We start from the raw sequence: 144,179 nt of genomic DNA, 5'->3' as shown, positions 1-144,179 counted from the left end.
AGGATGTTTGAGGTCACAGGTCAGATAAACATGACACTTCATGCAAAATCCTTGTCTGATGAATGATTTAGAAAGAATAAGCCGTAGTTTATATAACCTAAAAAGATCAGTAGATGACACCTAATAATTTTTAGGCAATTTGGTCAGAAATCGGGGTCACAATGACGCTAAATCTTTGACCAATCAATAACTTGTATAAATGGCACTTTTACGGACAAGTGAAGTAGGGAAAATTCATATAAATAGTGTAATTTGATTGGTATTGGTTATTTATCCCGTTCGCACGACTTAACTTTTTCATGGCCACGACTAAACTTTCTCGTGGCCACGACATAGTAACTTGTTCCAACGACTTATTTATCTCGTGGCCACGACTTAGTAACTCGTGGCCACGACTAAGTTATCTCGTTCCCACGACTTAACTATCTCGTGGCCACGACTTAGTAACCCGTGGCCACGACACAGTATCTCGTGCGCACGAGATAAATAAAAACACACACACATGTCACCTTCGTGCCACCTTAAGTTTGATAAAATTCAATTTCACTTATCACACACGCTCAAAAAGAAGTGTAAACAATTGTATAAGAGGTGAGTTGCCACTTGTAGGATGAGTTATTAGAGACATATATAACTTTTTTTTCCACATGCTGGCGGAATCTTCAAAAACACGCACTTTTCGTCTGTCGCATCGTGTTCTCTTGTTTTTTAGTAAATTTGCATATCAGTCCCCAACTAACACTGTTCTGTATACGCCCCTATATAAACTGGACGTAACTTTGTTTACTCCACGTGCCAAAATACGGGATCATCCGGAAAATAACGGGATGTACCGACAAAGCGACACCTGCTGTCATAATATGAACACAAATTATTGCAACTCGCATTATGCTTACTGCCAACTGCTTAGTGCGTACTGTTACATGCGACTATAATATCGCTATCGTTGTCATCTTCGTTGTCGATGCGCCGTGATCATGTATTGCATTATATTTGTAATCAGTGAATATATTGAAGCATATGAATGCTAAGACACATCAAATCAGCCAATTATTGATCAAAATGAATAGTTAATTTGACATAATGTCGACAATATAAGTGGCAGATTTATAGCAAATTAAAGATACAACTACCATGTGACATATAGTTATAAAGAATGTTATCTTAAATACCAAACATAATACGTTGTCCTTAAAAAAAGATGCAATTAAACATATAGCATATTAAAATATGTGAGTTTGATGGTTTAGTAGGGAACACACAAGGTTGCAATTACATGAAAGTGCATTCAGTAATCATAAGGCATGATTGAATTCAGCAAAACGTAGGTTTTCATTGTCATAAAGAAGTATAGAAGCAAGCATAATGTAAGTTCCGATATCATAAAGCAAGATGGAATAAATGCATTAATTCTGTTCCATATAAAGTACATGTAGTGATGTCCTTTTGATAAATGGTGCTGTGATTTGGATAAATGATGCTGTATTGACAGATGGTGCTGTCGTTTTGACAGATGACCTTGCGGATTTGATAAATGGTGCTGTGGTTTGGACAGATAGTGCTGTGGTTTTGAAAAACGGTATTTTGGTTTAAATAAATAGTGCTGTGGTTATGATAAAAAGTCGTGTGGTTTTAATAAAATAATGGTGATGTCGTTTTAATAAATGGTGCTGCAATTTTGATAAACGGCCTTGGGGTTTTGACAGATGGTGCTGTGGTTTTGATTAAGGGTCTTGTGGTTGAGATAAATGGTGATGTAGGTGTGACAAATTGTGCTGTCGTTTTAATAATACATCAAAATAGTATCACCATTTATAAAAAGAACATCACCATATAGCAAAAAAGTATCATCATTTATAAACATCAACATTTATCAAACAACAGTACCATATAACAAGAGGGTCATCATAGCCCTGAAATCCCTAACCTGTATATAGGCCCCTTGGCATGGGCCAAAGCCATTTTTAAAGCAGGGGCGTTTATTTAAACAAACTTGGTAGACACCCATTAGAAGATGTTTCATTATAAATATCTAAGCTTTAGCTCTTTTGGGTTTATAAAAATATTTTATTATTATTTTATTAATATTTTTATAGTTTTTACTATATACATATAGGGAAAAACAATGACTCCCCCCTCAGAGAGGCCAATTTTGACCCCAGGGCTTTCATTTGAACAAACTTGGTAGACACTCACTAGAAGATATTTCATGCTTAGTATCTAAGCTCTAGCTCTTTGTTTTAAAGTTTACTTTACACATAGAAGGAAAACCATTGACCCCTGGGGGCCAATTTTAACCACAGGGCCCTTACTTGAAAAAATTTGGTAGACACTCATTAGAAGATGTTTCATGCTAAATATCCTAGCTCTATCTCTTTTTTTTTTAAAAGAAGATATTTTAAGTTTTTACTATATACATAAAAGGAAAAACATTGTCTCCTTGGGGCGGGGCCAATTTTTACCCCATGGCTTTTATTTGAATAAACTTGGTAGACATCCACTAGAAGATGTTTCATGCTGAATATCTAAGCTCTAGCTATTTGGGTTATTTTAAAAGAAGATTTTTTAAAGTTTTTACTATATACGAATAAGGAAAATCAATTATTTCCGGGTAGGGGCCAATTTTGACCACAGGGCATTTATTTAAACAAACTTGGTAGACACTATCTAGATGATGTTTCATGCAAAATATTTAGGCTCTAGCTCTTTCAGTTTTCTAAAAGAAGATATTATAAGTTTTTTTTAGTTCTGCTTGGAATTAAATTCTTTAAAACATTTTTTAAAGTTGGAAGGAACATTCCTGTGAAATTTGGATGAAATTGGCATAGCGGTTTATGAGGAGATGCCGTTTATAGTAAAAGTTTACGGACGGACGGACGCCGGACAAAAAGCAATCACAAAAGCTAACCATGTCACTATGTAACAGGTGAGCTAAAAATGACACCACCGCGTACCAAAGTAGCATCACCATATATCAAAACGACATCCCCATGTATCATTAACCGCAGCAACATTTATCAAAACCACAGCACCATCTGTCAAAACCACAAGACCGTTAATCAAAACCATAGTACCACTAATTAAAACCACATCACCATTTACTAAAACGACAGCATTATCTGTCACAACGACATAACCATTTATCAAAACTAGAGCACCTTCTGTTAAAACGACAGCACCATTTATCAAAATCACAGCATCATTTATCAAGAGGACACTCATAAGCTGTATAGCTTTCTGCCCAATCCCAAAATGTAAATACTGTTCTCTTGTTAAATGTTTTGTTGAATAAATACGTTACATCACTACTTTAGAAGTGTGTTAATAAGGCAGCTATGGCTTTCCATAGATGTTTGTTTGTTATGCATATAAGTCGAAAGTCAGAAGTCCAGATGTAATATTTTCACGAGTGGCGGCGTAGCGATTGTGAATGTATAATATATGCACCTGATTGCCCTATCTGTATAATAGGGGAAGAGTTTTAGGCGTGTTAGAATTATTATTTAACACACACAAATGAAGTGAGCTTCTCTTTGTTACATGCTTTTCAGTGGACATTGAAATTAAATTTTATAATTTCAAAAGTTATGATTTTATCTTTTGTTAAACATGGATCATGTTACTGAAAATGAAAAACTTAAAACCTTATTTCTGTTTTTGAATTATTTGCCCATGAATTTGCAAAATTAACATAAGCAAAGTCGAACTTCAATTCGAGTGATTCAGCAAATGTCAAAAATTGGTAAAACTATATATGCCAATTATGACCAATTTGTAAAGAATCTTTAACTGTTTAAAGCAAACATAAATGTAAAATAGAAGTCCATGAAATTTTGGATGGCGAACAAAAAAGGAAAAATATATCTGGTTATCTGCCTTTGCAATAGTCAGACATAAAAAAAATCAAATTCAATGACAGATAACACGAAATTAAGTTCGTTTAAATATATAGTTTTTTGTTTACATGTACTTTGTTTATGAAAATATGAAGAACATATTATATTAATAAAAGTATCTAACTAAACACTCCTGACCTTGTAAAATATCTTTTACTACTTGCCCCTCATCGCTGTGGGTTCGAATCCCGACAGGGACTTTGGATTCTTTCATGTGAGGAAGCTATCCAGCTAGCTTACAGAACGTCAGTGGTTCTACTCAGGTGCCCGTTCGTGCCTGAAAAAAATGCACGGAGGGGCGCCTGAGGTCTTCCTCCACCAGTAAAGCAGTAACGTCGCCAAATGCCTATACTGTGTCGGTGTGACGTAAAACCCAAGTAATAAAAAATATCTTTATACAGGTACATGGATGCTCATCAACTAAAAGAAAGTCAATTTGAAAATCAAATATTATAACAAATAACAATAAGACAATGAATATAACTGTTATAAAATATCAAAAAGCCATAAAGAGGAGAAATAAAGCATCATGGTGATTTTTCAGTATAAACAAGTACTGCCACTATCATGGCGTGAATACCCCCGCATACCACTTTGTCAGAATCAACAGTGGCCATTTAGAGCTCAAGGACAACCTCCCTGCCAAATCTGAGGTTACTAAGCCAGTGCATTGCTAAGTTATGTATTCTACATGCTTCAAATGTGAAAATGTCAAAATCAATACATTGCGGACAGGACATTCTTTAGCAATTGAGAAGAAAAGCTTTTTTTTGTCAAGGTCCCTGTGACCTTGACCTTTGACCCAGTGACCTCAAAATCAATAGGGGTCATCTTATAGTCATGATAAACATCCATGCCAAATATGAAGACTGTGGGTCTAAGGAATCTTAAGTTAATGGGTGGACAAACTTTTTGAAGTCAAAGTCCCTATTACCTTGACCTTTGATCCAGTGACCTCAAAGTTATTGGGCGGACAAGCTTTTTGAAGTCAAGGCCCCTGTGACCTTGACCTTTGACCTGGTGACCTCAAAATCAATAAAGGTCATCTACTAATCATGACTAACCTCCATGCAAAATATGACGACTGTGGGTCAAAGGAATCTTAAGTTATTGGGCGGACAAGCTTTTTGAAGTCAAGGCCCCTGTGACCTTGACCTTTGACTTGGTGACCTCAAAATCAATAGGGGTCATCTTCTAATCATGACTAACCTCCATGCCAAATATGACGACTGTAGGTCAAAGGAATCTTAAATTATTGGGCGGACAAGCTTTTTGAAGTCAAGACCCCTGTGACCTTGACCTTTGACTTGGTGACCTCAAAATCAATAAAGGTCATTTACTAATCATGACTAACCTCCATGCCAAATATGACGACTGTGGGTCAAAGAAATCTTAAGTTATTGGGCGGACAAGCTTTTTGAAGTCAAGGCCCCTGTGACCTTGACCTTTAACTTGGTGACCTCAAAATCAATAGGGGTCATAAACTAATCACGACTAACCTACATGCCAAATATGAAGACTGTAGGTCAAAGGAATCTTAAGTAATTGGGCGGACAAGCTTTTTGAAGTCAAGGCCCCTGTGACCTTGACCTTTGACCTAGTGACCTCAAAATCAATAGGGGTCATCTACTAATCATGACTAACCTCCATGCCAAATATGAAGACTAAGGGTCAAAGGAATTTTAAGTTATTGGGCGGACAAGAAAAAAACGACGGACAGCCGGACGGCCAGACAGCCGTACGGCCGGACAGACAAGCTGATTCCAGTATACCCCCCTTACAACTTTGTTGTGCGGGGGTATAAAAACACATATACTATTTTTATCACGTATTGCAAAATGAACAATAGAGAGAAAACATAATACACTAACGCTCTAGATTGGCTATCTCACACAATTTTGGTATCTTTGTACTACTTATTGATAAATAATGAATTATATAAAAGACAATCAAACTAGAGGGCGCTCAACATATATGTACATTAATATATATTAGGTTAAAGACCCGTGCTTATGTTACATATAAACATAGTATACCGAAAATTACATAACCAAATTCATTTTAACTTTGCATGATTTTAGAAAATGATAACAGAATCATTTTAAGCAAAACACTATTGCGTCACCTACATTGTTTAACCTATCCTTTAGTTTAAGTTTCTTTCGGTTTCATAAGTCAGTCAACCTATCCTTATCTATACCATTCTTACCATTTTCACTTTATCATTAGTCAAAATACTAATGTTCACGGAATTCCGTTAAAGTTTCGTATCCCCTTTATTTATTTAGGTATGGATACCGGAAATTCTTTAAAAGGGCAATTTTTAAAAGAAAATGGGGATAAGTTTAAGTAAATAAGAAAAGTGTAACAAACTTACTATCAATTATTGAATTTTACACACTCGCTCAAAGGAAAATCAGCTGCATGAAAAGCAGAAAAATAGACACTGATAAACATAATTGTGAATAATCTGCCCTTGAAATAAGCAAAATTTAAAGTTCAAGGGCAAATAACTCGGAAACGAGGTCGGAAACTGCCAATTTCTATTTTGTCATCATATTCAAATATCATGAAAAGTTAAATTAAACTCTGTAATTTTCAATCTGCTTTACGTGTATTTGTAATCTTATTGAACGCTTTTAACATTATTGTCATAAGAGCGAATTACAGATGTATTTTCTAAAATTAATATGCTAATTGTATATTAATCATATGATTAAAAGTATCAGTTAAATATCATTATAACATTGTCATATATCGATTTTAAAATCAATATCTTATTTAAGAAAGTTGAATTTTGCAAATACTTTGTTGTTTGTGCCATGCTCTTTTGCAGTAACATGAAGCTCTGTATCTCCAAACATCATCACTACATCTATCATTTGCTTGTCCTCTTTTGCTCTACCTATCAGTGTGATCGATATTTCCCCAATCCGTTTACAACCATCATCCGAGATATACATCGGATTTGGTGATTCTGATCTATATACTTCTACTGTTGCAGTTGACGTTCCGATGAAAGGTGCGCAAAATGTGTACTCTGCTTTCGTTTTATGAGGGACAACAGTTGTGCCAGCTTGAATGAAAACCTTAAATACATCTTCACATTTATATACGCCATCACGTAACACTTTCTTGGATTCTGGATGCACCCGATCATTAAATGTCACGGCTGTGCTGACACCTAATAGGATAACAGTGATAAATGCAGCATGATTTAAATACAATGTAAAAAGTCTGAAAACAAAAATATCACCATGATAATAACAACTACAACAGGACAGTGAGTGTCAGAACACATGGGACAAAAAAATTAAATACAATCAGTCTAGAACTAAAGAGAAACATGACATTTGTACAAATAAATAAATCTATGGTACTAACATTATTGCATAAAAATACTTCCGAAAACAGGACGATAATTTGTGTCAACTTTCTGTTAGTAAATCATTTAGTCGCAGCATATGGAGAGCCTTGACTATCATATAATTGTAAACCTAAACGTTGTTATGTCCAAAAAGCAATATATTGAATCAACCTTTCCTTAGACAATGTGCAATCATGAATATATTTTATCACAAACCCGTGCCGATTTTGCAAATCCGTACATACTGCAGTATGGTATTGCACGGCCTTGCATATATTTTGACGTGACGTCATTAGCGTTATACAAACATAGTGTAAAGACGCGCTAAATGTTAGCGTTATACTGTAGACGCGTCAATGAAAATTTGACTCTTATTTCTCTTTAAACGGTCTTTATTTTGGGTTATGTGATAAATAGAATATTAAATTCGTGTAAGTTCATTACTGAATTTATTGCACGAGTTGAATAAAATTATATTATGCGAGCCTCTTGAATTTATTGCACTCGTTGAATAAAATAATATTATGCTCGCCAGAGGCTCGCATAATATAATTTTATTCAACTCGTGCAATAAATTCAGTATTGAACTTACACTCATTCAATATCCTCTATATGTGGAATCATCCTGATCTATAGTCAGCTGAACAGTATATAAATAACACATGGGTTTGTGGGTAACAGTAAAAATATCATCCCGAGGAAAATACTGTTACGCCTCGGGTAACAGTTTTTTACGAGGGATGATATTTTACTGCTACACACAAAGCCATGTGTTATTTATTTTATTACCCCGAACAAATACTGTGATGATATGAATTTGTAAACTAAATCTAACTGTAACAAAAATAAACCAAGAGTAGCAATAACGAAACTGTCCTTACCTTGCAAGTTTTAAGTGTACAGTACTGCAGGCCTTCTTGAGAAGATGTTTTTCTTTTGTTCTTTAAGCAAGTGATGATATCTACCAGTCATAAACATACAATAAGCTGTGTTTTATTTAGAAAACAAAACACTAACCTATTTATAAGGTTATGATCTGTGAAATCTGATCCAGAATATTTTTCACATGGTTTTTGACAAAGTGCATTGATATCCTACAGATGCCTGTCCACCAACTCTATCTGTAACGTTTCACTGGTTAAAATTGTTAAATAATCCTTTGTTGCATGCTTTAATCGTCTGCATGTTCCAGTTATTATTCACATTACAATTACCTCCGTTGAAAACGGATCTTTACTTTTTGACTTTTCAACAAAAAAATATTTTATACGCGACAAGAACTCTACTGCAGTAGTGTGCAAAGAACCAAATTTTATGAGAGTCATAGTTACTTTGGTGATGCCCTAGGCCCTATCGTCGAAAATAAGAATGAATCGAGAGAAAAAGTGCGGCCATTTTATTTCATTTGATTTAGAAAATAGACCACGTGACCAGATTTTATACTGTTAAAAAATACTGCTATCTATGTAACAGTACAAAATTCTTAGTCACGTGGTACACTTGCATTAACATGCCAGAGGCCTATGGGAAATTAACATTACGAAAAAAGTGAGGGGTAATAATATATTATGCCAATCTGTCTATATGATGTCAGTCTTTCATTATAATTTATGATGTGCAATTACAAATATATTATGTAGAACCATTCATATATAGAGTCCAAACAACACTATATTATGTAGAATGGTCTTTATATAGAGTCAACCACGGATTTACATTACATAAATCCGTAAGTCAACTTAACAATATATGATGTGAATGTGTCCTTGTATGATGCCAATCTTTCATGATACGATGTGCATTAATATTATGTATAACTTTCTTATATTGAGTTAAAACAACACTATATTATGTAGAATCGACTTTATATAAAGTCAACTTAACAATTCGTCAGCAGTTTAGAACCGCCCTGGATTCCCTAAAGTCTTGAGATTTTATCAGGTACGTGTACTTAAACTGTTGGAATATAGATAGTCCCCGCCACGAACGGTGAGTAGTGAGAAACGAGTATAACCCGGTAAATTTAACCCCATCAGTATAATGACAAAAGCACACGATATAATGATGTTTGCACTTCATATAAAACAGCGGTCGTATAATAATGTAATGAAAGATTGACATCACATATTGATGAGTTTGCATTACATAAAGATGCTATATAAATGCACATCGTATAATAATACATGTAGATTCACATCGTATAATGAAATATTGACATAATTCATTGATAAGTTGACTGTATATGATGATGCTACCACATTATATACTCACAAATGCACATCGCACAATAATAGATTCATATCGTAAATTGAAAGATTGACATAATATACAATAATAGATTCACATCGTATAATGAAAGATTGACATAATATATTGATAAGTTGACTGTATATTATGATGCTACCACATAATATATTCATAAATGCACACCGTATAATGATTGGTCGACATCATATAAAGAAACAATGGCATCATAATTATATTGTTCAGTTCATCCGATTTCCCTTCACGGCGTGCACGTCGCTCGGAAGGCATAGGTCACACCAGATGGGTGACCTAGTTAGGTCACTTAGCTGGTGTGACCTAACCAACGACGACGGGTGTGGCCCTAAAGAGAGCTGCTGCTCCCGGAAGAGGTGCCTTTCCTCTATATTGTCTACTGCGTTCAGGAAGCGAGGAACTGGGTCCTAGAGAAGATCTACGACGAAAGACGGCACGAGAAGACCTCCGTTTCGGCTCTACGATCGGCGACGTTGCATGCGAACTAAGTCCTCCGTTGCAGACTCTACGACCAGCGACGCAACAGCGGCCGATAGTCTGGGACATATGGGAAACCGGCGCCCAGTATAAATAAAACTAAACACACACACACGCGCGCGCACGCACGCACACACACACACACACACGCGCGCGCGCACACACACACACACACACACACACTATTGTTCAGTTGAATTCATATCAGGATGCATCCACATGATATATACATGAGTGCACATTTTATAACGAAAGGGTGACACAACAACGTTCATTTTTATAATCATAAGACAGTCAAGGCTTTCCATACCAACAGGTGACATTACGAGTTATTATACAGGTGTGAAAAACGGTCAGTGTGTTAGCAATTGAATTACAGCTATTGCGTTTTTCACTGTATAGGTATTTTCAAAACTTTTAATTTGTTGGGATTTGTGAAAGAGAATCTAGATTTTTTTAAAACGAAAAGAGATATTTTAATTCTTGTTTTGCTTAAATATTGATCGAAGAATCTCGTTATTGGTCAGGTTATAATTTCATCATTTATTGTCAATAACCAATAAGAAAATTCTATTTCAGATAAGGTGTTGTGTTAATTTCTAATGTTTTGAATTCTGCTTAATATGAAAAAAAATTGGTTAATAAAAAAATTCCTTCAGACATTAATTAGAATTTAAAATATGTATAAGATAACAAGGTTATCAGTACGTACCAAAAGAAAGTTAATGTACAAACATAGCCTGGGATTCAGGCGTTGATATTTTTTTGCTTATTCATAACTTACGCGCTATTTCATACTCGATCGTAATAGATAACACAACATCTCTGGTTTTGAAAGTATCGATTTGCCGAACAGAAGCACATAAAAAATCGACAGACTGGAACCCAGGCTAGTACAAACACATCATTATAATCAATAAGTGTATCTAAACCTCAGAACACCGGATTCCCCTTAAAACCGAACAAGTCAATGCAATGTCTGGTATTCAGAGTTTGTACATCATTATTGGAAACAATATTCATAATCATGTAAAGAAGAACTAATATGTCTTTTGTCTCATGATTTTCTTTAGTTTGATAACATCTGAAATGCAGGGTAAAAATCAAAATTAATCCCACAAGACAAATGAGAATGAATAACGTTTGATTTTATTATTGTTGTTATACATCTATATATTTTTGGTGCATTTTGATTTTGTAACATATTATTCTATTATTTCAATAAACGTTTTAGAATTTGAACTTAAAACATATGACTGCTTGAAGTTGTTAAAATATTAAAACATACCGTAAGTAAATGGAAGCTGTCGTGAACTAATAGAATCTGTATTATGTCCATACATAACTGCACCTGAAAACAAGGTATACGCTTACAACACAACATCACATAAAAGTACAACATTTACAGTTTAGTACAAAAAGAGGTTTATGTTCAAAATATTTTAAGTACTTAAGGAAAGCATCTTAGGCTTAGAATAATGTTTTTTTTTTAGTGCGCGCGTGTGTGTGTGTGTGTTTGTGTGCGTGCATGTGTGTGTGCGTGTGTGTGCGTGCGTGCGTGGGCGTGTTTATTTTTCTTTCTTTTTTTAATATTGACTGTTTCAAGATGTATGTGGTCAAAAACGTTGAGCAGACAAATGTTATAAAGGTATACAAATGATGATATTGACCTTTTTGGTATTTTGAAAGATAACGATCAAGAAACAAATAATTCGAGTACAATTTCAAATACTACTTCTTTCAAATCATCTTCCTCTTCTGAAATATTATCTACAACGTACTCTTTACAACGGCTACTTTATCTTTTTGACGTACGAGGGATGATCCAGTAATGCCCGGAATATCCGGAATAAAGCCATGAATTCAAATATATATTCATCAAAAGATGATATAACAAACACTGAACTGATGACTTTTTTTTCGGCCGAAGGCCGGTCTGCTTTCAGTTTGAATTCCTGTAAATTTACAGGGTAGAACTGAATATATATAAAAATTCCATTGATCATTTTATAATTACAATCTGAAATCTTGGAATCTGATTGGCCATTTGAAAAAATATAAAAATAACATAAATAGAGGATATTGAATGAGTGTAAGTTCAATACTGAATTTATTGCACGAGTTGAATAAAATTATATTATGCGAGCCTCTGGCGAGCATAATATTATTTTATTCAACGAGTGCAATAAATTCAGTAATGAACTTACACGAATTTAATATTCTATTTATCACATACCCAAAATAAAGACCGTTTAAAGTGAAATAAGAGTCATTTTTCATTGACGCGCCTATAGTCTAACGCTGACATTTAGCGCGTCTTTACACTATGTTTGTATAACGCTAATGACGTCACGTCAAAATATATGCACGGCCGTGCAATACCATATTTACGGAGTCGCAAAATCGGCACGGGTGTGTGATAAAGGATTTTTCTGACATGGGATACGCTTCTAATTTTTAATTGATCCGAAAGAGTCTTCAAACGAACTATCTATATTCATTTTCTTTTTCCAAAGGTGTTGAAAATATGTTGATTCGAGTATTACGTATCAACAAAACATTTTCTTGCATAGCAGACTGGCGTTTCCGTGAGTTTTACCCATCCTGGAAAAATTTCATTCTGGGCGGTATGGGGGGTGCCAGAAAGGTCGCGGTGCCAACAAAAACAACGTCATTTTAGCGTCCATTTTATGACTAATATTAAAGCACGGTCCGGTGATGTTAAAGGTGCCACTGAAAATAAGGAAGATCTAAAGGGGAAAATTTTTGGTTTTGAAAGTTTTTTGGGTTTGGGATTGAAACAAAAAGAATCTTTTTTTAATATACTTTTTTTTAAAAAAGGTGCTCGTGATGTTTTAATGGAAAAAAACCCCCTTTGGGTATTCTTCGAACGATCAAACCGGGGAAAAATCAAGTACTTTTAAAAAATGAAAAGGACGGGTGTGATTGAAAAAATACTTGCTGAGAAAAAAAACGGGAAATTGAAAAGTTTGGGGAAAGTGACTGTTCCCCTTTGAAAATTTTATTGAAACAAGGGAAATTTTGGTAACGATATTTATATTCCAAGGAGGAGATTTCCCTGCTGGGCCTAACTGTTTTAAGGGGGGGCCCCCCCTTTTGCAGTAGTTTTTATTTCAGATAAAGGTTGCAGATCTTTTGAAACGCCCAAAAATTTACCCCAGCGTTGTGGCATTGTGGCAGACGGGCCGGTAAAAAATAGGTGGACGATAAATGTGTTTTTCAGTGTTAAAAACCCTGCTCGGGGGGGGTTTCCCACTTTTTTTTGCACCGGGACTACCCCCGGTATAAATTTTTAAATGTTATAAAAAGAAAATAAACCACAAAAATACACATGTGAAGGGGTTTTTTGCAAAATTTGCCCCAGAGGTTTTAAATAAAACTTGAAAAGGGAAAACCCTTACAAAAAACAGGCTATTTTACAATGAAAAAAAATTTATAAAATCAAAAATAAACACGGGGTCTATTTAACATTGAAATAAAGCAGTCATAAAAAAAAAATCAACCCCAAGGTAAACATAAAAAATAAAAAAAAAAATTTGTAAATTAAAAGTTCCCAACAGCTGCAAAAAAATTTAACTACTTCCAAAAAAATTTGAAAGTTTGGGAAATTAAATTTTGTGAAAATTCTCGACCAGGGTGTCAGGGTGAACAAACACCTGCAAAAATTAGATGAAAAAATGCCAAAATTTCCGAAAAAAGAACTTGAAAAACAGGGGTGAATGAACACAAAAGATAAAAATTGTTGAAAAACAATTTGAAAGTAGAGAAAATAGAGAAAAAGTCAAAAAATGGGTCAGTTAATCTTAAAATAGGGGGAAAGGGAAAAAGAAAAAGGAACAGAAAACCCCTGTTTATGGGAAAGGGAAACTTGAAAAAGAAAAGGAAAGAAATAAGTAAAATAAACTTTTGGTTTAAATCGGGAAAATAAAAGGTAAAACCTGAAAGGGGAAATTGAGTAAAAAATAACTTTAAAACTATCATTTTCGGGAAAAAATCTCAGAATATTTCCTACTGAACGGGAATATAAAGGGGGGAAAAAACGATTTAACCCAGAAATTGAAAAACCATGTTGAAAAAGAAAAATTTAAATTAAAAACCCTTTAAAAGTGTAAAATTTAAAAAAAGCGGGAAATAGGAAATTTTAAAAGGAAAAAAAACTCTGTTAAGTGCTGTTTAATCCCAAACTAAACCCCTTTGGGAAAATTTGTCGCTGTAACAAAAAACCCAAATAAACCACAACCCCAAAAAAAAAGGAAAAAGTCCCAAAAGGCCCGAGCCTCTTAAAAGAAAATCCACATACAAAAACAGAAAAGAGAAACATCAAGAAAAAAAAAAGGGAAAATCAAATCATGGGCCAGGAAAAGCATAACCAAAAGAAAAACCCGCCCATAATAGGAAAAGAATACTCAAATAAAGTAAAAAAGGGGTAAACCCCCATAAAAAACCACATGTTAATGGGTGGGGAACTTAAAACATTAAAAAATATCCCCAGTGCAAAGTCCCATGGTTGATTTTGGGGGAAAAATTTGAAATGTAAAGAAAAAATTCAGAAAATTTTTTGGGAAACAAAAAAGGGTTTTTTTAAAAAGGAATATGAGGGAAATTCAGCCCGACATGTTTTGCATCCCCTAGAAACCCTGAAAATAAACCGGGGAGAAAAAAAAATTTTGCCCGACAAATTTAATTTCCAAAAAAAAATTTGAAGACCTTTTCGATACCACAAATATTTGGGTTTGGAAATAACCCTATTGCCCTTCTTACCACTCCCCAAGGAAGGAGGGGACTAAAACCTTAAAAAGGCCCCCAAAAAGGTTCGGGGGTTTTTCCAAAACAAGCTTCAAGATTCCAAATGTGACTTTTCAGTGCCCAAATGTAACCTTACATATAGGGGACTCCCCCTAAGGAATACTGTGGGGATAAAAAACTTTCTATAAAGGGGGGGGAACAAAAACCCCTTAGCAAAAACCTGGGGATAAATTTTTTGCTGAATGGGGTTAAGGGGCCCAGTAGTTTACCTAAAAATGTAAACAATTAAAAAATTATAAATTTTTATACATTTTGTTTTAAAGATCTTTACATTTTGTTGTTTTGTAATATCAAAGAAACCTTTTTAATAGTAAAAAAAATTTGGGTTTTTTACATTTTTTTAAAGATCTTTAATATTTTTGTTTTTGAAATATTTTGGGAAACCCTGAGTCATTATTTTTTGTTGCCCCAGAAACCTTTTTGGGAAAAATTTTAAATTTATATTTTTTTTTCCCTTTCCTTTTAAGTTTTTAAAAGGGGAAAAAAAATTTTACTAATAAAAAAAAGGGATAAAATAAATGATAGTATTGTTTTTTAAAAACATTAATTTAAAAAATGTATCAGATCTCTAATTTCTAAAAAGAATCTCGCTCTTGTGAACAGTAAAATTTAAAAAGAAAAATGAAATTTTTTGTTTTTGCCAAATGTATTGGCTAATGTTATTTGAGTCGTATTAAAATTAAGGAAAATAAATGTTAGATTTGTTGTCCCTGTATTTTCATTTAAAATTCATTCTATTTTATAAATGTTTTAAAAAGTTTTAAAATTTTAAAGGAGAAAGTAATATTCTCCCGTGGGCAATTATTTTGTTTTTTAAATGAGGAAAATTCTCACTTTAATAAATTTACATTTTGGAAAATTTTAAATGATTTTTTAGTTTTTTAGGAGTTCAAAATAAATTTTGTTAAACACCTTGCCCTTATGAGGGACTACAGTTTTTTGGTTGTTTTTTTTACTTTTGTTAGTTTTTACTTAATATGTTTTCCCAAAAATTTGGGGAAATTTTTTTTAAGGGAAATTGGAATGCGGGAAAATTTTTAAAGGGTCTGCCCAAAAAAAGTTTAAAACGAAAAGGAATTTATTAGAAGTTTTGGGAAAGGTTTAAAATGATTTTCCCTCTGCTTACAAGAGAAAAAATTTTAAAGAAAAGGGTATTTGAAATTAGTTTAAATTGATCAGTGTTTATAGCCCAACAGAGAAAAAAAAACCTTTTGTCTGGGGGGGAATTTTTTTTTAAAATTAACCTGGTATAATCTCGGGCCCTTTCCCAATATCTGAAAATACATGTAGTGAAATTCAAGGGTTTGAAACTAGGGAAAACCATTTTTTTAAATTGGGAAAAATGACTTTAAATTTGTTTTACTTTTGGCCCCCCCAGAACCCCTTTCAAATATTATTAAGAAAAAAATTAGAGCATTTTATAATAAAAGTAAAAAACCCCAAATTAAAAGGTAATTTGGGGAATTTTAAATGCTTTTTGGGGGAAAACAAATGCCAAGAACGGGAAATTTAAAATGATTTTTTAGATGCTAATTGAAACCACAATTTGCCTTCCCCCCAATTTTTTAAAAAGGGGAATACTGGGTCTTTTTCTGAAAAAGAAAAAGCCAAGAAAAGGTTTTTGGTAATAGTAGGGGAAAGGGAATTTCACCATTGTTTTAATGCATATCTGCAAATTATTTTATTTTAAAAAGGGGCGGGACTTTTTGGGGGTTTTTAGGTGGAAAGCCCACATTTTTTTTCAAAAAAATAATGGAAATAGTGTTGTTGGGATTTTTTGTGTTTTTTAAGTGGAGTTATTTGATAAAGTTTTGTTTTTTTCCCAAGTAGGGGAACCCCTTTTCCCCTTTTTAAAGGGTGATGGGGCCAAAATTTGAAGTAAAACGGGGTTTTAAAAAATTAAAAAGGGTTAAAAATTTGAACAGTAAAAATTTTTAAGATTGCCTACATCCGGGAAAAAATGGACAAAATTAACGTTATTTTTTAAGTTTTTAAAAAATTGCTTTTTTCCCAAATTAAAATTAAACCAGAAAATTGAAAATTTTTTCCCCCGTGCCCTTTTGAAAAAATGTTAAATAAAAATGGTTTAACAAATCTTAATGAAAATTTTGTAAAAACCTGCCTGTAAAAAAATCAAGGGAAAAAAAAAGTTAAAAATTTAAAAAAACTAGACGGGGTCCAGTAAAAAAAGAAATGGTTTATAGGGGCCCTTAGTATGATGCGTAAAAGAATTACTACGCAGAAGTTCCCCGGGTATTTTTAAAAACCCGGGGGTTTTTGAAAAAAATTTTTTAAAAGGTTTCTTTTCTAAAAAGAAATAGAAAAATTTAAAAACCCCGTTGTTGTAAAGCAAAAAAAATACTATTTTTTAAAAAAGGGGTTATTTTTTTCCTTAGATTAAAATAGTATGTTAGGTAAAAAATCCACCCTAAAATTTTGGGGAATTGTTAAAAAATTTTAAGGAGGAAGGCCTAGGCAATGACCTGCTAATAAGAAAACCCGGAAGGGGGGATGGAAAAAACTTTTTAAAATTTTTTTTGGGTGTGAAGGGAGTTTAAACATTTTGAAAAAAAATAAATTTGGGGTTGTTATTTAAAAGGGGGTTGAAAAAATAAAAGCCCTTTCCCAAATGGGGCTAAAAACTTTGCAAATTTCTGAAAAAAGAAATAATCCAAAGCCCTTTTTTTCCCCCTTTTTGGGGGAAAAACCAAAAAAAAATTCTGCTGGGTTTCTTTGACCTCCCAAATTAAACAAATAAAAAGGGAATTTAAACCCCTACCCCAAATTTTTTTCCTTTTTTTTAAGTTTTTAAAAAAAAAAAAAAAAAAAAAAATTGTTTAAAATTGTTTTATTTAACCAATTTAAAAAGGGGTGTTTATCCAACTTACTTAAAATGGAAAGTTGGTTAAAATTAAAAAAGCAAATTTTCTTTTAAAAAGGGTGGTAACGAAAAAAAAAAAAACTAATAACCCCCAAATTTTGGGGAAATTATGCCGATTTTTTAATTTTGTTTGCTTTTTAAAAAGGGAAATTTAAAAATTTTGGAAAAATTGAATAATTAAAATTAAAAAAAAATTTTTTTTAAGAAAAAATGGGAATTTTTAAATTTGAACCCCCAAACAAAAAGGGGGGTTTTCAAAAAATTCCCAAGAAAAAATTGATAAACCATGTTTTTTAGGGAAAAACCAAATATTAAATAAAAAATTAAATTCTTTTTTTTTCAGCGGGGGCCAACAATAAAAAAAAATTAAAATTTTAAATTTTTGGGTTTTGGTTTTGAAAAAAAAAGCCAAAAAAAGGGGGGGGGGGGGTTTAAATAATGTTTTTTTAAACTCCCCCCTTTTCTTTATTTTTTTTTTTTTAAATAAACCCTTAATTGAAAAATACGGGGTTTAAATTTTGGGGACCTTTTTTAAACTTGTTAAAAACATGAAATTTGTTTCAAATGGGGAAATGACAAAAAAGTTGGTAAAAAATTTTAAACAAAAAACTTTCCCTCCCCCCAATGGGGGTGCTTTCAAGTGGGACAATTTACCCAAAAATCTTTTTTAAGATTTTTATTAATCCCCCTTGCCAGCTGGTAATTTAAAATAGTAGTGATGAAAAAGGTGTCTAAATGAGAAAAAATTTGGGTTGGGTTTGGGTTTTTTGCAAAATTGTTTTTGTTATTTTTGGGTCAACTTCACCAAAAGGGTTTTTCAAAAATTTTTTTGAAAAAATTATCAACATTTTGACAATAAATGGTCTTTAGTAAATTTTAAAAAAAGACAAAAATTTTGACCTTTTGTAAAAGGGAAAAGGGGTTTTGGGGAAAAAATTTTTTACTTTAAGGGAACTGAAGTTAATCATTTTTAAAAATTTTAATAAATATCTGGGGAATTTTTTTTGGCATATCGGGTACCCCCCAGTTATCCCAAAAATGATTCTTTATAAAAGAAACTGAAAAGCAATTTTTAAAGATTAGAAATTTTTTTGGGGTTCAGCTTAAAACCAAAATGTTGAAAAACTGATAAATCCATCTTTTTTGACCCATACTATTAAACCCATTTTTCCCTGTAGGGGAAAGTGAGTTTTGGGGTATACCAAAAATTTTAAAAGTATTTCCCTATTTTTTTAAAAAACAGATTTTTTGTTAAAACCCTTTTGGGAAATATGCCCTTGTAAGATGAAATGTAAAAATTTTTTAAAATATATTCGGGGTTTTTTACACAAAAAAACCCTTTCAAATGAGGAAAGTATGCGGTGAATAGGCGATATCCACTATTTTTTTAAATGTAATATGTAGTTATGTTAAAGTTTTTTATCAAAGAATGCGAAGCTGGAAATGTTAGCAATTACTATCTTGCTGCCTTTTATTGAAAGGTCAAACCATTATTTTACGGATAATAAAGTTTGGCTGGGTTTCTTGTGTAACAACATTTTTTAAGGCATTTAGGTATATCTGATGCTGGTTTAACCAAAAAAGAAACTTTAGTAAATGTTATTAAACTCCAAGTTAGTGAAAATGTAACCAAAACCAACTGGTGTTTGAATATCTCAGGTACTGAAGGGAAACTTAGAACTACTCTTTGTTTAAACAAAGGTTTTGTAGAGAAGTGTACTTTAGACATATTAAGGAAAAAGATATAAAGAACTTTCTTCACCAAGTTTAGAGTAAGTGCACACAGATTGAATATAGAAACAGGCAGATATAAAAAGATCCCAGTAAATCAAAGATATTGTAACTGTTGCTCCTTCCAATCTTGTAGAAGATGAAATTCATTTTTCCATGTGTTGTACACAAAATTTGATAGTTATAGAGAACTACTATTTAGACAAATTGAAAATATCAAATAAGAAACCTTTTGTATGTTGAATAATAAGCAGAAATTTTGTTTGGTTAATGTCCTCTGAAGACCCTAGAGTCTTGAATGTCTTTTCTAAATACCTACTCGGAAATTTATAATAAAAGAAATCTTATGTTAGGTAGTACTATTAGTAATAAAATTTGTCAGACCATTGAATGTATATAGTATTGTACTTGAATATCGAATGAGTAATTAGTGTTTTGTTGTTGATTGTTTTTGATTTTTTAATACTGTTTTATTTATTTACTTCTTATTTTAACATTACTATGCCTGTGCTATTTGTTTTTCCAATAATACGAATTAAGCTTTAGTTACTTTATTGTCTTCATTTCTACCATACAATACACAATTTGTTGGTTGATATATTTTGTTTCATGCCTTATGTTTTATGCTTGTGATTATATATGTCATATAGTATGACCCATGATTGGTGAAATAAAATTATTCTATTCTATTCTATTCTTTATGAATGAACCGCGTTAAAATGACGTCGTTTAAAACGACCCGCCCATGGGCGGTAACTCGGCAAGCCTCGTTACCGCCCAATGGGCGGGTCCCCTCGGGACGGATATTCCGGTCCGAACCGCAACATATGACAGATTAATAATATCTTGGCAAGCCTCGTTACCGCCCATGGGCGGGTTCCCGAGGGACGGATATTCCGATCCGAGCCGCAAACATATGAAAGATATTTTTTCTTGCATATTCTGCCATATTATTTCATATTTAAAATGGTTTACCTCAATATGATATATGTTCATGGAAATTAAAGTCATTTCATCCATAACTATTTTCTTACAATAGCGTATGAACTTACAACTTAAATAACAACGGCGAAATGACGTCATCCTAAGACATATTTCCCTTCTAAAACGACGTCATTTTAACGCGGTTCATTCATAAATGGCGCTAAAATGACGTCGTTGTTTGGCACGCGACTCATCTGGCACCCCTCATGCCAGATGAAATTTCCGGCATGGGTAAAACTCACGGAAACGCCAGTCTGCTATGCAAGAAATTATTAGTCATTTATAAACTTTCTATTAAAATTTCGATTGGAAAAGACTTCTATTACTTAAATGTTTTTCTTTGAGCTAAAACGACATTCACTATAGAACTTTTTACAATACGGTTCTTCCATAGTAACCGATGTTGCATTTCGCGCATGCGCATTCTGCTTAGGGCAAAAGCGCAGTAAAATTGAGAACAGTGTATGATACTTTAAGGCTTTAATAGTCGTGATTCCATGTTATGTCAACCAGGAAACAGTAATTTTGCGATGACTTAAAGCGGTAAGTACTTAAAACGTTAATTTATTTTTATAACAGATATAATAAATATGCGGGACTAATAATCCAATGGTCAAAAGGCGCACACAAAAGTCGTCTGTTTAAGGTATCATTAGACGACTTTTTCATCTGTTATTAAAATTTAAACAGCAGCGTGTTAAAGATTAATAATATCTGTCATATGTTGCGGTTCGGACCGGAATATCCGTCCCGAGGGGACCCGCCCATTGGGCGGTAACGAGGCTTGCCGAGTTACCGCCCATGGGCGGGTTCCCGAGGGACGGATATTCCGAACCGAACCGCAAACATATGTTAGATATTTTTTCTTGCATATTCTGCCATATTATTTCATATTTAAAATGGTTTACCTCAATATGATATATTTTCATGGAAATTAAAGTCATTTCATCCATAACTATTTTCTAACAATAGCGTATGAACTTACAACTTAAATAACAACGGCGAAATGACGTCATCCTTAGCACATATTTCCCTTCTAAAACTACGTCATTTTAACGCGGTTCATTCATAAAGCGCGCTAAAATGACGTTGTTGTTTGGCACGCGACTCATCTGGCACCCCCCATGCCAGATGAAATTTCCGGCATGGGTAAAACTCACGGAAACGCCAGTCTGATATGCAAGAATAAATTTTATTACCCCTGTATTACATAATATTACACAATGTGTATTGTACACTTCCTTTTTGATTAGCCAAACAGATCGACACGCGACGCGGTTGTTTGTTTCCAGCTATAATATCATTCAATCGGAACGTTTCAGTACCATGGCATAGTTAATCACGTACAATTATGAAAATCGTTATTTAAGTAACTTTTATATATACTGTACCAATCTCATCAAGATTTTGAGAATAACAATTAGTTTGACTTGCATTAAAGATATTAGCATGTGTTACGAGGAACAGGATAAAGTGTGTGTTATTTCACTTTCCTTAAAGATTTTGAAAAAAAAATTAACTATTTAAAATATATTTATGTGACTAAAAAATTATCTGCTTTGCATTAATTAGTCAAATAAAGGATAAAATCAGGTAAACTGAATACTAAAAATTTCATTACACCGTGTCTGGTCTGACTTTTTACAGAATGATAACTAACCTCGATTTCATATGTTATAAAATTTCTTTTATCTTTTTATGAACTATTTCAACAACAATTTAGTTGACTCCCATTTGAATAATAGATATAATTCCACATTTTCTTAAAAAAAATCTCAATGTCAGGTCCGTGACCGTAAGGGGAAATTCTTAAACAATTTCCTTTTCCATGCCTTTGTATCGCAATCTTGGCCACAAAGCTATAAAGGAATCTTTTCTATTTTTGTTAAAAGCTAATTTATATAATTTTCTACCTTTTACCTTAAACTAACTTGTCTATGAACTTCTTCTATATTTCTATATTATTGTATGCGCGTTTTGCCCTATGCAGATTGCGCATGCGCGGGAAAATTCTACTTCCGATCGATTTTTCATAGCAACGGACCGCGTCGAATAAAAGGTCTATAATATAAATAAAAGAATTACATAACAGTGACAATTAATAGCTGTCACAGGAGACAGCGAAGCTCCACTATTTAAATACTTGACAAGGTACGGAAGACAAAACTATGGAAGAGAAATCAATAATGATATAAATATCTCTCTGTATCAGTATGAAGAAAGCACTCAGATGTTCTATATCTTTGTACAACATTATATGTATACTCGTACAACCTTGTCAATAAATGTTAAACAGAAATTTCTATGCTCTGAAGTCAATCCCTTCCAAAAACAATCAAAGCACAGAAGGCGCTGAATTTGTTTGGGTCTCAGAATGTAATAAAGGTACAGGTTTACGAGATTATTGCTCCGAGCCCACAGGCGCGGAGCTATTTGTGTTTACTATATTTTTGTCCATGGGCCCGGATTTGATCATTTAATCCTTTCGATTTACAGCTAAAAATAAATCCGCATTCAAGAACCCCTTTCGATTTCTATATTGGTTTCCCCTTCGGTGATTCGCAACATGTCATATTAATGAATGAGAACCGGAAAGCAGTTCTGCTGTACATGAATTCGAAAGCTATAAATAGCTATAAATGTTTTGATTTTTGACACTTAGGTTATACATTTGTTATTTCCCTTTTTAAGTAGTACATAAAATTGTAATTTCTTACATTTTGAATTACATTTACAAACAGCATATCAAGTACAAATGTATACTATTAGTGATTGAATTTGTCAATATAAAGAAGATTTCAGGCATAAAACTTTAATAATTTTGCTATCGGTGGTTCTACCCAGGTGTCCGCTCGTGCCTGAAATAATGCCCGGAGGGGCACCTGGGGTCTTCCTCCACCAATAAAGCTGGAAAAAAATCGACGAAAAATCTCGGCGGGCGCTCTAGGATGACCCGACTTGAGTGTATTGCTCATATGGACTTTCCGGCGGCAACCTTAAATAAACGCATCAAAAAAAAAAAGCATCATTGATACAGCATACCACTTTGAGCTTCAAAATTAACTCATAAAGAGTATGACTGGTGACCAGAGCTGCAAAGTACTGGTACTGCAAAAAACGTACTGCAGCGATTTTGCAAATACTGATACTGAATTACTCTTGCAAATTTTGTTTAATACTGGTACTGAATTACTATCTTAAAACGTGCTACTGCTACTGCATTACTAGGCAGTACTTTTGTTTTGATAAAATAGCATCAATTCTTTTCATAAAATAAAGCTGTACATTACATTATTTTATTTTTGTGAAAAAGTAAGTTATCAAAATCTATAGATAATTTGCTGGGCATATTCCTTCCAATGTTAACATAGTACTCATCATAAAAAAGCACCAAAGACTTTAAGACAATCTTCACCTATTCGAAGGCTTTAAAGTTATTACGGTACAGTCTATTCGTTGACGCGCACGGACTTCACGGATATTATTTTATTCAACGAGTGCAATAAATTCAGTAATGAACTTACACGAATTTTAATATTCTATTTATCACATACCCAAAATAAAGACCGTTTAAAGTGAAATAAGAGTCATTTTTCATTGACGCGTCTATAGTATAACGCTAACATTTAGCGCGTCCTTTACACTATGTTTGTATAACGCTAATGACGTCACGTCAAAATATATGCACGGCCGTGCAATACCATATTTACGGAGTCGCAAAATCGGCACGGGTGTGTGTTGATAAATACTGTATCGCCATGTAAACGCGTGTATAACAAATAAAATTTCCCGAATTTGGTCTTTTTTGAAAATTCATCCCATTTTTTCCAAGAGTGTGTTCTACTTTCAGTATTGAAAGAACCATTTTTTCTTAATTTGACATGAAAAAAATGCATGTAATTAAACTATACTATAATATTAGTCCCTTTTGTTACTATTGTATATTTGTTACAATTATAATAATAAAAAAACAGACTTTGATATTTTTATCATCTTTATGTTACTGACTATACAGTAGTGACACAAACAGAAACATAGTAAGTCATGTCACATAACATTACAGTCTTGTTAAGTCTTGTTTGTATTCAATGGAATTACTTTCCTTACCAGGTAGGCATCAGTGAAAGCATTTTTTTATATTAAATATCTTTCCCCTCTTTTTAATTATTGGACAGTGCATGAGATAAGTATAATTATGCAAAAAATGGTTTTACAAAACATTCGGAAAAAAATCTACAATAGTACTTAATCTGAATATAACATGACCTGTGCGTAGGAATAATTTGGTATGGTATCTGTAATTAGCGCATTTTTTTTGCGCGGGAGCTTCTTAATTGCTGCATTGCAGCAACATTTGTACTTGTAATGTATAGTGCACACAATGCTTTCCAGCGTTTTAATTGTAGTAAATTGGCTATAAGACTAATTGAACACTGATATTCAATCCAATGTTTATTTGACTTAAACAATTTGAAAAAAAATGAGTTGCTTTTACTGGGATATGAACTCCAGACCTCTCGCTTCCTAAGCGAGCGCGAAAACCCTTCAGCCATGGTGAATTTATATGTGAACGGCCTGAAGAAAACCATATTATTCTAAATTAGGGCTTGTAACGACTTTAACTGTTGTTTAACACAGATGTAAATAATCCTGGAGCTTACTATAAGCATGTATATTCATAAAGAATCAAAGGGCTGCAAGTTCTGTGGTATTTTCTGATCTTCGCAATCTAAAATCTAAATCTGTATGTATTTTCCTGTATAAATTTATTTTTATGTATTATAATTCATTTTGCAAGGCACCAAAGTTTGATACATACTGAATTCTGCATAACTATAGTTTGCCATCAAAAATCATTTATGTTCATTTTTTTACGACAGTACACTTTATCCTTGCATATCATGGCTACTTCCTTAACAAAGACACTTAAAAAAGAATTTAAAAAAAAAAAGTTTCCTCGACTGGATTTGAACTCCAGACTCTCACTCACTAAGCGAGCGCGTTACCCCTGCACCACGGAGAAGATTATACATACATGCTCTAAATAACAATCAAGTCATTCTAAATTTAGAGCTTCATTGCATTTCAGGTTTTGTAATCCTTATTAATTTCGAGGTATTTTTGTTCAGGAAAACCTGTTGTTTAAAATTGAATAAATAATTTAGCGAATATCTTTCTCGCTCAAACGTCAGTCCGACATGTAAAATCTATATATTCCACTACTCGGTTTGGGTAGTATTCGGTAACCGACATCGCTAAAAATAGTATTTTCATTGATAAATCATATTTCATCCGTGTAATTTGTTGATTGTGCATTTATTGACAATTCTATAAGCCAACGCTATTTTCAAACTTTGAATGCGTTGTAATTTGTTGGATACTTGTAACAAAATAAAAATATTTCTTTCTTTTAAATCGCTAGTTTTAAGCTGTTCTGAGAACTACTTGTTGTTAGGTTTGTCGTAAACTTCTGTGTCAGAGATTGAATGTCCGCTGTGTATTTACTAATTTTCGATCAGAAAATACAATAAAACAATATTAGAAATCTTCGACCATTCGGGAATTATTTTGCTTGAAAATTAATGTGCCTTTCTTTGACCATCTTTACGCAGTGATCTCCCCTGAATTTTTCGCCGTTAGTGTACATATAAAGGGAAGTCACCGCTTCAAAAAAGTGGACTACTTTCGGCATTTGCAATTAACAACATAAGACTCTGAAATTTCGCTACCATTATTTGTTTGGTCTGACGACCCAAACAAATAAAAATGATAAGAGCAAAAGAATTTGAAGTTTTTAAAGTAAAATTAAATGTTCAAAGAGGAAAAGGCTCTTGAAAAAAGATGCTACAGTCATGAACCTTGTCATGCATGATGCGAGTGATGACAAAGAACAAATAATTATCTTAAGTCTAACAAAGATAATAGTAAAAATCAATTATCAAATGATCTTAATGCTGACGTTTCTACCATATATGTATCTGATCATGATTTGAATGCAGTAGAAAGTGAATTTCAACAAAATTTGGATGCCATAGATCGATATAACAATTTAAACAATATGTTAAAATCAAATGCATGTTTTATGTACAAAACAAAAAAAAAAGTAATTATTGTAATGAACCCATTTTATGTTGAAAAACAAAAAAAAAGAAAATGTAAAAATACAAAAATTATTAGGGGCTTATAGTGATAATAACTAGTTATGAATTGTCAAAAATAGCATTATTTAGGCGTATATCTTACTATTTGACAGATAAAATGAAACAGTTATTGTATAATGTCGAATTTTGATTATTGCTATACTTTGTGTAGCAAAGGTAATTTAAGGTATTTAAATGAAATAGGTAAAATACAAATAAGAATTGCAAGGATAATTTTAAATAAAACATCACGAATAAGAAATCAAGATGTTCTAAAAGAACTTGGGTGGATGTTGTTCAATAAAAGGTGCAATTTTCATACTATAAATAAACAGACAAGCCACACCAACACGAACATTCAGTAATAATTTATTGCATACGTTTCGGCCATATGCCTTCATCAGTGCAAAACATAATTAATTTACCGGAAGCGACGTCATAACGAAACACGCGTAAAACGTTATTGCGTTTTTTTATAAAGCGGCAAAATATAATCACATATAGAGTTATAAAGCTGGTATGTGAATTAAAATGGATCAATAGTGATACAGATGTCTATTAGACAGTGTTAATAAAATAAGATAATAGACAAACATATTAATATTCATGTAACACATTAAAAATTAAACAATACTTTATTATTTAGTCCATTTGGAATCATAGTATTTAATCTATGGATCAAAAAAGATTCTTTACATAAACCAGTCCATGTTGTTATCTATAATTTCTTAAGGTAAAAATGAAAAATCTGACTATTAACACTCATTTTCGGGTGATCCGAATGGGTCGCAATATGCGAAACAGAATTTACGTTACAATTTCTTATATCAAATCTATGTTTATTCATTCTGCGTGATACATTCTGCTTAGTTTGACCTACGTATTGCTTATTACAGCCTTTACATGTAATAAGGTCAATTACATTACGCGTAGTACAGTTAACATCATTATGTAAATCAAAAGAACGACCTGTAATGCTGCGTGAACCAACAATTATATTCTTACAATGTGAGCATCTACTTCGTAAACATTGGCTAGATAAAATGTGCGATCAAGTTCAGCACTTCTCATAGGTAGCACTCCACACTAAATTTCAAGTTTCTGCCGTCAATGTCCTACAAGCAATATGTCTGATAAATCTGATCCCAAACTACACAACCTGGAAAAAGAAAACACATTTTGTTAAGAACATATATGTCATACCATTGCAAATCTGTAATGAAATCATCCCATATGCAACAGTCAGGCAGTTAAAAAAAATCCAATTCATTCCGTAAAAGCCAAAAATCTATAGTGGTCCGAGACCCAAAATAACATTTTTCGTCCCTTCTGCAAAAAATACCTGCAAATATACGGTCTACAAAAACTCTGTCACTACTTTAGCAACTCCCTATGCATGCAAAATATTACAAAGAAATAGGTGCTTGGCCTTGTAGATTTTTTGCTATTGCTGAAAGTTTGTACCCCCCTGTAAAATTACTTGTTTTCACCGAGCATGCTGTTTAAAAGCAATGTTTACAAACAATGGCGACCTTGACATCAATAATTATCAGCATGTGATTTCTAACCATGTTTTTGAATTTGCCAATGATCATATTACATGTCACAAAAACAAATTTCATGCTGAAAATGCATTTTAAAGACAACCAGTCATTTAAATCCACAATAGTCACTATATCCATGAAATCCTCCCTGGCCATTCGAAGCTGCGGCTTCATTTAGTGCGGTGTGCTGCCATAAGATAATCTCGAATATTTTTAGGACGTCTATAAGTTAAAATAGATTTGAACTTGGTACATGTATGTATAGGCTATATTTAATTAACGATTTCTTTATCAGACAAAAGTAAAAGATCCCAATATTTATCTAAGATTTCACCAATATTAGGTGGGGGTGTATTAAAACAGTTAAAGGTATTATTGAAGTAGTACTTTTAACGAAAGGACTAACAGCATCATTTTGGGACATGCCTTGAATTTCAGAAAACGCTTTCTCGATAATAGATTTAGACTCTTGCTAGTGTATAACTATGATGCATAATTTTATTTTAATTGATTTAATTTTCATGCTTTCACTTGGACTTAATCTATACAAGCATAGAGGTCTAAATGAAAAACATTTTCAGCGAAAACGTGTTTAAATACATTTCTGTTTAAACAGTTATTTGGGTAATTTTCATTAAAAGCATCCCGTTACAAGTTCAAACTGCTATGAAACTATGAAAAATGCTTCAATACTGATGAAACTTGGCACAAATGTTGACTACACTATAACCTCTGTAAAAGCATGCTCGATCTTAAATTTTCTGTTACCATGGCAACGTGGGACGGCTCAAAATTACCTAAAATCACTATTTTGCATTGTTTCCCCCCCCCCCCCCATCTAAACTGATTTCAAAGTGCTGCAACTTTTCAATGGATTGAGATAGAGTCATTTGCTCTATCTCTTGCTTGTATGCCCTTTGATGCTTTTTCTTGTTGATCAATGTTTTCTTGTTATATCATGATAATTATTTGCCGCGAAACATGCAAAGGACATTTTAAAAAGTTAAGTCAATGAAAGTTTGTGTTTTGGCTTATTAATATATGGATTTTTATATTTCTTATCATGATTAGTTGTTCATATTTGTAGAAAATGAGGATTATAGGTACAAAGAAAATGTACATGATTTGATATTTTATCACCTTATGTTTCTGACTACAGCAGTGACACAAACAGAACACAGTACAGTCATGTCACATTACATTTACAAGTCTTGTAAGTCTTGTTTGTATTCAATACAAGGTAGGCATCAGTAAAAGCATATCTTTTTTAATTTAATATTTGGCCCCCCTCTTATGGACAGTACATGTATACGATATGTATGATGATGCAAAAAATGATTTACAAAACATTCCGAAAAATGTACAAGAGTACTTAATCTGAATATAACACGACCTGTGCGTAGGAACGATTTGCTAAGGTATCTGTAATGAGTGCGCGCAGCTTCTCAATTTCTGAACATTTGTTCTTGTTATAGACCCGTGGTTCGAGTCCCGGCTGCGGCGTGCCGATTTTTCGTGCGATTTTTCTATGTATAATTTCTCGCTCATGACTTTCTTTCTTTCATATATATGTGATAAGGAGGCCACATTTAGAATTAAGATATGTTATTTGTCTTCTACGATGGTATATCTCCATCTGTTACCTTCTTTAAAATATTATTATTATTATTATAATTATAAAATATGTTTCCCCACTGGTAGCCCTCAATTTAAGACGTATGGAACAAACAATCCCAGAAGAAGAAAAAGTTACACCACGCCGAGCCCCCCCCCCCCCGTTATTTCCGTTATTATTTTTGGAAGATTGTTCTTTGCCATTTTTAAGTGGTGTATTTCACAGGAGGCAAAATTAAATGCGTATGATTCAGAGGAATTTCATTTGGATTTGAATTCTACATACATTCATTAGAAAAAAAAGTTCATGTTTGGTGAGTGGGTGATTGGTAAACTGAATGAATCGAAGTTTTAAAGTTTTTTCTGTTTAAAAAGTTTGAAATTTATGATAATTCTTAATTTCAGCTTTGGTTTGCAGCCCTAAATAAAGCAAAAATAAAACTGAAGTACCACATGGGGAAAATCTTAAAAAAAGTAGTCTCTTCATTTTAAAGAGTGAACTTATATTTTGATAATTTTCACTGTGAACTTTTCACGGATAAAGGAGATATTTGTTTGTTTGTGTGTAAGATGAAATTTTATTTCATCGAGTGAGCTTAAAAAACAGTATTGTCACGAGTTCACGAGATGAAATAAAATTATATCTTACACAACAAACAGACAAATTTTCTTTTCATTTTATGCTTCAAAACAAGTTAAAACGAAATTTCCTTGATTTTTACTTTAATATTAAAATCTGTTTTCCTCACTGGTAGCCTCTATTATGTACATGTATTAGTCGATTTTCTCATTAAATACAAGAAGTCTTGAGGTGAAAAATAAGTTCGACAACGTTAAATGACGGTGATATTATTCACCGAAACCAATCGTTCACTTTGTTTCCCAGGCGGAGAACGCATGAAGAGATCAATTTTACAGGTGGAAAACCGATACTGTGGTAAGAAAATTGTCTTCAATTTCTTTGAAAATGCATATTTCACAAAACTTTATAGCCTATTCTGATCTCGTATGATTACTTTATCCGACAGGCATCTCAAACTCGCCAAATGGAGTAACCAAAAAATCCGCCTGCTATCTGATGAAACCACATGAAAAGTTCGGCTCATGAGTTCATTTTTGAAAATTCGCTTAAACGATATTATACTCCAAAAATACGGAATAGAAAAAGAACAGGCTTTTGCTGGATGAGGATATGTTAATAAAGAACCTTTAGAGCGATATAAATGTTTAGAAGTTTGCTTGGATGTCAAGTTATTGGCTATCAAAGAGCGATTTTACCAATTTTGTGACTTTTCTTGTGCAGTTGTCGATAATGATCTAATAATTTAACAAAGATTTAACAAAGATTTGGCGAGTTTGAGATGCCTGTCGGATAAAGTAATTATACGAGATCAGAATAGGCTATAAAGTTTTGTGAAATATGCATTGTCAAAGAAATTGAAGACAATTTTCTTACCACAGTATCGGTTTTCCACCTGTAAAATTGATCTCTTCATGCGTTCTCCGCCTGGGAAACATAGTGAACGATTGGACTCGGTGTTATTCATTTTATTTAAATAAATATGAATGATCGCTTGTTTTAATAAGAAAAACAAAACAATTCTAGTAGGAGAAAAAAGTCCAACCATCCATCCATATTTCTGTAACTTTACTGCGAATTTTATTGACCCTGGCTTTGTTAAATGAAAAGGTCCGCCCATTTTGAAAAAATTTGTGTATTTCACGAAAGGAAAAAATGATTGGATTGATTCAGAGGTATCATTTTGGATTTGTTTAGTTATACCCCCCTTTTAAAAGAAAGAAAAACTTATTTGAAAGGATTGTTAACAGACCAATAGTATAAAGTGTTGACCAGAATGTGTAAACATTGAAAAAAACCCTTTTTAAAGAAAAAATTGGAAACTTGGGAAATTGTTGAAAGGCGCCTTACGAACGCTGGATTGTTTACCTATCTTCGACTGTCATTGCCTTTTTAAGTTTTCAAAAGCAACGGCAGTTATTGGGCCTCGAGGATACTTAAATATGCAATAAATGTCATCTATAGAGAAAAAAAGTTTTGCATGTGGAAGGAATGTTTTTTTTCAGACTGTAAAAATGAAACAAAAACAAAAAAAACGAATTTTTTGGTGATTGGAATTTGGAAATGAATTTAGAAAGTAAGTTTTCTTCTTTTCATTTACTTTTGACATTTACCCTTCTTTATCAATTTCAACTTTGATTTTCTCTAAACAGCCTAAACATTGTCATAATTTCAAGCAAAAATAAAAATTGAGGTAAACCCACATGGGGAAAATCTTAAAAAAAATAGTTCGTCATTGAAAAGTGTTGAAATTAATACATGTTATTTTTGATAATTTTCTCTGTGAAATTATCAAAAATAATTTTTGCGGATTATCAGTAAATCCACTTAAAAAACATAAAATAAAGATCAGTAAATCCACATCAAAGCAATAAAATAAAAAAAAAAATCAACGAATCAACGTTTTTGAGCTGCCGCCGCTGTGGCGTTTCCGTGCTCTATTAATTTTCTTGCGCATGTATATATCTATTTAAGTAAACCATTAAATTTATTAAAACTATAAACACATTTTTTCCGGATCATCCCTCGATTGAAGTAAAGTCAAATCAATATACATACCCGTCACAACGGGCTTATTTTCTGGGTTGGTCTGGGGAACTATTAATTTCTTTGTAGGAAAGGCATGTTTTTACGGCATTCTTCATTATTTTCAGACTCTGAAAATCCACCAACCATTATTAATTTTTCACTTTTCGAGGTGGCAGGTTTTCGAAAGCATATTTTCAACATGATTCACTAAACATTTCTTTGGCGATTTTTTTAAACATTTGCAGGAAAAATATACATTTCTCAATAATGAGCCTGTCTTTTCTTGTTACAGAGCCGAGCAAACTTTGTCATCGGTAAAGGCTTGATGCGAAACTTGTGCTTTTTTCCCCTTCAAAGTGTTCGTAACATTCGCCACTGGCAACTTAAGTTTGACTTTGTCTTCGTCATCCTTGAACCTTTTTTTTCTTTTAACTCAATGGATTCTCTGTAAATCCAAAGTATCATTCTACTTTTATATTCGCTCTCTTCTTTGAATTTCTGCCATAACATCTTTTACCAAACAGCTCGTCTAAAAAATTTATGTATCCTTTGTCAACAACTGTACCACCCCAGGGTCCCACCACTCGGAGGGTGCAGCTCCTTTTAGAGTACCATCACTTTGTACTTCATGAACAGTTATGTCAACGGTTCCGCCTAAATAAACGTAGATTCAGTGTCAAAGTTTTTAATATAAGCACATATTAAAAAAAGTAGTTTATCATAGATACATATAATTTACTTTCTAGAATCAAATATACATGTTATACGTATTTTCTTAATTACAACAGATAATTATAAATAAAAATGTAATTAAACATTACTAAAATGTATGTTTAAGTACTCATGTCTTCAATTGCTAGTAAACATTAGTAAATAAAACCGGCCATTGTTGTAAGAATCAAGGCGGTTGTCACTCGTTTAATTTCAACCATTGTTCATTGAAAATACCATGACAATTTAAGAGCTATGAAAGAAAATTAACCTCCAAATCTAGGCACCCCATGAACTGAGAACCCCCGATCAAAAATCTGTAAGTTTGCTTCCTCATTTTGCCTTTCGCCTTTGAAACCATCAATTCCTTACAATAATGGCGGCTGCTTCTGGTTCCAAAAAGCCAATGTCAGTTGGTCTTCTGGAATTCCTGCCTGAATACAGAGAGCTAATTAATAAACTGAATAGTATGTTCATTCATTTCTTAACTAAATGATTGTATGGCAAATGAAAAAAAAATAAAAAAATGTAGAATGAGAATATTTGGTCTCTTATTAAGATATAATGTAATGTCGTGTCAAAACAAGCTAACTCGAAGTGCATTTACTTCTTAGGCCGAAAGATAAACTCATTTACGGTTCATGTGAACAATTCTAAGGGGCCTTAACCTTGCTGCTTGCTTTTTTCATAAATTGTTTAGCGCCATCATTTGCCATATTTGCGGGGGTACTGTAAGAACCCAATGTATACAGTGTCACGCATATCTTCAATTCTGCTTTTGCACTTTTTTCATATAGATGGCCCTTTAAGTATTTAATTGCTTCAGAAAAAAACATCTAAGGCTGGCATTTGATTTTCCCTGGTCATCTGAAAGCATCATTTTTCCGCCGAAGATTCGTTGACAAACAAAGCATTTGATATAAAGTAAAGATTTCAAGACTTTATCTATTGACAAAATTTTAGGCAATATTTAATATCAATATTCTCAACTTTTTAATATTATTTTTTTTTTAAATCTATATACTTTTATTTCATGTTATAAGCTTTATCACATCAAGTAACAAATTTCTTATTGTTACGTATAATTTTTATAAACCCCTTACCATTTTTTCGTATAATTTCATTTGAAACACCTAAAATACTTTCCAGCCAATATGTTTTTCATCTTCAGAAAGTTCTGCATTACTTTGTCTCGGCCTATAATTATACACAAAAATGTATTTGAAAGCCATTAAGTATAGAACTTTAAAAAGCTGAAAAGAAGACAAGAGTTTTTGACAATCCATTCAAGGAAAACATATTATAGAAGGAATAAGAATGATTTTACACACATACAATTTAAATGTTAAAAACAATAGTACTTAAAATTTTTCATACGTATATCCAAACGAATTGAATTTTCCTTTGTTGTCGAATAAAATAACAGTAGGTGCCTTTGACGTCCTCATACTAGTACCGTCAGACCAACTGTTGTGGCAAATATCTGAAAGAATAGATGGCTACCTACTTCAGTATGCAAGTTAAAATAACAATATAATGTTACAATGAAAATAGTGAAGGACACATTTATACTTCTCGGACATTATAATGCTCTTCCGTATTACTTTTATGTCTCTCAATGCATTATACAGACCGTGACAGAGTGTTCATTGTATATCATTTTCAAATTGAATTCGATTGACACTAAGTTAATTATTGATTTTTATTTTTTGAACGATATAGGTCGACTTGTATATAGATTTACCTTCAATTTTTGTAAACTGCTGAAAGTTCAATGATATCATTATTTATTTGATCTGCATCAAAGGTGTAGTGACCAATCGACTCGCCGAACACCTGTGCTTCTATCTCTTCAAATGATCATTATAATTTATAAAAAAAAAACGTTAGAAACGTAAGCCAATTGAGATCATTTTGATGTTATAACAATTGACAACGTTAACTTAAGGAAACTCGTTGGATGTTTTTGTTCGGTACATTAATCCGTAATGTAATGAATTCAAAAGTATTTTAACAATACGCTTTCACTTGGCGTTTTTTGTATATTTAGTTTTCACTTGATATTAAATATTTGTACAGTCGAAGCATGTTTACTATGATACGGAATACCGTTAGGGCCATCGTGATTAGACTTTCTAATCCAGAGGGCGACAATGCGACAATGCGATGACGACAATACGACAGTGCGATGACGACAGTGCGATAGTAAGATGACGACAGTGCGACAATGCGATGACGACAGTTCGATAATGCGATGGCGACAATACGATAGATCTTTCCTTTCTTGTTTTTTTTTCTTCTTTTTTTTGTATACTGAAAAATTATAAATTAATAAAAAGTAACATTTTATATCAAAAGATAGGGGACAAAATTAATATTGCCAAAGTATCGATACTTTAATTGAATTAAATTCTTAGATAGGGGAAATACTTCTATAAAATACACGAAAATGTAATAAACAGTGTGAAACTTTAAAAAAGTCGAAAGATTTCAGATGAAATGATGTTAATGTTGAAATTTTAAAAGATGCAAAAAATATTTAATGCGTCAGTACTACATAGAGGATATTCAAGTTTTTTTTTCTATAAATGTAGGATTTATTTTTATCGAGTGGTATGAAAAATACATATTTTCATGAGTTGCGCTATTATTATATACATGTACTTTTTCTATTTTTTGACATTACTGATACAAATTTGATAGTCTTAGCCTTAAATTTTGTGTATCGGCTGAATCTAGAAGAACGTAGTCCGGCAAGTCACAAGTGAAAATACGGAAAATATGTTTCACTGCAGTCAAGAACAAATTTTACAGTGTAAATGAAAATACGCATTTCATTTCTAATTCATAAGTTTTCTCTATAATTCTTAATATACTGTAGTTCATAATAAATCTAACTGGTCGGCTTTATTTAATATAAGAAATACTGCTACAGTGTATTTCTATTATATTTTTGACTGGTCATCAGTGGCTTTATTGCTTTGTAGGATGTAGAATTAATTATATATACTAACAATGTGAAACAATAAGAAATGTATGTTAAACATAATTTTCTCTGTATATCATATATAAGTGGTCAGCAATTTTCACTATAAGTTCAACTGTAGGTCAGCAGATTTTTCTATATGTTTGACTGGTCTGCAGATTCTACTTACGTTTAAGTGGTCAGCAGCTTTTCGGGTGACGTTAAATCTTCTGACCATATAGAATGAGAAGAAAATACGGCAAAACCACAAAGCAATTTTTTTAAATTTTAGTTTCTCAGCAGTGGTTTAATTGGTTTGCGAGATGTAGAATCTTTTTATATTAACTAACATAATGCTTGCAAAAATAACATATTTTTCTAGATATCTAATTGGTCAACTGTTTTTCCTTGTAAGTGTAGCTGGTCAAAATATTTTACTATATGTTATACCTTTTACCACGCCTTTTCATCCTCCCTTTTGATGCATCAAATAGTGAAAACCATGCCCTATTTATAAGATACATCGGGTGCAAGAGAGGGGTGCCCTCTTCTGCAGGGGTGTTTGAAGTGGGACTGCCGCCCCACTCAACTCCAAGAAAAATCTGGACTTGTGAAAGGCTCAAAATGGCATCAGGTCGATCTTAAGGTAACGTGTAACCAACGCTGAAAGCCCTTCACTTTATCCCGACCCATCGGGAAGTTGTAGCTTTGATGGAAAAAAATAACACAACATAAAGTGATTTTGAAAGTCCCCTCGTTGTCATTGTAACAAATGCTAGGCTCAGTAAATATTTGTGCCAAGTTTGATCAGTATAAAAGCATTTTTTTTATAGTTTTATAGTTGTTACAGTATTTGATTTACATATTACGTACAGATTGATTGGGTTTATGTCGCCCACCGACACAGTATAGTCATATCGCGACGTTCCAGTTTACTGGTTGAGGGTAGAACTCAGATGCCCTTCCGTGCATTATTTCAGGCACAAGCGGGTACCTAAGTAGAACCACCGACGTTATAGTTTCATAGCAATTTGAACTTGTGTAACAGGTTTTTTTTTCAATTTTCACAAAATGCTTATGCGGTAATGGGTTAACTGGTCAGCAGATCCTAATATACATGTGTACCTAAAGCAGCGTACGTTAAGTCTGCTGACCACATAGTATAAGAAAAAAATATGGCATAAACCATAAACCAATTTTTATTAACATTGCAAAATAAATTAGAACTTCACTGCAAATATCATTTTCCTCTGTCCATAAGCAGTTTCTCAAGGTTGAGCTAAAATCACTTTGGCTAAAACAAGTGGACACTGAAATCTAGTATATCTTTATTTTTTTTTTTATTTAATCATTTTTATTTACTATCTTTAAGAAATATAAACGCGCTATGTTCACCAATCACCAAAATGGCTCAATCTTAGATATTGATAAAAATTTAAAGGATCGTCAATTTGATAGGTAGTTGGTTATTCGAATAACCTACTACCTACAAGCTGGTAGTTGGTTATTTTTAATTCCCCACTACCTACCGGCAGGTAGTTGGTAATTCGAATTTTTGCATGTTTCCCTTAAAAAAAAATAAATAAATTAAACAGTATTAAATATAATGGATAGATGTGTTTTTCAACATTGAAACACGTTTTCTTGCATATCAGACTGGCGTTTCCGTTAGTTTTACCCATGCCAGAAATTTCATCTGGCATGGGGGGTTCCAGATGAGTCGCGAGCTGTACAATGGCACGATAAAGATGACGTCATTTTACCGTTATTAATGATTTTGTAATTAATACGCTGTTGAATGAAAGTAGTTACAGTTGTAATGATATAAATTTTCATTGAAAATAAAGATAAATAATTTAAAATATAATGGAATATGGTAGAATATGCAAGAAAAATTATCTGACGTATGTTCGCGGTTCGGATCGTAATATCCGTCCCTCGGTCACCCGCCCATGAGCGGGTCACCTCGGGACGGATATTCCAAACCGAACCGCAAAATATGACAGATATGACAGCGGAATCAGTTGGCTATAGTACAATATGCTGACCAGTTAAACTTACAAGTAAAATGGTTTTCTGCGATGAACATTTTAATGATATAAAGATATTTCATTTAACTATTTTTCAACATTATTATTTTTTTTTTTTTGGGGGGGGGGGGCTGGGGGTGGGGTGGGAATCAACGTTTGTGTTGACAATTGAATAAACGATCAATATAGAAGAAGGTCTTTGGAAACTGGTGACCATTGAAGATCGGAGAAGGTCGAACATAAAACAATTATTTCTTTTTAAGAAATGATTAAATAGGACAACCATTATATGAATAATTCCGAGCAAAAAATAAATTAAGTAAACAAACAAGTTTACACAGAAAATATCTCTATTTAGTAGGGGTGTCATCTGGAGCCGAAAAGGCCATCCGGATATCCTAATCAGACATCCGGATACATCCGGATGTTCGGATCGTTGTTATATTTTTAGTTGTATGATATGACGTAATCGTTTTTTTGCTGACCTTTTTCAAAGTGTAGTATTTCGTTTCACATCCTTTTTAATTGAATGTTACGTATCAAAATAATTTCGGTATTGATTTATTTTTTTCTCTGTAGATCATGACTGTTTTCGGTAAATGAAGGGCTTATGATACTTACGATTTAAAATGAAATGAAAATTAAATTCATCGCCGATTGTCTCAATTCCTCAGTTAAATAGTATTTAGTATGGCATATGCCACTACGAATATTTTAATTTTGTAGATTTTCAGTATGAACAATTTATTGTTAAAATTTGAGATAGATATCAAAGATAATTTTCAAACATTTCATTCCAGTTTTTTTACCGTAAACGGTAAAATAATTATAGAAGATAAGAAATATCAAGTAATAGTTTTTTGTTCTTAATTAGGAGTAATTCGGACTAATTCCCTACAAGTAAATCCGTAACCGGCAAACGGTATTTAGCTAGGTTTCGAAAAGGTCAATTAACCAATCGTGTACGGTTTACAGATCACATGCTCCTCCATGTACCGAAAACAGGTCACGTGCTTCTCCATGCCTCAAAAGTTAAACGCGTACCAATACCCTGCTTTCTCCAGACCGCAGGGAATAATAGGATCTGCTGTTACGTTAATCTTAAAGTGAAAATTGTTGACCACTTATGTTAGATATATAGAAAAAAAATATGTGTTGACGTAAATTTCTGATTACATGTATCTTTATTTACAATGTTAGAAATGTAATATGAAAAAGGCAAAGCCTCAAAGCGAGCTCGATGTACTTTTAACGTGAAATAGTATGAAATAATCGCTCATTTTTATTTCAAATGCAGTGACGAGTGCGTGTGACGTTACACGTACTGTGTTAAATATGGCTCCGCCCCTGTCGTTAAATGAATAACGAGTTTTGAAAACGTTGATAAAACTTTGTTTATTTTTATTTCACTCTATAATTTTTCAAGCGAAATAAAGATTATTAAAAGTGAAATAAACGTAAAACTTAAAATGTTTGCGACATTAAGGTATAAGCCCCCTAATGAGCACTATAAGGAACTATAAAATTGACAACATAGGTCAGTTATATACCTTTAAAGACACAAGAATGCAAAATTTAAACACAGTTTACCGTACGGTTTACGAGTTATGAAGATTTTTCTAAAGTAAAACTTGGCTATTAGAAGGGCTCTTTTTCAGAAATGAGAAACTCTAATTTTTCTATTATATAATAGCGAGCTCGACGAGCTGGCCCGAAGGGCCTGCTCGCAAAGCGAGCTTTACGGTAACGCGAGTACCTGCTAAGTGATGGTTTTGAAAACTTTCGTCCAAAGTACCGAATTGGACACATCGCAACCTTTCGAATTTAAAGATAACGATAAAAACTGAGGAATTCTGACTGAAAACGGATGTGTAGACTGGTCACCCGCGCACGTTTATGGGAACCATAATTGGACAGGGAACCAGAATAACGGAAGCTGTGTATAAAAAATGAAAATCGAAGGCGCCATTTTGTTTGAAATCTGATAAATAAAAACAATTTTTTGTCGAATTTTGTTGTGAAAACTATCTAGAATGAAAGAAAATGGTCTAACTAAGAAAATGAATCGGAACACCAATATCTTTTATTCAGTCGTATACGCTGTAGAGACGTTTAAAGTATTGTTTACGTGACGTCACAATGTAGCGCCAAACAGCACGTGCAAAACAAACAAATCAAGTACGCTATTTTAATGTCGCAAACGTTTTAAGTTTTACATTTATTTCACTTTAAATAATCTTTATTCCGCTTGAAAAATTATAGAGTGAAATAAAATAAACAAAGTTTTATCAACGTTTTCAAAACTCGTTATTCATTTCACGACAGGGGCGGAGCCATATTTAACACAGTACGTGTGACGTCACAAGCACTCGTTACTGCATTTGAAATAAAAATGAGCGATTATTTCATACTATTTCACGTAAAAAGTACATCGAGCTCGCTTCGAGGCTTTGCCTTTTTCATATTAATTATGTAATAATGTTTTCCTATAGAAAATATTTTAGAAACAAATAATAGCATTCAGCTAACACATGACCCAGCAAAATTATTGTTTCTACTCAAAATGTTTGAAATATGTATATAAATGTTACCCTACCCCACCCATTTTAAGTAGTTGTTTGATCATTTCTCAAATCAGGGGCTGTTTTCAAAGTTTGCATAAATTTTCTTAAAAGTATATTGGATGCGCTTGTCAAATATAAAATACTTTTACCGTCTAGTTTTTATTTTATTAGACTTTGAAAATATCAGGTACCATATTTGATAATAAATTTGGCACAACTTAGCCAAAAGATACCAATAATAATTTTATAATTAAAATGAAACACTTTTTTCTTATCAAGAGTGATCTGAGAGACACAAATAATGTTCAAAGAAAAAAAAAGAAAGAAAAAAAAAGTTGCCTCTTCTGGGGCTTGAACCCGCGCCCCTCAGTTTCAATGCGGTTGACAGTAGTTCAAGTCTATTTGAGTATTCTTCAAAGTGGAGGTAATGCATTAGGTGATGTTTGGCGCTACATTGTGACGTCACGTAAACAATACTTTAAACGTCTGTACAGCGTTAACGACTGAATATAAGATATTTGTGTTCGGATTCATTTTCTTAGTTAGACCATTTTCTTTCATTCTAGATACTTTTCACAACAAAATTCGACAAAAAAATTGTTTTTACGGGGAAGTCAAAGACCGGGCCCGCGAAGCGGGTCCGGGCTTTGGCTTGCCCGGCTATAGACTACACGTGTATATTTAAAAGAGAATCAAATAAAAAACTTAAAAAAATATATAGAATTCTATACCTATCAAAGAAATTTTCAGTGTCAGTTCTAGTCGGGCGCCGCCATTTACAATGTAACTCAATGATAATAGGCGGGGTATTCCGATAACGGAACAAATCTCAACTTTTCGGATTAATAATAATCGTCGAGTATTCCGAGTGAAAACGGAAGCGGTGCATGTAATACCGAATGACACCTTTAAAACGGAAAGAATGAAAGGATTTTTTTAAACGACTTCCCCGTTCATAGGCTTGCCTAATTTCATATTATTTATCAGATTTCAAACAAAATGGCGCCTTCGATTTTCATTTTTTATACACAGCTTCCGTTATTCTGGTTCCCTGTCCAATTATGGTCCCCATAGACGTGCGCGGGTGACCAGTCTACACTTCCGTTTTCAGTCAGAATTCCTCAGTTTTTATCGTTATCTTTAAATTCGAAAGGTTGCGATGTGTCCAATTCGGTACTTTGGACGAAAGTTTTCAAAACCATCACTTAGCAGGTACTCGCGTTACCGTAAAGCTCGCTTTGCGAGCAGGCCCTTCGGGCCAGCTCGTCGAGCTCGCTATTAAACTATACATCTTGAAAAACAATAAAACCACTGATGATGATCTATGAATAGAATTTTTTGTCTTTTTTTAAACAAGTAATAAACAATGATTTAAAGTTTTTTTTTGCATCTTTTAAATGTCAACAGAAGATCATTTTCATCTGAAATATTTCTATTACACTGTATATTAAAATTTCACACAATTGATTACTATTTCCGTCTATGTATAACTCTCTCAGTATTTAAATATAAAATGATTCTTAATATGAAATTAGGTGCTACCTATGGCGCGGAAAGTCATGTAGATCTTCATGTAAATTATGCAGTATCAAAGAAATTATCTAACTGAATTATATTGATAATGTTCAACACTACCTCTGATCAAAATTATGTGATTTTAGAATTTTTGTTTCATTTTTAAATATTCTGGTGTTTAAAGATAATAAACCTTGAAAATTGAATTATACCGGAAATACTCAAGCGGAAGTTTATCTGTTATCGTCATCAGCTGTGATTCCCATGATCCAAGATATGTAGATGCGTAATTCATCCCTAATCGTGAGCCAATCGCTGTTCCTTCTGTCTGATTGGCTCACGATTAGGGATGAATTACGCATCTACATATCTTGGATCATGGGAATCACAGCTGATGACGATAACAGATAAACTTCCGCTTGAGTATTTCCGGTATGTTGATGACGTTTGGGGCCTTTGGACTCACGGTATCGAGTCGTTAAAAACATTCCATGAGCTTGGGAATAACCTTCATCCAAGAATAAAATTAGAATTAAGATATTCAGCTGAAAAACTTGAGTTTCTCGACGTAATGACGAAGATTCAGAATGGCATTTTAATAACAGACCTATACACTAAACCCACAGATAAACACCTGTACTTGCATAAAAATTTCGTCTCATCCGGAATCGACAAAAAAATTCAATACCATATGGACTTTGCCCTCCGTGCTAAGCGAATATGTACTAATGAATCGACTTACAAACAACATAGAGAAAATATTAAAACTCAGTTACAGAAAACGAGGCTATGAAGATCGACATATTGAAACAGAATTAAATAAAGTAGATAGTAAGAAAAGAAGTGACCTATTACAGTATAATGAAGATAAAGAAAACACTGAAAGAATCCCCTTGGTACTGACATTTTCCAGAGCGCTCCCGAATGTAGGACAAATAGTACGAAAACACCTACCTGAATTACACACCTCAGATAGAATGAAGGAAATATTCCCGAATCCACCAATTGCGGCATTTAGAAGAGATAATAATCTATAAGACATTCTCGTTCATAAGAAACACAATAAACTATTTTTTCAACAGCCGAATTCCTGTGCTCCTTGCAGATCCAAAAAGTGTGCGATTTGTCCGTATGTTATTGAAGCAGACACATTCATTGGTGTGAACGGGGCCTCGTATAAGGTTCGAAATCAGATCACGGGCAAATCTACGAATGTTGTGTATGCAGTTTATTGTAAGCGTTGCGAACGTTATATTTATGTTGGAGAAACAGGGGATACGTTGTACCAAAGACACCTTCTAAATTTATCCAGAATACGAACCAAGTACAACGATCCGTTAGCGGCGCATTTTTACACGAATGACCACACAGTTAAAGATTTTTCGATAATGGGGGCTGGAAAAGCTATACGGAATGACCAATACAGAAAAACAATAGAAAATTTGTGGAAAAATAAATTAAGAACCTATAGACCGTATGGAGTTAATACAAAAGAATAACGCGGCAGACGGCAACCAACGCCACGGCGGGCGTCGTTCATTGACGTTACGTCACTTCCATTGTTTTGTTTGATATATTTGTATGTGAAATAAATGCTGCTGAAGAAGGCCGCAAGGCCGAAAGCTACGGCAAATTTAAATAGCGTTTTTGCTTATATATATATAGTAAACAAATACATGTATATATTTTGAATATTTACATTATCTAACACAATGTAATGGTAATAATGAAAAATTCCTTTCATTCTTTCCGTTTTGAAGGTGTCATTCGGTATTACATGCACCGCTTCCGTTTTCACTCGGAATACTCGACGATTATCATTTATCTGAAAAGTTGAGATTTGTTCCGTTATCGGAATACCCCGCCTATTATCATTAAGTTACATTGTAAATGGCGGCGCCCGACTAAAGTGACACTGAAAATTTCATTGATAGGTATAGAATTCTGTATATTTTTTAATTGTTTTTTATTGATTTACTTTTAAATATACACGTGTAGTCAATTTTATATGATACGCCCTCTTGAGTCAGTTGCAAATATCAGATGATTCATATGTGAAAAGAACAAAACAGAAAAAGGTTTTCACTGTTTTCATGTGAAAAAAAAACTACATAGTTTAAATATATTAAAAGGTATTTATATGGCAATATTTTAAGAAAATTTGAACAAACTATTAACCAATTCCAAGAACTGTGACCAATAAATGTTAAAAGTATTGATTACAAATGTGAATAATTGATGATAAAATTTAGCTTAATAATCATAAAAGAAATATGCAATATGAATTAATAACATGAATGTTTGAATTACATATATATACATGTGATTAAGTAATAAAAGCATGCTAGTAAGAAAAAAATACATTGATAATATTCAAAATAAGCAACATATGGGTAGGACTTTAAATTCTTTTTATTAGTGTCTAAATAAATAGTTGATAAACAGTTTTGTAGCTATTCATGGTGTTAAATTCTAAATCTAGACAGATTCTTTTAATCAGTGGTGAAATGTCATGATGACATTTAATGTCATGGAATATTTTGAAAAGAAACATAGAAATAATAAACATGTCATCAATTAAAAAAATCATTATGACAAAAAATGTTGAGAGGAAGATGTAGACGAAATGATGAAAATATGTTTCATGTAGATTTAGAAAAATACATGAATACTAGTAATTGAATGTATTGGTGAAAGTACATATACAATTGTAAGTTTATTTTATGTGATATTTATATTTGTGAAAGTGTATCAGTTAGTGGTTGACATACCACCCACCAAAAATCTTCTGTTATTAGTCCCTTTTAAATTATCTAGTTTTGTCCATAGATGATTGTAAGAAACAGTTGTTTAATTGAAAAATAATTGAAGGTGATGAAATGTGTTGTTGGAGATATAATGGAAAGTATATTTTCTCTGATATTTATATTTGTGAAAGTGTATCAGTTAGTGGTTGACATTGTTGTTCAGACAATAATTATGGTCATTGTAATTATCATTCTGCATATGTAAATGCTCAGATTGATTTGGAGAGAGTAAATATACCTGTGTAGAAGCCTGTTAATCATTATTTACTTCTGTACAATAATTGTTTTCTTGGTATATTTCATTTGAATGTTTAACTTTTTTTGTTTGAAGTTCTTGGAATTGATTTCCTACAATATTGTTGTCCAGCCAATAATTATGCTTGTTGAAAATAGACATAGCTATAGTTATTTACCAGTATGCTTGCTGAATGTAGACAATTATTAAGTGTGAAAATAATGCATAAGATCTGGTAGAGTCTACTTAATTTTTATGAATTTTTTTTCTTCAGAAAAATCAATTGAAATCAAGTGAAAATATGCTTGGAATTTCACTTAAACATATTTAGAACTGGTATAGTTGTATACAGTATAGTCCAGTAGGACTAGCTCAAGTTATTGCATAAACTTGCATAAGTAACTTAATTAAAAATGTTAAAATATATTTAAATGTACAAAAAGAAACATGTAAAATTTGTGGTAGTCCAAATATGCAAAAGTAAATATATTCTAGGACTTTAAATAGGAAAATGTAATTATGCCAAAATAGTACCGTTCAGCCTGTTGAGACGACAGCGATAAAAAAGCAGACGACTGGGCCGTTTAATGATAAAAAATCAGTGTAGTTTACACGCTTTTCGGAATGAAAATCAAAAAGCGCCCGCTATTCCAAACTCTTCATAACATTTAAACCAGTCTAAATATTCAGCCATTGAGGCGCTTGTTAAGCGTTTTACAAGAGGCGCTTGTCAAGCTTTTTACAACATAGATTTCAAAATGGCGGCGCCCGCTAACTAAGGATTTTTTCGCAGCTCATTAGGTTTGGGATATATATTTTTTGAATTTTTCATTAACTTTTAATTTGATTTCTTTTGAATTGATACGCGTCATACATGTTATCTAAGAGCGCTACAGCCCTCGCGGGGCCTTCGGCCCCGCTCGGACTTTCCGCGTATTATTATTTTATAATTTTATTTAAACATTATTAGTATACAGAAAAGAAAGAAACAAAAAAAAAATAATAAAAAGGAAAAGAAAAAACAAGAAGAAAAAAATTTATTGACAAAAAGCAAAATTATCCCATATTCTATACCAGCAGCTTATTCGCCAGCAGCTTAGAACCGTCTACCAGAAGGCGATAGTCGACAATGCGATAACGCGATGACGAAAGTGCGACAATGCGATGGCAACAGAGCGACAATGCGATGACGACAGTACGATGACGACAATGCGACGGCGACAGTGCGATAACACTATCGCTCTGTCGTCATCGTTCTATCTCATTGTCGTAATCGCACTGTCGCATTGTCGTCTTCGCACTGTCGCCCTTTGTATTTTAACGTATAACCACGATGGCCCTTACGGTATTCCGTACTATGACGATATAAAAATAAATTCTACTGGAGTTGTCTTTATTATTCAACATTAAAAGATCTAGAAACAAAATCGTAAGTAAAGAAAACCTTCGATGGATCCTTTTTGTATTCATCTTTGAACGAATAAGCATATCCTGAATATGTTGTTCCAAAATCAATGGCAGCAACAATTAACTTGGTTTTATATCCGCTCATTTTATATAATTGTTATTCCATTTACATTTCACGTAACTTATAATATATCGTTTTCTTTGTAAAACGTCATTCAATTTACTTCCCTGATTATATATAGACATACAAATCATTTCAATTAAACCGTGGGCAATTGTTTGATCAATATTTACAAGGGTATGTAACTTAAGCTAGGGCGTTAATAAAAAAATGATTGTTAAATTAAATTTTGTTGAACCCTTGCAGACTTCATTTTCAATTCTTACATAAGTTGTCAATTCTTAAATAAAGAGCTACTTAATATTGTTAGGTAGGTATATTTAGCCATTCCATTTCAGAGTTAACCCTTTCCCTCATGAGCATATTGTGAAAAATGGCCGTTTTCACTAAAAAGCCTCCTGTTACAAGTTCAAACTGCTATGAAACTATGAAAAATGCTTCAATACTAATCAAACTTGGCACAAATGTTGACTGGACCTTGCCTTTGTAACGACATGCTCAGTCTTAAATTTCCGGTTACCATGGCAACGAGGAGACATCTCTAAATTGCCAAAAATCACTATTTTGCCTCGATTTTTTGCATCAAAATTTATTTCAAAGTGCTGCAACTTCTCAAGGGATTGAGATAGAGTCAAAGGCTTTTCAGCGTTGGTTACACGTTACCTTATGATCGACCTGGGGTCATTTTTAGCCTCTCACAAGTCTGCCCCCCCCCCCTTCAAACCCCCAAACAGAAGGGGGCACATCCCCCTTCTGGCAACCTCCTGATGTATGTTTTGGATGGGGGGGGGGGGGGGTTGGCGGCGCCACAAAGTGCTCACTTTTTAGCAACATCTAAAACGAAAACATTTGTTTGGGGCCCAAAATAGGACATTTTTTCACTATTTCAGGCCTAAAAAGGGGGGGGGGGGTCGAAAGTGCGTTGTTTCGCGTAAATAATTTATGAGGTAAAGAGTTAAATAGCGGAAGGTTGGCGGTAAGAACCTTTCTTGATGGCTGAGCTAAACATAACTATTCCAATTTCATCTCAAGGTCATGGAGGAAATGATTTTATTTATTCATTTATTTTGTCGCTATAAAGAATCAGATGCTAAATTGGTGAAAAGATGCCATTTTTGTTGGGTTTTACGTCGCACCAACACAGTATAGATAATATGGCGACTTTCCAGCTTTATTGGTGGAGGTAGACCTCAGGTGTCCCTCCATGCATTGTTTCAGGCACGAACGAGTAGAACCACGTACCGATGTTCCGTAAGCTAGCTGGATAGCCTACTCACATGAAGAATCCAAAGTCCCTGTCGAGATTCCCACAACGGTGAGAGTCAAGTGGCTAGAAGTCAGATACCGTAACCACTCGGCCACGAACGCCCTGAAAAACGAGGTTTGATGGTGATGATGTTGCTAGTTTTCACTCCGGTTCACGGCTGTAAGCCACATTGAATTTACCTGAGCACAGTTCATCGTTCCTGGGTAGACAAATTAAATAAGACTGTCAAGCAGTTTACCAGTACTATACTACTCAACTTTTGCTAAGCACCATAAGTTAATTTTTATATAATCACAAGTATAAAACAGATTTCTTACCAATATTTTAAAATTCTGATTCAGCAATGTTTTAAGATAGTCCTCTGACACGAATCTGTGTTGACTCATCCGTTACAACTCGTCTAGGTAGCGACACAATATGTTCATGTACAATCACATTTCTTTTGTTATACGGTGATATTACCAGCTAACTGTTAATCAGTAGTTTTAATTTCTACATCTACCTCTTCGATATGGCGTAATAAAGGCAGAATTTGAGAGAGGCAGAGTTATGAAGGGCTATAGGGATGGTGCAGCAGGGGGCACCTTTCGCCCGGTTGGTGCGGCGCTTGGTGTAGACCAGACCGTCATCACCCGAGTCTGGGAGAGATACTGGCTACATGTTACACCCGCCAGTAAGCATGCTGGAGGTCGGCAAAGGATCACAACACCAGCTCAAGATCAGGCACGTCGTACAAGGCTTTCGACAACAACTTCTCTTCGAAATGACCTTGCTAATGCTGCGGGGTCCATGTTTCCACGCAGACGGTATGTAGAAGCCTGCATGAAGGTAATTTGCGGTCGAGAAGACCTTGCATACGTATCCCCTTGACGCATGACAGGCCCGTTTGGAATGGACCAAACACGGTGGCTCATGCAACACTGGAAACACTTTCTGTTTACTGATGAGTCCAGGGTCTTCCTCGACTTCACAGATAGGCGTGCTATAGATTTGAGAAGACGAGGTGAACGGTGTCAGACTGCAAATATTGCCAAGCATGACCGCTACGGAGGTGGGTCAGTTACTAGTATAGAGTGGGGAGGCATCAGCTGGGATGGATGAACCGACCTGGTTGTGCTAAATAGAGGCACATTGACAGGACAGCGATACATAGACGACATCTTGGACACACACAAAAAAACACGGTGAAAACGAAAAACCATTATTTATATATTTGCGATACATGGAGATTTGTGTATAAAAGTAGGATTCTCGCCTTGTGTGCAAGCAGTTGTTGGTTCAAGACTCAGATGGAGTGCTTTTTCATCATTTTATATTTTTTGCAGCACGTAAGACAATACTAGAGTAGATTAAATAAAATAAAAAAATAGCGTCTTACATCTAAAACTATTGAGTTGAACAGTATTTACAAATTATTTCATATTGCATGTACAGTATTTTGTGAGAGGCCCCAAAGGCTCAAACTCAAGAACCCGTTAGCGCTAACTAATCAAGCTTAGCGGATGGAATTAAGTTCTTTAAAGTGCTTAACGTAAAATAAGGTAGGTAAAGACAAACGTCTAAAATTAATACAATATCACCAAAGTATGGGTTATTAATGCAATGATGTATAGAAATAAAATAAATCTGTTGGCGTGTCTCAACCATGCGCTAAAAAGTATCCAGATCCGGCGTATAATTACGATTCCTTCTGACAGGCAACGAATATAATGCCCGTCAATTTTAAAAGGTCGGTTCCATCGGCTCTAAATGTAAAAATATCTTGAAGATCTTTATTAATATATGCTATATAGTTGCGTACAGTGCATTAGGGCATTTTTTTTATTTTATTTCTTCTCTTTTTTTTTTACATTTTATGATAAAAATATTGTTTTGTTGTTCTATTTTCTCATTTTTGTTGACCAGTATTATGTAGTATATAATCTTCGATACATTACCAAACAGAGAAGTATCCAATATAAAAATATCACTTAACTCCAGTATAAAATTTGTACATGTGTACCTCTTTAAAAAAATATTACAAGCCGATTCCATCGATTAAAACCTTTAACAATACGATTTTCCATAGTAACGAATGTCCCATTCTGCGCATGGCAAAAACGCAGTTAGGTTAACTACAGTGTACAATTTATCATATTTAAAGGCTTTAATAGACTTGTTTTAAAATATTCACTAACACTGCCCGTATTTTAGTCCTTTGTACGCAAGTATGCATATTTGAAATTTCCATGAGATAACTGTCAACCTAACAGTTGATATGTTTAACTTGACCTACACATAAACACCCCTATGATTACACACATTAACATGTTGCCTGTAGAACAGTTTGATGCGACAAAACTTACTTTTGTATGGTGGCAAAGGCAACATGACTGTAGCAATAGTTTTTTTTCTACGAAAAGGTCGAGCTAAAAACTAACCAAGTACAGTTTTTTGTTCATAGGATACGGACAAGTCGCCCCCACCCCCATCTAAAAATGACAAGGTTGACAAAAGCCCCCCAATGAAATTAACACGTAGGACAAAAGCCCCCCCCCCCCCCCCAGTCCATCAAACAATTGTTTTTGAGAATCTCGTCAGTTTAAATCCGGAACTTGATGTATTGAGACAAGTCAAATTCGGTATGTTTAATTTAACAAATACATAAATGCAATTGTTTTAAAAGATAATTAACATTAAGATTTAAAAGTTCATATCTGATTTATTGTGTAATTCTATATAATCAATATCATTGATGATATCAATGTTTTTTAAGTTTATTATATATTGTACAGTACAAATGTTACTAAATATTTTCAGAGAATGCTTATCAAGGAAATAAAAGTTAAAGGGGCATACTTGTTTAGATTTATTTGAAGTATAATCAAAGTTCCTGAACTCTGGGGTGTGAAAAAAGATTGTAATAAGTCTGGCCTATAAACCTTAGGGGGCCTTTTTTTGATGGACTAGAGGGGGGGGGGCTTTTATCATACCTGTATCTTTGAGGGGGGGGGGAGGTTGCCCACCTCGTCATTTTTAAATGGGGTGGGGGAACTTTTGTCCGACACACATGTTACTACACTGTATTTTCGTTAAATATTTGACTATTACCTCAGTGTCTTGATTAGGTCAGAACAAGAGCTGTTGATAAGTGTACCCGACTATTCTCAGTGCTTGATGGTAAAATTAAAAGCCTAGATAATGCCAGATTCATTAACAAAGATTCATAAACAAAGAGGAAGATTTCATTTACAAAAAGTGACAGTTAAGTCTTGGATATTGACCAAAGAATTTTGTCTGTCCTTTACCTAAAGTTATCCAAAATTAATGCCAGAGTTATGGGTTTTGGAAAGTCTACTTGTAGTGTAAATCCAGTTTCAAGTGAATATATAATAAGTAGTTTTATGAAAATATAATGTGGCAAGCAAAACTTTAACCAAACATTTTCTAAATTCACAAAGTCAAAAAGATAGCGACTTCCAATAATGATTCCAAAGACATGTATTAAGTTTCATGTGAATACTTTCTATAGGTATAAAGATTGCTGTGGTATCAAAAACTTGAAATAAGAATTTTAAAAAGGGCCATAGTTCAGTCAAAATCCATGAGAGTTATAAGCACTGGATATTGACCTTCAATTATGATTACCATTATTTCTAGAAATAAAATGCTGTTCTGTTTCACTAAAACAGATTTTTAAACTTCTTTGTGAACTTTGACAAATGTAAACACTGAACACATGACATTACCATGAAATGAATAATGACACAAATTTTGGCTACAATAATCTTGTTTATTCCATGGATATTTTTTGTATTAAAAACCATCATATAAAATTCCTATATAATCTCATTTTATTCCTTCAATTGTTTTAGTCCTGTTTCTAGTTCTTTCATCACACGTAACACTAGCTCTTCTTGGAACGGTAGTCCCACACATTGTACAGATACTGGTAACCCTCCTGTGTCCGAACTAAAATACTGAAAACAAAAACATAAAAATACTGAAAACAAAAACATAAAAATACTGAAAACAAAAACAACAAAAATACTGAAAACAAAAACAACAACGTCTTTGGTAAATACAAATGTCCTCGGCCAAAATTATTATAAGTAACAAATTTTGCAAAAAGGTACCCATTCACTGAGTAATGGGAGGAAAAATTGCTTAAAAATATTAACAAACATTTGTATATAATTTGACAAAGCCATGACCTTTTGCTATTGTTAACACAAGAGCACATCAAAGGTGGAGCAATATATGTAAATTTGTCTCAGTAATAAAAAATAATATTTCAATAAGGGTCGAGACCAATTCAAGAAACTTGTCTGAAAAATGTTTTAACTTATTCATCCTTATGATATTAAATAACCTCGAAGGTGGAGGCATACTCCAAATGCATTATTGATAAAACATATAGAGGTCTACTATATACAATAGGCAGTGCTTCAAATATACAGGCATGTTAACCTATACAAAACTATATTAACTAGAACTGCCACGGCATGAATACAGCCCCCCCCCCCCTTCCCGCCGCATACCACTTTGACAGAATCTAAAGTGGCCATTTAAAGCTCAAGGACAACCTACCTGCCAAATCTGAGGTTACTAAGCCATTGCTTAGTTATGTATTCTAAATGCTTCAAATGTGAAAATGAATACACTGTGGACAGGCATTCTTCAGCATTTGAGCAGACAAGCATATTATAGTAAAAATTCTTGTGACTTGACCTTTTTTCACACTTTTTATAATCAATATGGGTCATTTACTAGTCAAAAATAATCTCAATACCAAATATGAAGACTGTTGACCAAAGCATTCTTAAGTAATCCAGCGGAAAAGCTTTTTTTAGTCAAGGCCCTGTGACCCAATTACCTCAACATCAATAGGGGCCATCTACTAATCATGACAAAATAATTTTAGTCAAGGCCCCATTGACCTTGACCCAGTGACTTCAAAATCTATAGGGATCATCTACTTATCATGACTAACCTCCATGCCAAATATGAAGACTGTGGGTTAAAGGAATCTTAAGTCATTGGGCGGACAAGCTTTTTTTAGTCAAGGCCCCTGTGACCTTTACCTTTGACCTTAAAATCACTAGGGATCATCTACTAATCATGACCAATCTAAATACCAAATATGAAGACTGTGGGTTAAAGGAATCATTAGTTATTGGGCGAACAAGGAAAAACCGCCAGACAAGGAGACGTCCGGACGGACAAGCTGATTCCAGTATACCCCCTTTACAACTTTGTTGTGCAGGGGTTTAACTAAGTGTACCCCGTGACAAGTTTTGTGACAGACTAGGGAGAAGTAATCTATATAAAATGCCACTATGTAGAAGTGACACAAAACTCAGGCTGTCCAGCACCTTCCGACAAAAAATAAGGGCAAATTTTAGGGCAATATTTTAGAAATTTTAGGGCTAAAATAAGGAATTTTAGGGTACATAATAGAAATTTTAGGGCTATAATTTGGAATTTTATAACTAAACTAAGGCCCCAAAAGACCATGATGTGGGCTAACCTTTGCATATTTGATTCAACAGTAACGCACAAATAATGCTCTAGTTTAGTTAGAGCAAAGAGGTGTCTACCAGTGTGGACTCACTGGTCAACTGCCTCCCCTGGGTCATAGTCAAACCATGTTCAAACCATATTTGAAATATGTTTTTTCAATGGTTGAATGTTATATTTTGGGAATGTTATATAAAAGGAATTCTTATACAGTGAAATTCATGCACAATGCAGCTTTTGAATATGGACAAATGAAATTTTTGTACAAGTAGGAAGTAAAAAGGCATTAGCCTTAGTACAATCATTTGAACAAATGGGAAACATCTGTTATCAACACAAAGAATTGCATATCAAAAAAGTTCATTCACACAGACTATTCAATTGCAGTTTATCTAGATCATATAACTGCAAAATGTGTGTACATGGTAAGTGGAAATGAGCTTTAAATTTAAATTGAGCTGCCAAATTATTTTGAGTGTGATTACATTATTTGAGTCTGCCTTTTCCTAAATCACACCATATGAATAAAAGAACAAGAATTGAATGAAATTGATAACTTTGTGGCAAAATATTTCTCCTACAATGGCATCGGAAAGGATACATAAGTATGAGGGAAATAATTAATTTTGCAAAGTCTACATTAACACATTTAGTACTTTACAATGTTGTTTTGAAATTATGCAGATTTAAATAAAAGAGTTGTGAGTAAACAAATTGTACATTAATTTTTGACAAGTATTTATACATGTTTTTAATTAAGATTGCGTTACAACAGCTTCATTATGATCATTTTCAAATATGATAATATAAATGGACCACTTCAGCCATTTGGAAAAAAAGAAGAAACATAAAATTCAAGGTATCTGGAGTTGGCAAAACAGTGTTAAAATATTCCAGAATAAGTGGACCTCTTATGGATATGATTTAAGTTTCAGGACCATGATATGGTAGTATTTTTGCTGTTAACTGTCAACATGATTATAAACAACTGCTTTGATTATGAAAAAGTAATGTTACGGACATAGTCAAAGTAACTTTTAGTTGGAACGAAACCTTATAGTCACCAATTTTGAGTTGGCAAATCATGGCCAAATCATTTTTGACCATGTTCAAAACATTTTCAAGACCATTTTCGCAGGATTACAAGTTATAAGTATGTTTATAACAAAAGATAAAAAAATTAGGAATTTCAGTGAAAAAATAGGGTATTTTTAGGAATTCCCTTTGAATTATTCACTTTTTTAGGAATTTTAGCCAAACTGAAAAAAATTAGGATTTTTTAGGAATTTTAGGGACGCTGGACAGCCTGAAAACTGTTTTTGAACACCATAAATGAAAAGCAGATAATGAAGTCTTATTCTTAAACTGATATTACAAAATTCATATAGATATACAGGTATGTGGAAAATCAATGAACCCTGGTGCAGGGCCAATATAGACCTTATGGCTATAATTTGTACTTAATTGGTAGAGGTCAACTAGATAATGTTCCATGCCAAAAATCTAAGCTTTAGCTTCTACGGTTTCAAGAAAAGATTTTTAAAAGTATTAAATGCAAAGATATAAGGAATATCCTCCACCACGGCACAGAGCCAGTTAAAACCTCACGGCTAATATTTGAACACACTTGGTAGAGGTCAACTTGACAATGTTTCATGCCAAAAATATCCAGCTCTAGTGGTTTAAGAGAAGTAGAATTTGTCAATTTCTACTACAACTTTATGTGGAAATTCCATCACATTTACACTGGAGACAATTTAGACCAAAGGACAACTTGATAGAGATCAACTACACAATTTCATACCTTATGACTGTACTTTTTTGTTGAGTTGAATTAGTAGATTTCTATTCTTACTTAAAAATGTTTTTCTAATAATGGGCGCTTGTTGTTAACTGCATATATTTGTGAAGATGCAATGAATAAAGTACATTTTGTATTTATGTTAATAATAATTATTGATAAAATGAATTGTAAACACGTAAAGTATGTGTTTTAAGTATGTATTTTAACACTGTGATTATTATTTAATAACTTCTTTGACATTTATATTTTCTTTAATTGATTTTATTCTATTTACAAGGCTGCATTGTAAATAACATGTAACAAATCTGTCTTAATGTGTTACATTTTGTTAATAAAGTTATTATTATAATTAATGTTTCATGCCAAATATAAAAGCTTTAGGCTTCATGGCTTTAGAAAAGATAGAAAATATAAACATATAAATAAAATCTATGACCCCCAGGGATGGGGCAAATCTAAACCCAAGAGCCATCATTTTAACAATTTTAATAGAGGTTTAGATTTTCATGTCAGATACACGTGTATAAACCTTCATGGTTTTAGAATGTTTCAAGCCTAATATACCTGATTTAGCCTCCATTAATTTAGAGAATATTTACAATTGACATAAAAGCAAAATCTACAACACCCAGGGTACAGCCAATTCAAAATGTCTATATTTTGAACAATTTTTATAGAGATTCACTAGACAATGTTTCATGCAGAATATCTATGATTTAACCTTTGTAGTTTTCAAGTAGAATAGTTTTTGATGTATTTACTATAGAAGGAAAAACCATGACCCTTTGAGATGGTGCCAATTTTGACCAAAGGGCTATCAATTGAACTTTTTTTGTAGAGTCTTTAAATGATGCTCCACCCAAAATACCTAAGCTAGACCATGCACTTACAAAAGATTTTCAGAGCTTCCATTTTTAATTATTTTTTTTTGCCCGTTTGACCCAGATGTTCAATGGAGAGATTTGGAGATTCAGTAGCACTTCATGTTAGGAACAAATTTGACACAGAGGAATTAGGAGAGAAAAAAATAAGTCAAGATGGATGCACTGTTGTAAAAATTGTGATCATCTTGAGCCCTTTCAGTACAGGTGTGCTAAAAACCATCTTTATATTAAGCTCACTTTCATAAAAAGTGACATCCATTTACCATTTTAAAGTAAGACATTAAGCAGAAAAACAACATATACACATGTATTACTGTAAATCAGGTTATTTTTCGTAAGTATCTAATTTTGCTTTAATTACATGCACCGAGTCTCCCGAAATATAGATTCTCTAAATTTTTACTTAATTCAATACATAGAATTCTTGAGTTTCTGTAATTTGATTTTCAACTTCAGATTTGCTACCAAGATTTCAAATGACACTTTGTAATAAATTGATATCACAGTATCAAATTAATAAATTTATTCATATATTTATAAATTTAAGTGGTGGAATGGCTGAGTGGTTAACGCATCAGACTAGTAATCTAATGATCGCTACATGTAGCTGCATGGGTTCAAACCCTGTCAGGAGCAAGTCCTTGTTTTCTTGAGCAAGAAACTTTAAACTCATTGTTCAGTACTGGTTGGTTCCAGGAACGGATTCAAAAGTGTGTTTATAAGCTTATAGCTTCCTACACAATCAAACTAAAAAAAAATCAGTATAAACTAAACAGCAAAATTAAACATTCAAGGTTATGTCGCAATAATTTTGTCTAATAACTATATAAATAAAAAAAAAATTATTCAAATAACATAGTGAGCAAACAGTTTTTTTTGTTTATTTAACTGATTGTCTAAAAATAATTTATACCTTACATAAGCTTAACAATAACATTTTAACAATAAGGTGAGACGATGCAATAAGTGTGTAAATATACCAATAGGAAGGTTACCTGAAACATATTCCTTTAAAATAAGATTAACTGAAATAAAATTGCTGCCAACATTACAAACTTTGCTGTCTGCAAATATTAAGAGGATATTTTTTTGTTTGAGTGAAATATGGAATATATTTTCACTCAACATGATGAAATGCCACATATTTTCACGAGCCGGTACGGCGAGTGAAAATATGTGGCATTTATCATGTTGAGTGAAAATATATATACCATATTTCACGAAAAAACAAGCAATTATCATAGTATTGCGAGCAATCCATAAGTCCCCTACCGGTAAGAGCCCAAGCAACATTCTGAAGGGCCATTGGCCATTCACTTAGGTTCCTATTTTAAGTAAATTTGTTGAAAAAGTTCTTGAAAAGTGATCACAGGAAACAGTTTTTATGTACAGACAGATAGACTGAAGGACACTCTAAAGTTATTTTTTAAACATCCCTGTTATCAAAATGTAACATTTTTTTAAATCCTATCATGATTGAAGAAGTTGGAGTAAAAATTACCAATTTCTCAAAAAAAAGTCTAAGTTCAAAAGGGGCATAATTCTGGAAATAGTCTTGCTAGAGTATTGAACACTCACAAATGTTGAGTGACAACAAGAAACATTTATATGAAGTTTGAAGTAGATACATTCAGAAAAAGAAGTTATTAAAAAAAAAAAACAATGTTTTTTTCATGAAAATTTTAAGTTCAAGGGAGGTAATTCTGATAAATTTTGTGCTAGAGTTGTAAACCTTGTCACATATGATGTGGTTGATGACAATCAACTTATATTTAAAGTTTGAAGAAAATACCTTAAGAAATAAAGAACTTATAGTGAAAAAACTTAAAAACTAGAATCAGAAATCTTGAAATTCAGTCTATTTGTTGCCATAGCAACCAGAATTTTCAACATAGGAAGATAAAAAAGGATGTGCATAATTTCCGTAACTGCCATCTACCCATATGTCAAGTTTCATAAACATATTTTCAGTACTTTTTGTGTTATCACTGGATCCAGGTTATGTGTAAAATTTGCCATATTTTCAGTCTATTTGTTGCCATAGCAACCAGAATTTTCAACATAGGAAGAAAAGAAAAAGACGTGCATAATCTCCATACTGCCATCTATCCTTATATCAAGTTTCATAAAAATATTTTCAGTACTTCTTGCGTTATCGCGTGATCCAGGTTATGTGTAAAATTTGCCATATTTTCAGTCTATTTGTTGCCATAGCAACCAGAATTTTCAACATAGGAAGAAAAGAAAAAGACGTGCATAATCTCCATACTGCCATCTATCCATATATCAAGTTTCATTAAAATATTTTCAGTACTTTTTGCGTTATCGCGGGATCCAGTTTTGTGGACGGACGGACTGACGGACGGACAGACGGACTGACGGACGGACGGACGGACAGACGGACAGACGGACGGAGGGTAAACCTAAAGTCCCCTCCGGTAAACCGGTAGGGGACTAATAACCTTTTTATTTAATTTCATTATCAAAGAAAATGGTAACGAATCCCCTTGATGCTACCAACTGCAATTGTCCAGCGCGCAGTTATTTTTGCGTAAGCACGCGCAATATTTAGCGCATCATTGTGACGTCATGTAAACAACTCTTTAAACGTCTGTACAGCGTTAATTACTGAATTAAAGACATTGGTGTTTGGATTAATTTATTGGTGTTTGGATTAATTTTCTTAGTTAGACCATTTTCTATCATGTTAGATAGTTTTCAAAACAATATTCAAGAAAAAGTTGTTTTGTATTTATCAGATTTTTCAAACAAAACGGCGAAAGAAGACCCTTAAAATATATATGAGTTTTAACTCCGCCCACTTTCATATTTATATTTCATATTCATTTTTAAAAATTATGAAATATATTTGACTGATATAGCACCATATTTCATGGATTAAATAAAGCCTGATATTCGGTGAATATTATTTATATTCTGTACCACTACCAACCTTTTTAATAAATTTTTGTGTCCCTGTAACATTTGGATAATTTTTCATATTCTGTTCATCCACAGCTGTAGCCTTGGTAACAGGAACACAACCAGCGGGAAAGTTGAGTACATTATACAATGTTGTATATGTCACACCACCTGAAATGAATATTTTAACATTTGTGCCACGTCATGACAAAACCAACATAGTGCGTTTGCGACTAGCATGGATCCAGGCCAGCCTGCGCATCCGCGCAGTCTGATCAGGATTCATGCTGTTCGCTTACCAACTCTATTACAAGAATTTTGGTGGCAATATAAGAAAGTGAATATTTGAATAAGGCCATCCTTATAAAAATGTTTGTTTGCAGTAACGCGACCGACTCACAAAATTTGCACCTACTCAAAATTTTTTTTCATGGTCTGGATAAAAAATTTTTTTTTTGAATCAGAAAATTATGCCTTGTGCTTTGTTAATGTTCTGTTAAAGGTTAATAGAAGAAATAAAATGTAGGTCTTATTAAATTAGAATTCAGTTATCAATTTATTAATTGTTACCAGATTATCAAAGCATATATTGTCCAGCATTTTGAAATTCCATGTTTATTTGGGAGTACAGTTCAATAAAAAAAAAAATAAATAAATAAATCGACCTACCTACCCACCTTGAAAATTCTGGGTCGGGTTACTGCAAACAAACATTTTTTTAAGGATGGCCTAAGTATGATACTGAACTAGAAATGACAAAAATACACAAGAAAATTTCTGTATCTCCACCGTATTAAACAAGAGGGCCATGATGGCCCAAAGTCGCTCACCTGTATATAGGCCCCTGGAGTGGGGCCAGTATAAACCCCAGGGCTTTTATTTGAACAAACTTGGTTGTATATACATATACATACATACATATATACATATATATATATATATATATATATATATATATATATATATATATATATATATATATTATATAATCTATAAATAGCTTTGAAATGCCTTTCCCTGATTGGCTAACAAGCAACTTTTTGTAAAAAATAACAGGTCAATATCAGAGAATATTCACTGTTTTTTTTCCCTAAAAATAGATTTTCAGAGTATATTCACCGGTTATTCTTCTAAAAATAGATTTTCTGGAAATCCCTAAAAGACGCGAGACTTTGACATGACGTAACGCCAAGTTTGTTGTTATTATTCTTAATAAAACGTTGAGTTGGGTGTACATAAGAGTCAAATTAGTCTATTTAAGTTACCGTTTTTCATTTTTAAGAAAAATAGGGATTAGCATGCCAATGGAAAGGGCCAAATTATGGAAACAGTAGACAAGCTGAAAAATAATGATTTCCGTCGTATGCAATGGCAGATGTGATAAGCCATATAAAAGCTATTTATAAAATATATATTAAAACAGATATGTACTTTTTAGCTGATGAATATGATGTGATATGTACTGAAAAATTAATATTGACCTCGGCTATCGCCTCGGTCAATATTAATTTTTTCAGTACATATCACATCATATTCAACAGCTAAAAAGTCCATATTTGTATAATATACATAATATGTATATATATATCTATATATATATACACACATTTATATATATATATATTTATTTATATATATATATATATATATATATATATATATATATATATATATATATATATATATATATATATATATATAAAAATATTAAATATATATGTATATATATAATATGTATATATCGAAAAAAAAAAAGTCAAGCTAATGAATGACCCCCGGGGAGGGGCCAATTTTGACCCCAGGGCTTTTATTTGAATTAACTTGGTAGACACCCATGAGAACATGTTTCATGCTAAATATCTTAGCTCTAGCTCCTTGAGTTCTTTAAAAGAAGATTTTTTAAGTTTTTACTATATGCACATAGGGAAAATCAATGACCCCCGGGGGGCGGGGCCAATTTTGACCCTAGGGCTTTTATTTGAACAAACTTTGTAGACACTCATTAGAACATGTTTCATGCTAAATATCTTAGCTCTAGCTCTTTGAGTTCTTTAAAAGAAGATTTTTTAAGTTTTAACTATATGCATATAGGGAAAATCAAAGACACCCTGGGGCGGGGCCAATTTTGACCCTAGGGCTTTTATTTGAACAAACTTGGTAGACACTCACTAGAAGATGTTTCATGCTTTATACCTAAACACTAGCTATCTGGGTATTTCAAAGAAGATTTTTAAGTTTTTGCTATACACAGTCATATAATGAAAATCAATGACCCCCGGGGCGGGGCCAATTTTGACCCTAGGGCTTTGATTTGAACAAACTTTGTAGACACTCACTAGAAGATGTTTCATGCTTAATAGCTAAACTCCAGCTATTTGGGTTTTTTTAAAGAAGATTTTTTAAGTTTTTGCTATACACATATAAGGAAAATCAATGACCCCCGGGGCGGAGCCAATTTTGACCCCAGGGCTTTTATTTGAACAAACTTGGTAGACACCCATTAGAACATGTTTCATGCTAAATATCTTAGCTCTAGCTCTTTGAGTTCTTTAAAAGAAGATTTTTTAAGTTTTTACTATATGCATTTAGGGAAAATCAATGACCCCCTGGGGCTGGGCCAATTTTGACCCTAGGGCTTTGATTTGAACAAACTTGGTAGGCACTCATTAGAAGATGTTTCATGCCAAATATCTAAGCTCTAGCTCTTACGGTTTTTTAGAAGAAGATTTTTTAAGTTTTTCTTATTGGTTGCCATGGCAACCAGAGTTTTTAATGGAATTTAAATTTTTGAACAACTTTGAAAGGGGTCCACCTAAGGATCATTTCTGTAAAGTTTGGTTGCAATTGGCCATGTAGTTTAGGAGGAGATGTTGTTTGAAAAGTTTGACGCCATTTTTTGAAGGACGCACGACGGACGCAGAGTGATGACAAAAGCTCACCTTTGAGCACTTCGTGCTCAGGTGAGCTAATAAAACAAAGTAAATGCTGTGATGAAAAAGATTTACCACTGACCATAAATGTTGAAAATTTAACTGTTATTATATTGACTCCCACAGTATGGGACCACATGTCAATGCTGTATGCCAAATATCAAGAGGCTGTGATAAGTTGTTGCTGAGAAAACTGTTACAAAAGTTTTTCCTGCCCGCCCACCGTCTGACATTCACCATACTATATTCCAGGTTTGTACCTATGCAACTCGGCCAAAAATTAGATATTCCAACAAAATTTGCATATAAAGGGGCATAACCATATCAACAAGAATTTGTAACATTCCCCCGCCCCGGGAGTTTTATATGAAGCATAAAATTGTGCTATTTCAAAAGATTGAGGTATGGATCTCAGGACATTCAGTCCAAAATTATGATCAATGCTAGATCTGCAAATGTAACAATAAATTTGTTAAAAAAATAAAATGAAACACGGAATTTAAAAATCTATCATGTTAAGCTTTGACCTCTAAGTGTGACCTTGACCTTGGAGGTAGGGGGGCAGGTGTTGTGCATGACACAACGTCTTATTATTGAGACTATTTGTGCCAAGTATTTTCAAAATCCCTTGAACTATGAAGAAGTTATAGATTGGACACAAAATATACCCTATAACAGACTATGTAAATCTTTGACCTCTAAGTGTGACCTTGACCTTGGAGGTAGGGACACAGATGTTACGCATGTTACATCATCTAATCATTGTGACTATTTGTGCCAAGTATTTTCAAAATCCCTTAATCTATGAAGAAGTAATGGACAGGACAAAAAATATACCAAATAACAGACTCTGTTAACCTTTGACCTCTAAGTGTGACCTTGACCTTAAGAGGTAGGGGTGCAGGTGTTGTACCTGACATATCGGCTTATTATTGTGACTATTGTTGTAGTTTTATTAAGGCACCTGGTTAAGGTTTGATTTAATGATTGAGTTTGTATGAGAATTGAGACCTCATTTGTTGTCATTATTTATCACTATAAATCTGTTGGGGCTAGACTGTGTATTAGTCTTGGAGATTTGAGTATGGTTACTCTGTCAACAGGTACCTGCATAAATTATGGACAAGAGGCCTGCAATTGTTGTGCTTAGGGAACTCAATCATTGGTTACCATCATAAATATTCCAGGAATCAGTCTGTTTGTTTCTGGTACTGTTACTTGATCAACACTTGTCGTCATAAATATAGAAGGCTTAAATTTGTCAATTAACACTAAGGTAACCTCCAAATATGGAGAGTCAAGGTATTTCATATAAATACTGAGACAAGATTTTCTGGAGGTAGTCAACATTCAAGTTTCTAGATTGAAGAGTCAAGATTCAGGATTTTAGATGGAAGTTTCAAGAATGAGATCTTAAAGACGTTTTCGGTAGTTTTCTGTGCGCATCGTTATGCGCATCCAAGAAAGATAATCACGGATAATTACTCTTCAAATGAAGGTAAAGTTGAATAGTATTCGGATAAGTGTTTAAATTTCGGCTATATGCAAATAATGAGTAAATAATACAGAATAGATATTTCTTAATGTTCAAAAAGGAGATTGGTTCAAAAGAATAAGAATGTCGTTTAGACAACATCACATAAAGTATTTCTCCAAGCAGCAGTACGACAGAATTGATGATAATTCTGCGCGCGGTACCCCACCCACTTGTGGTATAGTGAAAAAAGTGCGTCGCGACTTGATTACTGGCAGACAACTGGGCAAAGAAGTTTAAAATGATATATTTTAAAAGTGTTGAATAAAAAAACAAGATTGCATTTGAGAAAAATGCTATGCCACCGCATGGTTCAAGTTTCATAGCTGTACATCAAAGGACAAGAAAGTAGGTCACATCATCAAAATCTAGGTCACTTGATATCAAAGTTCAATTTTACAACTAAAACTGTGCACATGGTCAAAATGTCGTTGCTGTACATCAAAGAACAAGGAAGTAGGTCACTGCATTGTCCCCTTGGGCAAGGCATAATTTTGACCCAAGGGTTTAATTCAAAACACTTTTGATACAGGTCCACCAAACAACATTTCAAGTCAAATATCTAAGCTATAGCTTTCTCCCATTCAGAAAACATTTGTTTTATTTTCTGTTTTTAATATGTGTACATAATGAGAATCACTGCCCCGGGGCAGGGCCAATTTTGACCCAGGGGAAAAATTTAAACTTTGGTAGAGGACCTATAAATGATATTATATATCAAACATCAAAGCTCTATGCCTTGTACCTTCAGACAAAAATATTTTTTATTTTTTCACTATATGTACATAATGAAAATCAATGACCCCCGGGGCGGAACCAATTTTGACCCCAGGGCTATAATTTGAACAATTTGCAAGAGGTTCACTACACAATGTTTCATGCAAAATATTTTAACTCTAGCCTTTGTAAATTTAGAGAAGATGATTTTTTAAGTTTTTACTATATACATATAAGGAAAACCTATGGCCCCCGGGGGGCGGGGCTAATTTTGACACAAGAGGCAAAATTTTTAATAATTTTTGTAGAGTACCTTTAGATGATATTATTTAACAAGTATTAAAGCTCTAAGCCTTGTACCTTCAGACAATAAGATTTTTTTATTTTTTACTATATGTTTATATTGAAATCAATGACCCCCAGGGCGGGGCAATTTTGACCCCAGGGCTATAATTTGAACAATCTTGCTAGAGGTTTACTACACAATGTTTCATGCAAAATATCTAACCTCTAGCATTTGTCAATTGCTAGAAGAATTTTTTTTGAAGTTTTTACTATAAGTTTTTACTATATACATATAAGGAAAACCAATGACCCCCGGGGCGGGGCCGATTTTGACCCCAGGGCTATAATTTGAACAATCTGGGTAGAGGTCTACCAGACAATGCCTTATGCAAAATATCTAAGCTCTAGGCCTTTTGGGTCTTTACAAGAAGGTGTTTTAAGTTTTTACTATATGTACATATAGTGAAAATCAATGACCCCGGGGCGGGGCCGATTTTGACCCAAGGGCTATAATTTGAATAATCTTGGTAAGGGTCTACAAGACGATGCCTTATGCAAAATATCCAAGCTCTAATCCTTTTGGGTTTTTACAAGAAGGTATTTTAAGATTTTACTATATGTACATAGTGAAAATCAATGACCCCCGGGGCGGGGCCAATTTTGACCCCAGGGCTATAATTTGAACAATCTTGTTAGAGGTCTACCAGACAATGCCTTATGCAAAATATCTAAGCTCTAGGCCTTTTGGGTCTTTACAAGAAGATTTTTTAAATTTATTCTTATAATTCCTTTTGGTTGCCATGGCAACCAGATTTCTGCATGGAATGAAATTCTTTGAACAACTTTGGAAGCCCTTCACCCAAGGAACAATCCTGCCAAGTTTGGTTGAAATTGGACTAGTGGTTTTTCACAAGAAGATTTTTTAAGTTCACTATATAATCTATATAACACACACACAAACACACACACACACACACACACAGGTGAATCGCTATATGCCACCGCATCGCAGATGCTGCGGTGGCATAAAAAAAAAAATTAATATCCAAGAAATGTTCAGAATTTCATTATTTTCTTTGTAAATTTCTGAATACTTGCTTACTGTTCGGGTATGTTAGTCGAGTGAAAAAAATAATATGGCCCTAGATATGTTTTAAAATAAATATTCAGTATCATTTACTTAATATAACATCAAAAGAAAAAGAAATTCTTATCACAACATGTTTTATATTTGACAATACATTTAGTATAACACTGATATTTCTTAAGAAAGCGTACGTGGTAATTTTGACAGTTGGCATATGCGGTAACCATGGAAACTGCCCGTTTACAAAAAACTAACACGTCAACATATATATTTTATTTCTATTTTTGAATCCACAATCAAATGTTACTTGATATATCAATAATGTAGAACATTCTGTAAAAGAAATTTCTTGATAGATTTAATTTTTTACAGAAAATTTTCATGTTTATTTTTCTCATTTTTTGTTCAGTTAAAAAGCATGAAAACTCATTTTTTAAAAAAATATGTCCAAATTATCGTCTGTTTTTATACAGAACCCTAAGATAAAGCAAGCTTTGTATAAAATTATGTTTATTGTGAGTGTAATAAGCTATTTTATTCATTATTATAATACAGTTTGGATATTTTGACAATTTTGAGATACACGGTTACCATGGAAACTGCCATTTTTCAAAAAATCCAACACGCCAACATATATTTTTCTTTTTCTTTTTGAATTTGTCATTAAATTTTACACAATATACAAAAAAATTAGAAAATTCTATGAAACACTTTTTTCAATATCTCTAATTATTCTGAGAATTCATGTTCATTTTTCTCATTTTTTGTTCGGTTGAGGAACATGGAAAACTCATTTTTTAAAGAAATATGTTCAGATTATCATTTATTTCATACAGAATCATTAGATAAGGTTATCTTTGCATAAAACAATGCTAGTTTGTGTTTTAAGCTATCTTATACATTTTTTATTCGTTATAACACAGTTAGGCTATTTTGACAGTTTTTAGATATACGGTTACCATGGAAACTGCCATTTTACAAGAAATCCAACACGTCAACATATATTTTTCTTTTTATTTTTAAATCCGTCATTAAATTTTACTCATCATACAAAAAATTCAGAAAATTCTATGAAAGGATTATTTTTTCATAAAAATGTAGAAAATGTCTTTAAGAGCTAAATAGTAAAAATTGAGTGACTTATCAACCATGTGTGAGGAAGAAAAACTGTAACTTTAAATATTAATTGTAGATTAGAAATTTAGGACACTTTCAAATAAATAAATGGTGAAATGAAACGGAAAACAGTTATTGTTTATTTTATGCAAAGGAAATTATGGAAGTAGTAGAAATTATAAATTACAAGAGAGAAGAATTTATAACACTATTTGTACCAAGTTATTCCAAAATCCCTTGAACTATGAAGAAGTTCTAGATTCGACACAAAATATACCCTATAACAGACTATGTTAATTTTTGACCTCTAAGTGTGACCTTGACCTTGGAGGTAGGGATGCAGGTGTTGCGCATGACATATCCTCTTATTATAGTGACTATTTGTGCAAAGTATTTTCAAAATCCTTTGATCTATGAAAAAGTTATAGACCTGACACAAAATATACACTGTAACAGACTATGTTAATATTTGACTTCCAAGTGTGACCTTGACCTTGGAGGTAGGTGACTGGTTTTTGCGCATGACACATCATCTGATTATTGTGAACAATTATGGCAAGTATTTACAAAAGTCCTTCATAGATAAGAAAGTTATGGACCGGACACGACATATACCCTCAAGTAGGCAATGTTTACCTTGATTGAGCAAATATGACCTTGACTCGAAGGGATGGGTCTGGTTGTTGCGCATGACACATCGTCTTATTATAACAAACATTTGTGCCAAGTTATCTCAAATTCCTTTGATAAATGACAAAGTTATGGACCGGACACGAAATATACCCTGTAACAGACTATGTTAATATTTGACCTCCAAGTGTGACCTTGACCTTGAAGGTAAGTGACTGGTTTTTGCACATGACACATCGTCTGATTATTGTGACAATTATGGCAAGTATTTACAAAATCCCTTGATAGATAAGAAAGTTATGGACCGGACACAACATATACCCTCAAATAGACAATGTTTACCTTGAATGAGCAAGTACGACCTTGACCCTGAAGGTAGGGGTCTGGTTGTTGCGCATGACACATCGTCTTATTATAACAAACATTTGTGCCAAGTTATTTCAAATTCCTTTGATAAATGACAAAGTTATGGACCAGACACAAAATATTCCCTGTAACAGACTCCCTGTAACAGACTATGTTAATATTTGACCTCCAAGTGTGACCTTGACCTTGAAGGTAGGTGACACGTTTTTGTGCATGACACATCGTCTGATTATTGTGAACAATTATGGCAAGTATTTACAAAATCCCTTCATAGATAAGAAAGTTATGGACCGGACACGACATATACCCTCAAACAGGCAATGTTGACCTTGAATGAGCAAGTGTGACCTTGACCCTGGAGGTAGGGGTCTGGTTGTTGCGCATGACACATCATCTTATTATAATAAACATTTGTGCCAAGTTATTTCAAATTCCTTTCATAAATGACAAAGTTATGGGCCGGACACGAAAGTGTGAGGGACGGACGGACAGACGGAGCCTATTTCTATATCCCCGTTTTTTCTTTGAAAAGGCAGGGGACAATAATGAGTTGACTGTGGAGTAAATCAACATAAATTAATCTTTTGATAATAAATATAACACAACCACTGATACTGTTATCCTTCATTCAAGCAGATGAAAGACAAGATGGACACCCTACCATAAAAGGTATGAAGACACACCCTCAAACATCCTACCTATTAGATATTTGACAGTTCCAGTAGGCGGAGCTACATATGGCATTGTAGGACACAGGATGGCATCTAGGTTATCTTTTTTCCAGAGTGACATAAAATCCTTTCTGTATCGATCTATCTGTCCTGCAAGTTGCCACCAATCCTTCACAGACCTGTAAGCACCAATCATATGTTTAACCTTTAGCCTGCTGGCAGCAACTAATAAAGTATATTTACTATCTATTTCATGTTTTATTAATGGTTATATTTTCACTAATTTCCGTCAATAAATAAATTACAATGTCAGTTTATTACAATTTTGATTCTGAAGGGGAAGTGTTCTGGTCCTTCGGGTTTATTGATTCCAGTTTTGAAAATTAAGTACTGCTCAACCCGATGCTAGAGAACATGAGGGATGTTCCATTTTTTTTCAGTATTCCTATGTACAGACTCAATCAAACCAATTAAAGAGAGTGAGAATCTCTAAATAACGCACAAAACGACAAAATTGAAAATATTGCGGGCTCGATTTGATTGACCCTGTTCATGAAAGGTAATGGGAAGTGCAAGCCACCATTTCCTAGCACCGATTTAAGCAGTATTAAACATTTAATATGAAATGGTAAATTTGGAATTTTGAAACATCTGCAATGTGTTCATACTGCGGTTATCATGGGACCTTCAATGTGACATGTTAGTGCCATACCATGAAAAGTCTGCAATTTTTATGTAATTTTGTTGTGGTTAATGCTTCCAGGCATCACCCTTTTCCCAAATTTGTATAATTCTGGTACTAACTGATATGTTTTGTGTTATAACAATATTGACATCTCCGGTTTAAGGAAGTTCAGTGACCTAAAAATTATGTAAGGCTAGATTGAACTTTTATAAACTCACAGAAGTAAGAAATTTAATTTGAACAGCCAATTTCTTATACTATTGACTAAAACATGATAGTATGTATTTATTAAAACCAACAAAAACTTACTTAACACCCTGCATTGATCGTATTTGTAGACCAGGCACCTTTTCCTGTATGTATAAATATGAAATATATCAAAAACAGAGATGACCATGCATTGCCAATGGTCGTCTGTTGAGAGCAACAATGATAAATAACCAATTAAAACCAAAAATAAAAAGAGCCAGCTTTTTTTACTTTTACTAAATCAAACAAACACTTTAAACAAGTCTTTAAAAAAAGATTTTTTTTTCAATAAATCTGCCTAGTCTCATTTGCTGTTTTGTCCAAAGATGAATCGTTTTAATAAATAAATAACAAAGTACCGGAAATATAAGCAAAATTCAATCATCTGGTCTTGATGGTCAAGGTCAATTAAAGCTCAAGGTCAGTCAACCTTTTTAGAGGGTATTGTCCAAAAGGTTGTTTTGCCCAAGTTTAAAGATAATCCATTGATGTTGTGTTTAAATATGTAGGTCAATGCCTATCCTAAAAGATTGTTGTGTTCAAGCTAAAAGTCAATCCATTCAAAAATAACAGTTATAGCCATAAATAGCAAAAATCAAGCAAAATTTAGGTCAATGTCATTTATAAAGGTCAAGTTTAATCTGGTCTACTGAAAGGGCATGTCCTAAAGGTTGTTGTGGCCAAGTATAAAGACAATACACTAAGAAAAACTTAAAAAGTTTTGATCAAAGTTTAAGTTTGTGGACGGCAACCACAAAGGAAACTCTGCCATGATTGTAACAATACACCATTTTTACTTAATATAAAAAAACAAGTCAAACTAAAAATGATCAAAATTCGGAATTTAATGCACAGAAATAAGAAAAGATGCAGAAATGCATCACTGACCGACAAAGCACCACCTAAAATAAACATGTTTACACTTACCTTTGCAATAAAGCTAGCAACATATGACAAAATCTTTTGCATAAAAAATGGGAGTTTATACAGGTAAACAAGCAGTTGTATTGATGGGTCTATCTCATCGTTCTTCCTATAAAGAGATAATAATATGCTAAATAAATGCTTCATGTAACTTATAAATGAATCAAGCTTTGTTAGTAAAACATGAATGCCCCAGCCCCTGATGTTATTGAATAGTTATGGTGATTTTTTTACCATATCTTAAAATGAAGCGTGCTCTTAAGTGGCCATATTTTAATACATCAAAATATAAAGCTCTTTCAGAGGTGAACATATTTGATATATTTAAATGAAGTGCGCAGGCAGAGGTGGCAATATTGGAATACATTAAAAAAGACAGACATTTTCAGGTGGCCATCAAAATGAAGCACCCTGTCAGAGTTGGCAATATTTGACCAAGAAATGTCAAAATGACGCATATTTTCCCCCACCTATCATCTTTACTGGTTAGTTAGAATAAGTAACCATTATGAAAGTCACAGAGAAACTGATAATATGATGGTATATATTAATGATTAAAGAAAACAATACTCCATTATCTTTTATAGATACAAGGTTTACAATAATTTTAACAATCATAGTCATTTCTAGTTCAATATGATAACAATAGCACCACATGTGGTATTCAAGCTCATCTGTTAAGGGCAACCATTATCAATAATACTTAAGTTAAAAAGGGACATGACTCTAAAGAAATTGCATCTTGGATAATGCCCCTCATAGAGGTGACACAAAAAGACTGTGAGCCAATTATCAATATTTACAAATATCAAATTTGAGCATAGTGTGTGTATATATTCATGTATATATATCTTAAACCCTTTCGCTGCCAGAGGGTTATTGTTTTATTGATCATCTATTTGCCGGAGGGTTTTCTTAGAAATTACTTTATTATTAATTAATATAACTATCATTAATTTTATAAGTATTATAATAATTATATATGTTTCCAAATCTGTAGTATAATAATAATTATTGTCGATGGTATAATTTTCTTTATATTTATTATTATCTTTATTATTATTATTTTCAATTTATTATTATTACTAGTATTATTATAGAAACGGCGAAAGCCGTCCATATGGCAAATACGCCAAAAATAACAGGGACAGCATAAGCTGTCCCTATGGCAGTGAAAGGGTTAATATAACTTTTGTAGAAATCTACAAAATGAAGCTACATGCTAAATATCTAAGCTCTGGGCTTTGTAGTTTTACAAAATAAGACTTAAATGTGTTTCCTATAAGTTTATATAAATCAAGTGACCTACAGACAGGCCAATTTGACCCCAGAGGCCATATTTGAATAAATCAAAATAACCCGCTCTGGTCAAATCTGAATATATTAAAATTAAAATAAAGTGCTCTTTCTAGTTCATTTAAATATGTCAAAATAAAATGCTCTTTTAGAGAGATGTTGTACCCAAGTCTTATAAAATGAAGATGCAACAAATGACAGTTATATACATAGACTTGACAAAAACAAAATGAACCAAATTAACTGATATCTGGGCATAAAATTTCTAAACAAAATGCAAAACCTGGGTCTTCATATCAGCTTGCTATACACCAAGTTTGATTACAATATCTCATTCCTAACTCTAGTTATTGTCCGGAAACCATTTTACTATTTTAGTAACTGTGACCTTGACCCTAAGGGGTCCAAATGCAATACCAACCAGGGTTTCCACATAAGCTTACTATACACCAAGTTTGATTACAATACCTCATTCCTTACTCTAGTTATAGTCCAGAAACCATTTTTCTATTTTTAGAAACGGTGACAGATTAATTGTAGATCTTCACTGAAGACAGTCAAGTGATGAATAGTAAGTACATGCTACACAGCATGTCACATTCTAATAATGGTTTATACATGCAAACTATGTATACAAATACTTTTATCTTTCCAAACTTAAAGTACATGATATGGTATGTAATGTTGAAGGTAGTGCAAAAAGCTCTTTATGTTTTGATTTGAAGAATTGAGGCAGAATTTCTTCTTAAGATAACATAAAATGTCAATTTTAGTACAACAAGTGACATGGGAGATTTATTCAAGACAAAACATTAAGTATTAATAAGATGCTTAAAACAAGAAAATGATTAAGATACAAGACAGAAAGGTTGTTACACTCTCGTTAAAAGTTGTGTTAATTTCTAAAACATAATGGGATACACAAATGATTCCTAGAACTAAAATGAACACAATACTAACATCATTTCTAGAAAATGTTCACCACCATCACCAAAACATGCCTTCAAGAAGAGAGTTCCAAACATTTCCTCTACATTTGGTACTTCAAATGACACAAGCTTCAATATAATTATATATATATATAAAAGAATTAAAATCATTGATAGAGAATATAAGTAGAGATCATATATTTACAAACAGTACCTATATATGACTAGTACATAATATACATGTATACGACTTGCTTATAAAATTTCATAATGTACTAGGTCAATCAGTTTTTCGACGGTCTAGTGCTATAAGGACGTAAGTCGTACTTACGCCCTTTTTCATGTTTTTACGCCATTCGAAGCAGAACGTCATCGCGCACCTGCTGACTAAATATCTTTACTCTAGCATTTAATTTGGCTTCAATATCGAAGAATGATAGGTAGGGCGTAAGTGCATCGAGTCCAAAAGGACAATTTTATAAGGGCGTAACTACACCATATCTACACCGTTCTCAAATTTTATAAGAGCCTAAGTAATACTTAGGCCCTTTTAAGACTTTGATACGTTAGTTCAAACAGATAGTCAGATAGTCACATTTACGCACGTTAGGACTCTATGTCACGAGTCAGGGACATACCTTGTCACATTTTAAGAATACGCATTGTAGATAAGGGGGTCCAAGGTCTATTCCCCGGGGAAAAAGTTGACAAAAATCATTTGAGTCATCGTCTATGAATTGTCAATTCGTTTGAATCAAAGTTTTATTACTTTGCATGCGATTGAATTACTGAATCACTAGAAATATTGCATTCAAACAAGCGCTTTGCATGTTTCATAATATAAAGGCCTCTAGTTGTACCTATCTAGCTATAGTCAGGTGGGTGTGGGAGGAATATCCCCTCCCATAGACCGAGAAATTTTAAAAAAGAAAGCAACGATATTGCATTAAATTGTCTTTATAAACATTCAAAATTTTGTAATGTTAAAGAATGTATATTCTACCCCTATAGCTTCATGTGGCAACAAAGAAACCTGATATTTTTAACAAAGTGTCTTTTTGCCGTAAAAAACTTTAGAAGCTGACAAAATCCACACCTCGTCTGTGTTAGAAATCATTCTGAGATGACAGGAGACATCGCGCATGTCAAGCTTGTAAAAGGGTCGAAAAGACCCAGATTACATAAAAGCTAATATTAATAATTTCTTCATGGGAAAACTATTAATTAAACTTATTAAAATAATAATGAAGGTTATTGTACATTGGGTATTGGACAACACTGTGTGACTGGAATAAAGAATGGTATTGTGACATAGAGTTCAGACACTTTAATGTTAAATACAGTTGACATTGCCTAGTCATAATGTCGTTGATCTAAAGTTGATTGTTAATTACAATAAAATTTGAATTTGAAACTGTTAGTAGTATAAATAGTGTATTCTTTCAAAGTTTCAAATGCTTTTAAGCTTGTATTTGGCAGTTTGTATTAAAGTAATTCAAATTCCTGAGTACAATATGTATACATGATGTACATGATTCGATGATTATATTTCATGTGTATCTTATTTATCATTCATTCATGCCTCAATATAGAAAAAAAGATTTATTTTGTGTATTTTATCTGAAAATATATGTTTTAGTTTTCAAAAATATTTTCAACTTGCTTCAATCATTCAATCAGCCAACTGTAACTAGAACCAAACGGTTCAAACCTCGTTAGGACCAAGGTATTGTTTTCATGGGGGCATATTCGAATGTGTTTAGATAAGCTTACAACTTCCAACACAACCGAACTAAAATAAATGTGTATAAACTAAACTGTTAAAATTTGTATCAAAGTTGCCTATTAGCTGTGTATGTGCATCATTGTACATTAAGTGTAATAATGTTCCGTTCTTGACGTTTTAGTGCTTTTGTCTATGATAGGAATATGTCTGTCGTCCGTCGTTAACCACAAGTTGTTTAGAATTATCTCTTCTTTAATCATAAGCAGGATCTTAATCCAACTTGAAATACAACCTTTTACATAAATGGTTTCAATGGGCCACAGGAAACTACGACACATTACTCAGAGCTAAGATATTTGATATGTAGCATTACTACGTGGGTTTTCAACACACAGAATGTATCAGTCATTTAAGTTAATTCTAGGAAAGAATCAATGTGTTGTACCTATATATAATAAGCAGCTCGAGGTCAATTTAATGAAACACAGTGACTATTCTAAGTCATATAATTATGTAACATTTAAAATCAAGACTTTAGTATTGTTTTATTTATCTGTCATGTAACCTTCACATACAATGTCATAGGTTTAAAGACTAAAGATAGTTTACAACGGTCACTTATTACAATTCATTATTGTTATCGATACAAACAATTGTATAATTGTATTGATAATTAATGAATACACTTAAATCTAAAAGGGCATATATGTTAGTTACGCCCTATTTAGCCAAGTCCCAGTAACAATTTTAAAGAGCGAAACTGCTAGTTACGTCTTTTTAGAATTATTGGCCAATGCACAAAAATGTAAATATTAAAAGGGCATAATACGGATTTTGTGAATTTTTATTAAGGTGATGGGTTATTCTAATTTGAAAATGTTTAAAAAAAAGTCGATATAAGTTGTTCTAAGTGTGTCCCAAATTTTACCATGATTGAAAAAGAATCAAAGTCTGCAGACAGTTTTTTTCAATTTCCCGAAACCTGCAAAAATGCATTTACGCCCTTATAGCACTAGACCTTCGTTTTGTGTTTTCATTAGTTAGGTTTTATGTCGCACCAACACAGAATAGGTCAAATGACGACTTTCAAGCTTTACTGGTGGGGGAATACCTCAAGTGCCCTTCACCGCATTATTTAACACATGAACAGGTTTCTGAGTAGAATTACTGACATTCCATCAACTAGCTGGATAACTTCATCACACGAAAGAATCCAAAGTGTCCCTAATGGAATTCAAACCCACAGTGGCAAAGTGCAAATGTTTGTAGGCCATTCAAACAATGTTCAGCGAATGTTCATTACTTAGTTTAGGAATTGAGAATATTTACACATCAGAAGACAACAACATATGGATATATATATTTAAAATATAAGACAATGCACTTGACTATTCTCAGGGCTTCACAGTAAAAAGGAGCATAAAAAAAACATGTTAAAGAGACAAAATCAGTTTTTCAACACTTTTTCACTAAAGCTTCATTATCAAGTGCCCTGGTGAATATTGTCAGTATTTTGCCATTTAAACACTTTTTTACTTTTTAAACTTTGTTTGTGGTGGTGGATGTGGTGGGGTGGTGGCAAATATTGCATGTTGATTTTTGACATGTTAAATATATAGATGAATATTAATAAGGTATGAAAGTTTGGTCAAAATCCCTTGAAAAATGTAGGAGAACTTATGCATAGCAGAAATTGTTTGTGCCCATCTATCTGCCTGTCTGCCTACATGTCCCAGTCTTTCAACAGGTAACTCAGAAAGGAGACTTCATGTGCCTATAATGTTTAATAATAACAGAGAACAAGTGTGTGAAGTTTCAACCCATTCCCTTCAGTAGATTTGGAGATACCAACTGCATACAAAAACTTAACCAAAGTGTGATGGTGTTGCTCATATCATGGTAAGTAAAATAGCTTTACTTTTTCTTAGATTAGTTTAGCTAAAAATAGGAAGATAAACATACAGTGTGACCCATACTCTCTAGCGCAGATTTAGCTTCTAGAACACCTCTCTCTACACTAGGTATACATGGGACATAGCCATCATATGTATAATATCCTATACGTAGCTTCCTCTTTGACTCGTATACCTAAAATATATCACTACAGTAAATATTAACAAGAATTTGTAACAGAGTTACCAACGTCCCCCGCCCCGGGAGTTTTATATGAAGCATAAAATTTTGCTATTTCAAAAGATTGAGGTATGGATCTCAGGACATTCAGTCCAAAATTATGATCAATGCTAGATCTGCAAATGTAACAATAATTTGTTAAAAAAAATAAAATGAAACACGGAATTTAAAAATCTATCATGTTAAGCTTTGACCTCTAAGTGTGAACTTGACCTTGGAGGTAGGGGAGCAGGTGTTGTGCATGACATAACGTCTTATTATTGTGACTATTTGTGCCAAGTTATTTCAAAATCCTTGAACTATGAAGAAGTTCTAAATTCAACACAAAATATACCCTATAACAGACTATGTTTAATTTTTGACCTCTAAGTGTGACCTTGACCTTGGAGGTAGGGATGCAGGTGTTGCGCATGACACATCCTCTTATTATAGTGACTATTTGTGCAAAGTATTTTCACAATCCTTTGATCTAAATGAAAAAATTATAGACCTGACACAAAATATACCCTGTAACAGACTATGTAAGTATTTGACCTCCAAGTGTGACCTTGACCTTGGAGGTAGGTGACCGGTTTTTGCGCATGACACATCATCTGATTATTGTTAACAATTATGGCAAGTATTTACAAAAGTCCTTCATAGATAAGAAAGTTATGGACTGGACACGACATATACCCTCAAATACACAATGTTGACCTTGAATGAGCAAGTGTGACCTTGACCCTGAAGGTACGGGTCTGGTTGTTGCGCATGACACATCGTCTTATTATAACAAACATTTGTGCCAAGTTATCTCAGATTCCTTTGATAAATGACAAAGTTATGGACCGGACACGAAATATACCCTGTAACAGACTATGTTAATATTTGACCTCCAAGTGTGACCTTGACATTGAAGGTAGGTGACTGGTTTTTGCGCATGACACATCGTCTGATTATTATGAACAATTATGGCAAGTATTTACAAAAACCCTTCATAGATAAGAAAGTTATGGACCGGACACGAAATATACCCTGTAACAGACTATGTTAATATTTGACCTCCAAGTGTGACCTTGACCTTGAAGGTAGGTGACTGCTTTTTTCCGCATGACACATCGTCTGATAATTGTGAACAATTATGGCAAGTATTTACAAAATCCCTTCATAGATAAGAAAGTTATGGACCGGACACGAAATATACCCTGTAACAGACTATGTTAATATTTGACCTCAAAGTGTGACCTTGACCTTGAAGGTAGGTGACTGGTTTTTGCGCATGACACATCGTCTGATTATTGTGAACAATTATGGCAAGTATTTACAAAATCCCTTCATAGATAAGAAAGTTATGGACCGGACACGACATATACCCTCAAATAGGCAATTTTGACCTTGAATGAGCAAGTGTGACCTTGACCCTGGAGGTAGGGGTCTGGTTGTTGCGCATGACACATCGTCTTATTATAATAAACATTTGTGCCAAGTTATTTCAAATTCCTTTCATAAATGACAAAGTTATGGACCGGACACGAAAGTGTGACGGACGGACAGACGGACGGACAGACGGACGGAGCCTATTTCTATATCCCCCTTTTTTCTTCGAAAAGGCGGGGGACAATAAACTAAAACTACTGTAACTAATAAATATTACCTTCATATTATCATTGCATATATTTTGATAATATATATATATATATATATATATACACACAAACCTTTCAATAAGTCAGAAAAAGCTACAAATTTTCATATGACTTTAGGAAGACAATACACATATGTTATCAAGGAAACAACATTTGTGCCTTTGTGACAACAAATTTAAATACCAATTGTCATTGCTAACAAAATGACTTCTTCACATGACTGTATCACTTTTATCCTTGTGATATGTACAATTAAGGTAAACACAATTTAATCCATTACCTCAGTATTTAAAGTGGATTGGTCTAGAGTTGGCATTTCATAAGAGATTAGTATTTCAAATATTGATAAATAAATATAAATGTATCACTTGTATATTCTTGTGAAAATGTAATTTATTGCTTTAAAAGAAAATGGAGCATACACAAAATCATTGCTGAATGGATAAAACCCTACTTAAAATAACAAAATATTTTGTTCCAAACATTTTATTCTGTTTCCGTACATTACTGTGTGTTAAATAAGAGAGACATTCCATGTTACAACTTTTTCGGGAATCAACCATATAATAATGGAACCGATATAATATTACAGATGATAAATTTTATTAAAATATTTCAAAAGATAGATTTATACCCTTTAAAGGGTTTACATTTGCATTTAGTTTGACAAGTATTATCACTTTAAAGGTGAGACAAAAATCTCTCACAATTATCTTCACCAATAACTAATCAAAACCTTTAACATATTGGTGTTATACTAGTAATATATTCCCTATATATAAACAAATTTGACAATTCACTTCTATTAACTGTTTCTATTGTTTTTTTCATATTTTGTCAATAATAAAATATAGAATATTGAGTGCCATTGTTGGCAAGGGAGGTAAATATTGTAAAAATTGTAATTTTGTATACCAACAAGATAATAACTTATCGAATTACAGACCTTCCATTAAAGACCAATTCATAAAAAAAAATCAGTTAATTATCATAGCAGTTTCAACTAAATATTTCATTTTCTTTATCACAGAATAACACAACATTAGTACTTTTACCTCAGTTTTAACCAATTTCAATTACTCAATATAAAACATAAGTGTAGTGTTACCTCAGTATTAAATGGTAATGGAGGTACATCAGGGTCCAGCTCAAAATGATAAGGACACAGAACTGCCTTCATTGCTGTTACTAATGTATCAACATCTCTAGCCATTGGTCCAGGAGTTGCTCTAACTAAAGGATAAATCAAATTTCATAACCAAATAGTACATGTTAATATCATGTGATAAAACTTTTACTCAAGCATATCTAGATCTGTACTTAACTATATAATATATTTGGATGTTTGTTTTACCAAATGAATTAATCCAAAAATGTGCACCCAGTATATTCACTTGTGGCCTAATACTGCTACAAAATGATTGTCTATGAAGGGTAGAAACACAAGCAACTGGACCACTCACCTGAGATTTATTATAATATAATATATTGCTAGGAAAGGTCACCATTACAGTAATGAGGTCACATTGTGTTTGTCAATTTTTACCAAAGCATCATAACTTTTTTAAATATTTGTTAATTTCTGCTTTTTATTAGTCTTGAGGACAAAATTTAATTTCTAAGCTCTTGGCATTGTAGTTTCACAAAGGAAAACATAAATGTATTTTCCTAAGCTTAGTTACCCCAATGAAAAGAAGATATAGTGTCTCAATCTCAAAATGATACCAGCATTCATATCAGCATTTGAAATAGTGCAAGGTTTTTACATAACAACTTTACTGACCAATTTCATGAACATTTTGACTGAAAATATTGCCTCTTGAGTGTTAACAAGAGCTTTCCATATTTGAGCATATTTGTGATAACAAATATTCAAACTTGAACTAGAAATCATCTTAACAATTTTCTCACCAATTTCCAGGATATTTGGGCTAAAAAAGGAACCTCTAGAGTGTAAGCAAGAATTTTCCATATTTGGTCTGTGTGATGCAGAAATATTTCTTGCATAGCAGACTGGCGTTTCCGTGAGTTTTACCCATGCCGGAAATTTCATCTGGCATGGGGGGTGCCAGATGAGTCGCGTGCCAAACAACAACGTCATTTTAGCGCCATTTATGAATGAATCGCGTTAAAATGACGTCGTTTTAGAAGGGAAATATGTCTTAGGATGACGTCATTTCGCCGTTGTTATTTAAGTTGTAAGTTCATACGCTAATGTAAGAAAATAGTTATGGATGAAATGACTTTAATTTCCATGAACATATATCATATTGAGGTAAACCATTTTAAATATGAAATAATATGGCAGAATATGCAAGAAAAAATATCTTTCATGTCTGCGGTTCGGATCGGAATATCCGTCCCTTTGGAACCCGCCCAATGGGCGGGTCCCCTCGGGACGGATATTCCGGTCCGAACCGCAACATATGACAGATATTATTATTTTCTCATCATGCCAAGTTAAAAGAAACTCTATTGATCAGTTTTAAATTTTCCAGACACAGAAGATCAAAAAGAACAACATGCCCAAGAATATTTTATACAAAGTCAACACCTAAATAAGTTACTGTAGTTTCATTTTTGATTAGTTTAAGTGCTTGAATGATTAAATAGTAATTTTATCATTAAACTGATTTAGCAAAAGGCTAGAAAACAAGGCATCTATTTCTGGATAACTCATCTATATCATAAGTCTGAAATTTAGAATATATTATATATACTTCTGTGATTGACTTCATTTGACAATCAATAAAATCACTTCATTTTTCAACAAAATAACTTTATTTCTCAGTAGATTGTTCTTTTATAACTGTAAAAGACTAAAAATTAAACTACAGAGGCTAAGCAAGAAGTCTGTAGATGTGAAATATGCTATCCAGATAGTTTATATAAAGAATACAAAACTTACTTAGAGTCTGCATATTGCCACCATCAAGTTCTTCTGATGACTTCAAACTGTAATATAAATCAGGCCCTTTTCAATTCTTAATTAAAACAACTTTTATAAAAAAAATGATATAAATACAGTTTATTATAATGAGAAACATTCCAAATTAGAAACTTAGATTTTGGAAGATCAGTGGAATTACTAATGTGCCCTTTCATAGAAGATACCTGAAGCAATGTATGGAAAGGATATTAACTGAACAAACAATAAAATTATGAATACCTTAACCTTCCAGATGTTGGTTTTAAACAAGAAGTACCACAGAAATGACTTGGAATTCTAAGACTGCCACCTATATCGCTTCCCCACCCTAAAATAGAAGCCTCTGCCCCTAAAATACATGCTTCACCCCCTGATGATCCACCTGGTCCACGCTTTAAGTTATGCGGATTTACAGTTGTTCCATAGATAGGGTTTGAACATTCACATCTGTAATAAATACTTCCTCTTGATTCTCTTTTTGCATTAGAATATTTTATACTGACTCTATATGAAACAAGAGCCGGTTGAACTGAGTGATGCTCCCAGACTAGGATTTGGACATAGGAAAGTATATCTTTTGTAGTTTCAGAGTAATGTCCCAGACAAAGTTCAAAGTGTGATAATTCCAAACTTAGGCAATGCAGAGTTACTGTTATTTGCACTGCACTTCTACTTAATAAAATATGATAAACATGATCAACAAGGAAAGGCGGCGTTCAATGAACGCAACCCCCATATGACCCAGCAACAAGTGCCCATGGCAAGGAGCCCAGGCGGACCCCAATCAAAAACAGAACAGGGCAAAGACAGAGCACGGACATAAGATTTATCTACAGTCTTGCGCACGACACATCATCTCAATATGTTGATCATTTCTGTGAAATAGTTGTAAAATCGGACTTCAAATAACAAAGTTATGGGCCGGACACAATTTTGCTTCAAGATCATGCTGTGACCTTGACCTTCAAGGTAGTGCCCTAATGTTACATGCGAAACATTGTCTCAATATGGTGATCATTTCTGTGAAATAGTTGTAAAATCCGACTTCAAATAACAAAGTTATGGGCCGGACACAAATTTGGGACATACGTTTGTACGAACGGACTGACGGACGGACTCACAAAATGGTACTTATGTGACTTTTCCTTTGATCTTTTTGGCCATTTTTAGTCACACAAGGCTTAAAAAAAGACACACAAGTAAAAACGGAATGAATAGGATCAAAGAGAATTTACTGTTACCCATTGTTCTCCAAGTCACACAAGTACCTCCGGATTTGTACGGGCTGACAGACAACCCGGCAACTATATGCTCCCCCGAAATTTTTCGAGGAGCATAAAAACATTTCCATTGAATGTTTTAAGTTATTATGAATTGAGTTATTGCATAAGCCACATCGGGAAAAATCTACATGTCTCAGTGTGGTGCCCAGATTAATATTCAATAGGCTATATGAAGACATATTTTGTGGTGGGGTACATTCAGTTCAGAGGTTATGATTCCTAAAATATTATCAAAATTGAAAATTTGAAAAAAATATTTATGGTTTCATCCCATTGTAATTCTTGATAAAAATTTACTTGGTAAACAATTTTTGGACAATAAATCTTATAATACTTTGGGAAAATACACACCAAAATACAAGTTAAAACTTGACAATACCTTAATATTTTTCAGATACATGCACTTATTTTCTGACTGGCATTCAATTTAAAATATTATAGCATTTCTTTGTAGAAAATATAAGGTATAATTTGTATACAATTTTGAAAAGCTTACGTCATCATGGTCTGTGGAATATTTGTTCGCACAAACGGCACAGCGCCAACATGTTTTAATACCTTTACAAGTACACCATCTTCTTTAGCAGGTTTTCCTATCATAGGGCTCATTCCACCAGTACAGTCAAATTTCTTAAAATATACTTCAAGTTTTAAGGTCATAATACATTTCATTACATTATGTTTTTAGGGGTATAAAGCTAAACTTTGCTGCCTTTAATAAGTATTATATTTGTTTGCATCTTAATAAAAATCATATCAATTAACTACCTAAACTTAAAGAGTAGTGTCTGAAAAATTTCCCTAATTAAATGATCCCTTATCCTTCTTAAAACAAGAGGGCTATGATAGCCCTGATGTGTTCACTGAAGATACAAAAAGGATATAAAAGGTCACAAATTTTATTTTTCAATGATAAAGTCCGTACTAATGGCTCACATTGGGTTTGTCATTTTTTACCCAAGCTGCATATTTTTTGGCATAATGTCTGCTACAAAAGCTTTACGCCAAATATCTAAGATCTAATCTGTTTGGCTTAAGAGGAGATGATTTTTAAAGATTTTACTGTAACCATAATTTATAAGGAAAACCAAAGACCACCTGGACCTGGGAACGGCAAATTTTGACCCCAGATCTATTATTTAAATAAGTATGGTAGTGGTTCACTACCTGTTTTGTGCAAAATATCTCAGCTTTAGCCTAGAAAAGATTATTTCTAAGATTTTTCTTTAATATACATATAAGGTTAACCCATGACCCCTCAAAACAGGGCCAATTTAATCCCAGGTGGTCCACTACACAATCTTTCATGCCAAGTATCTCAGCTCTAGCCTTTATGGTTTCAAGAAATTTTTTAAAGCATTTGATATATACATAAAAGAAAGAGACTCCAATGGGTAGGGCTAATTTTAACCCCAAGTCTCTTGTTTGAACAATATTGGTACAGGCATACTTAATGATGTTTCATGCCAAATATTGAAGCCTGAACCTTTATGGATTCAGAGGAGATGGTTTTTAAAGAATTTACTTAAGAATTTACTAAAAACAGATAAGGAAAACCCATGACGTCCACTACATGATGCTTCAAGCCAAAAATCTAAGCTCTAGCCATTTTAGTTTCTGAGGAGAAACAAGTGGTTCAACTTCACTTTTTTAATTATGGGATACTTTTATTCTTCCTTCATGTAAGTTTGAATAAAAAAACCTAATTATCTGTACAAAATTTAATATTTTAGCATTTTGTCACCTTAGTGCAGTAACAGTTTAACTCTTATTCCATATATAAGGAGTTAACCCATTACTGCACATATGGTGATAATTTGATATTTCTTGACAAAAGTTGGTAAATGTATCTAGCCTAAGAAGAACTGCATTTTTACATAAACTCATAAATTTGTGAACTATTTAAATAATTTCTTTGTTTATACAAAGAGATGATTCGCTTCAACAAAATATATGTCTTACTAAAATATTACCTTTAAAAAATAGTTTTCTTTAATACTGACTGGAATACCATGTAATGGCAATCTCTTCTTCTGAGTATCACAATCTTCAGCTAAAGGCTGTAATATACAGATTCAAATTAATCACAAGACCTGTCTATAGGACAGATAGCTTTACTATTCTCAGTCAAATACCTGGATAATGTAGAATTTTCTAAATCCAAACAGGACTACATATCAGTGAAATCCAAGTTAAGAGTTATTTTCCTTTGAAAAAGACCTATTATTATGGTCTCAAATAAGTGTGTGAAGTTTCAACACATTCATTTCAGTAGATTTTGAGATACCAACATGCACACAAAAACTTAACAGAAGTGTGATGGCTACTATACACCTGAATGAGTACAATAGCTCTCCCTATTCTTTCAATTGTCAAGCTAACATGATTACATTTGTGCAAACAATTCTATGACACACTAAATACTGTGAATTCACTGAATTTCGTGGGCATGAAATTTAATGGTTTTGTCACAATGAACATTTTTGTTGGTTCTTAAATTTGTGGACTGTTTTTTTTTTTAAAAGGGTAAAATGTAAATAATGTGATGCAAAATAATCTTAAAACTAACAAAATGGAATTTCGTTGGGTTCTTAAATTCGTGAAAAGATATATCCACGAAAAAACAACGAAAATTAGTTCACCACTACCTAGATCTATCACTAAATGTGATAAATACCCCCACAAGACTGCTTCGCAAATGAGGATATTACTAGTAACAGAATACCTTGTAAAAGAATTGAAATATAGAGTTATGGTTGTGGCCAATTAAAGATAGTTATGGTTCTTGTATGTTGCATTTCCTTTCAATGTGGCCATTGATGAAGTTTTATTGAATTACTCTGTAATAAGTCCAGAAAGACAAAGAAAAGGATTAAAGGGCAATAACTCTATTAATACAGAAGATGGAGTTATAGTTCTTGTGCACTGCACTTCCTATTATTGTGCTTGACCATTGTATGAAGTTGTTTTGAACCAGTACGTTTTAAGTTATGCTTCAGACAAGGAAAAGTATCATAGGGCAGTAACTCTGTATTTTGTCAAAATGGAGTTATGGCTCTTTTGCACTGCATTTCCTTTTAATGTCCTTGACAACTGTATGAAGTTGTATTGAATTTCAACCATTAGTCTTCAAGTTATGCTCCGGACAAGGAAAATGCAAAGGACGTCTGGACTGACCAACCAACCGACCACCGGGTGACTCCTATATACCCCCCAAACTTCGTTTTTGGGGATATAATAATAATCATTTTGCAGTAGTAGGAAAGAAGTAGATCTTTTTTTGTTTCAATTTTGCCATAATGCAGCAAGGCCTAGTGAATTTGTATATGGCTATTTATTACATACCTATAAATTTTCTCCCTAAAATACATTCAAATCTTGTAGCACAAATACACATAAACAAATAGAAATTTTCGTATCATGTAAGTGTCAAATACAGTACCATATATGGCAGTGTCAGACTATTTTTGACGTTGGGTCCAATACAGTTTTAGAGTTATGTCAATACAGTTTTAGAGTTATGTCCCGGACAAAGTTCAAAGTGTAATAATAAACAAAGGGCAAAAATTAGGCAAGGCAGAGCTACGGTTCTTGTGCACTTCACACCTACTAAATGAGATCAATCTACCTACAAAGTTTCATGTTGATACCTCTTATACTTTAAGAGATATGTCCCGGACAAAGTTCAAAGTGTAAAAACAAACAAAAGGCAATAATTCAAAATATAGGCAAGGCAGAGTTAAGGTTCCTGTGCACTGCACACCTACTCAATGAGATCTATCTACCTACAAAGTTTCATGTTGATACCTCTTGTTGTTTTAGTTATGTCCCGGACAAGAAAAGCAGACGGATGGACAGACGGACGGACAAGGCAGCGACTATTTGCTCCCTCCAAAATTTTTCGGGGAGCATAAGAATGGTATATTGCTACACATTTACTACATAAACAATGGCTAGATTGTATGGCTACACATTTAGTGCAGAAATAATGGCAAGAGTATATCACTTCACTTTTACTACATACCAACAGATAAAAGTATTTGGCTATATAATTATTATATGGTTAAACATAAACAATGGTTCGAGGTTATGTCTACACATATACAACATACTAAGGGTGTAACGGTTTACCGGTATACCGATATATTGCAATATGAAAAAATAAATTTCGAACTGCGGTACGATTTTTGGAAAACCGGTATTTTATAAAAATCATCATTTTCAATTAATTGCCTTCTAATTTTGTACAAATTCACATAAAATCTTTAATTGGCAAATTTTGTTTGCGCCAACGTAAGATAAAAGTATCCGACAACTAGTACACTTGAAAGTCAATAAGCGGCCGCATAATTTACATAAGCGGCCCAGATGTGAAAGGTCACACGCGACTAGTTTTGTTGATCAAATTGTGTGACACTACTTTCTATTTATTCCTTACATTTTTATTAAGTTTCTACTAAAAATATATACATATAATAATAATATATAAATGTTACTCCATCTTTACATCAAAACATATACACGACAATACGTATTGCAATATATTGCAATACGCTTCAGCAAAATGGCAATATATTGCAATATAGTTTTTGCTGTATTGTTTCAACCCTACAACATACCAGGGATATGATAAACAAACCATGATGGCCCTGAAATCACTCACCTGTATATAGGCCCCTGGACCAAAGCCAATTTTAAATCAGGGGTTTTTGTTTGAACAAACTTGGCAGACACCCATTACAAAATGTTTCATGATAAATATCTACGCTCTAGCTGTTTGGGGTTTTTATACGAAGATTTTTTAAGGTTTTACTAAATACATAGACCCCCAATGTAGGAGGCCAATTTTGACCCCAGGGCTTTTGCTTGAACAAACTTGGTAGACACTCACTAGAAGATATTTCATGCTTAGTATCTAAACTACAGCTCTTTGGGTTTTTAAAAGAAGATTTTTAAAGTTTTTACTATATACATAAAGGGAAAAACAATGACACCCTGGGGCGGGGCCAATTTTTACTCTAGGGCTTTTATTTGAACAAACTTGGTAGACAACCACTAGATAGAAGAGGTTTCATGCTTAATATCTAAGCTCTTGCTATTTGGGTTTTTAAAAAGAAGATTATTTAAGGTTTTACAATATACAAATAAGGAAAATCAATGACTCCCAGGACGGGGCCAATTTTGACCACAGAGTATTTACTTGAACAAACTTCGTAGACACTGATTTGATGATGTTTCATGCCAAATATTTAAGCTCTAGCTCTTTTTGTTTTTGAAAAAGAGGTTGTTTTTTTTGGTTGCCATGGCAACCAAAGTTATGCTTTGAATTAAATTCTTTGAACAATTTTTAAAGTTGACTAACAAAGAAACGTTCCTGCGAAGTTTGGATGAGATTGGCTTAGCTGTTTATGAGATGTCCTTTAAAGTAAAAGTTTACGGATGGACGGTGAACAGAAGACTGACGAAAAGCGATCACAAAAGCTCACCTTGTCACTTTGTGACAGGTGAGCTAAAAATAATGTAGACTTGCTGTAAATATTATTCAGTTCAACCTCTAGAACCAAAATAACACTATCATGAATAGGAATATTATCCAGCATATTCTTACGAAACAATTGGAAAACAAGAGCACCACAAAGGAGGGGCAATATATGCCCTTATGTATTTTAGTTTGTGTTTGAAGCTATAAGCTTATTGAAAAACTTTCAAATCCATTCCTGGAACCTACCAGTACTAAGCAATGAGCTCAAGGAAACAAAGGATTGCCTCTGACAGGGTCCACTCAGCCAGCAATCCTTAGATTACTAGTCTGACACTTAATGTATGTAAATAAGTTCACTCAAATAAATAACAGCATTAAAACACTTACAATGGCTTCCCAAATTGGTTCAACAATGAAGTTTAGATCTCTGTTCTTTTCAATGGCCTGAAAGAGAACAAATTTCATTGTCTACTAAAACATAACTAAAATAAGAAACAAAATTAAAGTTTTACATACATATACCAACCGCATCAGTTTTGACACCTTGTTACATCAAGTGTCATACCTAAGAGCATTCAATCAGATAAAACTAGTAACAACAAGCAATTATCATAGTATTGCAAGCAATCCATAAGTCCCCTACCGGTAAGAGCCCAAGCAACATTCTGAAGGGCCATTGGCCATTCACTTATGTTCCTATTTAAATAAATTTGTTGAAAAAGTTCTTTAAAAGTGATCACAGGAAACAGTTTTTATGTACAGACAGACAGACGGACTGAAGGACACTCTAAAGTTATTTTTTAAACATCCCTGTTATCAAAATATAACATTTTTAAAATCCTATCATGATTGAAGAAGTTGGAGTAAAAATTACCAATTTCTCAAAAAAAAGTCTAAGTTCAAAAGGGGCATACTTCTGGCAGTATTGAACACTCACAAATGTTGAGTGATAATAAGAAACATTTATATGAAGTTTGAAGTAGATACATTCAGAAAAAGAAGTTATTAAAAAAAACAATGTTTTTTTCATAAAAAATTTATGTTCAAGGGAGGTAATTCTGATAAATTTTGTGCTAGAATTGTAAACCTTGTCACATATGATGTGGTTGATGACAAGCAACTTATATTTAAAGTTTGAAGAAAATACCTTAAGAAATAAAGTATTTATAGTGAAAAAACTTAAAAACTAGAATCAGAAATCTTGAAATTCAGTCTATTTGTTGCCATAGCAACCAGACTTTTCAACATAGGAAGTTAAGAAAAGGATGTGCATAATTTCCATACTGCCACCTACCCATATGTCAAGTTTCATAAAAATATTTTCAGTACTTTTTGCGTTATCACTGGATCCAGGTTATGTGTAAAATTTGCCATATTTTCAGTCTATTTGTTGCCATAGCAACCAGAATTTTCAACATAGGAAGAAAGGAAAAAGACGTGCATAATCTCCATACTGCCATCTATCCATATATCAAGTTTCATAAAAATATTTTCAGTACTTTTTGCGTTATCACGGGATCCAGGTTATGTGTAAAATTTGCCATATTTTCAGTCTATTTGTTGCTATAGCAACCAGAATTTTCAACATAAGAAGAAAAGAAAAAGACGTGCATAATCTTCATACTGCCATCTATCCATATATCAAGTTTCACTAAAATATTTTCAGTACTTTTTGCGTAATCGCGGGATCCAGTTTTGTGGACGGACGGACTGACGGACGGACAGACAGACAGACGGACGGAGGGTAAACCTAAAGTCCCCTCCGGTAAACCGGTAGGGGACTAATAAACATGTGATCCTGGATAAAAGTGGATAACTGATAAGCAGGGTGGTCTTAATTCTGAATCATATTCTGGTTTTTTTTTTTTTCATTCCATTCTTTTAAAATATAGTCTTTTTAAAAGGGTGGTCTTAATCCTGGGGTGGTTTCTACTGTATTGTATAAACAATAATCCAACTCATACAAGAATGTTTCTCAGTTCTAATGAATATACATGTTTATTTAATTTACTCATGAAATATGGTGCTATATATCAGTCAAATATATGTCATATTTGTAAAAAAATAAATATGAAATATAAATATGTAAGTGGGCGGAGTCAAATTTCATATTCATTTTAGGATTTTGATTAAAAAATCTGACAAATAAAAACAATTTTTTGTTGAATTTTGTTTTGAAAACTATCTACAATGATAGAAAATAGTCTAACTAAGAAAATAAATCCGAACACCAATATCTTGAATGCAGTCATTAACACTGAACAGACATTTAAAGAGTTGTTTATGTGATGTCACAATGAAGTTCCAAACAGGGCATGCAAACACAGGCAAAACAAGACGCATCTATATATTACTGCGCGCTGTACAAATGCATTTGAAAAGCAAGCAAGGGATTCATAACCATTTTTCTTTGATAATGAAATTAAATAAAAAGTTTGTTTTTTTCCTTTTTCGTGAAATATGGTATATATTTTTTACTCAACATGATAGAATGCCTAAGATTTTCGCTCACCTTCCCAGCTCGTGAAAATATGTGGCATTTTATCATGTTTAGTGAAAATATATTCCATATTTCACTCAAACAAAAAAATATCTTTTTAAGATTTGTTGATTGTTTGTTTGTTTGTTTCATTTTACGCCTTTTTCCAACAATATTTCAGTCATATAGGCGGGTAGTTTCCTATCCATCGTTCCTGGAGAGTTACACCAGTACTAGACAACCTTCCTCCGCACTAAACTACCAAAGCATCTCCCGGGGATCGAACCCACGCCAGAGAGGTAACTGGATTAGAAGTCATCGACTCTAACCCCTCGACCACAGAGGCGGTCTAAGATTTGTTGATAATAATAGTTTCATCAATATGGAAAAAGCTTTCTGTAGGACAGCATGCTGCTTGATAGTAAAACTAGAGCCTGCTTAATGTAGAATTAACAGCCTAAGTAATGTAGAAGTTCGAAACAGGCCATAATACTGTTAAAATCTTCATAAGTGTTATGGGCTTTGGACCCTCTATTGTATAATGGTTAAATGTTATATTAGATAAGTATGTGAAGTAACAACTCATTCCATTTAGTAGTTTTGGAGGTTCCAACTTGCACGCAAAACCTTATCCAAAAAGTGATACACACATCAATGTCGAAGCCTGGATGAGCACAATAGCTCTCTTTATTCTTTGAATAGTCCAGGTAAAAATGACAAGTGTGCAAGAAATATTGAGGTAACATTATTTAACTATTCATGTAAAAAGAATAATTGCCTTTTACTGTGAGCCAAAAGTTCATTGTATCATATGGGAGATAACTGGGTCTTTGGTATGAAATATATCATCTATAATGAAAATATAGATAGTAAACAGATATTTTTATCTTTCAGCTATCTCATTTATTATATCTAATTGTGATTACAATATCTTTCAATAGGCCTACACACAGTATAAAGGCTATATGCATGTACATACATAACTGGACTACCAAAAATCACACATATATTATATATTCATAAGCATTGAAAGTGCTATAAAAATAAAGCTTGTGATTATTTCTGAAATACTCTTTTTCTCTTACACATTTTATATATTCAGCATAATTGAAGATTATTCTCCATGCATATAATTATAACAATATAACAATATAATACCTTTGCTTGGTAAGCTTTTAATGTATCAGATGATGTGAGCTGACCTCTTTGTAGTTTAGAGAGAAGTTCAGTAAACTTCAGTTTCAATATGTCTTCTTGTCTCCGCTTAGTCAACTGTGTAAAATAAAAACTAGACATTTTATACTCATGTTAAATTAACACTTGTTTCTGTTGGACTGGATGGTTTTGTTCAGACAGAATGTTGCACTGAGTGGTTTTTTTTTAAATCTAAACCACCTGTATCTTGGCAACAGCAAAGGTCTACATAATTTTGGATCATCCTCATAAAAATCTGAGGATACATGTAAGTATAAACTTTAATTTCAGGTAAAATTCTTACTCCATTTTCCTTAATATATCCTTCCAATTTGTTTAGAGAATCTCTGCATTCTCTTTGTTTATTTCTAATCTTTTCCCTGATATTCCTATTTTTCCAGCATGTATGGATGATCCACAAACCAGAAAATGACACAAGCACGGTAACTACAGCTTTCTGTAATGAGGCACTGTCTTCTATCAGATTATACATCTTATATCTAAAATAAAATAATAAATACAAAATAATGTAGTGATGTCATCCGCAGAAACAACAAATACGCACTTAAAATGTATCTGTGCACAATACAAGTTTGTTGCTTATGAACCCACCGACTAAATTGTCTCATATCACCAGGAGTCATTATACAGTGATTTTCATACTTATATAACAGACTCCGAAAAAAGGGCCTCTTCCCAATTGAAATTTTCTTTAAAATCATGCAGTATCCCAAAAATCTGAACTTAAACCTGCTTTTTTCTTCCCAAATTAGCAGTTTTAGCGATTTTTCCCAAAATCAAAATCTCAATGAAGCGAGAAAAATCACTGTTATGTAGCTCTCCATTTGTTACAACTCAAACCTATCACTCGACACTTATTGTTTGATTGTGGGCAAAATATTATTAAGATATTCTTTATCATTTATTCATTCAAATAATAGCATCATCATGATAAAATTTGATGTTGGAAAAAACAAAATCATGCACAAATATAAAATTAACTAGAACTGCCACTATCATGGCGTGAATACCCCCGCATACCATTTTGCATAATGCCATTTTGTCAAAATCAACAGTGGCCATTTAGAGCTCAAGAACAACCTCCCTGCCAAATCTGAGGTTACTAAGCCAGTGCATTGCTAAGTTATGTATTCTACATGCTTCAAATGTGAAAATGTCAAAATCAATACATTGCGGACAGGACATTCTTTAGCAATTGAGAAGAAAAGTGTTTTTTTTGTCAAGCTCCCTGTGACCTTGACCTTTGACCCAGTGACCTCAAAATAAATAGGGGTCACCTGATAGTCATGATCAACATCCATGCCAAATATGAAGACTGTAGGTCAAAGGAATCGTAAGTTAATGGGTGGACAAACTTTTTGAAGTCAAAGTCCCTATGACCTTGACCTTTGATCCAGTGACCTCAAAATCAAAAGGGGTCATCTACTAATCATGATCAACATCCATGCCAAATATGAAGACTGTGGGTCAAAGGAATCTTAAGTTATTGGGCAGACAAACTTTTTGAAGTCAAAGTCCCTGTGACCTTGACCTTTGACCTGGTGACCTCAAAATCAATAGGGGTCATCTACTAATCATGACTAACCTCCATTCCAAATATGAAGAGTGTGGGTCAAAGGAATCTTATGTTATTGGGCGGACAAGCTTTTTGAAGTCAAGGCCCCTGTGACCTTGACCTTTGAGCTGGTGACCTCAAAGTCAATAGGTGTCATCTACTAATCATGACTAACCTCCATGCCAAATATGAAGACTGTGGGTCAAAGGAATCTTAAGTTATTGGGCGGACAACCTTTTTGAAGTCAAGGCCCCTATGACCTTGACCTTTGACCTGGTGACCCCAAAGTCAATAGGGGTCATCTACTTATCATGACTAGCCTCCATGCCAAATATGAAGACTGTGGGTCAAAGGAATCTCAAGTTAAAGGGCGGACAAGCTTTTTGAAGTCAAGGCCCCTGTGACCTTGACCTTTGACCTGGTGACCTCAAAATCAATAGGGGTCATCTACTAATCATGACTAACCTCAATGCCAAATATGAAGGGTCAAAGGAATCTAAGTTATTGGGCGGACAAGAAAAACCGATGGACGGCCAGACAGCCGGACGGATGGACGGACAAGCTGATTCCAGTATACCCCCCTTACAACTTTGTTGTGCGGGGGTATAATAATTTTCATTGTTTACCTTAGCTACCTATTCCTAGATTTGCAAGCATGTAAATCACAAATCTTTCCTGCGACAAAGATTCTACCAAATTTTTTTTCATTTAAGAATTATGTTTAGATGAATAAAATCTGAAACTAAGATGCATGTATAATTCAATGTATACACATATTCAGTTTAGATTTTGTAAAAAAAAATGCCACAAGTATTTCAGCCATGCTACACACAGAAGCGTATTAATTTTGTCTTTTTCAAGTGCCTCAGTATAAGAGGATGTTTAAATGTAATTCATCTGATGTGAACCAGCTAAAATTTTGCACCATCTTCAACATGGCCAGAAAAACATTTGTGCCACTTGAAAACTTTTCTTTGCGTAACTATAATAATATTATATATGTTGAACATGGAATGTTTACAAACAAATATAGTAAGTAAAATGAACTGTTGACAAAATGTTTATAAGTGCTGTTTTCCTGACATGATATGGATGTTTTCCAATAATATGTATATTACAAACCAATGAAAACTGGTTACACAAGAATCAAACTTTCAAATGACATAAAATCTAAGCAAGACATTTTCATTCTTTACATCAAGTTAATGTGCATTTTTGACAAGATCCATGTTTATCAGGCACTTTGATATATTATCATTCTGATTTCAATGTGTGTCCTTTTTTATGACCTGCACAACTGTGGAGTTACCATGGTTATAAATGGTGGATAGTACTGAACATTATTTAATCAAAGATCTTTTATCTTTTACAATTAAATAAATCAAATATTCAACTTAACACATGTTTACATTTAATAACGACAGCATGAAAATAAATTCTCAGACTTACAGACAAATCGCAGGTAATTCTGGATCATAATAGTTATCACAGTTGCCAGTAATCATTATGTACATTGTATGTTATGATGACTTTCAATGATGTTTCATAAAAGCTGCATGCCTCCTGATGTATACATGTACAATCCACAGAAATTAATTACCTCCCAAACAAGTTCAAAATATGAAAAAATAGCCCTTATTGTGTTTGTCAAATATGGTGTATATGTTAGTAGAAATCTGGCGAAATAGTGTATAGATTACTTTCTTTGTTCAAATTACTTTTAAATATATTTTCAAAATTTTCATGAAAGTATGCAACTAAGGTCTTGTAAGTAAAATTCAGGTTATCAATTAATTTTTCAGTTGATTGTTGTTGCTAATACAAATCAAGCTGTATTATTTTCAAATATCTTATTTTAAATTATTTGATCGTTGTTCTTTTATATGTCACTTATCATGACCCTTGATTGAAAATGAAAGGTATTTTGAAAGAAAATTTAAGGTTTTTTTTTCAATTCAATTCTTTTAATTGTTCTGTGTTGTTTTGTATAGTTCAAACTCCTCCTTATCTATGGGCTAAATTGAATATGTCTTTTTTCTTTAAGGGACAAATTTAACTAGTTTGTGCATGCATTATTATTTAAACATTGTAAATGAAATGATCAAGTAATTTAAAAAAAACAGCAAAAATTTAAAAAATAACAAGTCATCTTTTCGGTATCTTCTGTTCACCATGGATATATATGACTTTTACAGAACATGCAACAAATATAACTTGTAAATTTTTTATTTATTTGCTGAATATAAGGCCATCCTTAAAAAAATGTTTGTTTGCAGTAACCCGACCCAGAATTTTCAAGGTGGGTAGGTACATGTAGGTCGATTTTTTTTTTTTTTTTGAACTGTACTCCCAAATAAACATTGAATGTCAAAATGCTGGACAATATATGCCTTGATAATCTGGTAACAATTAATAAATTGATAACTGAATACTAATTTAATAAGACCTACATTTAATTTCTTCCATTAACCTTTAAAAGAACGAAAACAAAGCACAAGGCATAATTTTCTGATTCAAAAAAAAAAATTTAACCAGACCATGACAAAATTTTTTGAGTAGGGGCAAATTTTGTGAGTCGGTCGCGTTACTGCAAACGAACATTTTTTTAAGGATGGCCTAACAGTGATTTTTTTGGGCCCCATTCCCCCCTCAAAATAGTATGTATTTTTCCCTCCTCAAAGCCGAAATTTCCCCTATACAGTAGCCCAAATTCGCCTGCAAACTAACTGCCAAAATATGTTTTATTTTATAACAGTAAGACTAAGACTTCCTGTTCAGCAAAGTTGTTTTCAAATTGTTCCTCGGGTAGGTAAGGGGAGCTACTCCCGCTCCCAACAAGTTTAACATTCGACGCGTCAATAATTAAGATCTGCATATTAAAGAAAAAGCAATGTATTTTAACCTTGTGTTGCAAAAGTTGCCCCCCTTTTTCTACCGAAAAGAAAAACAATATAAAGTAAATAAATTCCCTCCTATTGCATTTCCCCCCCCCCCCCTCCCAAGGGCACCGGCCCCCTTCCCCCAAAAGTGAAAAAACACTGTGATGGCAGATGCATGATACAAAGTACATTGTATATTTGTATGCAAAGTTGTATTTATGATTTAATAATAAATAGTTTAAGTTAGATCGTCGATCATTATTATTGAAAAGTGCCGTATGACCAGACAATACAGTGTGTCCTGGCTCATGTACTGCTAGAAAATTGGGCTAGCTGTACAGTTAGTCTCAATATTTCAACGGCATGACAGACCAATTTTATAATCTGAAATTTCATAAATGTCTGTCTTATCTATGAAGTATAGATGGATACCGAAAATAAGCTATTTTCGCGAAAATAAGATCGCGCTACGAAAATAAGATTTATTTTTGAAATAGTGCATTTATCTGTTTAAATATTTATGTAAGTTATATATTTATGCATTCTTTGGATGATTTTATAGAGCAAATTAAAATTTCAGAACCAAAAAAATATCTAAAAAAGTGCAGTTTGAGCCGAAAATACATACGTACGAAAATAGCTCAAATCGCCGTGTGAGCGAAAATAATTTCGGGTCTACGAAAATAAGATTTATTTTTAATATAATGTATTAAAAATGCTTTTTTGTTGTTATTAAATGATTTGTATGAATGAAATTATAAAGAATGAAATGTTTTGTAATGAAATATTAAACGTTTGTTCGGTAAATATGGTAAATATCCCAAATAGTATAGAAAGAAGGCATACGAAAATAACCCAAGATGGCGACTACGAAAATAAGATCATAACTTATAAAATAAAATTGTATTAATTGCAAAAGTAAATCTTCTCTTATAAAACAAATAAAGGTAGTGGAGTGAAAAAGCATCAAAATAAAAGCAAGAATTAGCTAGTGCGAAAAAAAAACAACAGAAACAACTACTACAAGAATAAGTATATAGAATATGTTCGAAAATAAAATCTAGGCTATAGTGTACTCTACGAAAATAAGATCTGTAAGTATGAAAATTATGTACATACGAAAATAAGGTTATACGAAAATAAGACCTCTTAGTAAATAATACCTGTATGAAAATAATATATGTATGAAAATACTTATACTTGCACGAAAATAAGATCCAATTGAAAATCATGATGATCTATACAAAAATAAGATCTGTAAAACCAATTAAAACCTGTATGAATTGATATTTGTAAGAAAACAAGATCTAATTGAAAATATGATTTTTGCCAAAATAAGAAAAATATACGAAAATGAGCTATGTTAAAAAATACCTGCATGAAAATACTATATGTACGAAAATTAGATCCTATTGAAAATGTGATCTATACGAAAATAAGATCTGTAAAAAAATTACTGTATGAATTGATATATCTGCACGAAAATAAGATCTCTGCAAACATAAAATCTGTAGGAAAATGATTTTTTCAAGTAAGATTTTTACAAATATTTTTATATGGTCTGTGAATATGAAATACGAAAATGATACAAATGTATTTGTATGAACACAATATCTGTCTCAGAATGATACGAAAAAAAGATCAAAATCTGTAAACAATAATTAAGATGTCTAGCTATATGAAAATAAAATATCAATATGGAAATGATCTATACCAAAATAAAAGATAATTTGAAATACCTGTAATATAAAAATAATATCTACATTTAGTAAAAGATCAGTATATAACTTTATTGCTTTAGTGCTTTAATAAGGTAATGCACGGACAAGACCTTTCTATTTGAGAGAAGGAAAAAAATATACAACGTGCACATGGATGTCGGCAGCAATCAACGCGCTAATACGATGATCGGATAACTGGATTTTCGCACTTATCGTAATTGACACACACTTATTAAAGCCCATCATTAAAGGTGTTTATCATAGTCACCAATCATATCAAAAATATAGATATCTTATTTTTTACAGATTTTGTTATCATACAGATATATTTTTACACAGATCTTATTTTCGGTAAAGATTTTATTTTATAAAGACAGTCATTTTCATATAGAGTTGTTTTTCATATCATTCTGATCCAGATATTATTATCATATAAATATTATTTTCGTATAAATCTTATTCATATACAGACATTATTTTCGTACAGATCTTATTTTCGTACAGATCTTATTTTCGTATAAATCTTATTCGAAAACAGACATTATGTTCATACAGATCTTATTTTCGCTTAGCACGGCAATTTGATCTATTTTCGTGAGAGTATTTTCGGCTCAAACTTCACTTATTAATTTTTTTTTTGTTCTGAAATTTTAATTTGCTGTAAAATCATTCAATGAATTAATGCATAAGTATATTACTTACATAATTATTCAAACAGATAAATGCACTATTTCAAATATAAATCTTATTTTCGTAGCCGCGATCTTATTTTCGCGAAAATAGCTTATTTTCGGTATCCATCTATACCCACCATCGTTTATATAAAAAGCCCTAAAGATCACCATTTGGGCTAGCTGTACACCTAGTCACTTCCATGATTTTTCGAAGTATTATAATTATCATTTTAACTATATAAATAAATTATTTATAATATCAAGAAAAAAACAAATTCACAAAGACAATAACTCTGTAAAATACGACATAATTAAGGGTCTAAACGTCCGTGGCCGAAGTGAGTCAAGTTTTAAAATATAATTTATAATTTTGTTTATTTTGTGCCGGATTATATTGAAGCATTATTATAATTTGAATTAAAGGTTTACAGAAATGCAATACTCAGTAGTTGGATTATACCTTTCATATGTTATGATCTAGGTTCTATGAGTTGTTGATGCATTGAGCCGGGAGATCGGGTTACCCAAAGATCGCGCCGAAAATCTGACAGGGCTGAGTTAAGACAATCGCAACTTTTCGGCCCTTGTTTATCAACTATAGAAACTGAAAGTAAAAAAAAACAAACCTGTTGACATATAATCGGATTTGTTTAAAACTGCACATCAGTGGACATATTTAAATTACAAATTGTTGTTAGACATATTAGACTACAAATTGTTGTTAGACATACTTCAAATCATAAGAATACCGAAACAGACATTATTTTTCTTTTGGATGTCAATTAAATTTTGAAACCACGTGGCATTGTTCAATCGGAACTGCATCGGCTGTTATTGGAGAGAATTACAGTCAATCCGGCCCCAAGTTAACCCGGCCCCAAGTCAACCCGGCCTCAAAATTGGTCAACCCGGCCCCAAAATTGGTCAATCCGGCCCTACAGTATTTTGATTTGGTCAATGCGGCCCCATAATTGGTCAGTGCGGCCCCAAAATCGGTCATTCCGGCCCCAAAATATGTATTTTTCAAAGAAAACTATTCAGGTCATTTTGTTGTGCGATGGAATAAAATTATTAACTATAGAACAATAGTAAAAAAACGCGAACTGGCATAAAAGTGTCGGTAAATTTAATTGCGCCGATTAAGACTTTAATACGCAATAGTGATAATGAATAATTATATAACATCAATACAACAATTATATGTAACTCAACATTATTTCAGATGTGATAATCAAACAGTTTAATGCAATCAATTAACAAAAATGTGAAAACAAATCCTTTAAATTCGATTTAAATTAAAGATGGTTTCATAAGTGTTAATGCGATAATTAGAAAGAAATACATAGAATTTCGAGTTAAAAAGTTTGTATAAATTAAGTTTACAATAATTATTTTTTCAGTTCATTTGAATGTTTTTATTGAATACGATCATCAGTATAATTAATATTTGTTTCGTATTTTATTAACTTATTTTCAAAGAATATTTACCGTGTAAAAAGTATTGGAATATCAATAAGTGTTTGAAAAATTGATAGGGTTTTGTGTTAAATCATTTTATGTTATTATGACTGATAACTGTATTGATTGTGGATATATTGAGCGTGACAGACAGGAGGCAGTGACCTGCGATACCTGTGGTAGATGGCAGCATCTCTATAATCAATCTTACTTAAAAACTGTTAAAGGAAACACTTTAGTGTGCTTTTGGTCATTTCATATTTTTAACATACAATAACATACAATAACATAGTTACTGTAATGATTTTAACACATTAAGGTTTCTTTTCCATGATTTGTCAATAAAAAAGTTTAGTTTTTTCTTAATACTTCTATCGTAGAGAGGTTAAGGTTGAAGACAGACGTCACCTTATTTTCGCGACGGTAAAAACAGTAAACTATGCATGTACTGTTGCTTGTTTGTTAATATTGGTAGTTTTTATATAAAATAAATAATAAAAGATATCATCGATAAACTTTTGTTTTTGTTGTTAATTTTTGTTTATTTCTTGATAATTGTTTATATTTTAAAGCAAAAAAGAATGGGGCCGCGTTGACTGGAAATAACATTGGTTTGGGGCCGGGTTGACCAATCTGGGGCCGGGTTGACTTGAGGCCGGGTTGACTTGGGGCCATATGTGAAAAAATACCGTTTAATAAAGTACTTGATGGTCATATAGGCCTATGTATAAGTATATATCGATCTATAAATCCACGGACGCTGGGGGTCAGATCCTGCCCCCAACGTGTTACGCCCCTGTAAACACTCTACCAAAACTATTTTAATATTTAAACACGAATGGGACATATATTACAACGATAAAAATGGTTTTCAAACAATTTTTACATATATGAAAAAATACCGTATACCATCAAGTACTTTATTATACGGTATTTTTTCACATTATGTAAAAATTGTTTGAAAACCATTTTTATCGTTGTAATATATGTCCCATTCGTGTTCAAATATTAAAATAGTTTTGGTAGAGTCTTAACAGGGGCGTATCACGTTGGGAGTGGGGGGGGGCAGGATCTGACCCCAAGCGTCTGTGTATAAATCGATTACCAGTGTGTCCGTTTGACCCTTGAAATGACTGTTTGACCCTTCAAATTCCCAAAAGGCATGATTTGACAGTCTGGAATTTAACTGGAGGGTCAAATTTTGTTAACATCATCGGGATTTGGCCTTGTTGTTGGTAAAACTTAGTCAAAATGACCCTCGGGTTTTCATGGCTAGTGAACACCCTGTATAATTGAAGCACTTTTTAATAATTCCTGTTTTTTTTTTAATTTTAAAATCGTAGTAAAATGTATAGTCAAAATATATTGACGTGCCAAAGCTTGATTCTGAGATATTTTCGTTCTGGGACAGAATTCCGCTTTAAAAAGTAGAAGCGAGATATTGCCCAGACACGAAAATAGCACAATATCTCGTCTCGCAGTACAATTACATGAATTAGTTGGACTATAAAATGTACAGACCAGCTTAATCATTTGTGACAAACATTTAAATAAGTAGGGGGCCTACACTGGGATGTTCTCAGGAATTACGGACATTTCGGACCACGGACGTTTCGGACCAGACACTTCGGACCAGATTTTTTGGTCATTTCGGACCAGATTTTGGGACATTTCGGACCATGTGATGGTCATTTCGGACCATGATGGAGACACTTCGGACCAGCACATATATTCCTTTTTATATGTAATTATTTGTTATTTCAGGATGTATTTAATATATTTTCTAATAATAAATGCAACAAATATTTGACATTGTTATATTTTATGATATTCAAAATGCATGCAGTATAATGACCTGTCCGACGAGATTTTCACATTTTCTGACAAGCTTATATTACCAATTGACAATTTTTTAATATTGAATTGAAAAAAACAAAACAATAATAGAATACCTTTAGAACTATATTGGTAAGCGTAGGATATATTTATGCGAATGTCCTTCATACAAAATATAGAGATAATGATACTCTATGTTTAATTTATCTAAAAGAATTGAAATTGATATACGTACCTGTTTCATCAACTATTTGATAATATGTTCAATAAGTACACACACATACGTGTACACGCAGAATATACCTATTTAAAGTCAATTTTAACCAAATCAAATCGTGTTCTAGCAGGTATTAAAGAACAACGACATCCTTGTCAATGCAGTTTTTCACACGTTTCAATTGCTGAATAGAACTCGTTTAAGTTACGTTTCACTCAATTAAAGAAGCATATGTATGCAATTTTCACCTAATTTGACAACAAATATTTAAATTGATTGGATTTGATGCGATTAAATTACAGTTTTAATTAACAATAAACAAACTAATATTATAATTGTAAAAAAAATTGATGTCCAGACTGCAATATAAAAATGTCTTTTTGTATATACTTTATAATATTTTTTTTTGCAAACGTGTCATTAAAACGTTGTTTGTTTGTGTTTTTTTAAATTTTCTTCATTTATAGTCCAAAATATATTTAATCTAAATCGGGATAGGTGTAAAATCGTTCGATGGTGTCTCATATATTCTAAAGTTACACTTTAGTTTATAGAATAATTGATGCATAACATATAAAAAATATCTATTCTGGTCCGAAACGTCCAAAATAATGGTCCAAAGTGTCTAACACATGATCCCAAATGTCCAACACATGGTCCGAAATGTCCAAAACAATGGTCCGAAGTGTCTGACGCATGATCCGAAATGTCCAACACATGGTCCGAAATGTCCAAAAATCTGGTCCGAAATGTCCCTAAATATGGTCCGAAGTGTCCCAAAATCTGGTCCGAAATGTCTGGTCCGAAACGTCCATGGTCCGAAATGTCCTATTACCAAAAACAGCGTGCCGAGCGCTGAAAATGGGGCAAACGGTATAGTTCATTAAAGGCACATATAAAGAAAAGCAAACAATTCCTAGCAAAATTAAATCATTTTATTTATTGAAATATGCATAAATTTGCAGAAAAAGTCTGTATAAAGTTCAGCAATCAATGTTAAGGTGCTCCTTAAGGCCAAACTCCTCGCAGCGGTTACTTCCCCTGATCTGTACAGTAACCACTGCCACCACAAGTAAATTCGGCCGAATATAGCCGGATATATTTTTTTCACTTTTAATTTTAAAATATAATACTTTATATCATTTTAGATTTCTTTCGTTAAATAGTTATGCTTAATGTACAAGAAAGTAAAAAAATATACGTATAAAAATTATTTTGTAAACATAACGAAAGATATTTTCACTGTGACACCGTATGCATAGTAAACAATGGTAGAATATAAACAGTTATTGAACGATTGCACAAAAAGATTTGATCCGGCACTTGTTTTAAAGTGATAACAAATTGTGTTTCTTGAACATATTTTGTCTGGTAAGGGTGTAATTATAAATCTGCCAGTTTGATATGGGATCCCTGGCGTTCTGAAACTGGCCGCCATGTTTTTGTCACATGATACAACTATCATCACGTGATTTCAGTGGTGGCAGTGGTTAAAGTAGCAAAGCGTGACGTAACCGCTGTGAGGAGTTTGCCTTAAGGCAGCACACCACACTAAATGAAGCCGCAGCTTCGAATGGCCAGGAGGATTTCATGGATATAGTGACTACTGTGGATTTAAATGACTGGTTGTCTTTAAAATGCATTTTCAGCATGAAATTTGTTTTTGTGACATGTAATACGATCATTGGCAAATTCGAAAACATGGTTAGAAATCACATGCTGATAATAATTGATGTCAAGGTCGCCATTGTTTGTAAACATTGCTTTTAAACAGCATGCTCGGTGAAAACAAGTAATTTTACAGGGGGGTACAAACTTTCAGCAATAGCAAAAAATCTACAAGGCCAAGCACCTATTTCTTTGTGATATTTTGCATGCATAGGGAGTTGCTAAAGCAGTGACAGAGTTTTTGTAGACCGTATATTTGCAGGTATTTTTTGCCGGAGGGACGAAAAATGTTGTTTTGGGTCTCGGACCACTATAGATTTTTGGCTTTTACGGAATGAATTGGATTTTTTTTAACTGCCTGACTGTTGTACATGGGATGATTTCATTACAGATTTGCAATGGTATGACATATATGTTCTTAACAAAATGTGTTTTCTTTTTCCAGGTTGTGTAGTTTGGGATCAGATTTATCAGACATATTGCTTGTAGGACATTGACGGCAGAAACTTGAAATTTAGTGTGGAGTGCTACCTATGTGAAAAAATACCGTATAATAAAGTACTTGATGGTCATATAGGTATAAGTATATATCGATCTATAAATCCACGGACGCTGGGGGTCAGATCCTGCCTCCAACGTGTTACGCCCCTGTAAACACTCTACCAAAACTATTTTAATATTTAAACACGAATGGGACATATATTACAACGATAAAAATGGTTTTCAAACAATTTTTACATATATGAAAAAATACCGTATACCATCAAGTACTTTATTATACGGTACTTTTTCACATATGTAAAAATTGTTTGAAAACCATTTTTATCGTTGTAATATATGTCCCATTCGTGTTCAAATATTAAAATAGTTTTGGTAGAGTCTTAACAGGGGCGTATCACGTTGGGAGTGGGGGGGGGGGCAGGATCTGACCCCAAGCGTCTGTGTATAAATCGATTACCAGTGTGTCCGTTTGACCCTTGAAATGACTGTTTGACCCTTCAAATTCCCAAAAGGCATGATTTGACAGTCTGGAATTTAACTGGAGGGTCAAATTTTGTTAACATCATCGGGATTTGGCCTTGTTGTTGGTAAAACTTAGTCAAAATGACCCTCGGGTTTTCATGGCTAGTGAACACCCTGTATAATTGAAGCACTTTTTAATAATTCCTGTTTTTTTTTTTAATTTTAAAATCGTAGTAAAATGTATAGTCAAAATATATTGACGTGCCAAAGCTTGATTCTGAGATATTTTCGTTCTGGGACAGAATTCCGCTTTAAAAAGTAGAAGCGAGATATTGCCCAGACACGAAAATAGCACAATATCTCGTCGCGCAGTACAATTACATGAATTAGTTGGACTATAAAATGTACAGACCAGCTTAATCATTTGTGACAAACATTTAAATAAGTAGGGGGCCTACACTGGGATGTTCTCAGCAGCTTAACTTAAATTTTGTAGCGTGGATGCTCCTCGTTTTTCGTTAGTGTTAAACTGAAAATCTATAGTAACTGCAAAAAATCGCTGTCGCTAATTGACCAATTAAAGTTTAAGATTGGTTAAAAATAATCCATTTCAATACAGTATTGATTATAAATTCAGAATTAGATAAGAAGTTCGAGAAAGAGACCCTTATTTTCCATGATTTTCTTTTAATGCTGCCGTCGCCGAAATGCAACGATCTTAAGATGTGTTATAATCTTTTAAATTTGTACTCAAAACAATATCAAAAGACTATATTTAGAATAAAATTGATAAATTAGACTCCTTCGATGATACATTTTAACACAAACCGTTTTATTGTCAATAATTGAAATGTCGCGTTTAAAATGCTATATGCCTCCGTAACGGGCGTATACTTTTAAATATACATTATACCAATCAAATAAAATTTTGAAATATTGTTTTGTATTTCTATAAATAAAAAACACAAAAATGAGATGTCGTTTGCACAAAAATTTGATAACTTTGACCCGTAGAACTCAAATTTCACTATGTTTCCATAACGACTATTTTCCGTAACAAAACTGTTTTTGATTTGATAACGATATTTTCACAATTATGTTACTTATATGAGCAATTTTACCGATAAAAATCGATTGCAACCTTTATTTTCAGCAAACCACAGAGTCAAAAGTAGCAAGTGGTGCTATTTATTTTTTTTACCTATTTAAAACATTTGTTACAGAACATAGTTACTCATTGTGAGATCATAATCTGATGTCATATATGTACTTTATCCATATAGTTATTTAACAATTTGAAATGAATGATTGGTTTCAAACATGGAACACATATTTCGATGAAAAAGAAGTGCACAGTTATCAAATAGTCAAAGGCAATTTGTTACGGAAGCATAGTCTTCTATCATCTTTTTTCAGCACCATAATACATATATTCAGTTTGTTTATAATCAAAGCACTGAATGTACTGATGGGGAGGCTATGAAAAGAATGTTTCAGACTTATAGTTTCTTTTCTTTTTGCTTACAATGTGCTGTAATTTCAATTATTACCAAAATAAGAAAATATGCACATTGTGTCATTTATCCTTACTGTTGTGTTCAACCATTCATATATATGGTTGATATGGTTGACTATTCATTTTGTTAATATCCCAGAACATTTCATTGAGGTCTACATTCGGACTGCTAATCCTGCAAATTTTAAAATACCTAAACTGTCAATAATAAATGGCATACCAGAAAGTATGACGACTGTTCATTATAAGATAACAATAACATTTTAGAACTGACTGTTCCTTATCAAAATATTCTAGGACTGTTCATCATAAATACTTTATGTCATTTTATTATCATTGAATGATAATAACAACTGCAAGTTATGCAACATTTTTATCGAACATAAAAATTATACATATTTACATGTACCATAATTGAGATCAATAAGATACTGTCTTGTGATGAGTATTAATATTCATTCTCTACGGACAGAAAGTTGTATTCTCCCGAAGCAAATCTCGAATAAAATCACGTTTCAGAAAATTATTTCCATTTCATTACTCGTCGCTGACTTTGACGGCTTCGGCTATTTATTAAAACTAAATATTTCTTGAAAAAATACATATCTGCAAAGCTTATTCAAAATTGAATCAACCTAAGTGAAAATTGATCAGGAAGTTATATCTTTTTTTTTACCAACTTATGGTAGTTAATAAATAGATTCTACATGTATTTTTAAACCTCACTAGCTTGAAATATAACAGCGGAAAATCTATTGTTAACAGGGTGTGCGGTTATTACGTAGGGTTTTCCCTGTCGACCATTTCCCGCAAATAGATGAGAACATCGAAGCCTCAGTGCTATATATATATGAATGGTGTTATAAATAGCGTGTTTTGGAAGTTTTTGTTGAAACTTCTCCAAATCCCTCCAGATCGAGGCGTGCACGTCGAGGAGAAGGCACACGGCAGGTCAAAGTCAAGTCATCTCAAGTACCAGTGGTGATTGGTTGACCTGTCGTGACTTTCTCTGGAGGTTTGGCGCTAATGAATGCCGTTTTAGTTGTCGTCAGTCAGGAAGTTGATGCCTTGACAGTATTGTCGTCTCCTTTACCTGCAACGAACGAAGAATGGGCTACCAGAAAGATTCGGCTTGAAAAAGACGTCCCCGATGATTTAATCTCGGACATATGGTTATTCCGGCCCCGAGTATAAATAAACTTAAAACACACACACTTTTGTTGAAAACAAAACATAAAAACAACAACATTTTTTCTGCAGTATTTTTTCAAGTGTTGTAAAATGATTCATTTGATTGAAAACTGATCTTTGCGTCTTTCTCTGAAATAAATATTTCCTTGTTAAAACATATTTGACCACAAATTTCTGTCATTTAACTGTTCACTTTAAGGGTGTCTCCTAGTGTGTACTAATAAGTTAGTTTTCCTTAGTTATCACGCAAGCACGATCCATGTCTCTGATGAAAGCGACAATTTACCATTATTTGTCTTTAAAAAATAATAAGGACTATTAATGGTTTATATCAACAAAAGAACATGCATGATATTGAGACTACGGTGTTGCAACGTTGTAGTTAATGACCCGTCATAAACAGTTGGTCGCTGCGTAGTAATTGGAAAATTTTTATCAAAAATAATAAAGAATATTTGCCACCTAATTAAAGCATTTACTTATAAATTTTCATTACTAGTATGCTTTTTGTTAAAAAATTATTGATAAAGTTATTATGTAGAAGGGTTTTCATAACAGAACTATTTATTACAGACGTACGTATGCCTAAACCGTATGCGGCAGTATGACGTCACGGAGTAGTGATTTTGAAAAATATCAAGAAATTTTCAGATAATTATTATCTTTACAAATTGCAGATAAGAAATTAAAGAATGAAAATATTTTCATATTGTAAATGTCTGTGATGAGTGATGAGTCAGCTTAGAAAAAATCAAACTACTATTTTTTGACCTGATTACCGCGGCAGTAAGATTTGACGGACGGTTATTAACATTGGGTCGGCAAAGCCTCCCCAAAAACTGTTCCAGTGAGTTTTTTCATTATAAAGATATATGAAAATGGTGTCCAATATTAACTGGAAGTCTAACATGATTTGTTATTGTGATGTATGGTTGCAACTTTCCGTTACGGAACATATCAAATTTGTATCGGAACATAGCTATGTTTGAATATGATTTTTATGCCCCCACTTCGAAGAAGAGGGGGTATATTGCTTTGCACTTGTCGGTCCGTTCGGTCCGTCGGTCTGTAGACCAAATGGTTTCCGAGTGATAACTAAAAAATCCTTAGGCATAGGAACTTCAAACTTGATATGGTGATTGGTCATGACCAGCAGATGACCCCTATTGATTTTGGGGTCAAGAGGTCAAAGGTCAAGGTCACATTGACCTTGTAGGTAAAAACGGTTTCCGATCAATAACTAAAGAACCCTCAGGCCTAGGAACTTCAAACTTGGTATGATGATTGGTCATGAGCACTAGATGACCCCTATTGATTTAAGGATCAAGGGGTAAAAGGTCAAGGTCACATTTACCTTGTATGTTAAAACGGTTTCCGATCAATAACTAAAGAATGCTTAGGCATTGGATCTTCAAACTTGATATTGTGATTGGTCATGACCAGCAGATGACCCCTATTTATTTTGGGGTCAAGGGGTCAAAGGTCAAGGTCACATTGACCTTGTAGGTAAAAACGGTTTCCAATCAATAACTAAAGAACCCTCAGGCAGGAACTTCAAACTTGGTATGATGATTGGTCATGACCAGTGGATGACCTCTATTGATTAAGGGGTGAAAGGTCAAGGTCACATTGACCTTGTAGGTAAAAACGGTTTAGATCAATAACTAAGAACCCTTAGGCCTACAGATTTCAAACTTGGTAAGATGATTGGTCATGACCAACAGATGACCCCTATTGATATTGAGGTCAAGGCGTCAAAGGTCAAGGTCACATTGACCTTGTAGGTAAAAACGGTTTCTGATCAATAACTCAAGAACGCTTAGGCCTAGGAATTTCAAACTTGGTATTATGATTGGTCATGACCAGCATATGACCCCTATTGATTTTGGGGTCAAAGGTCAAGGTCACATTGACCTTTTAGGTAAAAACGGTTTCCAATCAATAACTAAAAAAGAATTAGGCCTAGGTACTTCAAACTTGGTATGATGATTGGTCATGATCAGCAGATGACCCCTATTGATTTTTGGGTTAAGGGGTCAAAGTTCAAGGTCACATTGACCTGGTAGATAAAAACGGTTTCCGATCAATAACTAAAGAACCCTTAGGCCTAGGAACTTCAAGCTTGGTATGATGATTGGTCATGACCAGTAGATGACCCCTATTGATTTTGGGGTCAAAGGGTCAATGTCATAGCGACCTTGTACTTAATGACCGTTTCTGACTCAATAACTCAACAACTCAAGTTGCCTTGGTTGATATTTTTATGTGCTTTTGGTATACACATTTGAAGGTTTTATGTAATATAACAACTTGGCTGTCATTAATGAGGCCTATGTGATTCATAAAATTTATGTATATATCATTTGGTAAGATTTTAATAACTTTAATTGCTGCATACAACCTTTGGGGTCATAATAATTATTACCTTGTGACTAGTCACGACCAGTAGATACTAGATAACCCTTATATTAATTGCTTGTTCACTGGGTCAGAAGTCATGCATAATAACCTGATCACATGACAAACTGGCTGCCGATAGGGGGCATACATGTTTTACAAACATATCTTGTTTATGATTTTTTTTACTATTTATAAAATACCAAAATTGTATCATCGATTATGTCACTTACATTATCTAAAAGTTTTAGAATTACAATTATCATGAAAAAAGTACATGTGATATTAATAATGATATTAATGTAATAATGATAAATATGATGATTATTATGTAATTGTTATATTAATAATAATTATGATAAAAATAATTATTTTAATGATGTTCATGTATCAAGGTTAATAAATTTATAATATGCATCGATTTTCTATTTTAGAATGGTGCTTTAAGATACAGAAATACAAAAGACAAAAGCAGAGAGGGGAAAACAACAAATCATTTAAAAGAGAAAGAAAGCAGAAAAAAGTATGTTCCCATTCAAAAAAGAAAATGTAGAGAGAACTACATGAAACATTATAATATTACAACAAATTTGTGTAAATTAGGCAGAAATAAAGGAAATAAAAGTAAAAAAAAAAAAGAAACTTGTTAATTTTCAGTGAAAAACATAATATTTTATCTTCCATAACATATGTTCCGTATTACGGTAACAGATATCTTTTCCTGCACTACTCACTAAATTAAACTGTTGATGTTATTTTGAATTGATACAGTGTCTTATGATTGATGTTGTTTGTGAAGATACCACATTTAAATTGTTTAAGTAATTTTAAAGAGTGAAAATATTGAGTTATAGATCCTATGTTTTATAAATTTTCAACTATGTTCCGTAACAGATCATAAGGACTGTTTGATGAACATTTGTGCAGCGAAGTTTTTTTGGTAACGTGACACCGATTAAAAGTTATGCTTTATTTGTTTTCTGCTTCTATTTTAGATATAATTCGATAACTTTTATGACAGTATTTGTTTGTGCATTGTATCGAAACGATGTCAATCTTACGTTACGAAAATATTTGCTTATACAAGCTTTTCAAATACCAAGTATACAAGTTTCAGAATAAGATATGGCATAAAATATTTTTGCTAAAGGTAACCATTGGTCTTCAACATTTAAAATGTTAGTAAAATAATACCTCCTTAGTAATTCCTATAGTATATATATTTTCCGTAACAATGTAATTCAGTAGCTAACTTCAAAAGCTTTCAGTATACAAAAAGAGCGAATGGTGTGTATTAAACTTCCACACAATCTGTCCTAGGTATTGAACATTAAAAGCAAATCATAGAAAACGTTGTTTATGAAAGTTGTGAACCAAAAGTGCTTCAATTATGGGAGAATGGCTGCGTATTGTTTTCTGATTTCATGTTCCGATAAATAGATTAATAACAGTGAACATTATAGCTACATTATCACCATGCACTATTTAAGACCGATTGAACAGTGTACCGAAATTTTAGTGCTCCTTAAACTTTTGAACCGGTATGACCACTGCGGATGATCACGTGGCCAAAATCGTACAATGGGCCCATAAAATGGCGGCCTAAACGCTCGTAAAAGCCGTGTAATTGAGGTTAGCATACAGTTTACGTTAAATTTATATGTAAAACTAAGCCGCACGGAACCCCTGTATAAAAACCACGTACTGTTCTGTTACAGGTTATTTTGTAGCTCTCTCTGTTAAGGCCTGCAAGTCGAAAAAGTTGTTTTGGGTGATGAATACAATGGCCGAACAGGTATTAAAAACGATGTTTTCAGTAAAAGAACGCATTTTGAGCAAAATTAGCAATGACATCTTGTGCACAATTGGAAGTTTGCCCGTCAAGAACAATTTTCATCCTTTGTAAAGTTGCATAACGTAGTTGTGCATCTTTTTAAAAACGAGTACAATGGCCGAACCAAATTTAATAAGTACAATGGCCGAACAATTTTATTGCCTGTCCTATTTCGTCAAAATTTTCATTGAATTATGCTTGTTTCTCGCTTCCTGTCTTTGAAATCATACATTTATGATATTTGAAAGTGAAAAGTAGGAAGAAGTATTAAATTAAATGAATTCAGTTTGCTTGCTATAAATTCTCATCTTAATAGTATTTTGCTTTGATAACACACGTGTACATCAGCGTAAAGTGTTTAAAATACAAAAATAAAATACAAACATATACATTGTTGAAACAATAAACTGGAAAAAAAGTTCAAAGCATGCATATTGGCAATTTTAATGAACAGTTGAAAAGTGCATTTAAAACTTGTGATTTGAACGAAGATAAGAACTTGTCTGATACTTATGATACTATAACTGAAAATATATTATTATGTTCTAAGTCTTTTCCAAAAAAAAAATAAAGAAAGTACATGAAACCTTACTGGTCGATTGAATTGTCTCAATGTCATGAAGAAGTGAAACAAGCCAGAGAAGTGAGGTGCCGGGCAGGGCGACCACGCGGAATAAACCACAAGGAGTATGCAAATTATAAATCTGCAAAAACTAAATTCAGAAAATTGCATAGGGCGGCAGTGAATTCATATTTGCGTGATCTCGACCATAAACTAGAGGTCAAAGCTGAATTAAATGGTGATTTGTTTTGGAAAGATATTCAGACACGTAAACAAAAAAAAACTAGCGTTTTAGGAAGTAGCATGTGCTTTAATGGAATAAAATACAACTGTCGCAGTGATATAGCAGAGCAGTGGGCTAATTATTTCAAAGATCTGTATAAACCTACGGCTTCAGAACAGTTTGATAATACTTGGTATGATTTTGTAGAACAATATATGAGTGAGTCTTTTAATAAAATGAATCTCAATAATAATGTGACTATATTCGAGGAAGATGTAAAGTCAGCCATTCAGATTTTATCGAGAGGTAAGGCAAGCGGACCGGATGGTATTGCCCACGAACACTTGTTATATGGCGCGGACATATTATCACCGGTATTAGCAAATTTTCTATACATTGATATTAAGAGTTGGTGAAATACCAGATTCGTTAAAACGCAGTAAAATTATTACTCTTCATAAAGGTGGCAATAAGAAACATGACGACCCCAACAGTTATAGAGCCATTAGTCTGACTTCATCAATTCTTAAAGTGTATGAAATAATTTTGCTTAGAGAATGTAAAAAACATATATTATCCTCCATTAGTTCTCAACAAGGTGGGTTTCAGGAGCACCTCGGCTGTTTAATGACATCTTTTTCATTAAGGGAGTGCTTACATTTTGCACGTGAAAACTCTTCATCGGTCTACATGTGTTTTCTAGACTGCAAACAGGCTTTTGACAGCGTCTGGACAAATGGTTTATTTTTATAAATTACTACATACTATTTCTGACAACGGGGAACATATTAATACCAACATTTTAAAGTCGTTTTATGATATGTATAAAAATGTATATAGTTATGTACAGTACAAAGGCACAGCTTCTAACTATTTCCAAATACTGCAAGGTACTCGACAGGGAGGAATCAGTTAACCTTCAATGTATCTTGTCTTCATAAATGGATTGATACGCGAGTTGGAAGACAGTGCGAATGGCGTTTGCATTTACAATTTAAATATGTCGTGCCCCACCGTTGCTGATGACATGGTACTGGTATCATTCTCAAGCGATGGTCTAGATAACATGCTGAAGATTTGTAACATTTACTCGAGAAAATGGCGCTTCCTATACAACCCTTCAAAAGCGCTATTATATTATAACGTTTAACCCAGCTATTCTAGTGCATGACTCGGTGATGTTTTCTCTTGGAATTGACGTCATACCTATTAACTTCACATTATAAGCATTTAGGTGTTGAATGTGATCAGCATTTGTCAACGATGAAGTCAATGAAAGACGCATGCGTTAAGTTACGTGGTACGTTACTAAGCATTTGTAACAGTGGTTTGCATCCAGTTTCTATAAGTCCTGCTACACTCCGAAAAATATACATGACAGTTTTTGTACCTAAAGCGCTATATGGTTGTGAAAACTGGACCTGTTACTCAAATAAAGACATAACAAATTTAGAATTAGCACACAACTTCTGTGTTAAATTTATACAAAATTTTCATAAATCTATTTCAACAAAGTTTGCATTTTGTTTGTTGAATATACCAAACATACTTACTATGATAAATTACAGGAAATTAGTTATTTGGTCAATTATGCCGATTGCCATCTAAATATCTTGCTAAACAGATATTTGTTAATAGATTGATTAGATATGTGAATGTGGATAGACAGAAACGTGGATTTATTCCAGACATATATAGATTACTGCAAAAATATGATCTGTTGTACGTCATTTATACTTTTATTGATACCGGTGTGTTTCCATCTAAATTAAAATGGAAGAAGATTTTACAAATGAAGGTAATCAATGAATCAACAAAAGAGTTATTCTTAGAAACTTTAACGCCACAAGTGCCAGCATTAACATTTCTACTTCACCCTTATAAGATTTCCCCTTTGTGGGTTATTATTCGACAAAATCCGGGTCTTAAATGGGTTGCTGAAATACTTGCCAAGGCAGTTGGACACAGGATGTGTTTTTCATATGTGCGTAGTTGTAACATTTGGAATTTTCTTACAAATGACATTAAAGAACACCTTATGTGTTTTTGTCACAGGAAAGAGACTGAAAGACGTGCCTTCTCGAACACTATTATATCAAATTTAGGCTTTGACCAAGACAGCAAATTTATTTGCCATAACTACAGATATCAATGTGAAATGTTTTTACATATCGCATGTAAAGTTATTGATAATGTACTTGTCAACTTTCATATTGCTATCGCGCTTACAAAACTTTTATCTTCACGTTAAAAATCGAGAAAAAAAGAAGAAGAAACAGGCGATTTAATCGCTTTATAGCATATGTAGTATTTTTCTCAGACATAAACTGTATAGTTAATTTTCTTTTATTTACCTGCTCAGTTTTTTTGTGTTTTTATTTTTTTTTTCTCAATAATCAAGATCATTGATTTATTTAGGAATAATGCTTATGACATCCGTCTATTGATAGTCATTTATAAAGTATGAACACAAATACTGTACCTTCACTTTCTCTTAATTATTCGTTTTTCGATTAAGATTCAGTTATTGGTACGGGACTTAGTAACTTTGTTTATTTTTGTCACCTAGGATGAATATAGCTATATTCATGTTTAAAACGAATGATTTAAACATAGTCTTAACTGTCGCTTTCGTTTCAGACAACAATATACATACATAAGTCATAAGTTTACAATTGTAAAAGAATTTCATGTTATTGTATCTTTTATATTACAATGTTATGCATTTGTATATAATTCTCTTCTGTTGTATGTACATTATATATACTTTGTAAATATGTTACTCTCTCCAATTTTGGGGGATAATAAAATATGATATAGAATTTATTTCACCAGTAAAATATATGTTTCAATTACATACATACAATTGTCAATTATTTTGGAAATAAAGTCACATTTTTTTGTTTTTGTTAATGTTGTTTTTTTGTATTTCAATTTTTGCGCGATATATAGCGGCAACGTTGCGACATTTAGCGGTAGGCGGTTGCGACATATAGCGTTGATTGCGACATATAGCGTCAGCGTTGCGACATTTAGCGTTAGTTGCGACATATAGCGGCGTTGCGACATAATTATAGCGTTGCTACATCCGTTACAATGATTAAACTTTGATTCATAATGGTATGTAACTGCAATAATGTACGTTGTGCTTTTTTATATTATATCAGTGGATTTTGTTTAAAATTGTTAAATTATCCTCTGCTATGATGATGATAAAAATTTGTTGAATCACTAAAATGATTGTTAAGTTCGAAGCCAGCATACGAGCAAATGCAAAAATAGTTGCAACTTGCAATAATGTTAAATTAGTTTCGATCGTAAACAGTTTTACTGGTGTGTGTGTGTACAATTTAACTCTACCGAAAAATAACGTTATCTATGTGATAACTCTATGAAAGTGTTTGTTATGGAGGGCGTTCGTTGCAAAAATTCCACACATGTTAATTGTTCCTATTGAAAATGCGAACGTGTGTGTCTAGCATTTTTATTGTATTGCACAGCAAATGATATATGCCTTTTAATCCAATATTTGAATTGAAGGCACCCGCATTTAAATACATGTAACATGTTTACAACTGACTAAACATGGAAAACAACAACAAAATTACAGGTTCGTATCTTCCATTGCATATAATACACAAGCAAGTTAGAACGCTTATAGATCTGAACCTGAGATATATAAAAGAAATGTAAAACTCGAATACAGAAAATAGAGTTTAAGAAAACGTGTTTCCAGTTGTAGAACTACAAGAGTACGTGTACACAGTAACATGTTTAAAATTCACAAAGTTTAACGATTTTAAATCATGCATGACGCCCCGCCCCTCTTTTAGTATTTATAAATTTCTGTTACGAAAATGTAAGGTCAGGTATAAAACCTGACGCCTGTCCCCCATTTCTCAATAAAGTGAAAGAAAACACGGCGTCCCTTGTAACTTTTTATATTAAAAAAAATTGGTATCAAATGAAAGATTACTCCTTAAGCTTTCTATGAATGCTTGAGAAATAAAGATGAATTAAATAGATGTATTAAAATTTTTGGGTCAAAATTGATCATTTTTTCCTCTGAAAATCACACTCTCAAATTCAGTAATAAAAACATGTTTTTTTCAAACTTGTTGTTTATTTTCTCTCCTCACTTAAAACCACACTCATATATTTGGCAAGAAAATCACGGCTCTCCGTTTGGATTTATAAATTAATCAATTTCAAAATAGAAAATGAATATAGAATGAAAGTTAATGCTTATGTTAAAAAAAGTATTTATTCATACTGAAAATACCTTATTAAAGATTGCACATATGTGTTACGGATAAGTACTTTCTTGATTTCGGAAAGGAAATTTCGGTGGCCGCTTTAAAATCCGATTTTTTTTTCAAATACCCGCATAGCGATACACATATGTGCTGGTTTTTAGATTATGAATAAAATTACTCGCTTGAAGTTGGTCATTTTCCCCTTAAAATTTCCAAATCGCCGATGTTTCTCAGGAAAACACGAGGTTAAAAAATAAGTTAGTGCATTTGTTATCTTAATCATTTTGTAAATAAATGGTAAAATTAGCAATTTAGCTAGTGATAAAACTTTTGTAACTAATGCAACAAAAACTAAAATGTGGCGTGTTTTCCTTCAGTTTTATTTAGAAATATGGGAGAGGCGCCGGGTTTTATACCTGTCCGCAATAGAAGTTCGTAAATACTCAAAGAGGGGCGGGACGTCATGCATGACTCATGAAGTTCTACAACTGGAAACTCGTTTTCTTAAACTCTATTTTCTGTATTCAAGTTTTACATTTCATTTGTATACTTTAGGTTCAGATAGATATATATATATATAAGTGTGCAAACTTGCATATGTATTATATGCAATGGAGATACGAATTTGTAATTTTTTTGTTGTTTTCTATGTTCGTTCAGTTGTTAAGATCTACACGTTAACTTATTATTTAAAAGCGGGTGCCTTCAATTAAAAGATTGGATTCAGAGACATAGCAATTGCTTTGTACGAATATAATCAAAAATGCTAGACATACACGTTCGCATTTTCAAAAGTAGTTTTCTAAAGGAACACATTACATGTCTGGAATTTTGGCAACGAACGCCTTCCATAGTGTGTACTACCATATAACTGATGTCGAAGGAAAATGTATCTGTACAGTAACGGGAGTTATAAGTTCCAAATTAATTGTATTCTTTGGTTGCAAAAAGATGAAATGTGTTTTTACACAATGTTTAAATTACACATAAGCATAAACAGACAAGCCACACCAACACGAACATTCAGTAATTTTTTATTGAATACGTTTCGGCTGCATGCCTTCATCAGCGCAAATTATAATGATTATCCTAAATCTATTATTGAGAAAGCGTTTTCTAAAATTCAAGGCATGTCCTTAGTCCTGTCGTTAAAAGTACTTTAATACATTTTTCTGTATGTTTTAATATATCTCTGCCTTACATACATGCACCAAGTTCAAACGTACTTTAGCTTGTAGACGTCCTTAAAAATGTTCGAGATTTTCTTATGAAAAGTGCTTTACTTGATCACACATTTTTATCTAGCCAATGTTTACGACGAAGATGTTCACATTGTAACAGTATAATTGTTCGTTCACAATACCATATCCGTCCCTCGGGTAACCGCCCATGGGCGGTAACTCGGCATTCCTAGTTGCCGCCGAATTGACGGGATACCCTCGGGATGGGACGGATATTCCGAACCGAACATATATTATTATTATTCTTATTTTCATACTCGAGTTCATTATGATCTCAAATGCACGAACGAACACAAGACGATGGTATTTGCAATATGCATTCAAGTAAGCCATATATCGCCCAAACAAACCTCTTGTTAATATACTGATAGATATACGAGGGGAAGTCAGAGAGTATCCGGACTTTTGACTCGTTCTTGAAAACCATTCAACATTTTAAGAAAATTCTTTCTACTCTTTTTCAAAATATTCTCCACCTACGTCTACGCACTTTTGCCATCTCATAGGGACTGAGGTCTGGGCTATAAAGATGGTGAGACAACAATTGCCATTTGTAAGAGTTGATAACCTCCACTGTAGCTGCGGCGGTATGGGAGGGAGCGTTATCGTGAAGAAGGAGGACAGTTTTTTTGTGCTAATCTGGGACGCATTTGCTTCAGCTTTTCTCCGAGATTTTTCAGAATTACTTCAGAATAGTACTTGGCGGTGACAGTTTGACCTTTTGGCATGGAATGAGTAAGTATCATTCCTCGTGAATCAGCATGACTTTGCCAGCCGAAGGAGACAGCTTAAACTTTTTTTGTCTCAGGTTGGAATAATGAACCCACATCTCATCTCCAGTGATAATGCGGTTCAAAAACTTATCTCCTTCACGATAAAACGACTTAAATGTTCTTTTGCATTGGTTAATCTAGCTAGTTGCCTTTTGATCTGCGGACAGCTGTCTAGGCACCCACCTTGCGCTTACCTTGCTCATGCCTAGGTGTTCATGTAAAATCTTGCGTGCCGATGCCTTACCGATGCTAAACTTGTTGGCTACCTCCTCCAAAGTTACTCGATGATTTTTGTTGACAAAAGCTTTAACATTTGCTACCATCGTTTGGGTCACCGCCTCAGCTGGCCGCCCAGTCCTAGGCATGTCACAAACACTTTTTCTGCCTTCACGAAACTGAGAAGCCCAGTTGTAGATGGTTGAACGTGATACACATTTATCAGAAAATCTTTTTTTAAGCCTCTGAAAGATGTGGCAGGGCTTTTCACCTTCTGCAACCAGAAACTTTATTACAGAGCGTTGTTCCTCTATTACAGAGTCCCTATCATATATCAGAGGGCAAAATACACAATTATCATTGAAAATAGACTGACCACGTTATTGGGGAATGAATGTAGTTTTCACCAATATATAATGTGTGTATATAGCTGCACAATCATGCTGCATAAAGTTAACTTAACTTGCCTCATATAAATAAGAGACTAGATATTTAATTGAGGTAAAATATAAAATGTTTGACAGGAAATATTTGACAGTTAATCTTCAGATACTAACAAGTACGAGATAACATAATTTGATAAAATTTGATAACATTGATAATTTTAGTGGTTTCTATTCAATATGTATATAGCTGAATAGGAGGAAAGTACGGTGGCAAAAAGGTGACATGTGTGTGTTTTTATTTATCTCGTGGCAACGAGATATTATGTCGTGGCCATAAGTTACTAAGTCGTGGCCACGAGATAGCTATGTCGTGGCCACGAGATACTTTGTCGTGGCCACGAGTTACTAAGTCGTGGGAACGAGATAGATAAGTCGTGGCCACGAGGTACTATGTCGTGGCCACGAGTTTTGAAGTCATGGCCACGAGAAAGCTAAGTCGTGGCCACGAGATAGCTACATGTCACGAGATACTATGTCGTGGCCACGAGTTATTAATTCATGGCCACTAGATAGCTAAGTCGTGGCCACAAGATACCATGTCGTGGCCCCGAGTTATTAAGTCGTGGCCACGAAATATTAAGTCGTTGCCACAATAGCTAAGTCGTGGCCACGAGTTACTAAGTCGTGGCCACGAGATAGCTAAGTCGTGGTCACGAGATAGTTAACCAATCAGAATACACTATATATATTATGAATTTTTTTAACTTAACAACTTACTTTTACACGCAACATTAATCTTTGAAAATACTGAAGATATTCTCTTTGAATTTGTCTTTAGAATCGTATTAGAAAGTCACCTTTCAAGGACCATCAGACATAGCTATGGGAATGACGTCATCAAAACACGTGACTTGTTTTACATGGGGATGTAAGACAGGATTCAGACATGATTATCTACCGTTTACACTGTGACCAAAAATATTTTTGTCCCAGATCAGACCAATTTTAGAAGATATGAACCGAGGGAACCCGCCCATTGGGCACTAACGAGGCTTGCAACTTCATTCATAACGGCGAAATTACGTCATGACTCATGGGTAAAACCAACGGAAACAACAGTCTGATAAACAAGAAAAGTTATTCTTTATTTAAAGAGGGCATAACTTTTCAATATATAATTTGAGGATTATCTGCCTGTGATATGGCATCACATTTATCATTATAATGAATATGTATACCAAATCATAGTTTCGGAGAAAATGGAACTAAACTTATAATCTATTACAGATACAATTAAGTAATACATTGTATTACCATGAAAATGATCATGACGGGAAGAATCTACCAATGTGTATCAAACTACTAAGTTTCAATGTAAAAGTACTTTTATTATGAGTATGAAGCTAATGTCCATAAACAAAATTTTAACAACAATTAATCCAGTAAAAACGCCGATCCGAATTCCATCGCAGCCGTGTGGGTCATGGCAATATATAAATTAATCGCATTTTCTTCGGAAAGTGTAGCTAAACAGTAGATGTTCTAAAATTAATGTTAATATTATTATGCTCCCCGAAGGGAGAGCATACAGCCGCCACCTTGCCGTTGTGCTTACCCGGTGCATAACTTGAGATGATTACAATGGAAGTGGGCATTGAGTCGGCGTGTAGTGCCAATAAACCATAACTCAGGCAAAACATTTTTCAATTATCTCCCTAAAACGTGAGCGTTTATACCGGTCTAGACATGTTTTCAGTAACTTATTACATTTGAACATCAGGCTTATCATAAGACAAAGAATTTTCTAGATGTATGTTTTACGAAAACATAAGTTAAAATTTCATTTTTTTCTGCAATGATCACATCGTTGATAAAGAAATAATGCCGTTTTTATGCAAATTTGCTCTGAATATGCAATTGCCTCGGTTTCGTGATGGGTTTGGTATGAGGAAATGTTCGATTTGTTATGTATAATCAACGTTTTATTGATAGAGCCATGCATGTCCTCCATTTCTTGCCTGGGTTTTGCAGTGAGAAAAAATTTATTTTAAAAGATAGCATGTATGGTTGACATCGTACTGAGTTATATGTAATTATGTATGGATGTCATTGTACTGGATTATATGTCAGGATGACATTGTACTGTATTATATGTATGAATGACATTGTAACAGATTATATGTATAAATGACATTGAACTGGATTATATGTATGGATGGCATTGTATTGGATTATATGTATGGATGACATTGTAATAGATTATATGTATGGATGGCATTGTATTGGATTATATGTATGGGTGACATTGTACTGGATTATATGTATGAATGAAATTGTAATGGATTAAATGTATTGATGACATTGTAATAATTTATATGTATCAATGACATTGTCCTGGATTATATGTATGGATGACATTGTACTGTATTATATGTATGAATGACATTGTAACAGATTATATGTATAAATGACATTGAACTGGATTATATGTATGGATGGCATTGTATTGGATTATATATATGGATGACATTGTAATAGATTATATGTATGGATGGCATTGTATTGGATTATATGTATGGGTGACATTTTACTGGATTATATGTATGAATGACATTGTAATGGATTATATGTATTGATGACATTGTAATAATTTATATGTATCAATGACATTGTTCTGGATTATATGTATGGATGACATTGTACTGTATTATATGTATGAATGACATTGTAACAGATTATATGCATAAATGACATTGAACTGGATTATATGTATGGATGGCATTGTATTGGATTATATGTATGGATGACATTGTACTGGATTATATGTATGAATGACATTGTAATGGATTATATGTATTGATGACATTGTAAAAATTTATATGTATCAATGACATTGTTCTGGATTATATGTATGGATGACATTGTAATGGATTATATGAATGTTTGATTTTTTTTTATTGTACTGGATTATATGAATTGATGACACTGTTATAGAAGATATGTATGAATGACGCTGTACTGGATTATGTGTATGAATGACATAAAACTGGATTATATGTATGGATGACATTGTACTGGGTTATGTCTATGGATGATATTGTACATGATTATATGTATGGATGACATTGTACTGGATTATATGTTTGAATGACATTGTGCAGGATTATGTGTATGGATGACATTGTACTGTATTATATTCATTGCACTGGATCAAATGTATAGGTGACATTGTACTTATACTTATATTGTACTTACACTTATATGTATGGATGACAATGTAATGGATTATGTGTATGGATGATATTGTACTGTATTATATGTATGGATGATATTGTAATATATTATATGTATTGGGAACATTGTACTCACTACGGATGTGATTGTACTGAACTAAATGTATGTATGACATTGTACTGGATAATGTGTATGAATGACATTGTACTAGATTGTATGTATGGATGTCATTGTACTGGAAAATGTGTATGAATGACATTGTACTAGATTGTATGCATGGATGTCATTGTACTGGATAATGTGTATGAATGACATTGTACTAGATTGTATGTATGGATGTCATTTTACTGGATAATGTGTATGAATGACATTGTACTAGATTGTATGTATGGATGTCATTTTACTGGATAATGTGTATGAATGACATTGTACTAGATTGTATGCATGGATGTCATTTTACTGGATTATGTGTATGGAGGACATTGTACTGATTTTTACGTATGGATTTCAATGTACTGGATTATATGTAAGAAGATTGCACGTTTGGATGACATTGCAATGGATTATGTGCATGTTGAACATTGTACTGTGTAATGTCCCCGTCACACCGGTACGGGCCTTTCTAACGGCGATCAAAACTAGTGATTTTCGGTAAATAGCCAAAGTCGAACTTATTAAGAACCAAGTTTTCAAATTTTCGTTTACCGTCCTGCTATGTGCGTTTCCATTATGTTTATGGCATTTGCAGTGCGCTTACACGGCGTATTTATAAGGCGTTCCTAAGAGGTTCTTACGGCGTTTTTATGTTTTCATTGCGTTCTTTAGATGTGCACTACGACTTCCATTCAAACGGGGTCAACACGGCGTTGTAAGGACGTCCTAAAAATCCATATAGACCTAGTCGATCGTATTAAGAACTATCTATATGCACTGCAAACGCCCTTTATGTCACCATTGAGTCGCCTGTACATGGTAAACAACTTAAAATTGTGCGTTTATACAGCGACTATTAGGCATGTACAGCACGTTATCATTTACGTGCTTGGTATGTTAACGGGGTTCTTACTGCGGCATTTGCGTCCCTAGGGCGTTGAAGTCCAGGACTGAGAACGAACGGCGATCCTCAGTAATTGTTTTGTGCATCTTCAAAATAGTTGCCTTGATTCCTGAGGTGTTGATGGAGTCTTTTCGGCGACTAAGGTCGTTCTCAACTCGACCCTACGGCGTTATTTCGTTTTTAATGCGTCTTACGTCGCCCAGTAAACGCAGTAAGATGTAACGGGGGAATAAGCAAGAAATGTTTACGTTCAGGGAGTACTTAATTTTACTTTGTTTCATGTCTGTTTAAGGCAAATGTATTTGAAATTATTGATTTTGAACAATTTTTGTACAGATATTAAAAAAATCAAGTAACTCATATAAAAAATCTATATTTACCATTATATCTTTCTTTTAACAGATGTATCTGACAATTTGGTATATATCCTTCAAACCTAATTATTTTCGTCTACAATTCTCTCTCCTTTACAATTTCCATCAGAAGTTAAATGGAGCTGTTTATTTTTATGACACGACCTTCCTTGTTTTCAGTTAATTTAACCATTGTCAAAAAGAAAAATACTTTTTCGTTTGAGTATGTCAATTATAATACTGCCGCATCACTTAAAATTATCATCCGCAATAAACTAGTTACGTGAAATTACTGTTATATGATGGTACTTGAGCACTTATACACAAAGTAAGACATTCGTCCGGGTTCAGTGATGTAAATGGGAATTTTTTGTACGTATTTTAAGCGAATGTTCGTGAAAGAAAAAAAGTTATCTGAACCCATTGCAAAATATATGGACTGTCTGATCATGGTCAACACTCTTCTTTATCCGAAGCTTTTAAGTTTGGCGGAAAGGACCGAGAAAATACGATTGAGCGAATACACAGAACGGATACGGTATTTCGATGCGCATTTGTTGGCTTACTTTATTTATTATCTCGTGTAAAGTTCAGTTAAATTAAAACAAATCTATAGAAATTCAAGTAAACGGTATACATGTAATCTTTATGTTATACAAATCAAATATGTCTGATTTCCCATTTAATTAATTAAATGTATATATAAAGTATTAAATTTTAAGTATGGTGAGCTATGGTGGCATATTTCTACCACCAATTAACTATATAACTATAACTAGTTAATTAAGAGGTTAACTAGTTACGTAACTAGTTTTTTTTTTTTGAATAAATAAAAGATCATAACGGGAAATAATTGCATGTTAGTGCCTACAACTGCCATCTTTTTATAATTTTACCAGCTTAATATTAAGTGATTAACTAGTTACGTAACTAGCTAACCACTTAACTAACTAGTCAAGTAAGAGGTTAACTAGTTACGAGACTAGTTATCCCTTTAACTAACTAGTTAATTATATGGTTATCTGGTGGCAGAAATATGCCACCATAAATAGCATTCATGACAATTTATTTCAAAATCCCATTGTGGGGAAAAAAGAAGTCAAACAGTGATATTTAAAGTCTGATTGTTGAGTATGAAATATCGTCTTAATTTGGTGTATATTTATGCTAAGCTTTTTCAAAATCCCTTGATGGATGAAAAAGTTATGGACCGGTTACGAAATATACCTTCCATCAGACTATGTAGATCTTTGAACTCCAAGATTGACTTTGACCTAAGAGGTACGGGTCTGTTTTTTCCCTCTTAACACGTTGTCTTGTTATGGTGCATATTTGTATCATATTTGTGTCAAGTTATTTCAAAATCCCTAAATGGATGAAAAAGTTATTGGGCGGACACAAAGTATACCCTCCATCATACAATGTTGACCTTTGATATCATTGAACTTGAAGTTTTATTAGAGTCAATTTATTTTTTCGAATGATATGGTGAACATTTCCGTCTGTACTTATCGTGAAATTCGCCTGAAAATGACGAATGACTTAAATTTGTCCAAAAATAATTCTATATTTTTCGCATGACACGTCGTCTTGATATGGTTAACATTTGCGCCAATTTATTTTGAAATAATTTAATGACGAAGTGTGACGAACGGACAGATAGACAGACATACAGACGGACTGAGCCCAATTTCCACTTTTTTCTTCGAAAAGGGAGTAAAACAATAATGATATTGGGCTAGTATGCTTTTCATGATTACATGTAGTGCACATGAAAAATATCATGTGTAAACAAATTTAATGGCATGAATTATGTATCATTTCTCTGAAGTTATTTTTTTAAATGTTAACATTGCTTTACAATTTAACAACAACAACAACAACAACAACAACAACAACAACAACAACAACAAAAAAAACAAAACAAAAAAAAAAAAAAAAAAAAAAACAAACACTAATTATTTTAGGTTTTACTGTACCTGTAATGTTTATCACTGTAATAAAACACGTAGTTTAATGCCAAACAGATTAATGATTAACATCATTTTTTTAGTGTACAATGTATTATTGTATATTGTTTATAGTCACATGTTGAGACATTGTTAGTAAGTATTTAACTTATTTTATAATTGTCCGGACATACGATTCAAACATCATTTGATTATGTGTCACTCTTACATGTTTATGTCTAAATATGGTTATGAAAGTGTGTAGCTTTCATTTTTTAAGGAAACTTTTAAGCTAGAAAATGAAAGTAGATAAAAATTTCAACGAGAATAGGAACACTACAGGAATTTGTATCTAAATTATAAAAACTGATATAATTATCTAAGATCAAGTATATATTGTTAATAAAAGAGCCAATAAAAGCAAGACAATCTCAGCACTTTTATTATTATATATGTCTAAAATACTAAACAGATTGAGGAAAAAATGCAAATATTGCAGTTCTTGTTAGATTGCTATTTTAAAACAACAAAACACCTTAGATTTCACTTTCTTATACATTATCTACAATATAAATAAAGGTTAGTGTGGTGGAGTGATAAATATGGCTGTCTAGAATCTATATAAGGATTTCTGTCGGCGTGAATTAAAAACCCGTCAGGACCAAGCCGTTGCTTCCTTGAGCAAGACACTACACTCCCTGCATATTGTATATAGTAGTCTTGAGGTAATAAATATTATGCTGAAGTTTTTGTTGTTGTTGCTTAGTACTGCATGGTTGGTTATAGGAACGAATACAAGAGTGTTTGTCTGTAATCTTGTTGCTTCCTAAACAATCGAGCTAAAATAAATTCTAAATAAAATAAGTGGTGCCAAATATATGTTTGTCACATCATGCATAGTTATCTCTAAGTCATTCCAACATGTTTGGTATAGTTTACTACTTTAATTCAAATCTGTATGAATCTGCTCTGATGGAAGATTAAAAAATTGTTAATTTGTGTTATCAAAGGCAAATTAAGCCGTATACGTGAATATGTTTTGCTTTCGGTAGAATGATAAAACATTAAAGAGCTGCGTCACAACAAAACCAACATAATGGGTTTTCGACAAGCATGGAACCAGACCAGCCTGCGCATCCGCGCAATCTGATCAGGATTCATGCTGTTCGCTTACAAACCCTTTAACAATTAAAGAAACTGATAGCGAACAGCATTGATCCTGATCAGACTGTGCTGCGCGGATGCGCAGGCTGGTCTGGATCCATGCTGGTCGCAAAGCCATTATGTTGGTTTTGTCATGACACGGCTCAATTTTTTTTTATAACGTTATAATACTTTTGGCTTTAATGTACTCATACTGTAGTATATGTCACCTGGGCATCTGATTCTGTTTTACCACACCCCGCACACTAGCTAACAGTTTTCCATTACAAGTAGAATGAAGTCTGTTTTTTGTATTCAAGACAACAAATGCATTTTGGAGCTTTTGTGGTAGATATCAACAGCGTCCGCAAATTTCAACAAATACCCTACAATTTATCGCCAATTTAACAAAATGCATTTAAAATTTGCAGAAAATAGCAAATACTGCTCTAGCCAGACCTATTTAGATTCACAACAATTGTTTAATTAGAAACAATCGATTAAGTTATGATGGAGAAATAACTTGGAAGTGAACGCGATGTAAACCTTTTTACTTTTGCTTTCGGTGTTTTGAGGGGTTATTTCCGGTGAACGCTGTACAACAATGATACATAGTACAAAGTATATCTTCCGTTGTAACAAAAGATTATATTGTTTTCAAATTAATACTAAAATGTGAGTACTGTAACCCAATTTATATTCGCGAATACAAATTTTCGCGTTTTGCTGAGGTCGGACATATTCGCGAATATTAATTTCCGCGTTTTCTTGATTTCCGAAAAAAATATATTCGCGGATTGGAAAGTCCGATGGGGATGTAAAATCCATTAGCCGACTATTAATCTTCAATAATTGAGGTCATTATTGGTGTCCTAAATGGGATTAACAATACGCTAGCTATTGTATTTGTAAGTGAATTGTGATCACAATTCAGCAAAACATTTTCTCTATATCTGTACATGTACGCATCGTTCGTCTTCATTTTATCTTGAAAAGTCTTTAAGAAATTCAATTTAAGCGTTTCATAAAAAAAATACCTTCTCCAATCAGGGATCGAACCCAAGCCGAGAAAATTATGTTATATGAGTCCGCAATCTAACCAACTGAGCTATACAGGCTGTTAAGTTTGACGGGTAAAAATCGATACTAGTATGAAACCATCTTGTATTTCACTATTTGTAATTATGTACACCCAATACTCTTTTGTGATGCTCGATAGGTTTATACCACCTTTGTCTTAACAATTCACTCAAAAAATTATTTTATAGGATCAAAAAAAACAATAGCCTTTTGTGATGCTCGATAGTTTTCCCACTTTTGTCAAACGATTTATTCAAACATTTATTTTAAAATAAGTGCGAGTACTTTGTATGCATATACTTGGTATAGAAGTGTAAATATGAAGAAACTTAAAACTGACACATGCTCTGTACCCTATACGGAACGTGATTGACAATAGGCCTACTAGTATTTCATAAACTGTATTAAAATGTGGATGTTTATTTTGATTGCTATATTGACATAGGGTTCTTTTGATATTTATAAAACAGTACTGTAGTAGTTTACTTAGTTTGTGTTTTTAATGCTTTATGGCAATATTCATAACAATTCATTACTTCCTAACAAGTGCCCGTAAAATTCGAATATCTCCGGTCAAGTAGCTTTGCATAACCACGTCTAAAATAAAAATTTCTCTCCAATTTATTCGCGAAATCGTGCGGACTTATTCGCGCAAACAAATATTCGCGCTTCGTTGCCATCCGCGAATAAAGCGAATATTAATTGGTCGCGAATATTCGTAGGGTTACAGTATTTGTCCTATAATTTAGGTTTACTCTAGACAATTTTTAAATGTTTACATGTTGTATTATGTTAATCATTGTTTTAACAAATAAAACAACAAAATAACAATAATTTCATAAATATCTTGAAGGCAAGTCAAACAATTGTCCAATGTATTTCAATTCTCTTGTGGTTTACTTTACATTTAATTAAACAACATCCGTCTAAATTAACATGTTTTACACGGTAAGAGTATATATATATATAAACATGCTTTACACTGTTAGTTATCAATCTTACAGATCTTGTATTATTGTGTGCCAAAAATGAACAATATCGTACTAACATTTGTAAGTAATATTTTAACAATTTTTGAATTTCTGCCAGATTCCGCTATATTGTTATATATACCTGATTTTCTTTACGAATATTAAATGTCATTTGGGCTAGCTAATATGGTAAAAGTAGCAGATATTAGATAGTTAATTACGAAGAATAACTAGTTAAGTTACTGGACATGAATTCCAATTGAGTGGCGGTATGGCCGAGTGGTTAACATGTCGGACTATTGCGTTGGTTGACTTGAGCTTTAATACCCATTGCTTACTACTGGTTTGTTCTAGGAACGGATTCGCGAGTGTTTCAACACATTCGAACTAAAATAAATTTGTATAAACTAAACAAAACAATTATAAACAATACAACATGTATAGTTTATTATCTAGAAAGAGATGTTTACTTTTCAAAGAACATTTGAGTCGTGTCACGACAAAACCAAAATAATTGGTTTGCGACCAGTATGGATCCAGACCAACCTGCGCATCCGCGCAGTCTGATCAGGATCCATGCTGTTCGCTTAAAGACCCTATAACAAGTAAAGAAACTGATAGCGAACAGCATGAATCCTGATCAGACTGCGCGGATGCGCAGACTGGTCTGGATCCATGCTGGTGGCAAACCCATTATGTTGGTTTTGTCGTGACACGGCTCATTTACATTCTAACGTTGTTATTAGATTATTTAAATAATCATAAACAGAAGAAAACAATGGCCATATTATCTTATTTCTAAATTCATCAGATTTGATTAACAAACGACACATTGGCATGGTATCCACCCATAGAAAATACAACATTAAACTAATTTTTACCAGAAAATAATACTACTGATATTGCAATATTTAAGGTATGCTTGAGTTTTCAATGCCTTCATGCAAGGACAGATATATACTCTGGACGACTGCGAAAACCGAAATTACAAACGTGTACAAGCTCCATGGAGTGTCATAAAAGAATGTGTTGCAGAGACAATGACAGAAATCTTGTTGGTGTAGAAGATTTAGGAGTGGCAGCAATTTTGGGTATATTTGTATATGTTTTCACTTTTGTTTAGAATTAATAGTATTTAGTCAATACTAAAGAACGGGATCGAAGCTGCCATTTTTATCGCTTTTTGATTTTAAAGAATTCCTATAGCATTGTTATATTTTATGGTCCTTTGGGATATATTGAATTCAGTGCACTTAAGTGTTAAAGCTGAAAATTTGGCGTATGCCAGGGCTACAAGAGAACATACACAACTCATCCGAGTCTACGAATTCCACCGATTTATTTTTGGCATGATTGCCGTCGAGGAAGCCCTATTTAAGCGTGTTTCTATAATGATAACTTACAAGTTTCGGATGTACATACATATTTTCGCTATGTACAATGAGGTTTTCTCCATTACTATTCTTTTAGATTTGAAAGGCATCATTAATTTTTATTCAGGAACATTCCTTAAATATTACGTTAACTATGTTAAAGGTATTGGAACGTGCTCGAAACTGAAAAGTGGACCTGGTGAAGTATGTCTGGACCAATGTGGTTGCAAACGAGGTAACGTTTTTCTCTAACACATCATTTATTTAAACAATAATTATTGCATAGTGTTCTCGCGATCCAGAGCCGTCCGGTTAGCTCAGTAGGTACAGAATTGGGTCATCCGAGTTCGATTCCCGGACTGCGCAGGTCACTTTCATTGTGATTGACCATGAAATCCTTTCTACGGTCATTCGCACTGTACCTCTGCTCTGGCATGTACAGAAGTTTCAGTTCTTTGCGAAAATGAAGGTAACTAGTACTGGTAAACTGCTTGACAGCCTGTCCAGGGACAATGCATGGCTGAATTGTGCTCTGGTAAATTCAGTGTGGCTTACTGTCGTGACCCGGAGTGAAAACTACCAACACCACCACCTCTCGCAACCCAACTGTGTGTATTTCGGGGGAGGGGTACTTGACTTCACTCTACCCTTCGGTGCGTGTTGTGGAGTTAAGCTTCATTCTCAAACTGACGACTGAAAAGTAATGCCAATGTCCTGACATAGACCAAGGGGAGCGACCCTACAAAGTAAGTAGGGGCAAAAGGAAAGTGCGCTAGGGTGTGTGAGCCCCTAGCACGGAGAGTTATGGCTTGAAAAGCAGGCCCTTTGTTGTCATAACAGTCCGTTTTAGGGATACTTCAGTAGCAATCACTTAGCCTACTGTGCTATTGTAGATGTGATGACGACATATACATTAAGCTAGTGTGACTTTTCGAAAAAAAAAAATGTTTGTATTTTCCATGACAATTCTCGTAAATTACACGGGCAGTACGTTGTAATATACATGTACTCATAATTGACTGGTTAATAAAATCAAACTATATACAAAGTTAACGCACTCTGTTTTTATTCATATGTAAAACCACGTGTATGATTTATTTCCCATCCGTATTAATTTATAAATATAAAAATATTATGAATGATTGTCGATGTGTTCCGATTGAAGTGTTCGTCGGAAACACTCGCAACTTTTCGGAATTCAAAAACAAGGAAAGATGGTAAAAAGTTTAATTGTATTCAAGATAAAGCCGATACGATTTGTTTTCAGGATACATGTGTTATCGTACAGTTTCCGGTGTCTGTTGTCCTCCAAAGACCTGCTGGGAGCGCAAGAAGGCATTGGCTGATAAAGAATTCTGGGATAACTGCAGACCTCCTACATGTTTCTTTCCACCGTCTGCCAACCCAAGCAATGGGAAACAAGGAGGGCTATAGAAAAAAGTTGCTATTTAAAGCTTGTATTATTTGTTTCCTTTGTGTTTGTTTTATAAAGAAAATGCTGTTAAACATGGTTGTACCATATTCCACATCAAAGGCTAACATTTTCTGCTTTGTTAATACTGTTTATACTGATGTTAGCAAAATAAGTGACGCATATACGCTTGAATTTTCGTAAGAACATGTACATCGGTTTTGATTTAATTTTCTGTATGTAATTGTAATAACCACAACTCTTGTTAATACAAATTTTAGTGAACATCGTAGTTGCATGCCGTTATTATTAAATCCTCCTGAAAAGAAGTATAAAACGAAAGTGCCGACAAAATCGCTTTTACAAGAAACAAGTCTGTCTATAAGCTATGAAAAGTGTTATATACTGTCGACTTTAAATGTTTGGTAAATTTCGGAAGTGCCGAAAAAACGCTTGTACTAGCAACAAGTCTATCAGCTTTGAAGTGTTATTTATTGTCGACTTTAAATGTTTGTTTTATTTCAATTTCAAAATACTACTTACGTTTACAACAGCCTTTTTTATAAAAGGCCCACAATGTTCTCAAAAACTTTTTTTTTGTGCGCTAAATATCGCGACTTAAAAGTCGCGGATTTTTCCCCACGACTTTATGAAAAGTCATTGTTGATGAACAAAAACTCGCGGCCTATAATTTTTCCCCTCGACTTTTTGTAGAATTTCTACAACACTTGCAAAAAAAACAACAAAACATTTTTTTTCTGTTCCTCGATTTTTTCGGCCGAAGGCCGTCTGATTTCACATTGACTTCCGCTTAAATTAACAGTAAAGAAAAAAATGAATATAGGCAGAATTTTCATTGGTCATTTTTTTCACTAAAAGCCTGTTCGATTGATACTTTAGAAGAGCTTCCGTTATAGGTAAAGGTCTGTTCGATTGTGCGATGGCAAGAAGTGTTGGAAAAAGATGTAAATCAGAATAAATGTAAAAACACAATAATGATATTTTCTAGATGTTTCTAACAGCTTTTCAATAATTATATAAAATTAAATATGACAGATCGCCTATTTGATACGTTTGCTTTCGATTGGGTTTCTCTTATAAGCTGTTCTAGTCATTATATTCTCTTCTCTAACCGGGCATAACACGATTGAAACGAACTTTCGACTTATTTACAGTTGCAAAATTCTCCATGGAAATAGTGTACAGTATCTACTAAATTTTTGTTTTAATATAATTTCCTATTCAAATCAAATTCCATTTGATTAAAATCAAATAATTTAAGATATATTATTTAAATCTAAGGGGAAAAACATTGCGGGTAAAAATGAACTGAAATAAAACTATTGAGGACGAAAACATGTTCTGTTTGCGGTTAGCATGGTTAGTAGTAGCTTATTCCATGCAAGTTAACAAGTTTGACTTCGACCAAGTATCTTTTTAAAGATACCGCTTGTTTTATATAGACAAAGGAGGGATAAAATGTAAAGCGCTACCAGCCACTGAAGTCAAAATGTTCCTTGCTATTTCCTATGATTAAAGTTGATCATGAAAACTATAAAAGTTATCGCGGGTTTGAAATGGCCGCAACCGGCTACCATAGGTACCACACTCATAAAAGTAAAATTTGAATATATATGTTAAATCAGCTATGTGACACGTTTTATTCACTGTGTAATTTTTCACTTTAATAATATATACTTCCTCTTCTTCTCTTTTTATTACTTGTTTTGAACCATTTTCTTTCACGTTTCGTCATTTTGCGAAACCGGTAGAAGTTTAGAACGAAATAATCAATTAAAATCCGGTTTGTAAAAGAAGAAGAAAACAAAAAACAGTAAAATGTATGAATATTCATTCAACACTTTAAAGTATATACGTAAATTATGAGTGACTTCATCATTATTTATAAGATCTTTAAATATTCATTAATATATAACATAAATCTTGGGTAAATGGGAAATACAAAAGAAAACAACAAAAAACTATTTACTGAAGAAATTGAAGTTTGTAATCAGCTCTTTCTCATATATAAAATCCCATATTATATATAATGGCACCATCTGTTTAATACAGTGAATAAATGCATGATGAAATATGTTTTTGTTTTATCAGCTCGGTATATTATCATTTATATTATCAACCTGGCTCACATAATTGTTTTAAACATGTTAATAGTTGTTGGAGTTCAAAGAATAATACCAAACAACAATTTTCTTACGTCAAACATTCCGATAGTAAGTATAAACAACACAGGGACTTGATGAAATGTATATTTTTTAATTGTTGATTAATTTCTCATTGAAAGCATGCGCTAGATGAGCATATTTACAATGTTTAATCCGACAATCCCTTTTTTAAATACTTTTTCAATTAGCAGGACACAGTCTCATACATCTTTTATTCTAGTTTTATAATGTGATGTTGTTAAAGTGTTATATTATTATATGAATTAACTATTTTCAGCACAAAAAATAAGATTCACATATTGCTGTATGAATGTAGTAAGAATATAAGGTCTCTTACCCGTAGAATATTTATTTTACGTTACATTCAGTCTTTAAACACTTTCATAAAATCACATAAAGGCAGACGAGCCTCGGTGTCAAAACACATCGTAAAAATACAATTCAAATAGATATGCATACAAATGTGTCGAAATAAGTGATAAATAAAATTCAGAAATAATATTCAAATATGTTAAAGGGACTGAGGTATTTTGACATGATGGAACTGAAAATATTTTTTCCAGATAAATGTACCATTTGATGTAGGTTTACACCACGAATCTTTGTGAAAAATTTCAGAGCATTCGCGCACTTCGTTTTTCCAGAATAATTATTCAAAATGAAAAGTGTTTAAACGCTTTTCACCCAAATCGGGCTAACAAAAACATAAAAATACGATTTTCAATTTATTTCAAAGTATATTTCTTAACTATCTTCGCATATATATTTCTGTTTAAAGTGCCCAGCTCATTTATGTTAGAAATTCAAATGTTATGTGTTTAGCTTTTCAACCTCATTGGAGTCCCTTTAAGAATATTTAAAAACAAACTGTACAAGAAACAAAAATCTTTATTTTGTTTTTATTTTTGCTTACCATTTCTAAATCTGTGCAATACATAAATTATATAATTATAATCTAATTAAAATGTCATGATAATTAGAAAATGAGCACTTATGTGACAGACTATAATTTATTTTGGAAGCAAAATCATACTGAATAAAAAATATATATGCATATTCGCAACTGCAGACTCGAATGTACACCCAATATAACCATTACTCAACTCGGATTCATTACTGTTTTTTCATTACTGTACAGTATAACATAGCGGCCCTAAAAGTATTATTTATTTCTAAAGAGTTCCAGTACATTTTACCTCTGTAGAGCAACCACTCTAGGCACCAAAGGGCATTTCTCTGTAGAGGTTATACTGTATATTTTAGTTATTTATTTTAGTTATATTTATTATAAATACAAAATATAATTATTAACTAACTTGTGCAACTTTTGTTACCACTGAATACAAATAATTTATTCAGCTTAATAACCTATATTATTAACCTTATTACACATGGCAAGGATCAGATACATGTACAAATATGGTATACATGAAGCGGAGGGATACATTAAGTACTACTTTTCTTAGAAAAGCGCAGCACCGATCGTTGTTTTTTCTTTGCAATCTGGAAGCCAACGAAGAAGGTAGTTGTACTGACGCTATGTTTAAAACTTAAAATTTAAATATTTTTACATAATTAAAATGCTTTTAAGACAATTTTAAGAGCATGTACATTATTAAAACCTAGACTATTTCTCTTTTAGAAAGGAAATATATTTCTAAATTGGCTATCTATGTGTTTTTATAAAAAATATTTTGAACGCCACGTGGCCTGACTGACCCCGAGCGAATCAGTTTTCGTGTTAAATGGGTAGATTATATATTTTTTTTCAGAATCTTAAAATACAAAAGGAAGATAAATGTAGATTAATTTGTTTAATCTTTATTAAATTTATTTACTAAAATTGTGATTGTTAAGTTTACGGTTGACTGTCTGAAATATTAATGTTTAATGACGTCACAGTGACTGTTGATTTCTGACGTCAGAGCACGTACACTTTATATTTATTTTTCTTTCTTTCTTTCTTTCATATCGATTTCGTACTGAGTCAAAATGCCGAAACGAAAAGCAAATTCATTGCCAGCACAAGTAAAGGCTGTTCGGAGTGCACGGCTGCACACCCAGAGGCCACTTGGCAGACCGGATATAGTCGCTACACAATCACAGTCAGTTCTACCGGAGGTGGAAAACAATAGTCAGGCATCGGTATTGGAAGACCAACAGCAGCATGATAATGGTAATACTGTTGATTTTCCTTCAAACATTGTCAAATCTTGTGGTACTAATATGTTAGCCGCTAACGTTAAAGAAAGTATAAAAGGAAAAATATGGAATAATCAATTCATTGAGCTTCATGACCTGCTGCAAAATAATATAAAATCAGAACAGAAATTACATGTAGTCAATGGTGAAATAATCATCTCGGAGAAAAGTAAACACTCCGATAAGACACTAGAAAGGATCGAATCTTGGTCGGATGCCTTTATTATTTTTATTTACATATATACTCAGAAATTTCCTAATGAAATTCATAACCTTTTGCAGTATTTAGCCAATATAAGGCTTGCTGCAACAAGACACGACGGTTGGGCAAACTACGACAGACAATTTCGTTTAAAGAAATCTATACATGATGGTATTGGCTGGCATTCCTTAGACCCGGAGCTTTGGCTCATATCCATGAAACCGCTACAATATAGTAGTAACGACAATAATGTAAATGCAAAAAAGTGTTTTCAGTACAATAATTTTGGAACTTGCACAAGACCTAAATGTCAATATAGCCATACCTGCTTAAGGTGTCAAGGCATGCACGCCATGATAACGTGCCGTCAGTTCAGCGGTTTACCGTTGCAAAGCAGCGGTTTACCGTTGCAAAGGTTCCATAACCCTGTTAACTTTTCGGGTGCCCCTTATCGTCCAGTCAGGACACACATATCTGGTGTTCATTTCAGGAGCCAGTTATCACCAAGACACATTATACCGGGAAACCAAGGCCCTGGAAGGTTTATGGGACCTAGGCCAAACCCCAATCAACGTTAATAATGTAAAGCACGAACTTGCAAAATATCCTAATCAGTCTGATGCTAGTTTCCTTCTAAATGGTTTTCAATATGGTTTTAAATTGTATTATACAGGTCCCAGGATTCCTATATTCTCAACAAACTTAACTTCAGTTAAACATGATCAGACGATGTTAAAACTTAAACTTCACGAATATCGCAAACTTGGTAGAATCACAGGTCCATTTACGTTACCCCCTTTACCTAATCTTAGGATAAATCCTGTCGGTCTCGTCCCAAAGCGGACCGGTGGATTTCGTCTGATTACAAATTTGTCGTTTCCGGCTGGTATCAGCGTAAATGATTACATTGACCCAGATTATAAGCACGTGACATATTCTTCGTTTGATAATGCAGTAAATATGGTTCAAAAACTTGGAAAATGCGCATTTATGGCGAAAGCCGATATTTCGTCAGCATTTAATTTGTGCCCAATTTGGCCAGGTGATTTTGATTTGCTAGGCATTAAATCAGATGAAGGGTATTGGATACAAAAGACATTACCAATGGGAGCGTCTTGTTCCTGTTTCATTTTCGAAAAATTTTCAACTTTTATTGAGTGGTTGGCCAAAAAGGAAGCAAAGTCTGATTATTATGATCATCTTTTAGATGATTTCATTATGATGCATAATTCGTTCGATAACTGTCAGTTTCTCATGTTAAATTTTTTAGAAGTATGTGCACGTCTTAATGTTCCATTAAGCAAAGACAAATGGGAGGGTCCAGTAAAAATTATTACGTATTTGGGTCTTGAGATTGACGCGTGCGAACAAATGATACGCGTTCCGCAGGAAAAAATTTATAAAGCAAAATCGGCATTATTATCTTTGATTGAAAGTAAAAAGGTTACCCTTCAACAGCTGCAAGCGCTTACCGGTTTGTTAAACTTTTTAGCTAAAGCGTTACCGTCAGGGAGAGCATTTATTCGCAGGTTCTATGATAGAATGTCGAAAGTAAAAAAATCATTTCACTTTGTTAGGGTCTCTAAGGATATGAGAGACGACGCTTTTACTTGGTTACAATTTCTTGAAGAGTTTAATGGTACACGAATATTTAATGAGTCCGAATGGTTTGAAAATGACGTTCTTGAGTTATATACGGACGCTGCTGGAAACAGAAATATGGGATGCGGTTGTTATTTCAATGGTTCATGGTCTGTATTTAAATGGCCCCAGACCTGGGAGGAAAACATATTTAAAGACATTACATATTTAGAACTTATTCCAATCCTTCTAGCGTTACATATCTGGGGTCGGTTGCTAGAAAGGAAAAAGATAATATTAAGGACTGATAACGCTGCCCTGGTTGATATTCTGAATAAAAAGTCATCAAGGAACAAGAATGTAATGGTACTCATACGTTCTTTAGTCTTGGTAACTCTCAAGAGAAATATTCAAGTAAAAGCAAAGCACATTCATGGTAAACGTAACAAAATTTGTGACGCTATTAGTCGTTTTCAGTGGCAAAGACTTCACAGACTTCTGCCGGACTCCGCGTCAAGGACGCCATGCTCGATCCCGGACTCTTTCCTTCAGATATTGCGCTTGAACATGAAGTAGATAGGCTTATATATGCATCTTTGGCAGACAGCACTCGCAAGTCTTACCATTCAGCCGTATCGGCGTTTGAAGCTTTTTGCATAAATGTTGGTTTTAAACACATTTGGCCTCCAAACGTTGACGTAATATGTCAATATGTAGCATTCATGTCTTTAAAACAATTTTCGTACTCACATGTGAATATCCACTTATCGGCCATTAGTTATATCAACAAAATGAGTGGTTCTGTTGACAATACAAAACAATTTATCGTTAGAAAAATGGTCGAAGGTTTGCGACGAGTTAAAAGAAAAAACGATACAAGAGACCCAGTCACACACGATATCCTTGAGAAAATCATTCAAGCATTACCATTAATTTGTAGGTCAAAGTTTGAGTCTCTATTATTTGCAGCAGCATATTCATTAGCATTTATAGCACTGCTCAGAGTAAGTGAGTTTACTCTCCCAGGCAAGAGATCAAAAAAGCCGGTGCTTCAGTTCGAGGATGTAACAATCTCGGATACTTGTTTACGGTTGATAATAAAATCCTCAAAAACTGATCAAAGGTGTAATGGTTGTTCTGTCGTTATTCCAATAGATCCCCAGAATAGATTCTGTGTAAAGCATATAAGGTCATATATATATTACCGTCCGACTCATGGGGGTCCACTGTTCTGTCATTTTGATGGTTCCCCATTAACCAGTTTTCAGTTCAATGCAGTATTGAGAAAGACCTTGAGTTTTATCGGTCTTGGTACAAAGACTCTAAAGTCGCATTCCTTCAGGATTGGCGGGGCCTCAAAAATGTTTAAAGACGGGTGTTCAATCAGTGAAATCAAAGTAAGAGGTAGATGGCGTTCAGGTGCTTATAAAACATATATCCGTTAATCCATGCTGTCGCAAATGCTTTGTAAATTCTGATTTATGTGTTATATCAGTGTGGGTTTTATTTTGATATTTTTTTTAAGTTATTTTTTTTAAATTATTTATCCCACCATTCTTATTGACTGATTTATAAAAAAAGGTTTAACTGTACCTCCATCGTGCTCTGTCACTTGCATGCACATATCATAAGTTTTCTAATATGTATATAAATGTTTAAATTGAATACAATTATCAAAAACGTATATATATAAGAATAATATACATTAACTGAAACAAAGATAAATATAGATATAAGATATTATGTTCTGTATATACGTTGGTACATGATGTTACCAAGTTTGTTTGTTTATTTGTTCGTGTCTAAAGGATCTGCCAAATGACCTTGTTATGGTCCGGCGATCTGTTTTAAGTTTAATTTGCAATAACAGTGATGTCCAGCGGTTTTGGCTTCGTTACTGAGTCAATTTCGCAATTTTTAAAATCTTAATGGAATATGATTGCATTTCTTAGCTATTAATTACTTACTGTCTGTTCCCGATATTATATTAAAAGTATATAGGCAAGATTTTAGACCAATTCATTGTTATCCAATTTGGAAGTAACCTTTTAGTCGGTTAGTTTATATTTCACATTTAATAATACCGATAATATTCCTGTACAAGAAACATGGATACAACCGTTTTCTCACAGTAGTTAAGAATTTAAATGCTTTTAATCATTCAGCTTTACAGTCCAAGGGAATTCATCTATATCAATGGTGTGATTTCAGGTTACACCTATGACAACATATTTCATGTATGGGTGTGTGGTTCGTCGCTGGTCACTGGGGCATCGAATCGGGCCTCGGAACGCCCTGACGGACATAACATTGGGATGGAGAATTTAGGGGTGAAGGTTACATGGTTAGGTATGAGCGGGATGAGGGTACACCATTTAAAGGAAACGATAAGTTACCATCTTCAGTTTAATCCGAAGCCTGATATGCTGATCATTCATTGTGGGGGAAATGACATAAGGTGCCAAGATAGACCTGGTCTAGAACTCAGTTGGAAACTTAAAAAATTATGACGGTAATGACGACTACGACCTTAACGGTGACATTGAAAGTATCCAACAAAAGTTGCCAAACTGTAGAATGATATATTCTCAAATTTTACCACGTTTAACATGGCGTTACTATGCAAATCAGCTATGACAATGTTTACGCCAAAAACTTAATAAAATAAATTTAGTAAAACTTTAATCGGTGTTGAGTCTTTGTCGATGGGTAATGTATTATGTTGACGTTATCATGTTCATTTTTTAATACAATACAGTTTGCTTTAAAACAAAAATAAAAAAAAAAAAACAAGAAAAAAAAAAACAACAAAAAAAAAAAACCCAAACACACACCAACAACACGTGTTTATGATGTTAGCAATAAAATTGACTTCTCCCTTATTAACGGAGATCATAATCAGGTTTTTTTTTACTTTGAATATTCTTCTGTTGCCACGTTGTAATCGGTAAAGTGGTTTACGCTGAATTCGGAAGGTATGGATTCGAGACACGATTGCTTATTGTACTAATAGATTATATTTTAGAATTGTTTACTGTCTATGAAACGTTTCAAGGTCCACCTCGGACTCCTGTCATTCATTTCCAAAGAGAAGTTGATACTGTGAGAAACACTGGTACCGTTAAATTCCCTCCGCTTTAATTGAAATACTGTTGAAAGCGGCGTTAAACCCAATATTAAAAAATAAGAAAATATAAAACATAAATGCATAGTTCATTATTTTCATAGGCTCTACATAGCACTGCATTATGTGCAGACAAAAAACGAGCTTCTCCAACAACCATATTCTCAAAAATTGAGGATCCTACATGGTCTTCAATACAAGGGAATCTGTATTTAATATGCAAAATTCTCCGCTTCTGAACATACAAAATAAATCAACGGAACTTTCGCCTTTAATCGAGAAATGATCGCGGCTTCAGGTCGCCTCAAATATGCGCTAGTAAACGCATACCGCGAGTCAGCTAGTTTAAAATAAATAAGAATATCTGTAATTATGTGAAATACGTGAGAAATTAAAGCCATAGCATGAGAGCGTGATTCCTGCTTTAAATGTGAGTCTCACGCTTAGTGCAGGGTATTTAGCTGCGAGAGAAAATATGATATCTGATTGCTGTTAATAAATAAATTTATACGTGAAGAAAATTTTTGAATTAAATGTCTGCTAGATTTTATAATATAATTAAGACTACCAGTGAATCATGGCTTACGTACAAATCGTTGCTACTTCCAGTTGATCATATATTTTTGAAACATAAATTTGATTTATTTCCTACCACAGACATATAGATGTTATCTATGTCTCTGTTCCTACTAACTGATATATACAATTCAAAATTGTTACATATGATAACATGGAAGTTTATGTTGTACCGAGATATACATAACATGATGACATTGCGACTGCATCAGCCTTTTCATTCTTTTTTTCTGACATTCTTTGCAAAATTTATGTTTTTATAATTTCCACTTAGGTGGCCCTTTAATTATATCTTTCAATATTCTGAATTGTCTTTCAGTCCTCGAGGTATTTATATCCATTCGTTGCAGTTTTTCAGCTATTGATACCAACTTTTGCAGACAGTTATACCCTGATTTGTTGTACATGTATATAATTGAAGATATTCATCGAAATGCAGGCATCTGCCAGGACTTTTAAAAGAATATTTTTACGGAACATGTCTACAAACTATTGTTGATGATGGTTTTCACACATTTTTATTCCTGTCAGTATGTTATTTATCGAAAAAGTCGTGAAAATTTCCTTGAAAAAAATATTTGACGTCACCAAAATCATTACGTTTTACTCACCCTTTATTTTATATTCAAATAGTAATAGCAAAATATCTTACGCGTTGACCCTATATTTTTATTGCATAAATATTTTCTTTTATGACTTCATTACATGCTTAAAAAATTAAAGCAAAATTCACCGTGTTGATTTTTTATTATTTCACAATCTTTATTGCGATATCGCGCGATATTTGCATCAAATATGGACGTCAGAACAAGAAGAAAATACCGTAGAATCGCAGAGTATTAAGCAAATGTTCAAGAAAGACATCATTACAAAGACATACATTTACTGAACATTATAAAATTAAAATGAAGGAAATCGGATGAAAATTGATAATAACAGACATGTTTATTGATAAAAAAGACGCAATTCGCCGCCACCGATAGAGGGCGCTTTGACGTCATAGTAACGCTGTTTATTTATAAAATAAAGCTGCAGAAGTAAAGCTTACATATCTACACGTCTGTATACCAGAAATCATCAAGATCTGAGATATTGTCGAATTTCGGTCGGAAAGTAGCGAGCTACCTTAAGTCAATGTGTTTTATGACGTTACACAAGGGACATTGTCAAAATTATTTCCATTTCTTAGCAATGAAAGTCGTCATATTGAAATAAATACTGAGAAAAATTGTTCTTAAAGTTAAAGCTTGAAATATTTTACCCATGTGACCAGTGTAGATCAACAACATATTATACCCAGGTAACGAGTGCAAACCAACAACATATTGTACCCATGTAACCAGTGCAGACCAACAAAATATTATACCCATGTAACCAGTGCAGACCAACAACATATTATACCCATCTTACCAGTGCAGAACAACAAAATATTATACCAATGTAACCAGTGCAGACCAACAACATATTATACCCATCTAACTAGTGCAGAACAACAAAATATTATACCCATGTAACCAGTGCAGACCAAAAAAATATTATACCAATGTTACTAGTGCAGACCAACAACATATTATACCGATGTAACCAGTGTAGACCAACAACATATTATACCCATGTAACCAGTGCAAACCAAAAAAATATTATACCAATGTAACATGTGCAGACCAACAACAAATTATACCCATGTAACGAGTGCAGACCAACAACATATTATACCAATGTAACCAGTGCAGACAAACAACGAATTATACCCATGTAACCAGTGTAGACCAACAACATATTATACCCATGTAACCAGTGCAGACCAACAACATATTATACCCATGTAATTAGTGCAGACCAACAACATATTATACCCATGTAACGAGTGCAGACCAACAACATAATATACCCATGTAACAAGTGCAGATCAACAACATATATATACCCATGTCACGAGTGCAGACCAACAACATATCATACACATGTAACAAGTGCAGACCAACAACATATTATACCCATGTAACGAGTGCAGATCAACAACATATTATACCCATGTAACCAGTGCAGACCAACAACATAGTATACCCAATGTAACGAGTGCAAACCAACAACATATCATATCCATGTAACCCGTGCAGACCAACAACATATTATACCCATATAACCCGTGCAGACCCACAACATATTATACCCATGTAACGAGTGCATACCAACAACATATTATACCCATTTAAAGAGTGCAGACCAACAACATATGCCCATGTAACGAGTGCAGACCAACAACATATTATACCCATGTAACGAGTGCAGACCAACAACATATTATACCCATGTAACAAGTGCAGACCAACAACATATTATACCCATCTAATCAGTGCAGACCAACAACATATTATACCAATCTAACCAGTGCAGACCATTAACATATACCCCTGTAACCAGTGCAGACCAACAATATATACCCATGTAGCGAGTGCAGACCAACAACAAATTATACCCATCTAACCAGTGCAGACCAACAACATATTATACCCTTGTAACCAGTGCAGACCAACAACATATTATACCCATGTGACGAGTGCAGACCAACAACATATTAAACCCATGTAACAAGTGCAGACCAACAACATATTATACCCATCTAATCGGTGCAGAACAACAAAATATTATACCCATGTAACCAGTGGAGACCAACAACATATTATACCCATCTAACCAGTGCAGACCAACAACATATGATACCAATGTAACCAGTGCAGACCAACAACATATACCCATGTAACGAGTGCAGACCAACAACATATTATACCCATCTAAC

General features: G+C 33.3%; 3 protein-coding genes across 7 annotated transcripts; 2 read left to right on the top strand and 1 right to left on the bottom strand.

The window, feature by feature from the left end:
• Positions 1-51,729: 51,729 nt before the first annotated feature.
• LOC132760554 (fatty-acid amide hydrolase 1-like) lies at positions 51,730-125,732 on the bottom strand. 5 transcript variants are annotated; one of them, XM_060752549.1, is made up of 17 exons: positions 125,561-125,732; positions 98,661-98,804; positions 91,655-91,850; positions 91,315-91,428; positions 88,065-88,121; positions 84,169-84,255; positions 82,692-82,825; positions 81,153-81,359; positions 80,892-80,938; positions 79,092-79,216; positions 76,188-76,313; positions 72,531-72,628; positions 70,278-70,383; positions 69,411-69,454; positions 68,444-68,595; positions 59,112-59,251; positions 51,730-51,930 (listed from the first exon to the last, which is right to left on the bottom strand). In XM_060752549.1, the coding sequence occupies exons 3-17, from the start codon at positions 91,841-91,843 to the stop codon at positions 51,805-51,807; spliced, it is 1,752 nt and encodes a 583-aa protein (XP_060608532.1). In that variant the 5' UTR covers positions 91,844-91,850; positions 98,661-98,804; positions 125,561-125,732; the 3' UTR covers positions 51,730-51,804. The 5 variants fall into 5 exon arrangements, with proteins under 5 accessions (XP_060608532.1, XP_060608533.1, XP_060608531.1 ...); XM_060752550.1 differs by lacking the exon at positions 125,561-125,732 and adding an exon at positions 123,609-123,862; XM_060752548.1 differs by lacking the exon at positions 125,561-125,732 and adding an exon at positions 98,932-99,039.
• Positions 125,733-128,687: 2,955 nt separating this feature from the next.
• On the top strand, positions 128,688-131,798 carry LOC132760553 (uncharacterized). Its single transcript, XM_060752546.1, has 4 exons — positions 128,688-128,805; positions 129,641-129,815; positions 130,261-130,332; positions 131,365-131,798. The coding sequence occupies exons 1-4, from the start codon at positions 128,782-128,784 to the stop codon at positions 131,529-131,531; spliced, it is 438 nt and encodes a 145-aa protein (XP_060608529.1). The 5' UTR covers positions 128,688-128,781; the 3' UTR covers positions 131,532-131,798.
• Positions 131,799-135,207: 3,409 nt separating this feature from the next.
• LOC132760552 (uncharacterized) lies at positions 135,208-140,278 on the top strand. Its single transcript, XM_060752545.1, has 2 exons — positions 135,208-135,870; positions 139,891-140,278. Exons 1-2 carry the CDS (start codon positions 135,687-135,689, stop codon positions 140,187-140,189), a joined length of 483 nt encoding a protein of 160 aa, XP_060608528.1. The 5' UTR covers positions 135,208-135,686; the 3' UTR covers positions 140,190-140,278.
• The last annotated feature ends 3,901 nt before the right edge of the window (positions 140,279-144,179 follow it).

The sequence above is a fragment of the Ruditapes philippinarum genome, unplaced genomic scaffold, assembly GCF_026571515.1.
Source record: "Ruditapes philippinarum isolate M1 unplaced genomic scaffold, ASM2657151v2 ctg2204_1_1_1_1, whole genome shotgun sequence".
In the NCBI taxonomy this organism is placed as follows: Eukaryota; Metazoa; Mollusca; class Bivalvia; order Venerida; family Veneridae; genus Ruditapes; species Ruditapes philippinarum.
The sequence above is the reverse complement of the archived record's forward strand: the minus strand, read 5'-3'. Positions and strand labels throughout refer to the sequence as shown.

Coding starts and splice junctions, on each gene's coding strand:
- LOC132760552 (XM_060752545.1), top strand. CDS start 135,687: ATGCCGAAACGAAAAGCAAATTCATTGCCAGCACAAGTAAAGGCTGTT. Junction 135,871..139,890: donor CCAACAGCAGCATGATAATG/GTAATACTGTTG, acceptor GTGTGATTTCAG/GTTACACCTATGACAACATA.
- LOC132760553 (XM_060752546.1), top strand. CDS start 128,782: ATGAACAATATCGTACTAACATTT. Junction 128,806..129,640: donor ACAATATCGTACTAACATTT/GTAAGTAATATT, acceptor GCAATATTTAAG/GTATGCTTGAGTTTTCAATG. Junction 130,333..131,364: donor CCAATGTGGTTGCAAACGAG/GTAACGTTTTTC, acceptor ATTTGTTTTCAG/GATACATGTGTTATCGTACA.
- LOC132760554 (XM_060752547.1), bottom strand. CDS start 98,864: ATGTGCAGTTTTAAACAAATCCGATTATATGTCAACAG. Junction 79,217..80,891: donor TGGCAATATGCAGACTCTAA/GTAAGTTTTGTA, acceptor TTTATCCTTTAG/TTAGAGCAACTCCTGGACCA. Junction 59,252..68,443: donor AACTGTCAAATATCTAATAG/GTAGGATGTTTG, acceptor TATTCATTTCAG/GTGGTGTGACATATACAACA.